The sequence below is a fragment of the Cherax quadricarinatus genome, chromosome 100 (genome assembly GCF_038502225.1).
Source record: "Cherax quadricarinatus isolate ZL_2023a chromosome 100, ASM3850222v1, whole genome shotgun sequence".
Taxonomy (NCBI): Eukaryota; Metazoa; Arthropoda; class Malacostraca; order Decapoda; family Parastacidae; genus Cherax; species Cherax quadricarinatus.
The window spans coordinates 2,512,851-2,657,029 of record NC_091391.1 but is presented as its reverse complement, the minus strand read 5'-3'; the positions used below and the strand labels follow the sequence as shown (position 1 = coordinate 2,657,029).

The 144,179-nt window shown below is 42.3% G+C and overlaps 1 protein-coding gene across 2 annotated transcripts; it reads right to left on the bottom strand.

The window, feature by feature from the left end:
• Positions 1-51,724: 51,724 nt before the first annotated feature.
• Positions 51,725-139,877, bottom strand: LOC128704689 (protein wntless-like). 2 transcript variants are annotated; one of them, XM_053799837.2, is made up of 11 exons: positions 139,461-139,877; positions 127,869-128,032; positions 120,287-120,380; positions 116,152-116,456; positions 115,625-115,802; positions 110,815-110,942; positions 107,723-107,935; positions 92,243-92,368; positions 83,421-83,577; positions 70,060-70,166; positions 51,725-54,934 (listed from the first exon to the last, which is right to left on the bottom strand). In XM_053799837.2, exons 1-10 carry the CDS (start codon positions 139,564-139,566, stop codon positions 70,078-70,080), a joined length of 1,560 nt encoding a protein of 519 aa, XP_053655812.1. In that variant the 5' UTR covers positions 139,567-139,877; the 3' UTR covers positions 51,725-54,934; positions 70,060-70,077. The 2 variants fall into 2 exon arrangements, with proteins under 2 accessions (XP_053655812.1, XP_069935695.1); XM_070079594.1 differs by lacking the exons at positions 51,725-54,934; positions 70,060-70,166; positions 83,421-83,577 and adding an exon at positions 95,388-95,465 and having other exon boundaries at positions 139,461-139,874.
• Between the last annotated feature and the right edge of the window lie 4,302 nt (positions 139,878-144,179).

The following is a 144,179-nucleotide window of genomic DNA, read 5'->3' as shown; positions in this document are numbered from 1 at the left end:
AATCCTGTCACAAACCTTCTGAAATTTTATGACAAGGTAACAGAAGTAAGACACGAGAGAGAGGGGTGGGTTGATTGCATTTTCCTGGACTGCAAGGAAGGCTTTCGACACAGTTCCTCACAAGAGATTAGTGCAGAAGCTGGAGGATCAGGCGCATATAACAGGGAGGGCACTGCAATGGATCACGGAATACCTGACAGAGAGGCAACAACGAGTCATGGTACGTGATGAGGTATCACAGTGGGCGCCTGTGACGAGCGGGGTCCCACAGGGGTCAGTCCTAGGACCAGTGCTATTTTTTTGTTATATGTAAATGACATGATGGAATGGATAGACTCAGAAGTGTCCTTATTCGCAGATGATGTGAAGTTAATGAGAAAAATTTAATCAGATGAGGACCAGGCAGGACTACAAAGAGACCTGGACAGGCTCGACACCTGGTTCAGTAACTGGCTACTCGAATTCAATCCTGCCAAATGCAGAGTCATGAAGATTGGGGAAGGGCAAAGAAGACCGCAGACAGAGTATAGGCTAGGTGTACAAAGACTGCAAACCTCACTCATGGAGAAATATCTTGGGGTGAGTATAACACCGAGCATGTCTCCGGAAGCACACATCAACCAGATAACTGCTGCAGCATACTAGCGCCTGGCAAACCTGAGAACAGCTTTCCGATACCTTAGTAAAGAATCGTTCAAGACACTGTACACTGTGTACGTCATGCCCATACTGGAGTATGCAGCACCAGTTTAGAACCCACACCTGGTCAAACACGTCAAGAAATTAGAGAAAGTACAAAGGTTTGCAACAAGGTTAGTCCCAGAGCTCAGGGAAATGTCCTACGAAGAAAGGTTAAGGGAAAACGGACTGACGACATTGGAGGACAGGAGGGTCAGGGGAGACCTGATAACGACATACAAAATACTGCTTGGAATAGATAAAGTGGACAGAGACAGGATGTTCCAGAGATGGGGCACAGAAACAAGGGGTCACAATTGGAAGTTGAAGACTCAGATGAGTCAAAGAGATGTTAGGAAGTATTTCTTCAGTCACAGAGTAGTCAGGAAGTGGAATAGCCTAGCAAGTGATGTAGTGGAGGCAGGAACCATACATAGTTTTAAGAGAAGTATGACAAAGCTCAGGAAGCAGAGAGAGGACCTAGTAGCGATCAGTGAAAAGGCGGCGCCAGGAGCTGAGTCTCGACCCCTGCAACCACAGTTAGGTGAGTACAATTAGGTGAGTACAATTAGGTGAGTACACACACACAACTTAAATGCAAAAGTAAGGAGAGAAGGTTAGTGGTAATTTGAGAACAGCAACAAAGGACAAACCAAAACTGCTTCATAGCCACAGCAGGAGAGAGACAGTAAATGACCAGATAACTCGACAAAAGAAAGGAGAACCAGTGAAAAATAAAATCTGAGAAATGCTGAACGAGTGTCAGAAGCAAGACAATACGGAAGAGTCTAAGAAAAAGTGTACAGTGACAGGGGCTGGATGCCATATACATATCAGGAGAAAAGATTGGAAAAAAAATCATTTGATGTAGCTGGATATATCGAAGGTGATAGGATCAGAGAGGATAAGATAAGATTTCGTTCGAATTTTTAACCCCGGAGGGTTAGCCACCCAGGATAACCCAAGAAAGTCAGTGCGTCATCAAGGACTGTCTAACTTATTTCCATTGTGGTCCTTAATCTTGTCCCTCAGGATGCGACCCACACCAGTCCACTAACACCCAGGTACCTATTTGCTTCTAGGTGAACAGGACAATAGGTGTAAGGAAACGTGTCGAAATGTTTCCACCCGCCGGGAATCGAACCCGGGCCCTCCGTTTGTGAAGCGGGAGCTTTAACCACCAGGCCACCGGGCCAGCAGAGGTACTGTATGAACCACTAGTTATGAGGTACAAGTCAATGTGCGAGAGATTCTGCCAGAGATCTGGAAGACAAGGAATGTAGTTTGCTGTATTAAGGAAAGGAGATAGACAGGAACCCTTGAACAACAGACCAGTTTTGCTGACAAACATTGTGAGAGGAAAAGGCTGGGTTTAATTAATACCTGATGTGAATATAAAGCTTATAGGTTGATAAGTAAGACACATGTACAACAGTTAGGTATATTTATTACGAAACGTTTCGCTTACACTGAGGAAGCCTACTGTGTAGACGAAACGTTTAGGAATGAAGATACCTAACTTTTGCATGTACGTCTAACTAATCAGCACCTGAGGTACCGGAGTAAATTCTTGGGTAGCCCTGGTAAAAGGCTGTACAGACGCATGGATGGTTTAGATAAGCACCTGCCTCTAGGGGTGAGCATAGCGCCAAGCATATCACCACAGGCTTATAAACCGATTAACCTCTGCAGCCAGCGCTCGTTTTGCACATTTAAGACTAACCTCCAGGAATCTCAACAAAGTATAATTCCAGGCACTTTCTGCAACATACATCAAGCCCTTCTTGGAGTACACAGCACCACAATGGAGCCCACACCTAAAAACATGTTAAGAAACTGGAGAAAGTGCTGAAGTATGTTCTTGAGTTAAGAGGAAGGAAATATGAGGAGAGGATCGTGGAATTCATTTTAAATTATTGTGAAGCAGGAGATCCCGTGGAGACGTGGTGATATCAGATGTCGTTACCCTCAGATGTCACTGATCACACACCTGTACCCTCAGATGTCACTGATCACACACCTGTACCCTCAGATGTCACTGATCACACACCTGTACCCTCAGATGTCACTAATCACACACCTGTACCCTCAGATGTCACTGATCACACACCTGTACCCTCAGATGTCATTGATCACACACCTGTACTCTCAGATGTCACTGATCACACACCTCTACCCTCAGATGTCACTGATCACACACCTGTACCCTCAGATGTCACTAATCAGTATTGGGCCCCTACTTAAACAAGATGGGTCCTACACAGATGACAGCAAGGAAATGAGTGAGCTACTCAAGTCCCAATATGACTCAGTTTTTAGCAAGCCGCTAACCAGACTGAGAGTCGAAGATCAAAATGAATTTTTTATGAGCCACAAAATTTGATTAACACAAGCCTATCCGATGTTATCCTGACGCCAAATGACTTCGAACAGGCGATAAATGACATGCCCATGCACTCTGCCCCAGGGCCAGACTCATGGAACTCTGTGTTCATCAAGAACTGCAAGAAGCCCCTATCACGAGCCTTTTCCATCCTATGGAGAGGGAGCATGGACACGGGGGTCGTCCCTCAGTTACTAAAAACAACAGACATAGCCCCACTCCACAAAGGGGGCAGTAAAGCAACAGCAAAGAACTACAGACCAATAGCACTAACATCCCATATCATAAAAATCTTTGAAAGGGTCCTAAGAAGCAAGATCACCACCCATCTAGAAACCCATCAGTTACACAACCCAGGGCAACATGGGTTTAGAACAGGTCGCTCCTGTCTGTCTCAACTACTGGATCACTACGACAAGGTCCTAAATGCACTAGAAGACAAAAAGAATGCAGATGTAATATATACAGACTTTGCAAAAGCCTTCGACAAGTGTGACCATGGCGTAATAGCGCACAAAATGCGTGCTAAAGGAATAACAGGAAAAGTCGGTCGATGGATCTATAATTTCCTCACTAACAGAACACAGAGAGTAGTCGTCAACAGAGTAAAGTCCGAGGCAGCTACGGTGAAAAGCTCTGTTCCACAAGGCACAGTATTCGCTCCCATCTTGTTCCTCATCCTCATATCCGACATAGACAAGGATGTCAGCCACAGCACCGTGTCTTCCTTTGCAGATGACACCCGAATCTGCATGACAGTGTCTTCCATTGCAGACACTGCAAGGCTCCAGGCGGACATCAACCAAATCTTTCAGTGGGCTGCAGAAAACAATATGAAGTTCAACGATGAGAAATTTCAATTACTCAGATATGGTAAACATGAGGAAATTAAATCTTCATCAGAGTACAAAACAAATTCTGGCCACAAAATAGAGCGAAACACCAACATCAAAGACCTGGGAGTGATCATGTCGGAGGATCTCACCTTCAAGGACCATAACATTGTATCAATCGCATCTGCTAGAAAAATGACAGGATGGATAATGAGAACCTTCAAAACTAGGGAGGCCAAGCCCATAATGACACTCTTCAGGTCACTTGTTCTATCTAGGCTGGAATATTGCTGCACTCTAACAGCACCTTTCAAGGCAGGTGAAATTGCCGACCTAGAAAATGTACAGAGAACTTTCACGGCGCGCATAACGGAGATAAAACACCTCAATTACTGGGAGCGCTTGAGGTTTCTAAACCTGTATTCCCTGGAACGCAGGAGGGAGAGATACATGATTATATACACCTGGAAAATCCTAGAGGGACTAGTACCGAACTTGCACACGAAAATCACTCACTACGAAAGCAAAAGACTTGGCAGACGATGCACCATCCCCCCAATGAAAAGCAGGGGTGTCACTAGCACGTTAAGAGACCATACAATAAGTGTCAGGAGCCCGAGACTGTTCAACTGCCTCCCAGCATACATAAGGGGGATTACCAACAGACCCCTGGCAGTCTTCAAGCTGGCACTGGACAAGCACCTAAAGTCAGTTCCTGATCAGCCGGGCTGTGGCTCGTACGTTGGTTTGCGTGCAGCCAGCAGCAACAGCCTGGTTGATCAGGCGCTGATCCACCAGGAGGCCTGGTCACAGACCGGGCCGCGGGGGCGTTGACCCCCGAAACTCTCTCCAGGTAAACTCCAGGTAAATCACACACCTGTACCCTCAGATGTCACTGATCACACACCTGTACCCTCAGATGTCACTGATCACACACCTGTACCCTCAGATGTCACTGATCACACACCTGTACCCTCAGATGTCACTGATCACACACCTGTACCCTCAGATGTCACTCATCACACACCTGTACCCTCAGATGTCACTGATCACACACCTGTACCCACAGATGTCACTGATCACACACCTGTACCCTCAGATGTCACTGATCACACACCTGTACCCTCAGATGTCACTGATCACACACCTGTACCCTCAGATGTCACTCATCACACACCTGTACCCTCAGATGTCACTCATCACACACCTGTACCCTCAGATGTCACTCATCACACACCTGTACCCTCAGATGTCACTAATCACACACCTGTACCCTCAGATGTCACTGATCACACACCTGTACCCTCAGATGTCACTAATCACACACCTGTACCCTCAGATGTCACTGATCACACACCTGTACCCTCAGATGTCACTGATCACACACTTGTACCCTCAGATGTCACTGATCACACACCTGTACCCTCAGATGTCACTGATCACACACCTGTGCCCTCAGATGTCACTAATCACACACCTGTACCCTCAGATGTCACTAATCACACACCTGTACCCTCAGATGTCACTGATCACACACCTGTACCCTCAGATGTCACTAATCACACACCTGTACCCTCAGATGTCACTGATCACACACCTGTACCCTCAGATGTCACTAATCACACACCTGTACCCTCAGATGTCACTAATCACACACCTGTACCCTCAGATGTCACTGATCACACACCTGTACCCTCAGATGTCACTAATCACACACCTGTACCCTCAGATGTCACTGATCACACACCTGTACCCTCAGATGTCACTGATCACACACCTGTACCCTCAGATGTCACTGATCACACACCTGTACTCTCAGATGTCACTGATCACACACCTGTACTCTCAGATGTCACTGATCACACACCTGTACCCTCAGATGTCACCGATCACACACCTGTACTCTCAGATGTCACTGATCACACACCTGTACCCTCAGATGTCACTGATCACACACCTGTACCCTCAGATGTCACTGATCACACACCTGTACCCTCAGATGTCACTAATCACACACCTGTACTCTCAGATGTCACTGATCACACACCTGTACCCTCAGATGTCACTGATCACACACCTGTACCCTCAGATGTCACTGATCACACACCTGTACCCTCAGATGTCACTAATCACACTCCTGTACCCTCAGATGTCACTAATCACACACCTGTACTCTCAGATGTCACTGATCACACACCTGTACCCTCAGATGTCACTGATCACACACCTGTACCCTCAGATGTCACTGATCACACACCTGTACCCTCAGATGTCACTAATCACACACCTGTACTCTCAGATGTCACTAATCACACACCTGTACTCTCAGATGTCACTGATCACACACCTGTACCCTCAGATGTCACTGATCACACACCTGTACCCTCAGATGTCACTCATCACACACCTGTACCCTCAGATGTCACTAATCACACACCTGTACCCTCAGATGTCACTAATCACACACCTGTACCCTCAGATGTCACTGATCACACACCTGTACCCTCAGATGTCACTGATCACACACCTGTACCCTCAGATGTCACTAATCACACACCTGTACCCTCAGATGTCACTAATCACACACCTGTACCCTCAGATGTCACTGATCACACACCTGTACCCTCAGATGTCACTGATCACACACCTGTACCCTCAGATGTCACTAATCACACACCTGTACTCTCAGATGTCACTGATCACACACCTGTACCCTCAGATGTCACTAATCATACACCTGTACTCTCAGATGTCACTAATCACACACCTGTACCGTCAGATGTCACTAATCACACACCTGTACCCTCAGATGTCACTAATCACACACCTGTACCCTCAGATGTCACTGATCACACACCTGTACCCTCAGATGTCACTGATCACACACCTGTACTCTCAGATATCACTGATCACACACCTGTACCCTCAGATGTCACTGATCACACACCTGTACTCTCAGATGTCACTGATCACACACCTGTACCCTCAGATGTCACCGACCACACACCTGTACCCTCAGATGTCACTGATCACACACCTGTACCCTCAGATGTCACTAATCACACACCTGTACCCTCAGATGTCACCGATCACACACCTGTACTCTCAGATGTCACTAATCACACACCTGTACTCTCACATGTCACTGATCACACACCTGTACCCTCAGATGTCACTAATCACACACCTGTACTCTCAGATGTCACTGACCATACACTTGTACTCTCGTACACAACCGTAAGTTCATGCGGTAAAAGAGAAACGTTCACAACCCAACGTTTCACATTGTCCTCTGCCTTTTCGCTGCCAGGCGCCTGACTTCCGGTGTTCCTAATTTGCATACAAGTGGCCAAAAACACGTTTTTCATAGAATTATGTAACCCTGAATGACCAGGCCTAAACAGGCCTAATTACTTTCAAAAAAATTTATATTAATAACACAACAAGACACGTTTCACACAGTAAACCTTGATTGTAGATGTTTCGCACAGTAAACCTTGATTGTAGATGTTTCACACAGTAAACCTTGATTGTAGATGTTTCGCACAGTAAGCCATGATTCTAGATGTTTCGCACAGTAAACCTTGATTGTAGATGTTTCGCACAGTAATCCTTGATTGTAGATGTTTCACACAGTAAACCTTGATTGTAGATGTTTCACACAGTAAACCTTGATTGTAGATGTTTCACACAGTAAACCTTGATTGTAGATGTTTCACACAGTAAACCTTGATTGTAGATGTTTCGCACAGTAAACCTTGATTGTAGATGTTTCACACAGTAAACCTTGATTGTAGATGTTTCGCACAGTAAACCTTGATTGTAGATGTTTCACACAGTAAACCATGATTGTAGATGTTTCACACAGTAAACCTTGATTGTAGATGTTTCACACAGTAAACCTTGAATGTAGATGTTTCACACAGTAAACCTTGATTGTAGATGTTTCGCACAGTAAACCTTGATTGTAGATGTTTCACACAGTAAACCTTGATTGTAGATGTTTCACACAGTAAACCTTGATTGTAGATGTTTCGCACAGTAAACCTTGATTGTAGATGTTTCACACAGTAAACCTTGATTGTAGATGTTTCACACAGTAAACCTTGATTGTAGATGTTTCACACAGTAAACCATGATTGTAGATGTTTCACACAGTAAACCATGATTGTAGATGTTTCGCACAGTAAACCTTGATTGTAGATGTTTCACACAGTAAGCCATGATTGTAGATGTTTCGCACAGTAAACCATGATTGTAGATGTTTCACACAGTAAACCATGATTGTAGATGTTTCACACAGTAAGCCATGATTGTAGATGTTTCACACAGTAAGCCATGATTGTAGATGTTTCGCACAGTAAGCCATGATTGTAGATGTTTCACACAGTAAACCTTGATTGTAGATGTTTCGCACAGTAAACCTTGATTGTAGATGTTTCACACAGTAAACCATGATTGTAGATGTTTCACACAGTAAGCCATGATTGTAGATGTTTCACACAGTAAGCCATGATTGTAGATGTTTCGCACAGTAAACCTTGATTGTAGATGTTTCACACAGTAAATCATGATTGTAGATGTTTCACACAGTAAACCTTGATTGTAGATGTTTCACACAGTAAACCTTGATTGTAGATGTTTCACACAGTAAACCTTGATTGTAGATGTTTCACACAGTAAACCTTGATTGTAGATGTTTCACACAGTAAACCTTGATTGTAGATGTTTCACACAGTAAACCTTGATTGTAGATGTTTCGCACAGTAAACCTTGATTGTAGATGTTTCACACAGTAAACCTTGATTGTAGATGTTTCGCACAGTAAACCTTGATTGTAATGTTTCACACAGTAAACCTTGATTGTAGATGTTTCACACAGTAAACCTTCATTGTAGATGTTTCACACAGTAAACCTTGATTGTAGATGTTTCGCACAGTAAACCTTGATTGTAGATGTTTCACACAGTAAACCTTGATTGTAGATGTTTCACACAGTAAACCTTGATTGTAGATGTTTCACACAGTAAACCTTGATTGTAATGTTTCACACAGTAAACCTTGATTGTAGATGTTTCGCACAGTAAGCCATGATTGTAGATGTTTCACACTGCCTTGATTGTAGATGTTTCACACGGCCTTGATTATAGATGTTTCATACAGTAAACCTTGATTATAGATGTTTCACACAGTAAACCTTGATTGTAGATGTTTCACACAGTAAACCTTGATTATAGATGTTTCACACAGTAAGCCATGATTGTAGATGTTTCACACAGTAAACCTTGATTGTAGATGTTTCACACAGTAAGCCATGATTGTAGATGTTTCACACAGTAAACCATGATTGTAGATGTTTCGCACAGTAAACCTTGATTGTAGATGTTTCGCACAGTAAACCATGATTGTAGATGTTTCACACAGTAAGCCATGATTGTAGATGTTTCGCACAGTAAGCCATGATTGTAGATGTTTCACACAGTAAACCATGATTGTAGATGTTTCGCACAGTAAGCCATGATTGTAGATGTTTCGCACAGTAAACCATGATTGTAGATGTTTCGCACAGTAAGCCATGATTGTAGATGTTTCGCACAGTAAGCCATGATTGTAGATGTTTCGCACAGTAAGCCATGATTGTAGATGTTTCACACAGTAAACCTTGATTGTAGATGTTTCGCACAGTAAACCATGATTGTAGATGTTTCACACAGTAAACCTTGATTGTAGATGTTTCGCACAGTAAACCATGATTGTAGATGTTTCACACAGTAAACCATGATTGTAGATGTTTCGCACAGTAAACCATGATTGTAGATGTTTCGCACAGTAAGCCATGATTGTAGATGTTTCGCACAGAAAGCCATGATTGTAGATGTTTCACACAGTAAACCTTGATTAAAAATGTTTCACACAGTAAACCTTGATTGTAGATGTTTCACACAGTAAACCATGATTGTAGATGTTTCGCACAGTAAACCTTGATTGTAGATGTTTCACACAGTAAACCATGATTGTAGATGTTTCACACAGTAAGCCATGATTGTAGATGTTTCACACAGTAAACCTTGATTGTAGATGTTTCACACAGTAAGCCATGATTGTAGATGTTTCACACAGTAAACCTTGATTGTAGATGTTTCACACAGTAAACCTTGATTGTAGATGTTTCACTCAGTAAACCTTGATTGTAGATGTTTCACACAGTAAACCTTGATTGTAGATGTTTCACACAGTAAACCTTGATTGTAGATGTTTCGCACAGTAAGCCTTGATTATAGATGTTTCGCACAGTAAACCTTGATTGTAGATGTTTCGCACAGTAAGCCTTGATTATAGATGTTTCGCACAGTAAGCCTTGATTATAGATGTTTCGCACAGTAAACCTTGATTATAGATGTTTCACACAGTAAACCTTGATTATAGATGTTTCACACAGTAAACCTTGATTGTAGATGTTTCGCACAGTAAACCTTGATTGTAGATGTTTCACACAGTAAACCTTGATTATAGATGTTTCACACAGTAAACCTTGATTGTAGATGTTTCACACAGTAAACCTTGATTATAGATGTTTCACACAGTAAACCTTGATTGTAGATGTTTCACACAGTAAACCTTGATTATAGATGTTTCACACAGTAAACCTTGATTGTAGATGTTTCACACAGTAAACCTTGATTGTAGATGTTTCACACAGTAAACCTTGATTATAGATGTTTCACACAGTAAACCTTGATTGTAGATGTTTCGCACAGTAAGCCTTGATTATAGATGTTTCGCACAGTAAACCTTGATTATAGATGTTTCACACAGTAAACCTTGATTATAGATGTTTCACACAGTAAACCTTGATTGTAGATGTTTCACACAGTAAACCTTGATTGTAGATGTTTCACACAGTAAACCTTGATTGTAGATGTTTCACACAGTAAACCTTGATTATAGATGTTTCACACAGTAAACCTTGATTGTAGATGTTTCACACAGTAAACCTTGATTATAGATGTTTCACACAGTAAACCTTGATTGTAGATGTTTCACACAGTAAACCTTGATTATAGATGTTTCACACAGTAAACCATGATTGTAGATGTTTCACACAGTAATCCCGCAGCTGAAGCTTTTGGTCATGTGACCGAAACCTTCCGCTGGCTTCCCCCTCTAAAAATTATGGATATAAATAAAATTTTCCACTAAGTACATTTTATTTGTCCATAACATGTGTACCCAAAAAAAAAAAAATATATATCCAGAATTTAAACTCAAAATTAAGTAATATTTTACCATATACTTAAAAAAATCTCAGAGTTTTGATATTCCGTCTATAGAATATTTTAATTTTAGTTTATATATTTTGGTTTTAGGTAAAATTGACGTAAAGATGGTTGGTTTTGTGGCTGAAGTTCACACCCGGAGGGTCCGGGTTCGATTCCCGGTGGGGTGGCAACATATCGATGTGTTTCCTTACACCTGTTGTCCTGTTCACCTAGCAGTAAGTAGGTACCTGGGTGTTAGTGGACTGGTGTGGGTGGCATCCTGGGTGTTAGTGGACTGGTGTGGGTGGCATCCTGGGTGTTAGTGGACTGGTGTGGGTGGCATCCTGGGTGTTAGTGGACTGGTGTGGGTGGTATCCTGGGTGTTAGTGGACTGGTGTGGGTGGCATCCTGGGTGTTAGTGGACTGGTGTGGGTGGCATCCTGGGTGTTAGTGGTCTGGTGTGGGTCACATCCTGGGTGTTAGATTACTGGTGTGGGTCGCATCCTGGGTGTTAGTGGACTGGTGTGGGTCACATCCTGGGTGTTAGTGGACTGGTGTTTACCTGGAGTTTACCTGGAGAGAGTTCCGGGGGTCAACGCCCCCGCGGCCCGGTCTGTGACCAGGCCTCCTGGTGGATCAGAGCCTGATCAACCAGGCTGTTGCTGCTGGCTGCACGCAAACTAACGTACGAGCCACAGCCCGGCTGATCCGGAACTGACTTTAGGTGCTTGTCCAGTGCCAGCTTGAAGACTGCCAGGGGTCTGTTGGTAATCCCCCTTATGTATGCTGGGAGGCAGTTGAACAGTCTCGGGCCCCTGACACTTATTGTATGGTCTCTTAACGTGCTAGTGACACCCCTGCTTTTCACTGGGGGGATGGTGCATCGTCTGCCAAGTCTTTTGCTTTCGTAGTGAGTGATTTTCGTGTGCAAGTTCGGTACTAGTCCCTCTAGGATTTTCCAGGTGTATATAATCATGTATCTCTCCCTCCTGCGTTCCAGGGAATACAGGTTTAGGAACCTCAAGCGCTCCCAGTAATTGAGGTGTTTTATCTCCGTTATGCGCGCCGTGAAAGTTCTCTGTACATTTTCTAGGTCGGCAATTTCACCTGCCTTGAAAGGTGCTGTTAGAGTGCAGCAATATTCCAGCCTAGATAGAACAAGTGACCTCAAGAGTGTCATCATGGGCTTGGCCTCCCTAGTTTTGAAGGTTCTCATTATCCATCCTGTCATTTTTCTAGCAGATGCGATTGATACAATGTTATGGTCCTTGAAGGTGAGATCCTCCGACATAATCACTCCCAGGTCTTTGACGTTGGTGTTTCGCTCTATTTTGTGGCCAGAATTTGTTTTGTACTCTGATGAAGATTTAATTTCCTCATGTTTACCATATCTGAGTAATTGAAATTTCTCATCGTTGAACTTCATATTGTTTTCTGCAGCCCACTGAAAGATTTGGTTGATGTCCGCCTGGAGCCTTGCAGTGTCTGCAATGGAAGACACTGTCATGCAGATTCGGGTGTCATCTGCAAAGGAAGACACGGTGCTGTGGCTGACATCCTTGTCTATGTCGGATATGAGGATGAGGAACAAGATGGGAGCGAGTACTGTGCCTTGTGGAACAGAGCTTTTCACCGTAGCTGCCTCGGACTTTACTCTGTTGACGACTACTCTCTGTGTTCTGTTAGTGAGGAAATTATAGATCCATCGACCGACTTTTCCTGTTATTCCTTTAGCACGCATTTTGTGCGCTATTACGCCATGGTCACACTTGTCGAAGGCTTTTGCAAAGTCTGTATATATTACATCTGCATTCTTTTTGTCTTCAAGTGCATTTAGGACCTTGTCGTAGTGATCCAATAGTTGAGACAGACAGGAGCGACCTGTTCTAAACCCATGTTGCCCTGGGTTGTGTAACTGATGGGTTTCTAGATGGGTGGTGATCTTGCTTCTTAGGACCCTTTCAAAGATTTTATGATATGGGATGTTAGTGCTATTGGTCTGTAGTTCTTTGCTATTGCTTTACTGCCCCCTTTGTGGAGTGGGGCTATGTCTGTTGTTTTTAGTAACTGTGGGACGACCCCCGTGTCCATGCTCCCTCTCCATAGGATGGTAAAAGCTCGTGATAGGGGCTTCTTGCAGTTCTTGATGAACACAGAGTTCCATGAGTCTGGCCCTGGGGCAGAGTGCATGGGCATGTAATTTATCGCCTGTTCGAAGTCATTTGGCGTCAGGATAACATCGGATAGGCTTGTGTTAATCAAATTTTGTGGCTCTCTCATAAAAAATTCATTTTGATCTTCGACTCTCAGTCTGGTTAGCGGCTTGCTAAAAACTGAGTCATATTGGGTGTGGGTCACATCCTGGGTGTTAGTGGACTGGTGTGGGTGGCATCCTGGGTGTTAGTGGACTGGTGTGGGTGGCATCCTGGGTGTTAGGTGACTGGTGTGGGTGGCATCCTGGGTGTTAGTGGACTGGTGTGGGTGGCATCCTGGGTGTTAGGTGACTGGTGTGGGTGGCATCCTGGGTGTTAGTGGACTGGTGTGGGTGGCATCCTGGGTGTTAGTGGGTTGGTGTGGGTCACACCCTGGGTGTCAGTGAACTGGTGTGGGTGGCATCCTGGGTGTTAGTGGGTTGGTGTGGGTCACATCCTGGGTGTTAATTGACTGGTGCGGGTGGCATCCTGTTTGTTAGTGGATTGGTTTGGGTGGAATCCTGGGTGTTAGAGGGCTGGTGTGGGTGGCATCCTTGGTGTTAGTGGACTGGTGTGGGTGGCATCCTGGGTGTTAGTGGACTGGTGAGGGTGGCATCCTGGGGGACAAGATTAAGGACCACAATGGAAATAAGTTAGACAGTCCTTGATGACGCACTGACTTTCTTGGGTTATCCTGGGTGACTAACCCTCCCCTGGGTTATCCTGGGTGACTAACCCTCCCCTGGGTTATCCTGGGTGACTAACCCTCCCCTGGGTTATCCTGGGTGACTAACACTCCCCTGGGTTATCCTGGGTGACTAACCCTCCCCTGGGTTATCCTGGGTGACTAACCCTCCCCTGGGTTATCCTGGGTGACTAACCCTCCCCTGGGTTATCCTGGGTGACTAACACTCCCCTGGGTTATCCTGGGTGACTAACCCTCCCCTGGGTTATCCTGGGTGACTAACCCTCCCCTGGGTTATCCTGGGTGACTAACCCTCCCCTGGGTTATCCTAGGTGACTAACCCTCCCCTGGGTTATCCTGTTTGACTAACCCTCCCCTGGGTTATGCTGGGTGACTAACCCTCCCCTGGGTTATCCTAGGTGACTAACCCTCCCCTGGGTTATCCTGGGTGACTAACCCTCCCCTGGGTTATCCTAGGTGACTAACACTCCCCTGGGTTATCCTGGGTGACTAACCTTCCCCTGGGTTATCCTGGGTGGCTAACACTCCCCTGGGTTATCCTGGGTGACTAACCCTCCCCTGGGTTATCCTGGGTGACTAACCCTCCCCTGGGTTATCCTGGGTGACTAACCCTCCCCTGGGTTATCCTGGGTGACTAACCCTCCCCTGGGTTATCCTGGGTGACTAACACTCCCCTGGGTTATCCTGGGTGACTAACCCTCCCCTGGGTTATCCTGGGTGACTAACCCTCCCCTGGGTTATCCTGGGTGACTAACCCTCCCCTGGGTTATCCTGGGTGACTAACCCTCCCCTGGGTTATCCTGGGTGGTTAACACTCCCCTGGGTTATCCTGGGTGACTAACACTCCCCTGGGTTATCCTGGGTGACTAACACTCCCCTGGGTTATCCTGGGTGGTTAACCCTCCCCTGGGTTATCCTGGGTGACTAACACTCCCCTGGGTTATCCTGGGTGGTTAACACTCCCCTGGGTTATCCTGGGTGACTAACACTCCCCTGGGTTATCCTGGGTGACTAACCCTCCCCTGGGTTATCCTGAGTGACTAACCCTCCCCTGGGTTATCCTGGGTGACTAACCTTCCCCTGGGTTATCCTGGGTGACTAACCCTCCCCTGGGTTATCCTGGGTGACTAACACTCCCCTGGGTTATCCTGGGTGACTAACCCTCCCCTGGGTTATCCTGGGTGACTAACCCTCCCCTGGGTTATCCTGGGTGACTAACCCTCCCCTGGGTTATCCTGGGTGGTTAACACTCCCCTGGGTTATCCTGGGTGACTAACACTCCCCTGGGTTATCCTGGGTGACTAATCCTCCCCTGGGTTATCCTGGGTGGCTAGCCCTCCCCTGGGTTATCCTGGGTGACTAACCTTCCCCTGGGTTATCCTGGGTGACTAACCCTCCCCTGGGTTATCCTGGGTGACTAACCCTCCCCTGGGTTATCCTGGGTGACTAACCCTCCCCTGGGTTATCCTGGGTGACTAACCCTCCCCTGGGTTATCCTGGGTGACTAACCCTCCCCTGGGTTATCCTGGGTGACTAACCCTCCCCTGGGTTATCCTGGGTGACTAACCCTCCCCTGGATTATCCTGGGTGACTAACACTCCCCTGGGTTATCCTGGGTGGCTAACCCTCCCCTGGGTTATCCTGAGAGGCTAACACTCCCCTGGGTTATCCTGGGTGACTAACACTCCCCTGGGTTATCCTGGGTGACTAACCCTCCCCTGGGTTATCCTGGGTGACTAACCCTCCCCTGGGTTATCCTGGGTGACTAACACTCCCCTGGGTTATCCTGGGTGACTAACCCTCCCCTGGGTAATCCTGGGTGACTAACCCTCCCCTGGGTTATCCTGGGTGACTAACACTCCCCTGGGTTATCCTGGGTGACTAACCCTCCCCTGGGTTATCCTGGGTGACTAACCCTCCCCTGGGTTATCCTGGGTGACTAACCCTCCCCTGGGTAATCCTGGGTGACTAACCCTCCCCTGGGTTATCCTGGGTGACTAACCCTCCCCTGGGTTATCCTGGGTGACTAACCCTCCCCTGGGTTATCCTGGGTGACTAACACTCCCCTGGGTAATCCTGGGTGACTAACCCTCCCCTGGGTTATCCTGGGTGACTAACCCTCCCCTGGGTTATCCTGGGTGACTAACACTCCCCTGGGTTATCCTGGGTGACTAACACTCCCCTGGGTTATCCTGGGTGACTAACACTCCCCTGGGTTATCCTGGATGACTAACCCTCCCCTGGGTTATCCTGGGTGGCTAACACTCCCCTGGGTTATCCTGGGTGACTAAGCCTCCCCTGGGTTATCCTGGGTGACTAACACTCCCCTGGGTTATCCTGTGTGACTAACACTCCCCTGGGTTATCCTGGGTGACTAACACTCCCCTGGGTTATCCTGGGTGACTAACACTCCCCTGGGTTATCCTGGATGACTAACCCTCCCCTGGGTTATCCTGGGTGGCTAACACTCCCCTGGGTTATCCTGGGTGACTAACCCTCCAATGGGTTATCCTGGGTGGCTAACACTCCCCTGGGTTATCCTGGGTGACTAACCCTCCCCTGGGTTATCCTGGGTGACTAACACTCCCCTGGGTTATCCTGGGTGGCTAACACTCCCCTGGGTTATCCTGAGTGACTAACCCTCCCCTGGGTTATTCTGGGTGACTAACCCTCCCCTGGGTTATCCTGGGTGACTAACCCTCCCCTGGGTTATCCTGGGTGACTAACCCTCCCCTAGGTTATCCTGAGTGACTAACCCTCCCCTGGGTTATCCTGGATGACTAACCCTCCCCTGGGTTATCCTGGGTGGCTAACACTCCCCTGGGTTATCCTGGGTGGTTAACACTCCCCTGAGTTATCCTGAGTGACTAACCCTCCCCTGGGTTATCCTGAGTGACTAACCGTCCCCTGGGTTATCCTGGGTGACTAACCCTCCCCTGGGTTATCCTGGGTGACTAACCCTCCCCTGGGTTATCCTGGGTGACTAACCCTCCCCTGGGTTATCCTGGGTGACTAACCCTCCCCTGGGTTATCCTGAGTGACTAACCCTCCCCTGGGTTATCCTGGGTGACTAACCCTCCCCTGGGTTATCCTGGGTGACTAACACTCCCCTGGGTTATCCTGGGTGACTAACCCTCCCCTGGGTTATCCTGGATGACTAACACTCCCCTGGGTTATCCTGGGTGGCTAACCCTCCCCTGGGATATCCTGGGTGGCTAACCCTCCCCTGGGTTATCCTGAGTGGCTAACCCTCCCCTGGGTTATCCTAGGTGACTAACCCTCCCCTGGGTTATCCTGGGTGACTAACACTCCCCTGGGTTATCCTGGGTGACTAACCCTCCCCTGGGTTATCCTGGATGACTAACACTCCCCTGGGTTATCCTGGGTGGCTAACCCTCCCCTGGGATATCCTGGGTGGCTAACCCTCCCCTGGGTTATCCTGAGTGGCTAACCCTCCGGGGTTAAAAATCCGAAGAAAATCTCATCTTAACATTGCGAGGCAGGTCCAAGTCACTCACCGGCCCAAGGCTAGTCAGGGCAGGTCATACCCAGTTAAGAAACACGGCACCACACCCAGCAGCATAAGCTAGTCAGGTCCGACTCACACCCACCCACACCCACTCATGTATTTATCTATTTTTAAAACTACCCAAGGTTTTAGCTTCTATAACTGTACTCGGGAGTTTGTTCCACTCATCCACAACTCTATTACCAAACCTGTGCTGTCCTATATCCTTCCTGAATCTGAATTTTTCCAGCTTAAAACCATGATATGTATATGGGGAAGGAGGTGGGGATGGATGCATGGGGAGATACTGGAAAATATGAGACGCAGAGTAGATAAGGTAAGAGATATGGGAGATGAATGGGAGACATGAATGGGAATGTGGGAGGAGCAGGAGATAAAAGAGAGTGATACACTGGAGGAACGAGGAGTAAAGATGAGAGATAATGTGGGTACAACGGAGAGAGAGAGATAATAGGGGGGGTGAGAGGAGACTTGACCTGAGGTGTGTGTGTGTGTACTCACCTAGTTGTGGTTGCAGGGTTCGATTCACAGCTTCTGGCCCCGCCTCTTCACTGGGATTTATCATACCTCTGAGATTTATCATGAGATTTATCATACCTCTTCTTAAAGCTATGTACTGATCCTGCCTTCACTACATCACTTCCCAGACTATTCCACTTCCTGACAACTCTGTGACTGAAGAAATATTTCCTAACATCCCTGTGGTTCATCTGAGTCTTCAACTTCCAATTGTGACCCCTTGTTGCTGTGTCCCATCTCCCGATACCTCTCAGTATTTTATATATCGTTATCATATCCCCCTTATCTCTCCTGTCTTCCCTGTCTCTCCTGTCAGGACGATTTCCCTTAACCTCTCCTCGTAGGACATACCTCTTAGCTCTGGGACTAGTCTTGTTGCAAACCTTTGCACTTTCTCTAGTTTCTTCACGTGCTTGGCTAGGTGTGGGTTCCAAACTGGTGCCGCATACTCCAATATGGGCCTAACGTACACAGTGTACAGGGTCCTGAATGATTCCATATTAAGATGTTGGAATGCTGTTATTAGGTTTGCTAGGCGCCTGTATGCTGCAGCAGTTATTTGGTTGATGTGTGCCTCAGGAGATGTCCCCTGTGTTATACTCACCCCAAGATCTTTTACCTTGAGTGAGGTTTGTAGACTCTGGCTCCCTAGATTGTACTTTGTCTGCGGTCTTCTTTGCCCTTCCCCAATCTTCATGACTTTGCACTTGGTGGGGTTGAACTCCAGGAGCCAGTTTCTGGACCAGGCCTGTGTAGATCCCTTTGTAGTTCTGCCTGGTCCTCGTCCAATTAAATTCTTCTCATCAACTTCACATCATCTACAAACAGGGACACTTTAGAGTCTATTCCTTCCACCATGTCATTCACAAATATCAGAAACAGCACTGGTTCTAGGGCTGATCACTGTGGAACCCCACTCATCTCAGATGCCCACTCTGACACCTCGTCACGCACTATGACTCGCTGCTGTCTTCCTGACAGGTATTCCCTGATCCATTGTAGTGCCTTCCCTGTTATCCCTGCTTGGTCCTCCAGCTTACTCACTAATCTTTCATGTGGAACTGTGTCAAACGCCTTCTTACAGTCCAAGAAAATGCAATCTATCCAACCCTCTTTCTCATGTCTTACTGCTGTCACCCTGCCATAGAACTCCACTAGGTTTGTGAGACAGGATTTCCCATCCCTGAAACCGTGCTGGCTGTCGTTGATAGGCTCATTTCTTTCTAGGTGTTCCACTACTCTCCTCCTGATAATCTTCTCCATGACTTTGCATACTATACATGTCAGTGACACTGGTCTGTAGTTTAATGCTTCATGTCTGTCTCCTTTTTTAAAAATTGGGACTACATTTGCTGTCTTCCATGCCTCAGGTAGTTGCAGTTTTGATAGATTTATTTATTTATTTATTTAAAAATTTGAGCACACATACAGAGGTACAACAAATACAGGTAAGAAAACCTGGGTAGCCACAGCCACTCAAGAGGGAGAGGTTTTTTAGTGCCAGGAAGGAAAAAAAACTGGCAGGAAATGGCAGAAATCGTACACCAAATCCAGTCATTCCTGGAGTGGAACCACAGTCGATGGCCTCCACTCCAAACCAACAGATACAGATACTAATGCCGGAAAAAAAATCCCCCCCCCCAGTACCAACAATACCACCAGTCCGATAACATTCTTCTTTGCAAATATACAGGGTCTAAAGCCAGCAACAAACAACAAAATACCTTTCATCCGTGGACTGCTTGCAGAGGCAAAGGCAATGTTCGCGGCTTTCACTGAGACCCACATAAAGGATCACTTGGACAACGAAATATGGATCCCAGGTTACAACCTATACAGATGTGACAGAGTGAACAGGCAAAAGGGGGGGGTTGGCCTGTACATTGCAGAGTCACTTGTTTGCACAGAACTGCTAAATGCCTCAAATGATGTAGTGGAAGTTTTAGCAGTAAAGGTCGAGAACCAAAACCTAGTCATTGTGATAGTCTACAAGCCTCCGGATGCAACATCCCAGCAATTCCAGGAACAGCTGTTAAAAATTGACCACTGTCTGGAAAACCTTCCAGCTCCTGCACCCAACATCTTGCTCCTGGGGGATTTCAACTTAAGGCACCTAAAATGGAGGAATATAGCAAATAATATTGTTGCAGTAATAACACCAGGAGGCAGCTCTGATGAAAACTCACACTCACGCGAGCTTTTAAATCTCTGCACAAAATTCAATTTAAACCAGCAAATAATAGAGCCTACTAGACTGGAGAATACACTAGACCTCATCTTCACTAACAATGATGATCTGATAAGAAATATCACCATATCAAAAACAATATACTCAGATCACAACATAATTGAGGTTCAGTCATGTATGCGCGGAGCCCCAGACCGAGATAATGAGATTAGTTACGAGGGAGCATTCACCAAATTCAACTTCAATAACAAAAACATAAAGTGGGACCAAGTAAACCAAGTCCTAACCGATATAAGCTGGGAAGATATACTAAGCAACACAGACCCCAACTTATGCCTAGAACAGATTAACTCGGTGGCACTCGATGTATGCACAAGGCTTATTCCTCTAAGAAAAAGGAGGAGTAGATGTAAAACAGAAAGAGACAGGCGCTCCCTTTACAGGCGACGGAAAAGAATAACAGAGCGGCTAAAAGAGGTCAATATATCTGAAATGCGTAGAGAGACACTGGTCAGAGAAATAGCAAGCATCGAACTTAAGCTAAAAGAATCCTTTAGGAGTCAGGAATCGCGGGAAGAACTAAAAGCCATAAATGAAATCGAAAGAAACCCAAAGTATTTCTTCTCCTATGCCAAATCAACCTCTTCAAGGGGGGCTCCTTGGCGTGGTGAAGAGGCTCTTGGTCTGAGGAATTAGACCTATCGGTCTTCTTCCTCAGACCGAACCTAATTACCCCCCAATCTCCCCTCCCCTATCCCATCCTCCCCATCCTCCCCTTTTTCCTTTCCTCCTCCTCCTCCCCACTCCTCCCTTTTGCCCTTCCTCTTTTTGTCCTTTGGGATTTCTCCCACAGGCGTGCTAGTTCCTAGGTAGGGGAAAGGACACCGGGGTCCATCCCATTCCGTTGAGGTTTCTTGGCGGTGGCGTAGTTTGCCGTGGAATCTGGATTGCCTAGGGATGTCCCGATCCCTCTCCGGTATCCCGGAGTAGCTTTGGGTGTCTTTTGGGCGACGGGTGTATCTCTGGAAGCCACCTTTCGGATTCCGGGGGTGGTGGCTGAAGGAGGTATGCTTTGTGGCGGATATCCGGCCGCCCTCTCTTTTGTCCACCGAGGTAGCTCGGCAGATGTGAGGTTGCTATCCCAGATTGCTGGTTTACTGGCATGAAGGGTAGGGTATGGCACGGGTTCCATGCTGCTTCTGCGCTACTAGCGGTGTCGAGTCCTCTTGGGCGCGGAGGGAGATTTCTGGCCCTTTCATTCCTCCTAGGAACTATCCCTCCCCGGTCCCCCCTTTTTTTTTCTTTTATTTATTTTTATTTTCTTTTCTTCTTTCTTTTTTTTTCTTAAAAACAAAAAGAAAGAAGTAACCTAACCATGGCAGCCCTAGTCCATGAACCTGGTACCCCCGGGCCCCTTCTTGATACCGCACCCCGTTCTGACTCCGCCTCGTCTTTGGACCACTCTTCAGACATTCCTCATGCCTCTGTACCTATTGCCGGTGCTGTTTCCTCACCCGCTTCAGGTACTGAGGCCTCGACTGACTCCTTTGATTTATCAGACCTTCGCTCTCCTCTGACTATGCTTCCGGCCTCTCCCTCTACGGTGCGGCAATTTTCAAATCGCCGACCCGTTCCACGTCGGACCAACTCTGGTCCCACGCCTAAACGTCAACGACAATTACCTGCTGATGATACTTCTCCACCTTCACCTTCTCGTTCTTCTCAGAAACGATCGACACGTCCTTCACTACCTTTCCACGCTCGGTTTCAGACTGAACAGTGGACTAAATTCTTCACTTTACGACCAACTTCCTCTACTGCCTATCTTTCTGACCATAGTATTGGCAAGGCACTCCTACGCCATGTTGGTAAAGATATTTCTTTTCATGCTCTTAAGAGCGGTACGCGCATCATTACCGTACAGAATGCTACCCAGGCTCGTGAGCTCTCTCGTCTTTCCCATATAGATACTGTTCCTGTCACCCTTGAAAAACATCATTCCCTCAATTCTTGTAGTGGTACCGTTATTCTGCCCCATACCATAGTTCAACAAAATTTCCAGACATGTGGCACCGACATTCTAGAACAGCTGGAACTCCAAGATCTCCCAATCCTCAAGGTAGACACTTACGTTCTTCCTGCCCGTGGGCGGAGACGATACCCTAGCAATGCCTAGCAATGTGGCTCGTTTAACTTTTGACAGCCGAGAACTCCCATCCTCAGTTTATATAGCAGGACATCGGTTACAAGTTCGAAAGGTGATCCCTACACCACAACAGTGTAGAAATTGCTGGCGATTTGGCCATCCAGCGAAATATTGCAGATCTATCGCCGAATGCCCAGTCTGTGGTGCCGATGACCATTCTAATACGTCTTGCAATCGATCTCCCTCTTGCCTTAACTGTCATGAGGCTCACCCTTCGTACTCTCGCCGTTGTCAGGTCTATTTAAACGAGCGGGAAATCCGTTACCTCAAAGAGACAGAAGGTCTCCCTTATGCCATGGCAGTTTCTCATCTCCGCCTCCAAGGGAGACTCCCACGTGTTTCTTATTCCCGTGTTTCAAAACGTCCCCCCACTTCTGGTATCCCATCTTCTACACCCACCTCTGTGGTTACCTCTCCCATAATCACTCCTGTATCTAATCCTTTTGCTGTCCTCGGCTCAGACGTCCCTACTTCAACGCCTCAGTCTAATCTCGCTTCTTCGAGTTCTCTCTTACAAGCCTCGGTATCGACGAGACCTCGTACGACACCTCTTCCCAATCGTCCCTCTACTTCTCAAAAGTCAAAAAAAGGTCCGGTAACACCTCCTACCCATCTTCCACCTCCTCATTTTACCCTCCCTGTCTCTGTCCCTAGTTCTTCCCCTCTCACTGGCTCAGTTACAAGTGCAGAGGTTCACCCTCCTCCTCGTAATGTACCTTCCTCCCCTGTTCCCTCCCAAGTTTCTTCCTCTTCTGCCACCTCCCAGGTTCCTGTCTCTTCTGTCCCCTGCCACGCTTCTCCAGTTCCCTCCACCCTTTCGCCCCCCCCTACCTTGGTACAGTCCAATACAGTTCCAATCTTTACTCATCCTCCCCCTACCATTCCCAATATTGTCTCCCATACGACATCTCTGAATTCCGAAACACTTGAAGCAATCTCTGAATATATTGCAGAGACCAAACCATCAATGGACACTGATCCACCTTCCGCTCTTTCTCTCTCCTCTGCTCCATCTGCGCAACTCCTTTCTTCACAGCGCACCGTTCCTTCGCTGCTTGAACATTTTCCACTGCCTCCGCATGTGGACTTTTCTAACCCTTCTAGTCCGTAGGACCCCTTACCTGCGGATTTCAAGTATCTTTATCATTGCCAATCATGGCCTTTTTACAGTGGAATATACGCGGCCTCAGGGGTAATCGGGGTGAGCTTCAGATGTTACTCTCCCAGTTTGCCCCTGTTGGTGTTTGCTTACAGGAACCAAAATTACACTCTGCTGTTATTTCTCACATCTCAGGCTATAATTTATTGTATTCTTCAGATCCTTTTCCTGATGGGACCTTTAATGAAAGTGCCCTTCTTCTCCGCACTGATATTCCGTACCATCAGCTATTTGTTCATACTTCGCTGCATTACACAGCAGCCCGTATCCACTTACATAGGTGGTATACGCTCTGTTCTTTATATCTCTCTCCTTCTCGGGCATTATCTATTCCGGATTTTGCCTTCCTTGTTTCGTCATTACCGCCACCGATTCTGTTACTTGGTGATTTTAATGCCCACCATTTCCTCTGGGGAGGGTCTCACTGTGATTCCCGAGGAATTCAGTTAGAGGCTTTTCTTGCCACCCACCCCCTCCATGTTTTAAATACAGGTACTCACACCCATTTTGATCCTCGGACTCATACTCTCTCTTGCATCGATCTCTCAGTTTGCTCTTCCTCCGCCGCATTAGACTTTACTTGGTCTGTTCTCCCGGACTTACATGACAGTGATCATTTTCCAATCATTCTTACTTCCCCTTCATATTCGCCACCTCTTCGCACCCCACGCTGGCAATTTAATCGGGCAAATTGGAACCTTTACTCACACCTGACTGTTTTTAAAGAGGTTCCTTCTTCGTCCTCCATCGATGAGCTTTTACACCTCTTCTCGTCCTCCATTTTCACCGCAGCTTCTCATTCTATACCCCAAACTTCGGGCAGGCATTCTCAGAAATGCGTGCCTTGGTGGTCTCCTGCTTGTGCTCGTGCAGTACGTTTGAAACGCGCTGCATGGGGCAGGTACCGGTACAATAGAACCACAGAGCGACTCCTTGATTTTAAACAGAAGCGTGCGATCGCTCGCCGTGTCATCCGTGACGCTAAACGCACTTGCTGGCGAGATTGTCTCCACCATCACCTCTGCTTCCTCTATGAGTGCAGTCTGGAAAAAAGTACGAAAACTGAGTGGTAAATATTCTCCTGACCCGGCTCCTGTTCTGCGGGTTGCCGGTGTTGATATAGCAAACCCACTAGATGTTGCCAATGAAATTGGCAATCATCTGGTCCGTATTTCTCAGGGACTCCATCTATGCCCCTCATTTCTTTCCTCAAAGTCTGCCAGAGAGTTAGCACCCTTGAACTTTTCTTCTCTCAGAGAAGAACAGTATAATGTGCCTTTTACACTTCAAGAACTGGAGGCAACACTCTCAGCTTGTCGATCATCGGCAGCTGGGCCCGACGACATTCATATTCGTATGCTACAACATTTACATCAGTCAGCCCTTGCAGTCCTATTACGCCTTTACAATCTTATTTGGTCACAAGGAGTTCTTCCACAGCTGTGGAAATCCGCCATTGTTCTCCCTTTCCGCAAACCAGGCACTACGGGACATGAACCCTCCCACTATCGTCCCATTGCTCTTACCAGTGCAGTTTGCAAAGTAATGGAACGTCTAGTAAATAGACGTTTAGTGTGGTATTTAGAGACACACAACAGTCTCTCCACTCGTCAATATGGCTTTCGTAAGGGACGTTCTACCATAGACCCCTTACTGCGCTTGGATACGTATGTTCGTAATGCCTTTGCGAATAACCACTCAGTTATTGCCATATTTTTTGACCTTGAGAAGGCATATGACACAACTTGGAGGTATAATATTTTAGCCCAAGCCCACTCCTTAGGCCTTCGAGGCAATCTACCATCCTTCCTTAAGAACTTTTTAACTGACAGGCATTTCCGTGTTCGGGTTAATAATGTGCTCTCCCCGGACTTTATCCAAGCTGAAGGTGTCCCCCAGGGATGTGTTCTGAGCACAACACTTTTTCTCCTTGCTATTAATGATTTGGCCTCTAGTCTTCCATCAAATATTTGGTCATCACTCTATGTTGATGACTTCGCTATTGCCTGTGCAGGCGCTGACTGTCACCTCCTTACAGTTTCTCTCCAGCATGCAGTCGACCGTGTTTCCAATTGGGCCACCACACATGGGTTTAAATTTTCCAGCACTAAAACCCACCAAATCACTTTCACTAGACGCTCTGTCATCTCCGATCATCCTTTGTACCTCTATGGCTCACGTATCCCTGAACGTGATACAGTCAAGTTTCTGGGCCTCCTCTTTGATCGTAGGTTATCCTGGAAACCTCACATTACCTCTCTGAAGGCAACTTGTCACAGCCGGCTGAACCTTCTTAAAACCCTTGCTCATCTTTCGTGGGGAGCTGATCGTCGAACCCTCCTTCACCTACATTCCACCCTTATTTTATCGAAACTTGATTATGGTGACCAGATCTATTCAGCGGCATCTCCTGCTACTCTCTCTAGCCTTAACCCCATTCATCACCAAGGATTACGTTTATGCCTTGGTGCTTTTCGCTCTTCCCCTGTCGAAAGCCTCTATGCAGAAGCGAACGTTCCATCCTTATCCGATCGCCGTGATGCCCATTGCCTGCGCTACTATGTACGCTCTCATGATCTCCGCAATCCTTCCATTTATAGAATGGTCACTGATATTAGTAGACATTCTTTATTTGTTCGCCGCCCCTGCTTACTCCGTCCCTTCTCTCTTCGCCTTCATTCGCTCTTGTCTTCTCTTCAACTACCACCTTTCTATGTACATGTAGCATCTCACTTTTCCCTACCCCCCTGGGAAGTTCCAGCTGTTCGAGTCTGTTCTTTCTCCCTCCCTTGCTCGAAAGCCCAACTGTCTACGGTCGCTTCCCGCTCTCTTTTTCTTGACCACTTTCACTCTCATTCTCATGCCATTGCTGTGTACACAGATGGCTCTAAGTCTTCTGACGGCGTAGGATTCGCAGCAGTGTTTCCGGACAGCGTCGTACAAGGGCATTTACTATCTTCAGCTAGTATTTTTACTGCTGAATTATATGCCATCCTTACAGCACTTATCCGTATTGCATCTATGCCTGTGTCATCATTTGTGGTTGTCTCAGACTCCCTTAGTGCTTTACAGGCTATACAAAAATTTGATACACCTCACCCCTTAGTCCTCCGTATCCAACTTTGGCTACGCCGCATCTTTACTAAGCATAAAGATATTGTTTTTTGTTGGGTCCCTGGTCATGTTGACGTACAGGGCAATGAACAGGCAGACACTGCTGCGCGGTCAGCAGTACATGACCTACCAGTTTCTTATAGAGGTATTCCATGTACGGACTATTTTGCTGTAATATCTTCCCACCTTCACACCCGTTGGCAACAACGTTGGTCTACTATGCTCGGCAACAAACTTCAGTCTATTAAACCGAGTATAGGTTACTGGCCGTCTTCTTATCACCAGTGTCGAGGTTGGGAGACTACTCTCTCCCGTCTTCGCATTGGCCATACTCGTCTTACTCATGGATATCTCATGGAGAGGCGTCTTGCTCCTCTCTGTGAGAATTGCCAAGCTCCATTATCAGTCAGCCACATTCTGTTGGACTGCCCACTTTATCAACGAGCACGCAGAATTTACCTCTGTCGTCGTCTTCGCCCCGCTGCTCTCTCTTTACCTTCCCTTCTCGCTGATGGACCCACCTTTCATCCGGACTCTCTCATTGACTTTTTGACAACGACTGACTTACTTCACAAATTCTGATACTTTCAGCCCTTTCTACTTGAATCTCTTGCTACCCTCTACCCCCGTACTATCCCCTGCCCCGCTGTTTTCTGTAACCTGCTGATCATCCCCCCTCCCTTCTGCCATCCAATTCCCTTGCTTCCTTCCCTACCCTGCAGCGCTGTATAGCCCTTGTGGCTTAGCGCTTCTTTTTGATTATAATAATAATAATACGCCACGAACAGGCGATAAATGACATGCCCATGCACTCTCCCCCAGGGCCAGACTCATGGAACTCTGTGTTCATCAAGAACTGCAAGAAGCCCCTATCACGAGCCTTTTCCATCCTATGGAGAGGGAGCATGGACACGGGGGTCGTCCCTCAGTTACTAAAAACAACAGACATAGCCCCACTCCACAAAGGGGGCAGTAAAGCAACAGCAAAGAACTACAGACCAATAGCACTAACATCCCATATCATAAAAATCTTTGAAAGGGTCCTAAGAAGCAAGATCACCACGCATCTAGAAACCCATCAGTTACACAACCCAGGGCAACATGGGTTTAGAACAGGTCGCTCCTGTCTGTCTCAACTATTGGACCACTACGACAAGGTCCTAAATGCACTAGAAGACAAAAAGAATGCAGATGTAATATATACAGACTTTGCAAAAGCCTTCGACAAGTGTGACCATGGCGTAATAGCGCACAAAATGCGTGCTAAAGGAATAACAGGAAAAGTCGGTCGATGGATCTATAATTTCCTCACTAACAGAACACAGAGAGTAGTCGTCAACAGAGTAAAGTCCGAGGCAGCTACGGTGAAAAGCTCTGTTCCACAAGGCACAGTACTCGCTCCCATCTTGTTCCTCATCCTTATATCCGACATAGACAAGGATGTCAGCCACACCACCGTGTCTTCCTTTGCAGATGACACCCGAATCTGCATGACAGTGTCTTCCATTGCAGACACTGCAAAGCTCCAGGCGGACATCAACCAAATCTTTCAGTGGGCTGCAGAAAACAATATGAAGTTCAACGATGAGAAATTTCAATTACTCAGATATGGTAAACATGAGGAAATTAAATCTTCATCAGAGTACAAAACAAATTCTGGCCACAAAATAGAGCGAAACACCAACGTCAAAGACCTGGGAGTGATCATGTCGGAGGATCTCACCTTCAAGGACCATAACATTGTATCAATCGCATCTGCTAGAAAAATGACAGGATGGATAATGAGAACCTTCAAAACTAGGGAGGCCAAGCCCATGATGACACTCTTCAGGTCACTTGTTCTATCTAGGCTGGAATATTGCTGCACACTAACAGCACCTTTCAAGGCAGGTGAAATTGCCGACCTAGAAAATGTACAGAGAACTTTCACGGCGCGCATAACGGAGATAAAACACCTCAATTACTGGGAGCGCTTGAGGTTCCTAAACCTGTATTCCCTGGAACACAGGAGGGAGAGATACATGATTATATACACCTGGAAAATCCTAGAGGGACTAGTACCGAACTTGCACACGAAAATCACTCATTACGAAAGCAAAAGACTTGGCAGACGATGCACCATCCCCCCAATGAAAAGCAGGGGTGTCACTAGCACGTTAAGAGACCATACAATAAGTGTCAGGGGCCCGAGACTGTTCAACTGCCTCCCAGCACACAAAAGGGGGATTACCAACAGACCCCTGGCAGTCTTCAAGCTGGCACTGGACAAGCACCTAAAGTCAGTTCCGGATCAGCCGGGCTGTGGCTCGTATGTTGGTTTGCGTGCAGCCAGCAGCAACAGCCTGGTTGATCAGGCTCTGATCCACCAGGAGGCCTGGTCTCAGACCGGGCCGCGGGGGCGTTGACCCCCGGAACTCTCTCCAGGTAAACTCCAGGTAAGAGCAGTATGCCAAAGCCACTTATACTATGCATAGCATTACGGGCTGGCTTAAAATTAACTTAAGATTAACTAGGCAATGATGAAATCAGTGATAAAACATTATTGTAAACAGATAACTATAAAGCACAAGTGAGTATTACAAAGACAGTAATAAGTATGAATGTTTTGTATGGTGAGTAGGTTTAGTGTATTGAATATTGGTGGAGTGTGCTGCCTGTAGTGAGAATTTGTTATCATTCTAACTGCAGATGTGTTGAAGATTGTTGTTAGGGGTACACATAGCGCCTCTGCTCACTCACTGAGGACCCATGGAGAGATGTTATCAGGCCCAGTCGCCTTTGAGGTATCTAGCTAGCTTTGCAGTTCTTCACTTCTTCCTCGGTTGTATGTATTGTGTCCAACACCTGATGGTGTACCCCACCTCTCCGTCTTTCTGGGGCCCCTTCTGTCTCCTCTGTGAACACTTCTTTGAATCTCTTGTTGAGTTCCTCACACACTTCATGGTCGCTTCTTGTGATCTCCCCCCCCCCCTCCTTCCTCAGCCTGATTACCTGGTCCTTGACTGTTGTTTTCCTCCTGATGTGGCTGTATAACAGTTTCGGGTCAGATTTGGCTTTCCCTGCTGTCATTTTCTTATTGTCGTTGGGCCTCCCTTCTTACCTGTGCATACGACTTCTCTCCTTATTCTCCTGTGTCCTTTGCCTTCTATACTTCTTCCATTCTCTAGCACACTTGGTTTTGGCCTCTTAACACCTTTGGGTGAACCAAGGGCTCATCCTGGCTTTCTCTTTATTCCTGGTTACCTGGAGTTTACCTGGAGAGAGTTCCGGGGGTCAATGCCCCCGCGGCCCGGTCTGTGACCAGGCCTCCTGGTGGATCAGAGCCTGATCAACCAGGCTGTTGCTGCTGGCTGCATGCAAACCAATGTACGAGCCACAGCCCGGCTGATCAGGAACCGACTTTAGGTACTTGTCCAGTGCCAGCTTGAAGACTGCCAGGGGTCTGTTGGTAATCCCCCTTATGTATGCTAGGAGACAGTTGAACAGTCTCGGGCCCCTGACACTTATTGTATGGTCTCTTAACGTGCTAGTGACACCCCTGCTTTTCATTGGGGGGATGTTGCATCGTCTGCCAAGTCTTTTGCTTTCGTAGTGAGTGATTTTCGTGTGCAAGTTCGGTACTAGTCCCTCTAGGATTTTCCATGTGTATATAATCATGTATCTCTCCCGCCTGCATTCCAGGGAATACAGGTTTAGGAACCTCAAGCGCTCCCAGTAATTGAGGTGTTTTATCTCCGTTATGCGAGCCGTGAAGGTTCTCTGTACATTTTCTAGGTCAGCAATTTCACCTGCCTTGAAAGGTGCTGTTAGTGTGCAGCAATATTCCAGCCTAGATAGAACAAGTGACCTGAAGAGTGTCATCATGGGCTTGGCCTCCCTAGTTTTGAAGGTTCTCATTATCCATCCTGTCATTTTTCTAGCAGATGCGATTGATACAATATTATGGTCCTTGAAGGTGAGATCCTCCGACATGATCACTCCCAGGTCTTTAACGTTGGTGTTTCGCCCTATTTTGTGGCCAGAATTTGTTTTGTACTCCGATGAAGATTTAATTTCCTCGTGTTTACCATATCTGAGTAATTGAAATTTCTCATCGTTGAACTTCATATTGTTTTCTGCAGCCCACTGAAAGATTTGGTTGATGTCCGCCTGGAGCTTTGCAGTGTCTGCAATGGAAGACACTGTCATGCAGATTCGGGTGTCATCTGCAAAGGAAGACACGGTGCTGTGGCTGACATCCTTGTCTATGTCGGATATGAGGATGAGGAACAAGATGGGAGCGAGTACTGTGCCTTGTGGAACAGAGCTTTTCACCGTAGCTGCCTCGGACTTTACTCTGTTGACGACTACTCTCTGTGTTCTGTTAGTGAGGAAATTATAGATCCATCGACCGACTTTTCCTGTTATTCCTTTAGCACGCATTTTGTGCGCTATTACGCCATGGTCACACTTGTCGAAGGCTTTTGCAAAGTCTGTATATATTACATCTGCATTCTTTTTGTCTTCTAATGCATTTAGGACCTTGTCGTAGTGATCCAATAGTTGAGACAGACAGGAGCGACCTGTTCTAAACCCATGTTGCCCTGGGTTGTGTAACTGATGGGTTTCTAGATGGGTGGTGATCTTGCTTCTTAGGACCCTTTCAAAGATTTTTATGATATGGGATGTTAGTGCTATTGGTCTGTAGTTCTTTGCTGTTGCTTTACTGCCCCCTTTGTGGAGTGGGGCTATGTCTGTTGTTTTTAGTAACTGTGGGACGACCCCCGTGTCCATGCTCCCTCTCCATACCTGGAGTTTACCTGGGGAGAGTTCCGGGGGTCAACGCCCCCGCGGCCCGGTCTGTGACCAGGCCTCCTGGTGGATCAGAGCCTGATCAACCAGGCTGTTGCTGCTGGCTGCACGCAAACCAACGTACGAGCCACAGCCCGGCTGGTCAGGAACCGACTTTAGGTGCTTGTCCAGTGCCAGCTTGAAGACTGCCAGGGGTCTGTTGGTAATCCCCCTTATGTGTGCTGGGAGGCAGTTGAACAGTCTCGGGCCCCTGACATTTATTGTATGGTCTCTTAACGTGCTAGTGACACCCCTGCTTTTCATTGGGGGGATGGTGCATCGTCTACCAAGTCTTTTGCTTTCGTAGTGAGTGATTTTCGTATGCAAGTTCGGTACTAGTCCCTCTAGGATTTTCCAGGTGATTATGTCGGAGGATCTCACCTTCAAGGACCATAACATTGTATCAATCGCATCTGCTAGAAAAATGACAGAATGGATAATGAGAACCTTCAAAACTAGGGAGGCCAAGCCCATGATGACACTCTTCAGGTCACTTGTTCTATCTAGGCTGGAATATTGCTGCACACTAACAGCACCTTTCAAGGCAGGTGAAATTGCTGACCTAGAAAATGTACAGAGAACTTTCACAGCGCGCATAACAGAGATAAAACACCTCAATTACTGGGAGCGCTTGAGGTTTCTAAACCTGTATTCCCTGGAACGCAGGCGGGAGAGATACATGATTATATACACCTGGAAAATCCTAGAGGGACTAGTACCGAACTTGCACACGAAAATCACTACGAAAGCAAAAGACTTGGCAGACGATGCAACATCCCCCAATGAAAAGCAGGGGTGTCACTAGCACGTTAAGAGACCATACAATAAGTGTCAGGGGCCCGAGACTGTTCAACTGTCTCCCAGCATACATAAGGGGAATTACCAACAGACCCCTGGCAGTCTTCAAGCTGGCACTGGACAAGCACCTAAAGTCGGTTCCTGATCAGCCGGGCTGTGGCTCGTACGTTGGTTTGCGTGCAGCCAGCAGCAACAGCCTGGTTGATCAGGCTCTGATCCACCAGGAGGCCTGGTCACAGACCGGGCCGCGGGGGCGTTGACCCCCGGAACTCTCTCCAGGTAAACTCCAGGTAAACTCCAGGTGACACTTTGCATCCAGAAGTACTTGTGACACTGTACTTCCAGAGGTCCTGGCGACACTGTACTTCCAGAAGTACTGGTGATACTGTACTTCCAGAAGTACTGGTGACACTGTACTTCCAGAAGTACTGGTGACACTGTGCTTCCAGAAGTACTGGTGACACTCTACTTCCAGAAGTACTGGTGACACTGTACTTCCAGAGGTCCTGGCGACACTGTACTTCCAGAAGTACTGGTGATACTGTACTTCCAGAAGTACTGGTGACACTGTGCTTCCAGAAGTACTGGTGACACTCTACTTCCAGAAGTACTGGTGACACTGTACATCCAGAGGTCCTGGCGACACTGTACTTCCAGAAGTACTGGTGATACTGTACTTCCAGAAGTACTGGTGACACTGTACTTCCAGAAGTACTGGTGACACTGTACTGCCAGAAGGACTGGTGACACTGTACTTCCAGAGGTCCTGGCGACACTGTACATCCAGAAGTACTGGTGACACTGTACTTCCAGAGGTCCTGGCGACACGGTACATCCAGAAGTACTGGTAACACTGTACTTCCAGAAGTACTGGTGACACTGTACTTCCAGAAGTACTGGTGACACTGTACTTCCAGAAGTACTGGTGATACTGTACTTCCAGAAGTACTGGTGATACTGTACTTCCAGAAGTACTGGTGATACTGTACTTCCAGAAGTACTGGTGATACTGTACTTCCAGAAGTACTGGTGATACTGTACTTCCAGAAGTACTGGTGACACTGTACTTCCAGAAGTACTGGTGACACTGTACTTCCAGAAGTACTGGTGATACTGTACATCCAGAAGTACTGGTGACACTGTACTTCCAGAAGTACTGGTGACACTGTACTTCCAGAAGTACTGGTGACACTGTACTTCCAGAGGTCCTGGCGACACTGTACATCCAGAAGTACTGGTGACACTGTGCTTCCAGAGGTCCTGGTGACACGGTACATCCAGAAGTACTGGTGACACTGTACTTCCAGAAGTACTGGTGACACTGTACATCCAGAAGTACTGGTGACACTGTACTTCCAGAGGTCCTGGCGACACGGTACATCCAGAAGTACTGGTGACACTGTACTTCCAGAAGTACTGGTGACACTGTACTTCCAGAAGTACTGGTGACACTGTACTTCCAGAAGTACTGGTGACACTGTACTTCCAGAAGTACTGGTGATACTGTACTTCCAGAAGTACTGGTGATACTGTACTTCCAGAAGTACTGGTGATACTGTACTTCCAGAAGTACTGGTGACACTGTACTTCCAGAAGTACTGGTGATACTGTACTTCCAGAAGTACTGGTGATACTGTACTTCCAGAAGTACTGGTGATACTGTACTTCCAGAAGTACTGGTGACACTGTACTTCCAGAAGTACTGGTGATACTGTACTTCCAGAAGTACTGGTGATACTGTACTTCCAGAAGTACTGGTGATACTGTACTTCCAGAACTACTGGTGATACTGTACTTCCAGAAGTACTGGTGATACTGTTCTTCCAGAAGTACTGGTGATACTGTACTTCCAGAAGTACTGGTGACACTGTACTTCCAGAAGTACTGGTGATACTGTACTTCCAGAAGTACTGGTGATACTGTACTTCCAGAAGTACTGGTGACACTGTACTTCCAGAAGTACTGGTGATACTGTTCTTCCAGAAGTACTGGTGATACTGTACTTCCAGAAGTACTGGTGATACTGTTCTTCCAGAAGTACTGGTGATACTGTACTTCCAGAAGTACTGGTGATACTGTTCTTCCAGAAGTACTGGTGATACTGTTCTTCCAGAAGTACTGGTGATACTGTACTTCCAGAAGTACTGGTGATACTGTTCTTCCAGAAGTACTGGTGATACTGTTCTTCCAGAAGTACTGGTGACACTGTACTTCCAGAAGTGAAAGCAGTATTGGTGCAAGTTGTGCTGATAGCAAAGATAGTGGTGCTAGTGGCAGTAGTGGTGCTAGTGGTAGTAGTGGTGCTAGTGGCAGTAGTGGTGATAGTGAAAGTATTGATGATAGTGAAAGTAATGGCAGTGATAGTAGTGGTGATAATGACAGTGGTGTTGTGATGATGAAATTATTAGTGATAGAGAAGGTAGTGATGGTGGTAGTGACAGTGATAGTGGTGAGGATATGGTGCCTGTATTGGTTTGTGAATGGTGTCAGATGTGGTGATAGTGATGATAATGGCAGCATTGGTCATGGAAATGGCAGTGACTTGTTGCTAATGATGGTGACAAGTGGTGATAGTACTGAAAGTTATAGAGAGACAGTGATAGTGACAACAATGCTGGTTATAGTGATGACATTGATGGTGAAAAGTGATAGTAATGTTGGTGATAGTGACAAGTTGTCTGTTTGACCAAGTCATCAGCTTATGTATGTCTACCTACTTGGTGTGTTCCAGAGGTCAATGGTCCTGCTTCTTGGTACCAGACCAGGCCTCTTGGTGCATCAAAGTCTGATTAAAAAGGCTGTTACTGCTGGCTGCACGCAGCCCAGCAGACGAACCACAGCCTGGATATGTTCCTAAAGTCTGGAACTGACTTTAGGAACCTATCCAGTTCCCTCTTGAAGACAGCCAAAGGTCTGTTGATAATCACCAATATGTATACTGGGAAGCTATTGAATAGTCTTGGGCCCATGACACTTATTGTGTTGTCTCAGCGTACTCTAGACAACTCCTGCTTTTAAATGGGAGTTCATTACACTATCTGCCAAGCCTTTTGCTTTCATAGGGGGTAATTTCTGTGTGCAAATATGTGACCAGTCTCTCTAGGATTTTCTCTAGGATTTTCTACGTTTAAATTACGATGCATCTCTCACACTGTTGTTCCAGCGAATATAGGTCAAGGGACTTCAAATGCTCCCAGTAATTAACCCCTTAGGGAAGGTTCCTTGATGTTGGTGAGGGGCTCTTGATTTAGGGAATTGGATCTGTGCTCCAGTTTCCCGAATTAAGCCTGAATGCCTTCCAAATCCCCCCCCCAGGAGCTGTATAATCCTACGGGTTTAGCGCTTCCCCTTGATTATAATAATAATAATAATCCCAGTAATTAAGGTATATGACAGAGCTAAGCGCAGTGAAGGTTCTCTGTACATTCTCTAAACCTGCCTTAAAAGGGGCAGTTAGTGTACTGCACTATTAATATTATAATCAAAACTAAGTGCTAAACCTACAAGGGTCATAGAGCAGTAGTACAGGTGACTTAAGGAGGATCATCACATGCTTGGCATCCCATGTTTTGAAGGTTCTCATTATTCATCCTATCGTTTTCTTTATGGTTGTGATAATGACATTGTCATCATAGTTGAAAGTGAGATCATCATGGATCAAAACACGAGTGCCAGGAGATACAATAGCACTTAATGCTTATTGTGCATCACATATCCAACCTGTGGATGGTAGTGGCTAGTTTATTGTGTACCTCATATCCATCCTGTGGATGGTTGTGGCTAGTTTATTGTGTACCTCATATCCATCCTGTGGATGGTAGTGGCTAGTTTATTGTGTACCTCATATCCATCCTGTGGATGGTAGTGGCTAGTTTATTGTGTACCTCATATCCATCCTGTGGATGGTAGTGGCTAGTTTATTGTGTACCTCATATCCATCCTGTGGATGGTAGTGGCTAGTTTATTGTGTACCTCATATCCATCCTGTGGATGGTAGCGACTAGTTTATTGTGTACCTCATATCCATCCTGTGGATGGTAGTGGCTAGTTTATTGTGTACCTCATATCCATCCTGTGGATGGTAGTGGCTAGTTTATTGTGTACCTCATATCCATCCTGTGGATGGTAGCGACTAGTTTATTTTATTATTATTTTATTATTATCACACTGGCCGATTCCCACCAAGGCAGGGTGGCCCGAAAAAGAAAAACTTTCACCATCATTCACTCCATCACTGTCTTGCCAGAAGGGTGCTTTACACTACAGTTTTTAAACTGCAACATTAACACCCCTCCTTCAGAGTGCAGGCACTGTACTTCCCATCTCCAGGACTCAAGTCCGGCCTGCCGGTTTCCCTGAATCCCTTCATAAATGTTACTTTGCTCACACTCCAACAGCACGTCAAGTATTAAAAACCATTTGTCTCCATTCACTCCTATCAAACACGCTCATGCATGCCTGCTGGAAGTCCAAGCCCCTCGCACACAAAACCTCCTTTACCCCCTCCCTCCAACCTTTCCTAGGCCGACCCCTACCCCGCCTTCCTTCCACTACAGACTGATACACTCTTGCAGTCATTCTGTTTCGCTCCATTCTCTCTACATGTCCAAACCACCTCAACAACCCTTCCTCAGCCCTCTGGACAACAGTTTTGGTAATCCCGCACCTCCTCCTAACTTCCAAACTACGAATTCTCTGCATTATATTCACACCACACATTGCCCTCAGACATGACATCTCCACTGCCTCCAGCCTTCTCCTCGCTGCAACATTCATCACCCACGCTTCACACCCATATAAGAGCGTTGGTAAAACTATACTCTCATACATTCCCCTCTTTGCCTCCATATCCATCCTGTGGATGGTAGTGACTAGTTTATTGTGTACCTCATATCCATCCTGTGGATGGTAGAGGCTAGTTTATTGTGTACCTCATATCCATCCTGTGGATGGTAGCGACTAGTTTATTGTGTACCTCATATCCATCCTGTGGATGGTAGTGGCTAGTTTATTGTGTACCTAATATCCATCCTGTGGATGGTAGTGGCTAGTTTATTGTGTACCTCATATCCATCCTGTGGATGGTAGTAGCTAGTTTATTGTGTACCTCATATCCATCCTGTGGATGGTAGTGGCTAGTTTATTGTGTACCTCATATCCATCCTGTGGATGGTAGTAGCTAGTTTATTGTGTACCTCATATCCATCCTGTGGATGGTAGTAGCTAGTTTATTGTGTACCTCATATCCATCCTGTGGAAGGAACCACAAAGAACATGTGAATAACCATAAGTCCTAACCATAAGACTTGATAAAGCTTCGCACCAAGAAAACAGTGTCTATGATAAATGTCCGCCTCTGTGTGGGAGTTCTCAGCAGTGCCTGATATTATTCAAAATAAGGATGTGCCAAAATATCAATGAAATCGTTCAAAATAAGGGTGTGCCAAAGTATTGATGGGCATTGACTATCTTGAAGGTATTGGGAGCTGGGGAACAAGCCTGCATATTGATGGCAAGGATCAGTAAAAAAAAATTTGAACTGTCCCATTACTATTTTAAAACGCATTACAGTAGTCCCCCCATATCAGTGGGGGATACATTCCAAGACTTACTGCGGATACCCAAAACCGTGGATAGTAGCAAACCCTATACAGCCTCTCCTCACTTAGCGACGTACTCGTTTACAGACAACTCAGACTTACGATGGACTCTCTGACCAGTATACATACCTAAATAATGTATATTACAGCTGATTTCCTCTGTTCTGTTTATTGCCATATACAGTACACTGCTGTATAATCATTTAAAATATTCTAAAAATGTTATAAATGGTGCAAAGGTGACATTAAAACAATATCAAAGATGGTTGACACAAACCCACCACCATTATAGTATGCTCCTCACTTAGCAATGAATTCATTTACCGACGTGGTCTTAGGAACGCAACTCCGTTGTTAAGTGAGGAGAGGCTGTATATATGCAGTATATCATTTTTCATTTACAAACATACCTATGACAAAGTTTAATTCATAACTTACACACAATAAGTAGAGAATTAGCACATTTTCACAGCTTCTCTGAGGCTTTGAAGAACTGCTACCATCACTACTTTTGTTGCTTTAGGGCAATTATGAAACAAAATTAAAGGTTATTTTCAAGACGTGGTAAACCAAAGATAAGTGAAACTGTGGAAACAAAATCCATGGATACGGGGGTTCTACTGTATTTATCTTTTGGTTTCCATGTGGATTTTTATTTCTCCCATGAGAGAGTATATAACAGCAGGACCAAGGTTTTTATTTGTGATTTCAATAAAACCTTTTTTCATTTATTTACACTTGAATAATTTTCTTAATTTTCTAACAACAACAACAACCATGACACTCTTAAAATCTATTAACAACCAGTGAAAGATACTAAGCTACCAGCGAGAGATATAGTATATATAAAGCTACCAGTGAAATTTTTTAAGCTACCAGTGAAATTTTTTAAGCTTCCCGTGAAAAGTACCAAGCTACCAGTGAAAAGTATTAGGCTACCAGTGAAAAGTTTTAAGCTTTCAGTGAAAATTAAGCTACCAGTGAAAAGTTTAAGCTTCCAGTGAAATTGTTAAGCTATCAGTAAAGAGTATTAAGCTACTAGTGAGAGGTGAGAAGTTTCAATAAAATTATACATCAAGGTGCAACGGACACTTGACAATACATAAAATAACAGACATAAACACAAAGTAAAAAATAGACAGTATATAGAATCTCCATCTGAGATTGTCAGTAGTGTACATAAGAGGCACTGCACCGCAGGAAAGAATAAGGGCCACCAAAGATAAAATTCGGGTTGGTTTACCTGGAGTTTACCTGTAATAATATTGGTAGAATTACCGACAACATTTACGTAAAGTAAAAGGACACAAGTGCAACTAATGTGACATTTTATTGTGGCAACGTTTCACTCTCCAGGAGCTTGATAAAGCTCCTGGAGAGCAAAATGTTGCCACAATAAAATGTCACATTAGTTGCACTTGTGTCCTTTTACTTTACATGGAGTTTACCTGGAGAGAGTTCTGGGGGTCAACGCCCCCGTGGCCCAGTCTGTGACCAGGCCTCCTGGGGGAATATAGCCTGATCAACCAGGCTGTTACTGCTGGCTGCATGCAATCCAACATACGAGCCACAGCCCGGCTGGTCAGGTACCGACTTTAGGTGCTTGTCCAGTGCCATCTTGAAGACTGCCAGGGGTCTATTGGTAATCCCCCTTATGTATGCTGGGAGGCAGTTGAACAGTCTCGGGCCCCTGACACCTACTGTATTGTCTCTTAACGTGCTAGTGGCCTGGTGGGTGGCCCGGTGGCTAAAGCTCCCGCTTCACACATGGAGGGCCCGGGTTTGATTCCCGGCGGGTGGAAAAATTTCGACACGTTTCCTTACACCTATTGCCCTGTTCACCTAGCAGCAAATAGGTACCTGGGTGTTAGTCGACTGGTGTGGGTCGCATCCTGGGGGACAAGATTAAAGACCCCAATGGAAATAAGTTAGACAGTCCTCGATGACGCACTGACTTTCTTGGGTTATCCTGGGTGGCTAACCCTCTGGGGTTAAAAATTCGAACGAAATCTTATCTTATCTTAGTGACACCCTTGCTTTTCATTGGGGGAATGTTGCATCGTCTGCCAAGTCTTTTGCTTTCATAGTGAGTGATTTTCGTGTGCAAGTTCGGTACTAGTCCCTCTAGGATTTTCCAGGTGTATATAATCATGTATCTCTCCCGCCTGCGTTCCAGGGAATACAGGTTCAGGAACTTCAAGCGCTCCCAGTAATTGAGGTGTTTTATCTCCGTTATGCGCGCCGTGAAAGTTCTCTGTACATTTGGTAAATGAATTGGTTCCTTAAATTTTCATCTACTGTCTTGTGCATGTGTTGTTGTGTATTATCTTGTGTATCTGTTGTTGTGCATTGTCTTGGGCATCTGTAAGTTAGGCTCAGAGCCCCATAAGAGAGACAGTAACTTGAACCTTCTCGATACCTTCACTTTCTTTATTGGTTGAATGTGCCACTTATCCTCTACTGTCATGCAGTGCCTTGTATAGTGTGTATACACATACACACTGATCATTCAGACACATGTACAAATGTTAGGTATCTTTATTGCTGAAACGTTTTGCCTACACACTAGGCTTTTTCAGTCAGATACAAAGTAATGTAGCAGTAGTGAAATAAAGATGATGTAATCAGTCCATTATCCTTAGAGAAATAATATTTGAGGTGGTCAGTCCCTCAGACTGGAGAAGAGTTCAGCTTCATGCTGAGGGACTGATCACCTCACATAATATTTCTACAAGGTTGATGGACTGATTACACCTTCATATCACTACTACACCTCCTACCTTTGTATTTGAAGTCTATTGTGTAGGCGAACTTTCTCATCAATAAAGATACCCAACTGTTGCACATGTATCTTAATCTTCAACTTGTCAATATTTTATACCATTTTTAACACATTACTGAAGTTGATCTTAAAAGGGAATGGAAATATATATTGCATTTCTGCCTATACAGTGGACCCCCGGTTAACGATATTTTTTCACTCCAGAAGTATGTTCAGGTGCCAGTACTGACCGAATTTGTTCCCATAAGGAATATTGTGAAGTAGATTAGTCCATTTCAGACCCCCAAACATACACGTACAAACGCACTTACATAAATACACTTACATAATTGGTCGCATTCGGAGGTGATCGTTATGCGGGGGTCCACTGTATTTCACTGCTATATCAAGCAGTGAAATATTTTAAAATACCAGTGAAATATATTAAACTACCCTATATTTCAAAATGGAATATTTATGTATTAAATAACAGTAAGCTTATAAAAATCAAAAGCTGTTCCATTAGCCATACATGCCGCAACTCAGAAAAAAAAGCATGCCTAAAATATCAAGAAATATTATTAGAACGTTTTAATTATAGGAAATTAATTCATTTAACAATAAACTAATGAGAAGAAAATCATTATCAACAGGAATTTCTGGTAGCCATTGCATAATATAAGACAGCATTGCACAGTGCACAGTCTAGAGGGATATAATGAAATTAAAATCTGATTTCGACAGCATTGCTCAGTGCACAGTATACATAGATATAATGAAATTAAAATCTGAGTTAGACAACACTGCACAGTTTGTATGTATATAACGAAATAAAAATCTGAGCTAATTATACTCTTTGGGAGAATCACTGAATAAGGACATTAGTCATGTGCAACAGGCACACCTTTCCCTTGCAACTGCAGCTATGTGAAGTGTGAGTTCAGACATTGTTTTATTACCCAAACTTGCAATTCAACATTATTAGCTTAACTTTCAATTTAAACATCCCTTTATTACCTTGAATTCAAACATTATTACAATAACTTTCAATATAAATATTATTAAATATTCTTATATTACAATTTAAATAGTTTTACCTTAACTTTCAATATAAATATTCTTATATTTCCTTTACTTGTAATTTAATCATTATTTTATTACATGAACTTGTAATTCACACATTCTTTTAATACCGTAACTTCCTAGATATTACAGTGGACCCCCGGTTAATGATATTTTTTCACTCCAGAAGTATGTTCAGGTGCCAGTACTGACCGAATTTGTTCCCATAAGAAATATTGTGAAGTAGATTAGTCCATTTCAGACCCCCAAACATACACGTACAAACGCACTTACATAAATACACTTACATAATTGGTCGCATTTGGAGGTAATCGTTAAGCGGGGGTCCACTGTATTCTTATATTTCCTTTACTTGTAATTTAAACATTATTTTATTACATGAACCTGTAATTCACACATTCTTTTAATACCGTAACTTCCTAGATATTATTTCTTTTTTTTTTTTTGCCTTAATTTGCAACCCTCACATTTTATTACCTTTAAGAGTCAGTTCATCTGCTCTTAGATTAAGTTCCATAATTACTTCCACTCATGTACCTAGTTTCATCCTTAATATATCACTAGTTATATTTTCTAATTGAATTACACTAATTTACTTTTTTTTTATTTACACATCAGCCGTTTCCTACCAAGGCAGGGTGGCCCAAGAAAGAAAAACTTTCACCATCATTCACTCCATTACTCTCTTGCCAGAGGCATACTTACACTACAGTTATAAAACTGCAACATTAACACCCCTCCTTCAGAATTACTAAATACAGGTCTCCCTCAACATTCGCATTTTCCACTTTCGTGGGCTTCGAACATTTGCGAATTCCCAGCCACCCAATCATATTTAAAATATGTCATTACATATCTTAGAAATTGTGGTGGTGGCAGTTTGTTTGGAGATAAGAGAAGATAGTCCTTCAATATGACACTAATATGAACACTACAGCTTATTTATCTATCACAATTCATCTAATATGACATAAACTCTAGAATGAATAAAATACATCATTAAGTATGTCATGAGTGTTGCTGTGTTGTTGTTGGGTGTAGGTGTTGTCAGTTGCCCTGTATAACTCCAGCAACATTGGAGGGGTTAGGTTTGTGCTGTCCTTTTTCTATTGATTAATCGCTTAACTTACTTGCTACACTGTTAATGCTACACTTATCACTGGCTGGCACTATAGCCTTTATCGACTTATGCTTCTTTAGTATCATACATACCTTAAAATCACTGAAGAGGGCACATTCTCCCCTCTCTCTTCCTCCTCCACTTTGGTACTCTCCTACGAGTTCTTTCTTGAATTCTATAGTTTTTCTCGCCTTCTTTACCAAAGGGCTGGCACTAGTACAATATTTTACAATGTTTTCATATGTTTTATGACTGTTCATGGTTTAGTAGTTTGGCCCTTTCAGGGTCCATCCCGTAGATCTACAGCTTCACATTCAGGGTCCGTCCCGTAGATCTGTGCCAAAATTCTAGCGGCATCAAATTTAGCACAAAACCGCTGATAGGCCTACATGTGAGAGAATGGGTCTGCATGGTGTGTGTGCGCTGTAAACAAAATATCTAGGCGCCCACATAGCATTGTGGGAACGCCGGCTCAGTTACCTTTGTTCACCATGCCTCGTCACAAGGCAGCTCTCACTCCAAGGAAAATTGGGACTCTCCTCTTCCTATTTGATAGTTCTGACTCTGATGGAAGTGGAAATGAAGATGAATTCTTTAGCTTTGATCAGTTAGTGACCGAAAGGAATGACCAGGATATCGATAATAGTGCAGAAAACCCTGACGATCCTCAACCTTCTACCTCTGGTGTGGGCACGCCTCAGTCACGGTCAGTTGTACCTCATCGCAAAAGAAAACTATTATTTTCACGTGGCCAGGCCTCTGACTTCAGTAATGATGATGATAGTGACGTGGATTGTGATTTTATTGCTCTTGACGATCAATCGAATAGTGATAGTGAGGAAACATATTCACCAGTGAGGCGTCAGTATGTATGCCACCGCATACGCTCAGGTAGTGTTCCCTATGCAGTGCCCAGGGGACGGAGTACATCCCAGAGTACATCCCGTGGCCCTACACCAGGAATAGACAGTGAAAGTGAGGATGATGCGGCTACACTTGGCAAGGATAGACCATAGGCATCAGAAGGTGGTGGTAGTGGTGATGGTAGTGCCACGGCCATGCGTGACTCACCAGCCCAGGCTGGGACCCACGCTACTGACTCCTCAGTTTAAGGACAAAGCGGAGCGTCAGCCACCAGCCCACCACAACCACAACTACCCGCACAACCAGCCTATGATGTCCAGTATCCACCAGCAAACCGTATCTGGGATTGGCAGCAAAATCCCAATTTTGTTCCCATCCCCACCACTTTGATGACTCTCAAAGTGGAATTCTACCTACTTGTCCCCTTGGAACCACAGCCAATGAACTGGAATTCTTTGAAATATTCTTTGACTAGCCCTTGATGGAAACTATTGCCAGGGAAAGTAACAAGTATTTTGAGTACACCATGGCAAATATGATCATATCACCACAGTCAAGACTACACCGGTGGAAAGAGACGACTGCTGCAGAAATGTATTTGCTTTTTGCAACAATAATGCTTATGCTTCATGTCTATAAGCATAATACATGTATAAAAGCATACTGGTCCACAGATTGGCTAATTTCTACCCCGGTCTTCAGTAAAATCATCCCAGTGAACAGGTTTATCTTACTCTTACGTATGTTGCACTTCTCTGACAAAACCAGGCCTGACAGAAGTAACAGGATATACAAGATTAGAAATGTTTTCATGTATCTCAAACAAAAGTTCAGCATATACTTTTATCTATTCAAGAATCTTGTAATTGACGAGTCTTTGATTTTGTTCAAAGGTAGACTGTCGTTCAAGCAGTATATACCGAGCAAGAGGAAATGCTTTGGTATAAAACTGTTTGTACTCTGTGACCGTGACAGTGGCCTGGTGTTGGATATTGTTGTATACACGGGATGTAAAACATTGAAAGATACCAAGATGTTATTGGGTATCTCAGGTGATGTAGTGAGAAGCATGATGGCACCTTATCTTGGTAAGGGGCATACATTATATATCGATAACTGGTACACAAGCCCTTTACTCAGTGATTTCTTGCAAGTAAACAAGACAGATGTGTGTGGCACAGTGCATTCTAATCATAAATATATGCCCAGGCTCAACGCAGGTGCTCGTGGTGATGAGGTGCAGGTGTTTACTGCCAATGACATCATGGCATTACGGTGGCATGACAAACAAGATGTCACATTGTTGACAACCATTCACCATAACGAAATGCAAGACAGTGGCAAAGTTGATAGAATGACTAATGAACGTATTCGAAAACCAGATACAGTGATTGATTATACACAAAACATGCGCTTGGTTGACAAATGTGACATGCAGATTGGCTTTGTTGATTGTGTTCGTAAGAGTTACAAGTGGTACGTGAAACTTTTCTTCCATCTCATGGACATTTCAATGCTCAATGCATATAATATGTACCAAATGAAGACTGGCAAAAGACCACCGTATGGTGAATTTTGTTTGTCTGTTGTCAGACAACTCATAATGGAACACCAGGTAAGAACACCTGCTATACAACAAGGTCCTCGAACTCCTCAGAATATACCCTAGCGTTTGAGGAGGGAAGGTGATCATTTCATAATACAGCTTCCTGCAACTAAGAAGAAATTTGCTCAGAAGAGATGCATTGTCTGTGCACAAACAAAACGACGGCAACAAAGACGCAAAGACACTCGATTTATGTGTGAGGAATGTAAGGTGCCTCTGTGCATGGTGCCTTGTTTCAAGGAGTTCCACAAGCTCCAGCAGTTCTAAAACCATGTCCAGTGATTGTAAATATGTAAATATATGATAGAACATTAGTATTATACAAGATTTGTGCATGTTTATTGTAATAAACAAAAGTGGTAAACAATAATGTAATAACTTTAGTGCGGTTATTGTGTTCAATACAGTGAGTTTATATACGTATATACATTATATACAGTATTCGTCTCTCAGGCCCCAAATGTTAGTAGAAAAAGAAAAAAATTAGAAAAGAAAAGAAAAAACTACAAAAAACATTAAATAAAATAATGCGCGTATGTGGAAATTGTCGATGTTGCCACCACCCGGTCATTTTGAGTCAACTTCTCGGCACTGTAACTCGGTAAGTACTGATCAGAACATTTTTTTTGTTGTTTTATTACCTTCACAAAAATATACTCTTTAATTCTGATAGATTTTTTTTTTTTTCAAAATTTCTTGGACATTGGGGCACCACTTCAGATTTTTCCCATTGTAAGTTGAAAATATTGAAAGTCAAACATGAATACAGCATCTCCTCACTTAGCAACTTACTCGTTTACCAATGATTCGGACTACAAGGGAGGGCTCTGACCAGTATGCATACCTAAATAATGTTTATTAGAGCTGATTTCCTCTTTTCTGTTTATTACAATATAGAGTACACTACTGTATAAACATTTAAAAATATAAAAATGTTATAAATGGCACAAAGGTGACATTAAAACAATATCAAAGATGGTTGACACAAACCCACTACCATTATAGTATGATCCTCACTTAACGACCAATTCATTTACCGACCTACTCTTAGGAGCAGAATTCTGTCATCAAGTGAGGAGAGACTGTATTTTAAGTCGAACTATCATAAAGCGAAGAGCATCTGAACTTGTAATCATAACTAAGTTTTAAAGCTCCCCAGAATGCTTCGAATAATAAGGGGCTTTCTATAAGTAGTAATATATGTCAGCCACCCTAATTGTATAATATATTGTGTTCCACTTTATATGTAGAAATAAAGTTTGTAAAATGTGAATTTTGGTGATAAACAGCAGCAGGTAATGAGGCCAGGAGCTGTGACTCAACCCCTGCAACCACAACTAGATGAGTACATGTTTAGTCAATCCAATTTAGTCAGTAGTTTTCATTTAGATACTCATTTTTAGTTTACATGGAAAACTATGAGATTGCAACACACAATTAAATTGCATGTTGAATGACAATCATGTAAAGTGATTTTTTTTTGTGAAAAACAAAAGACAAACAGGCTTCAGGACACACTGCCAGAAAAGCAAATAAAATTTTGCTATCCCTAGACCCAACCATTGGGATGTCGTACTATCCAGAGGTGACTGTATATCTACAGGTTTTGAGAAGGACCTGTGTATATCTAAGGGTTTGAGAAGGACTTGTGTATGGGCCAGTAGGCCTGTTGTAGTATTTCTCCTTCCTTATGTTTACATTTGTTGTTATATCACACCATTAATTTTCTTCACTATCACCATTCACTAAGTAAACCAAGAGTATTATGTTATAAGAAAATGAAATGATTATGAGAGATATGACTTCAACCAAGATGATAAAAAAAAGTATGAAAATAGTATGAAAATAAACTAAGTCGTAATACTGTGGCTGAAACAATTAATCAAGAACCTGCACTTATGAGAGGAAGCTTACGAGGTGGTGGTGATTCATCCTCGACCATTTTCAAATCGCAACAGTTGTGAATTGACAGTGCTCCAGAATAGACTTGAAAAGTCATCATGAGGATAAACCATGGTACGGGTGGGGTTAGAACCCATGGTAAGTGAGTTTGTCCCAGCCATGCTGGTGGGAGATTCATCTGAAATAGCTTGCATTTGTGGCCACAGTGGGGCCAATGCTAACCTCTCTATGGTGTATAAATATATCTAGTTGAATGAATCACATTGTGGCCAGCTGGCCCAGTGGCTTATGAAATGGCCTGGAGTTTTACAACTCACTTGCCATGGGTTCTAACCCCACCCGTGCCATGGTTTGTTTGCAACTGTGTTACGATTTCATGAGATGTCAAAAGGATCCTCTAAGTGCAGGTTTCTAGTAAAATATTGTACAAGCTGCCTATTAATCAGCAGTTTAGTACGTATATTTTTATGTACTGTATAAAGTATTTCTGTAACTTTAAGAATGGAACTCCTATTTTTCCATTACCCTATCAGTTTAATTAATGAATTTTTTCTTAACACAGTTTTCATAATTTTTTTTTTTTTTATTAACACACTGGCCAATTCCCACCAAGGCAGGGTGGCCCGAAAAAGAAAAACTTTCATCATCATTCACTCCATCACTGTCTTGCCTGAAGGGTGCTTTACACTACAGTTTTTAAACTGCAACATTAACACCCATCCTTCAGAGTGCAGGCACTGTACTTCCCATCTCCAGGGCTCAAGTCCAGCCTGCCAGTTTCCCTGAACCCCTTCATAAATGTTACTTTGCTCACACTCCAACAGCACGTCAAGTATTAAAAACCATTTGTCTCCATTCACTCCTATCAAACACGCTCACGCATGCCTGCTAGAAGTCTAAGCCCCTCGCACACAAAACCTCCTTTACCCCCTCCCTCTAACCTTTCCTAGGCTGACCCCTACCGAGCCTTCCTTCCACTACAGACTGATACACTCTTGAAGTCATTCTGTTTCGCTCCATTCTCTCTACATGTCTGAACCACCTCAACAACCCTTCCTCAGCCCTCTGGACAGCAGTTTTGGCAATCCTGCACCTCCTCCTAACTTCCAAACTACGAATTCTCTGCATTATATTCACACCACACATTGCCCTCAGACATGACATCTCCACTGCCTCCAGCCTTCTCCTCGCTGCAACATTCATCACCCACGTTTCACACCCATATAAGAGCATTGGTAAAACTATACTCTCATACATTCCCCTCTTTGCCTCCAAGGACAAAGTTCTTTGTCTCCACAGACTCCTAAGTGCACCACTCACCCTTTTCCTCTCATCAATTCTATGATTCACCTCATCTTTCATAGATCCATCCACTGACACGTCCACTCCCAAATATCTGAATACATTCACCTCCTCCATACTCTCTCCCTCCAATCTGATATCCAATCTTTCATCACCTAATCTTTTTGTTATCCTCATAACCTTACTCTTTCCTGTATTCACTTTTAATTTCCTTCTTTTACATACCCTACCAAATTCATCCACCAATCTCTGCAACTTCTCTTCAGAATCTCCCAAGAACACAGTGTCATCAGCAAAGAGCAACTGTGACAACTCCCACTTTGTGTGATTCTTTATCTTTTAACTCCATGCCTCTTGCCAAGACCCTCGCATTTACTTCTCTTACAACCCCATCTATAAATATATTAAACAACCACGGTGACATCACACATCCTTGTCTAAGGCCTACTTTTACTGGGAAATAATCTCCCTCTTTCCTACATACTCTAACTTGAGCCTCACTAAAGATTATTATATTATTATAAGTCACTGATATGGATTTCTAAGTGAGGAGAAGAGCAATTATTTCCCAGTAAGGCTAATGTGTCTAATACTACTGGATGTAAGTTCCTTACTGACTATTTTGCCACTGAAATTACAATCCTAGATTTTTTTGTCCATTATTCTAGACTCAAGAATAATTTAATGGTCATCTAGACTAGACTATCTCGTTAAATCATTGTAAGGCTGAATCTCTAAATTGCAAGCCTTGTATTCTCATTGTTCTAATCAGTATTTGTGCACTTATTCATCACATTCTTTTTATTAACACATCAGCCGTTTCCTACCAATATAAAAGGAAGAAACACTTTCATCACCATTTATTCCATCACTTTCTTGCCAGAGGTGCGCCTACACTAAACTTCACGAACTGCAACATATCTCCACCACTTCTACATTATTTTAACTCTGGCTAGCCATTATTTTTACAGTTTACATTTACACAGAGTAATCCTCACTCCCTTTATAAAACTAAATTACATGTTACTGTTTATAAACTACATTAATAATTAAATACACAAAATTCTGGTTCTAGCTGCAAGTTAGGTTAATAGCACATGAACAAATAAAAAATTTTATTGTGATAATGTTTCACTCTTCGCTTGCACTCAGGCCAAAAGATGACAAAGCTCCTGAAGGGTAAAACATCGCCACAATAAAACATTTATCATTAGCAGTGTACGTGTCATTTAACATAATATTCTTTTTAAACACGCTGGCTATCTCCCACCAAAGTAGGGTGATCTGAAAAAGAAATGCTTTCACCATCATTTACACTATCACTATCTTGCCAGGGGTGCACAGGTATGAAAATTTAGATGTCCCTCTAAACAGCAAATATCCCAAACCCCTCCTTCACAGGGAAGGTACCATACCAGCCACCTCCAGGACCCAGATCCAACCTACTGGTTTCTCCAAATCCCTTCACAATATGTTTCCTTGCTCACACCCATAACACGTAACATATTGTCGTTAATTCTACCAAAAACAACATAAATAAGTTAGCATAATTCTTTAAGCATTATTATGAGAGGCATGATAAACAAGAAAACCCTGGACACCAGCGCCAAGCTTAAGATCATCTGCGCTAACCAAACAAGCCCCACCTGTTAGAAGTATCTTGTGGCTTAATTGGTAGTGCCCTCAGCTCATATGGTTGGATCCCCGGTACCAGTGGAAACACTGGGCATGTTTCCTTACACCTAGTGTCCCTGTTCACCTAGCAGTAATGTAAGTACCTGGGTGTTTGGTAGGTGTGGGTAGCATCCCATGGGGTATTAGTACATCTTAGAAAGGGCTTGACTTTGAGATGAGTTGAGATGAGTTGACGAAGGATAACAGCTCTTACCCTGTAAGCTGAACTGTACAAAAAAATCAATTATTCTTACCTAATATGAGTAGGTATGCAAGTTGGTGTTGTGTGTTCCACTGAAGAACTTGACAAAGCTCATACTTGGACCAAGAAGTCATGGGTGACAGAAGTGAGATCAACACACGTGGAAAAGCCCATAGATTAATGTATTGCAGACAGACTTAGTTTAAAAATACATTAAAAAAAAAGATATATACTTAGCACTATCTAGGTAGCAGGCTGGTAGACAGCAACCACCCAGGGAGGTACTACCGTCCTGTGGTAGCAGGTTGGTAGACAACAACCATCCTGTGGTAGTAGGTTGGTAGACAACAACCATCCTGTGGTAGTAGGTTGGTAGACAACAACCACCAAGGGAGGTACTACCATCCTGTGGTAGTAGGTTGGTAGACAACAACCACCCAGGGAGGTACTACTGTCCTGTGGTAGTAGGTTGGTAGACAACAACCACCCAGGGAGGTACTACCATCCTGTGGTAGTAGGTTGGTAGACAGCAACCACCCAGGGAGGTACTACTGTCCTGTGGTAGTAGGTTGGTAGACAGCAACCGCCCAGGAAGGTACTACCGTCCTGTGGTAGTAGGTTGGTAGACAGCAACCGCCCAGGAAGGTACTACCGTCCTGTGGTAGTAGGTTGGTAGACAACAACCACCCAGGGAGGTACTACCGTCCTGTGGTAGTAGGTTGGTAGACAGCAACCACCCAGGGAGGTACTACCATCCTGTGGTAGTAGGTTGGTAAACAGCAACCACCCAGGGAGGTACTACCATCCTGTGGTAGTAGGTTGGTAGACAACAACCACCCAGGGAGGTACTACCATCCTGTGGTAGTAGGTTGGTAGACAACAACCACCCAGGGAGGTACTACTGTCCTGTGGTAGTAGGTTGGTAGACAACAACCACCCAGGGAGGTACTACCATCCTGTGGTAGTAGGTTGGTAGACAGCAACCACCCAGGGAGGTACTACTGTCCTGTGGTAGTAGGTTGGTAGACAGCAACCGCCCAGGAAGGTACTACCGTCCTGTGGTAGTAGGTTGGTAGACAACAACCACCCAGGGAGGTACTACCGTCCTGTGGTAGTAGGTTGGTAGACAGCAACCACCCAGGGAGGTACTACCATCCTGTGGTAGTAGGTTGGTAGACAGCAACCACCCAGGGAGGTACTACCGTCCTGTGGTAGTAGGTTGGTAGACAACAACCACCCAGGGAGGTACTACCGTCCTGCCAAGTGAGTGTAAAACAAAAGCCTGTAATTGTTTTACATGATGGTAGGATTGCTGATGTCTTTTGTCTGTCTCATAAACATGCAAGATTTCAGGTACATCTTGCTACTTCTACTTACACTTAGGTCACACTACACATACATGTACAAACATATATATACACACCCATCTGGGTTTTCTTCTGTTTTCTTTCTAGTTCTTGTTCTTGTTTATTTCCTCTTATCTCCATGGGGAAGTGGAACAGAATTCTTCCTCAGTAAGCCATGCGTGTTGTAAGAGGCGACTAAAATGCTGGGAGCAAGGGCCTAGTAACCCCTTCTCCTGTATATATTACTAAATTTAAAAAGAGAAACTTTTGTTTTTCTTTTTGGGCCGCCCTGCCTTGGTGGGATGCGACCGGTTTGTTTAAAAAAAAGCAAAAAAAATTAGCACTACACAATGTGAATTTCGTAAAGTAAAAGAGTGGTGTCACCTGCAATGTTTAGAGGAAGTCTGACAAAAAAAAAAAATAATTTAAAACTAAAAGAAAGACCACACGGCAAGTCTAAGTTACAGCAGACAGGCAAAAAACACAAGCAATACGTAATAATACAACAGGTAATAAAAAGATAAAAATTCAGAGATCCACATAACTTCTCAGTAACTAGTTCTAAAAGAACAAATAAATAATGTGACATATATGCATAAAATATAATACTGAAAGCCTGAGATTCATTTTCAGATACAAATGACTAGCAAGACAGAAAATTGGCACAGCTTCAAAAGCACCTTAATTTTATTTGGAGTCTGTATGAGATCAGTGGAATATCAACTTCCAAACTTATGAATGATCAAATTTTGCATGATCAAACAATAAAAGTTTATGTACATATCCTCTACAACAGTTGTACAATCAACTAAGTGCCATACAATTAAGGCTTTTTAATTGTAATATTACAGCCTCAAATACCCCTACCCATATAAAACCTTTTAGCTTTATAATCAAATTTAAGTAATGTAACCTAACCCTAGATCTTCAGTGGTTGGAAATAAGTGCATGTTTGAACATGTTTATAAGCGTCAAGAGGATGTGGTGACAATTCATACCTTGTGATGATGCCAGAGGTTGATTATCCTCACTACACACTCCCTCACTAGACTAGTGATGATGCCAGAGGTTGATTATCCTCACTACACACTCCCTCACTAGACTAGTGATGATGCCAGAGGTTGATTATCCTCACTACACACTCCCTCACTAGACTAGTGATGATGCCAGAGGTTGACCATCCTCACTACACACTCCCTCACTAGACTAGTGATGATGCCAGAGGTTGACCATCCTCACTACACACTCCCTCACTAGACTAGTGATGATGCCAGAGGTTGATTATCCTCACTACACACTCCCTCACTAGACTAGTGATGATGCCAGAGGTTGACCATCCTCACTACACACTCCCTCACTAGACTAGTGATGATGCCAGAGGTTGACCATCCTCACTACACACTCCCTCACTAGACTAGTGATGATGCCAGAGGTTGATTATCCTCACTACACACTCCCTCACTAGACTAGTGATGATGCCAGAGGTTGATTATAGTCACTACACACTCCCTCACTAGACTAGTGATGATGCCAGAGGTTGACCATCCTCACTACACACTCCCTTACCAGGCTTCCTCATAGTCACTCCTCTCACATTATTTATAATGCACTATTAGCTACTTAAAGCCCACATCAAAATATTTCATATAAAATATCAACAGTTCAGCAAGTACGAAGGTTGCGTACAAATTACCTCAATACACTGACAAATTTCTCTCCAAAATATCTGTGGTTTAGAAAAATATATGAGAAAATACTAGGATATATTGAGACATTGCACAGCGGAAAAGAAAAAGCACCACCATGGCCAAAATCCAGGTTAGTAAACATATCCTAGTGTTTGCCCACATATCTTTTTAAACCAATTGTCGGCATCAGTTACAAAGGTTTATGCCACAAGTGGCGATGCAACAATGATGGCACTCAGACGACTCTTAAGAAGCTAATTAAGTACACAACAAACATCACTGGTGATATCAGTAAACTCTCAATATAACAGACTGTGCAAATACACAATGCACTCAGCTAAGTCAACTCATCTAGGAACAACAAAGTCCTCTGGTTACAGCGCTGACCATTACAGTTACAATCATGGCCAAACAACTCAACAATCACCATTACAATCCACCCGCTGCCTCTTAGTCCCTTATATTGCAAGTTTACTGTAAATAAATATCAAATCTTAAAAATTTAAATAAAATCACTATAACATTACAGTACAGTAAGTCCTCTGGTACAAACATGTTGAGAATCTGTATTTTGTATAATGTCATTATTATATCATTATTGTGTATCATTATTGTGTAATTATTAAACACAATACAGATGGTCCCCAATATGTTCGTAAGTTGAGGAATTAATGTATAATTATTTGAGTATTGCTGTATTCACAAGAAAGTACTAAACCCGTATGGGTCATAGAGCATCAACGGTATGATAAAAATCAGTTACGATGGTTAATATAATTAAAAAAATATTAATTCACTGAAATTATATCCAAGTTTAAATTTCTGAGGTTTTCAAATATTGCATAACACTCATTTAAGTGTAAAAAGATTCAAATATAATTGAGACAGTATTGTTTCTGACCCTAAAAAAAAAAATCATAAAAGGTCATGAGGCCTCTGATATGGATATTCTTATACATGAGTGGCCAGATGTATAGTCTTATACGTGAGTTACTGGGTGTATAGTCTTATACATAAGTGGCCAGATGTATAGTCTTATACATGAGTTACTGGGCGTATAGTCTTATACATAAGTGGCCAGATGTATAGTCTTATACATGAGCAACCAGGTGTATAGCTTAATACATGAGTAACCAGTTGTATAGTCTTATACACAAGTTACCAGGTGTATAGTCTTATACATGAGTGGCCAGATGTACAGTCTAATACAAGAGCAACCAGTTGTATAGTCTAATACAAGAGCGACCAGTTGTACAGGTGTACGTAGTCTCATATATGAGTGACCAGGTGTGAAGGAACATCTTGAAACATTCTTGAAAAATTCACTCGTATTTGCATCAGGTCACAAATTCACTTGTGATTTACTACAGAGTCGAGAAATTTCTGACAGACCTGTTGAAAGCAGATAGTATATTAATTAAAATCTTTTATTTAAGGAATATATAAGACACTGCGAATATCTTTTTTTAGGGTAAAAATGCCTTGAAATAACACAGCCATAGTATGTAATAAAATAATAACATAAAACATAATTAGGAAATATTTTTGAAAAAGACAAAACAAAAAACACTCTGACATCCCCATGTCCAAATCTCCCCATGCAAAAACTCAATGCGCATAAAAGGACCTAAGATCTGGGATTCATTGCCCGAAACACTGAAAGGTTACCTGTCTGCCAACTAGTTTAGAGCTATTCTTAAAAAGCACCTCATCTCCCTAACCTAAATAAGCCAACACAAAACCTAAGATGGAGTGAATGATGGTGAAAGTTTTTCTTTTTCGGGCCACCCTGCCTTGGTGGGAATCGGCCAGTGTGATAATAAAAATAATAAAAAAACCTAACCAACTCGTTCAACTCTGTCCCTGGTTGAAGATTGAGGCGCTTATGCAACATATGGGAATCTTTATTTAGGAAATGTTTTGCCATACAGTGGCTTCATCAGTTTAATACTGAGCAGAAAGGTTTAAGGAGAGGAGGAGTTTGAGGTAATAATTTCCTCAGCCTGGAGTCGACTCCAGTCGACTGCATCTTGTGTAATAACTGTTGGCTCATGAGTCGCTCTCTGATGTAGAGACAAGCAGACAGAAAGATAAACACTCACAGGCAGACAGAAAGACAGACACATACACAGGCAGACAGACAGACAGACAGAGACAGATAAGCAGAGAGAGCTAAACAAACAGATATGTTTATGTGTAACAGTGAAAACAAACAATGCCAGGGGTTCCCTGCAGCATTGCACGATCATCATGTGTCAAACCACTGGTGCAATGTCAGCAGTTTAATGACACTCAGTCTTATACCATGCTTCAAGGAGTTTCATATATACTCCAGCGTGTCTAAAACGTTGCTGGGACCTATAAATACTTTGTATATATTTCTATACAATAGTAAATGACCAAGGCAGGTAAAAATGTTTACCTGTTGGTGTGTTTGTGACAATCTGAGTACTATTTCAGTACCTAATATTAGTGTCAGAACAAAGACTGGCTATGAAATCACAACAACTATCATAAATTGTAATTCTCAGAATATAAAAGTTATATAAATATAAAAATGAGAAAAAAAGGAATATCGGCAACCAATATTTTCTTCTTCTTATTCTTTTTAGTAATCTTTACAGGAAAAGGGGTTACTAGCCCATTGTTCCCAGCATTTTAGTTGACTTTTACAACACGCATAGCTTATGGAGGAAAGATTCTTATTCCACTTCCCCATGGATATAAAAGAAAAAGTAATAAGACCAAGAACTATTAAGATAAAATCAAAGAAAACTCAGATGAGTGTGTATAAATAAAAGTGTACATGTATGTGTAGTGTGACCTAAGTGTAAATAGAAGTAGCAAGACATGCCTGTAATCTTACATATTTATGAGACAGACAAAAGACACCAGCAATCCTACCATCATGTAAAACAATTACAGGCTTTTGTTTTACACTCACCTGGCAGGATGGTAGTACCTCCCTGGGTGGGTGGTTATGGATATGTTGTGTATCTTTATACGTATATGCTTCTAAACTGTTGTATTCTGAGTACCTCTGCAAAAGCAGTGATAATGTGTGATTGTTTACCTGGAGAGAGTTTACCTGGAGAGAGTTACGGGGGTCAACGCCCCCGCGGCCCGGTAAAAGTGTTGAATGATGATGAAAGTATTTTTCTTTTTGGGGATTTTCTTTCTTTTTTTGGGTCACCCTGCCTCGGTGGGAGACGGCCAACTTGTTAAAAAAAAAAAAAAAAAATCGGCAACACTTCTGCAAGCAGCAGAACTCCATGTTGCCATTAGTTGAGCATCCAGCGCCAACTTCGTGGGCTTATATCTCGGTAAGTACTGATCCTAAGATTTTTTTTTATCTTATAATGTGTAGAATAATGCCCACCTCATTTAATTTTTTTTTTTTTCAAAATATTTGGAGCGCTGGGCGAGTGAACGTAGATCTACATTTAGACAGTTTAAAGTTAAGTAGTCTTTAAGCACTAGGATCAGTCTGCCCAAAATGCACAGCATGCTAGTGGATATTTTTTTTTTTAATGCATTGGCTGTTTACCACCAAGGCAGGTGACCCAGAAAAGAAGAAACACTTTCATCATCATTCACTCCATCACTGTCTTGCCAGAGGTGCGCCTGCACTACCATTAAAAAACTGCAACATCAACACCCCTCATTGATAAATTAGACACATGTGCAACTCTTGGGTATCTTTACTGAAGAAACGTTTTGCCACACAATGGCTTCATCAGTCCATACAAAGGAGAAACATGAAGAACAGGAGGAGAGTGAGGTAATCAGTTCCTCAACCTTGAGTCGATGTGGTCAGTCCATCAATCTTGAATAGAATACAGCATATATGTGCGGAGAAGCAGCTTATAAACCGTAGGCAGGAGAGGTGCAGCAGTCATAGGTGGTGTCACATTTGTCCAATGTGGAAGTAGGTCATGCCTAAGGGTTAGGCAAGCCTAAGGGTTAGGCTTGCCTAACCCTTCTGCAACATTTGTGCAACACCCTTTCATTTTTTATACCACTGGCAGTATCATCCTGCCAGAATGTCCCATAACCTATGCCTTAAGTAAAGAAACGATTCTGGAACTTGTAATATGTATTCAGCAGTCTGGCCAGCTGAATGACTTTGGCTGTCTCTCTCTCACAGGTACACATAAGTAGAGTTATTATACATAGCGTAAATTACTTAGGGTAATCCAAAAATTCTGGGAAAGTGCTAACAGTGCTTTTAGATATAAGGCAGAATAAGCATGATTGGCAAGTATTATGCATTTTCACTTGATCAGGATGACTCTGCATCATGTGTAATACCTGTTAGTTTACGAGCCACTCTCTGAGACAAAGATAAGCAGATGGAAAGACAGACACACACAGGCAGACAGAAAGACAGATACACAGACAGACAGATAGATAGACTGACAGACATGCATGTTTGTGTGTAACAGTGAAAACAAATAATGCCAGGGTTTCCTGGAGCAGTGCACGATTATCAGTTGTCATTCCACTGCATCACTGTCATCAGTTTACTGACACTCGTCTTAGCATCATACTTCAAGGAGTTTCGTACATACTCCAGCATGTCTAAAACATTGCTGAGACCTATAATTACTTTGTATATATTCTAGACAATAATATGTGACCAAGGCAGGTGAAAATGTTCACCTGGTGGTGTTTGTGACTATTTGAGTACTATTTCAGTACCTAATATTAGTGTCAGATTGGCTATGAAATCACAAGAACTACTATAAATTGTAATTATCAGAACATAAAAATTATATAAATTAAAATAAAAACGAGAAAAAAGGTATATCGGCAACATTTTTGTGAGCGGCAGGACTCGATGTTGCCGTCTGGTGAGCATCCAGTGCCACCTTTGCGTTCTTATATCTCGGTAAGTACTGGCCCTTAAAATTTTTTGGGGCTCTTATTACACACAGAAAATTGCCCTCTTTAATAAAAAAAAAAAAAATTTTGTTTTTCAAAATATTCGGAGCACTGGCAGGGAAAATGTAGATCTATGTATGGACAGTTTAAGAGTTAATATATGATAGCGTAAACATTTCATCAGAATTTTATATTCATTTGAAAGTGAAAAAAGCTATGATTCACTTTACAGCAATTTTCGCTTTACAGATATTTTTGCTTTACAGCAGTAGCCGGGAACCTAACCTGCTGTATAAGCAGGTGCCTACAGTAGCCCAGAACCTAAACTACTATATAAGTGGGTCCCTACATTAACCTAGAACCTGACCTGCTCTATAAGTGGGGCCCTACAGTAGCCCGGTACCTGCTGCACAAGTGGGACCTACCGTAGCCCAGAACCTAACCTGCTGCATAAGCAGGGCCCTACAGTAGCCTGGAACTTAACCTGCTGTATAAGGAGGTCCCTAAAGTAACCCAGAACTTAAACTGCTGTATAAGCTGGGCCCTACAGTATCCCAAAACCTCATCTGCTGCATAAGAAGGTCCCTACAGTAGCCCAGAACCTCATCTGCTGTATAAGCAAACCTCACTCAAGGAGAACAGTGTTTTGGTATCATACCAAGCATATTCCCTAAGACTCACATCAACAAAATAACTGTTGAAGCATATGGACGCCTGGCAAACCTAAGAATAACTTTTCGATATCTAAGTAAGGAGTTATTCATGACACTGTTTACTGTGTATCAGGCCCATATTGGAGTATGCAGCACCAGTATGAAACCCACACCTGGTCAAGCATATCAAGAAATTGGAGAATGTGCAGAGGTTTGCAACAAGACTAATCCCCGAGCTAAGTGGTATGTCCTGTGAGGACAGGTTAAGGGAACTCAACTTGATGACACAGGAGGACTAGGGAATATATGATAATGACATAAAATTACCGAGAGGAATTGACAGAGTAAACTGGGACAGAATGCTTCCAAGATGGGAAAAAGAAAGAAAAGGGCACAGGTGGAAATTGAAAACTTAGATGAGTCTTACGGATGTTAGGGAATATTTCTTCAGCCTTAGAGTTGTCAAGAAGTAACAGTCTGGAGAGTGAAGTGGTAGAGGCAGCACCCATGCACAGTTAAAAGAAGAGGTACAGTAAGACTCTTGAAGCCAGGAGTGAGTGGATCTAGTAGCAACCAGTGAAGAGGCAGGACCAGAAACTGTGCCTTGACACCTGCAACCATATATGTAAGTATATATACACACCCATCAGTTACACAACCCAGGGCAACATGGGTTTAGAACAGGTCGCTCCTGTCTGTCTCAACTATTGGATCACTACGACAAGGTCCTAGATGCACTAGAAGGCAAAAAGAATGCAGATGTAATATATACAGACTTTGCAAAAGCCTTCGACAAGTGTGACCATGGCGTACTAGCGCACAAAATGCGTGCTAAAGGAATAACAGGAAAAGTCGGTCGATAAGATAAGATAAGATAAGATTTCGTTCGGATTTTTAACCCCGGAGGGTTAGCCACCCAGGATAACCCAAGAAAGTCAGTGCGTCATCGAGGACTGTCTAACTTATTTCCATTGGGGTCCTTAATCTTGTCCCCCAGGATGCGACCCACACCAGTCGACTAACACCCAGGTACCTATTTGCTGCTAGGTGAACAGGACAACAGGTGTAAGGAAACGTGTCGAATGTTTCCACCCGCCGGGAATCGAACCCGGGCCCTCCGTGTGTGAAGCGGGAGCTTTAGCCACCAGGCCACCGGGCCACCGATGGATCTATAATTTCCTCACTAACAGAACACAGAGAGTAGTAGTCAACAGAGTAAAGTCCAAGGCAGCTACGGTGAAAAGCTCTGTTCCACAAGGCACAGTACTCGCTCCCATCTTGTTCCTCATCCTCATATCTGACATAGACAAGGATGTCAGCCACAGCACCGTGTCTTCCTTTGCAGATGACACCCGAATCTGCATGACAGTGTCTTCCATTGCAGACACTGCAAGGCTCCAGGCGGACATCAACCAAATCTTTCAGTGGGCTGCAGAAAACAATATAAAGTTCAACGATGAGAAATTTTAATTACTCAGATATGGTAAACACGAGGAAATTAAATCTTCATCAGAGTACAAAACAAATTCTGGCCACAAAATAGAGCGAAACACCAACATCAAAGACCTGGGAGTGATCATGTCAGAGGATCTCACCTTCAAGGACCATAACATTGTATCAATCGCATCTGCTAGAAAAATGACAGGATGGATAATGAGAACCTTCAAAACTAGGGAGGCCAAGCCCATTATGACACTCTTCAGGTCACTTGTTCTATCTAGGCTGGAATATTGCTGCACACTAACAGCACCTTTCAAGGCAGGTGAAATTGCTGACCTAGAAAATGTACAGAGAACCTTCATGGCACGCATAACGGAGATAAAACACCTCAATTACTTGGAGCGCTTGAGGTTCCTAAACCTGTATTCCCTGGAATGCAGGCGGGAGAGATACATGATTATATACACCTGGAAAATCCTAGAGGGACTAGTACCGAACTTGCACACGAAAATCACTCACTACGAAAGCAAAAGACTTGGCAGAAGATGCAACATCCCCCCAATGTAAAGCAGGGGTGTCACTAGCACTTTAAGAGACCATACAATAAGTGTCAGGGGCCCGAGACTGTTCAACTGCCTCCCAGCATACATAAGGGGGATTACCAACAGACCCCTGGCAGTCTTCAAGCTGGCACTGGACAAGCACCTAAAGTCGGTTCCTGGCCAGTGGGGCTGTGGCTCGTACGTTGGTTTGCGTGCAGCCAGCAGTAACAGCCTGGTTGATCAGGCTCTGATCCACCAGGAGGCCTGGTCACAGACCGGGCCGCGGGGGCGTTGACCCCCGGAACTCTCTCCAGGTAAACTCCAGGTAAACACAAAATCCTGAAGTATTCACAGGGAGGGGGATATGAAAGGGCTAACTCTAGGTCTTTCACTCTGCAACCAGTGCCTCATCAGGAGCTATACAATGTTGCAGGAGGTGAGTGGGAAAAAGGCAGTGTAATCACGGCCTCCACTTCACTCAGAAATACATCTGAAGGAGGACCCTGTCTCTGTTAATTACATCTTGAATTACATTATTGTTACAATTATTATTCTTCTTTCAACACACTGGCTGTATTCCATCAAGGTAGGGTGACCTAAAAAACAAAAATGAAAGTTTTTCTTTTTAAATTTGGTAATTTATACAGGAGAAGAGGTTCCTAGCCTATTATTATTATTATTATTATTATTATTATTATTATTATTATTATTATTATTATTATTATTACTATTATTATTATTATTATTATTATTATTATTATTATTATTATTATTATTGTTATTCTTCTTTCTTTCTTTCTTTCTTTCAACACACCGGCCGTATCCCACCGAGGCGGGGTGGCCCAAAAGGAAAACGAAAGTTTCTCCTTTTACATTTAGTAATATATACAGGAAAAGAGGTTACTAGCCCCTTGCTCCCGGCATTTTAGTCGCCTCTTACAACACGCATGGCTTACGGAGGAAGAATTCTGTTCCACTTCCCCATGGAGATAAGAGGAAATAAACAAGAATAAGAACTAGCAAGAAAATAGAAGAAACCCCAGAGGGGTGTGTATATATGTGCTTGTACATGTATGTGTAGTGTGACCTAAGTGTAAGTAGAAGTAGCAAGACATACCTGAAATCTTGCATGTTCATGAGACAGAAAAAAGGACACCAGCAATCCTACCATCATGTAAAACAATTACAGGCTTTCGTTTTACACTCACTTGGCAGAACGGTAGTACCTCCCTGGGCGGTTGCTGTCTACCAACCTACTACCTATGATTATTATTATTATTATTTTATTTTGTCAACAGCTGCATGATGGCATGTGGATGTGGGATTATACTTTCGGACAACTGGAAATCCAGAATACTGGCGGATTTCTTCTGGGTGTGTACTGTATGTGGAATGTGTACATGTGTGTACTGTTGGTTGTGTACACACCTCTGAAAAAACCACCACAGTCACGAGGTTTGTCACATGTGTTTGTGTTTGCTTTGGTAATATTAACTTATTCGCTGTCACTTCCAGTAATATTGATATCTTAGTTGAAGAGTAAGACACATGTGCAACAGTTGCGTATCTTTATTGTTGATTGAAATGTTTCACCTTCACAGTAGGCTTCTTCAGTCAAATACAAAGACAGCAGGTGTGGTACTGAAGTAAAGACGATATAATCAGTCCATCAACCTTGGAAAAATAATATTCAAGGTGGTCAGTCCCTCAGCCTGGTGGTCAGTCCCATAGTCTGGAATAGTACGAAGCTGAGGGATGAGAATGGAGTCTTAAATGCTGCTGGAGGTGAGCTAGGAAGGTCTGGATGATTTAAGAGGAGGAGGAGCACTATGCTTGCTGCCTCTACTTGACTGAAGAACCCTGCTGTGTAGGCAAAACATTTTGATCAACAATGAAGATATCCAACTGTTGCACATGTGCCTTACTCTTCAACTTATTGGTGTTATATATCATTTTCAACATAACTGATATCAAAGTGTTGATAATACAGCCTCTCCTCCCTTAACGATGGAGTACTGTTCCTGAGACCACGTCTTTAAAAGAATTCATCGCTAAGTGAGGAGCATACTGTAATGGTAGTGAGTTTATGCTGACCATCTTCAATATTGTTTTAATGTCACCTTTGCACCATTTATAAAATTTCTGGTATACAGTGGAACCTTGACTTAAAAGTTTAATCTGTTCTGTGACCTAGCTCGTAACTCAATTTGCTCATATATCAAGTAACTTTTCCTAATTTAAATTAATTGAATGCCATTAATCCATTCCAGCGGAATTCCTACTCTCTGGAGGCAGGACAAAATACTTCAATATGACGCTAATATCAACTCTACGGCTTATTTATCTATCACAGTTCATCTAATATAACATAATAAATAATATAAATATCACAGAAACATGATATATACTCTAGAATGAATAAAATATGCCATTATGTGACTAGTGGTTGCGGCCCCTCCCACTCCCGCTCTGACTATATTAGGCATGACCTACTTCCACATTGGAAAAAATGTGACACCACCTACGACTGCTGCACCTCTCCTGCCTACGGTTTATAAGCTGCTTCTCCACACATATATGCTGTATTCTATTCAAGATTGATGGACTGACCACATCGACTCAAGGTTGAGGAACTGATTACCTCACTCTCCTCCTGTTCTTCATGTTTCTCCTTTGTATGGACTGATGAAGCCACTGTTTGACAAAACGTTTCCTCAGTAAAGGTACCCAAGAGTTGCACATATGTCTAATTTATCAACGTGTCGGTTCTCTGAACCATTCATCTACAATCAACACCCCTCCTTCACAGTGCAGGCACTGTACTTCCCATCTCCAGACATTTGAACTGTTCAGCATAATTAACCCTTTCAGGGTTTCCAACGTACTAGTACGGCTTACGCACCAGGGTTATTGACGTACTAGTACGCATAAGTTCTAGCGCCTTCAAATCTCACGGGAAAAGGCTGATAGGCCTAGATGTGAGAGAATGGGTGTGTGTGGTCGGTGTGCATGGTAGAAAAAAAATCTGGGACCCAGTGGCGCATTGTGGGAATGCCATTTTAGTAGACCTTGTTCACCATGCCTCGCGGTAAGAAGCTCCTCACTCCTCGGCGAACTGGGGCAATTTTGTTCCTCCGTGACAGTTCTAATACAGATGGAAGTGCCAGTGAAGATGAGTTTCAAGGTTTTGGGCGAGTTTGTGACCAAAACTAATGACCATAATACAGGTAATAGTGAGGAAAACCCAGACGACCCTCAGCCTTCCACCTCTGCTGCTGGGCCGTCTTGTTCACATTCAGTTGTACCAGAATCAAAGAGGAAACTCCTATTTCCCCAAATCCCAGACTCAGATGTGAGCATTGGTGATGATAGTGATAGTGAATATGAACTACAAGCTCTTGAAAACAGTTCCAGTAGTGATAGTGAAGTGGAATATTCTCCAGTGAAGCGTCAGTATATACGACGATATATGCCCTCTGGTAGTGGGCCATATGCTATTCCAAGGGGAAGGAGTACATCTCGGAGTACATCCCGTGGCTGTACAACAGGAACAGACAGTGAAAATGAAGATATGATAGTGTTGCAAGTGGGATGGAAAATGTGCATGGTGGTGGTAGTGGTGGTGCCAGCCGTGAGGCACCAGCAGTGGGCCATACTGCCACCCACGCTGCCACCCACACCACTGCCTCAGCTGATCTTCAACAAAGGCCACCATCCCCCACCCACCCACAACACCAGCCTCTACATCCACAACCTCCACAACCACAACCACCTGTCAATGTCCAGTACCCACCAGCAGACCGCACCTGGGATTGGCAGGAAGCTGCCAATTTTGTTCCAAATCCCAACCAGTTTGATGAAAGCCAAAGTGGAATACGGCCATCTTGTACACTGGGGAACAATGGCAGTGAACTGGAATGTTTCAAGCTATTCTTTGACGAACCCCTGATGGAAATTATTGTCAGGGAAAGCAACAGATACTACGAGTACACCATGGCAAACACAATACTTTCACCAAAATCACGTCTACACCAGTGGAAGGAGACAGCTGTGGCTGAGATGTATCTTTTCTTTGCCACAATAATGCTTATGCCACATGTGCAGAAGCACAATGTGAAATCATACTGGTCAACAGATCGCCTGATTGCAACTCCAGGTTTCAGTGATATAATGGGAGTGAAGATTTGTGCTACTATTACGTATGCTTCACTTCTCAGACAAAACCAGGCCTGACAGAAACGACAGGTTATTTAAGATTAGGAATGTGTTTGTGTATCTGAAAGATAAATTCAATATGTATTTTTATCCCTTCAGGAAGCTCATAATTGACGAGTCTTTGATTCTGTTCAAAGGAAGACTTTCAAGCAGTACATACCAAGCAAGAAGAAACGCTTTGGTATAAAGTTGTTTGTGCTTTGTGACTGCTACAGTGGTCTTGTATTGGATATTATTGTGTACACTGGAAGTTATACATTGCAAAATACCAGGAAGTTATTGGGCATCTCTGGTGATGTGGTTAGAACAATGATAGAACCATACCTTGGTAAGGGGCATATATTATATACTGATAACTGGTACACAAGCCCCTCACTCAGTGATTTTTTGCGAGTGAACATGACAGATGTGTGTGGCACAGTGCGAGCAAATCGTAAACATATGCCCAGGTTTGACGCTGGCACTCGTAGAGGTGAGGTGCAGGCGTTTGCTACCAATGACATCATGGCATTTTGGTGGCATGACAAATGAGATGTTATACATACTGTTGTCATCAGTTCACCCTAATGAAATGGCAAACACTGGCAGGCAGCATAGAGACAGCAATGAATCCATTCTAAAACCTGCAGCTGTGATTGATTACACCCTCAATATGCACTCAGTGGACAAATGTGACATACAGATTGAGTTTGCTGATTGTGTTTGCAAGAGTTATAAGTGGTACATAAAACTCTTTTTCCATCTTCTGGACATTTCCATGCTCAATGCTTATAATATGTATAAGATGAGGACCAGAAACAAACCAGCATATGGCAAATTTTGTTTGTCTGTCATCAGACAAATACTATTATTACTATTATTCAAGTACCAAGGAACAACACCTGCAATAGACCACCCACTAAATTATCAACAACTACCTTCTCGTCTGAAGCATGGTGATCACTTCCTAGTAAAACTGCCTGCTACTGCTTTCAAGAAAAAGGCTCAGAAGAGGTGTTACATCTGTGAACATATAAAAAAAACGCCCACAACAACGCAGAGACACTCGTTTTATGTGTGAGGAGTGTAAAACACCACTGTGCATGACACCATGTTTTATGTGTGAGGAGTGTAAAACACCACTGTGCATGACACCATGTTTTATGTGTGAGGAGTGTAAAACACCACTGTGCATGACACCATGTTTTATGTGTGAGGAGTGTAAAACACCACTGTGCATGACACCATGTTTTATGTGTGAGGAGTGTAAAACAGCACTGTGCATGACACCATGTTTTATGTGTGAGGAGTGTAAAACAGCACTGTGCATGACACCATGTTTTATGTGTGAGGAGTGTAAAACAGCACTGTGCATGACACCATGTTTTATGTGTGAGGAGTGTAAAACACCACTGTGCATGACACCATGTTTTATGTGTGAGGAGTGTAAAACACCACTGTGCATGACACCATGTTTTATGTGTGAGGAGTGTAAAACAGCACTGTGCATGACACCATGTTTTATGTGTGAGGAGTGTAAAACAGCACTGTGCATGACACCATGTTTTATGTGTGAGGAGTGTAAAACACCACTGTGCATGACACCATGTTTTATGTGTGAGGAGTGTAAAACACCACTGTGCATGACACCATGCTTTATGTGTGAGGAGTGTAAAACAGCACTGTGCATGACACCATGTTTTATGTGTGAGGAGTGTAAAACAGCACTGTGCATGACACCATGTTTTATGTGTGAGGAGTGTAAAACACCACTGTGCATGACACCATGTTTTATGTGTGAGGAGTGTAAAACAGCACTGTGCATGACACCATGTTTTGTGTGTGAGGAGTGTAAAACAGCACTGTGCATGACACCATGTTTTATGTGTGAGGAGTGTAAAACAGCACTGTGCATGACACCATGTTTTATGTGTGAGGAGTGTAAAACAGCACTGTGCATGACACCATGTTTTATGTGTGAGGAGTGTAAAACACCACTGTGCATGACACCATGTTTTATGTGTGAGGAGTGTAAAACAGCACTGTGCATGACACCATGTTTTATGTGTGAGGAATGTAAAACAGCACTGTGCATGACACCATGTTTTATGTGTGAGGAGTGTAAAACAGCACTGTGCATGACACCATGTTTTATGTGTGAGGAGTGTAAAACACCACTGTGCATGACACCATGTTTTATGTTTGAGGAGTGTAAAACACCACTGTGCATGACACCATGTTTTATGTGTGAGGAGTGTAAAACAGCACTGTGCATGACACCATGTTTTATGTGTGAGGAGTGTAAAACAGCACTGTGCATGACACCATGTTTTATGTGTGAGGAGTGTAAAACACCACTGTGCATGACACCATGTTTTATGTGTGAGGAGTGTAAAACACCACTGTGCATGACACCATGTTTTATGTGTGAGGAGTGTAAAACACCACTGTGCATGACACCATGTTTTATGTGTGAGGAGTGTAAAACAGCACTGTGCATGACACCATGTTTTATGTGTGAGGAGTGTAAAACAGCACTGTGCATGACACCATGTTTTATGTGTGAGGAGTGTAAAACACCACTGTGCATGACACCATGTTTTATGTGTGAGGAGTGTAAAACACCACTGTGCATGACACCATGTTTTATGTGTGAGGAGTGTAAAACAGCACTGTGCATGACACCATGTTTTATGTGTGAGGAGTGTAAAACAGCACTGTGCATGACACCATGTTTTATGTGTGAGGAGTGTAAAACACCACTGTGCATGACACCATGTTTTATGTGTGAGGAGTGCAAAACACCACTGTGCATGACACCATGTTTTATGTGTGAGGAGTGTAAAACACCACTGTGCATGACACCATGTTTTATGTGTGAGGAGTGTAAAACACCACTGTGCATGACACCATGTTTTATGTGTGAGGAGTGTAAAACAGCACTGTGCATGACACCATGTTTTATGTGTGAGGAGTGTAAAACAGCACTGTGCATGACACCATGTTTTATGTGTGAGGAGTGTAAAACACCACTGTGCATGACACCATGTTTTATGTGTGAGGAGTGTAAAACAGCACTGTGCATGACACCATGTTTTATGTGTGAGGAGTGTAAAACACCACTGTGCATGACACCATGTTTTATGTGTGAGGAGTGTAAAACACTACTGTGCATGACACCATGTTTTATGTGTGAGGAGTGTAAAACAACACTGTGCATGACACTATGTTTTATGTGTGAGGAGTGTAAAACACCACTGTGCATGACACCATGTTTTATGTGTGAGGAGTGTAAAACACCACTGTGCATGACACCATGTTTTATGTGTGAGGAGTGTAAAACACTACTGTGCATGACACCATGTTTTATGTGTGAGGAGTGTAAAACACCACTGTGCATGACACCATGTTTTATGTGTGAGGAGTGTAAAACAGCACTGTGCATGACACCATGTTTTATGTGTGAGGAGTGTAAAACACCACTGTGCATGACACCATGTTTTATGTGTGAGGAGTGTAAAACACTACTGTGCATGACACCATGTTTTATGTGTGAGGAGTGTAAAACACCACTGTGCATGACACCATGTTTTATGTGTGAGGAGTGTAAAACAGCACTGTGCATGACACCATGTTTTATGTGTGAGGAGTGTAAAACAGCACTGTGCATGACACCATGTTTTATGTGTGAGGAGTGTAAAACAGCACTGTGCATGACACCATGTTTTATGTGTGAGGAGTGTAAAACACCACTGTGCATGACACCATGTTTTATGTGTGAGGAGTGTAAAACACTACTGTGCATGACACCATGTTTTATGTGTGAGGAGTGTAAAACACCACTGTGCATGACACCATGTTTTATGTGTGAGGAGTGTAAAACACCACTGTGCATGACACCATGTTTTATGTGTGAGGAGTGTAAAACACCACTGTGCATGACACCATGTTTTATGTGTGAGGAGTGTAAAACACCACTGTGCATGACACCATGTTTCAAAGAGTTCCACAGGCTGCAGAACTTCTAGAAACATTCCCTGTGACTGTATATGTGTATATAAAATATAGAAAAATACTAATAAACAACATTTTATATTGTTTGTGTGTGTAAACAACAATTATAAACAATATAAGGACAACAGTGTTTGTGCAGTTATTGTGTAGTAAATAAAGAGAAAAAACTTACAAAATAGTGCTCATATTGGTCTCACAGGCCATAAAAGTTACTTGAGAAAAAAAAATAAAAAAAATAATAGAAAATATTACCAAAAAACTAAATAAACTAAAACTGGGTGACCGGCAGTCGGCGATGTTACCATATGCCAATCATTTTGTCAACTTCATGCCTCCATATCTCGGTAAGTATTGATGGTAAAAATTTTTTGTTTAGCCTATAAGATTTAAAAAAAAAAAACTATCTTTTCATAAGAAAACATTTTTTTTTTTTTTTGAACATTTTTTGACCCTGAGAACAAGTCTGGGAGAGGGCCTGTCAACCCTGAGAGGGTTAACTGTTGAGGCATATTGTTTGATCAATAAAGAAACCCAAACTGGTATATTTTTTCAACACACTGGCTGTATCTCACTAAGGCAGGGTGACCTAAAAAGAAAAATTAAAATTTTTCCTGGATGGTACTGTGTACCATTAATAAAATGTAGAGTACTGGTTGTCTACCACTTATCTACCACTTACCTACCACAACACATACATTACCATCTGTTTTCCACTTACCTACCATTATATGTATCAGTACTGTCTATCACTCATCAGCAAATGTATCAGTACTGACTGTCTATCACTCACCTATATCACAGATGAGCTTCATAATGTAGTGACTCTTAAATCAACGAAAGAGGGAGATTGTCTGGCACGCAGAGGTACTCCCACGACTCTATTTCTGTCTAATCTCCCTGAAAAAAGATACCATTTTTTTTTAAATACAAAACTTTTATTTACGAGTACAGTGAAATGTTTTAGACCTGCAAAAGGCCTTCGATACTGTCAACCACAATATATTATGTAATAAACTTCAAACTATCGGTATAGGTTCTGTAGACTGGTTTAAGTCCTACCTTAGCAACAGGAGACAAATAGTCAAAATCAACAAAACAGAATCAGAACCCCTGCCGATAACATGTGGAGTTCCCCAAGGTAGTATTCTGGGTCCCTTATTATTCTTATGTTATGTCAATGATATGCCTATCAGTGTCAAGTGCAAACTCCTACTGTATGCAGATGACAGTGCTCTGTTAGTGTCAGGTAAAGACCCACAAGATATTGCTAATGTCTTAACACTGGAACTGGAGTCCTGCAGCAAATGGTTAGTAGACAACAAACTATCATTACACCTAGGGAAAACTGAAGCCATTCTCTTTGGCACGAAACATAAACTGAGAAGGGTAAATAATTTTAATGTTCAATGTAATGGGGAGCCCATCACTTTGGTTTCATCAGTAAAATATTTGGGAATCCCCTTTGACCCATGCATGTCAGGAGAATTGATAGGGAACAGTGTAGTAAAGAAAGCGAATGCCAGACTGAAGTTCCTGTATAGACAAGCACAGTGTCTACCTACTGAGGCTCGCAGGACTCTATGTCTAGCCCTTATACAATGCCATATGGATTACGCTTGCTCTTCTTGGTACTCTGCCTTGACAAAAAAAACTGAAAGATAGACTGCAAATCACCCAGAACAAAATCGTAAGATTCATCCTGGGGCTGGGACCAAGAGAACATGTAGGCCAGGATGAATTACAGCAGTTGGATATGCTGAATGTTGAAGACAGAGTAAAACAACTGAAGCTAAATCATGTTTATAAAATTGCTCACAAGCAATGTCCAGAATATCTTGCTGTCAATTTTGTCAAGGTTGGGAACCAAAGCAATCATAGAACTAGGGGGAGAGAGCACAACTTTGTAGTACCCACAGTCAGTGGCCAGGCTTCAAACACCTTTTATTGTACAGCAATAAAGGAATGGAACAGACTACCCGCACATGTCAAAGCCAGTCATAGCGTGAACCAGTTCAAGAAGAGTGCCAAAAGGTGTCTGATGAATGTAGCTACAGAAAGGGAGGGGAATGATTTTCTATTTTTTAGCTAACATACGTGTAAATTTTACCTTATTCCTTGTAATGACCCTCGTATTGTAGATAGTCTTAATGACCTTGGTGTCGCAGATAGTCTTTTTAGTATGATAATAAGATGTTATCTTCATTGTAGAACAATAAGAAAATATTATAACCTTTATACTATAATAATAAGGCAAAAGGACCCCAATGGAAATAAGTCACTCTGTCTGACTTTTTTGGGTTATCCTGGTTATATATGATAATTCTATGTAACTGTATTTGTGTATACCTGAATAAACTTACTTACTTACTTACTTATCCAAATTTTTACGTCTGATGTTGAAACAACCGACCATATCAGATAAATGACCACCAGGGATGGATCTACTATAAAACTACTGAAACTTAAGCTTCAGAGGCCCCCTCCTAATACTATAGGGGCCCCAGAAGTGATTTTAGTCCACACTGCTTAAAAATTTTGGGTCTTCTGTATGACAATGGGTTGCGATGGGGCCCCCAAAAACAGTTCAAGCTTCAGGGCCCCAAAAATGTAGGTGTGCCACTAATAACCACCTTTAATTTGGTATATGTCAGCTCAAACCAATGAACTGGCAACTGACCAATGTATCATGCAAAATAGCTGAGTTAATCACAGTATGTGGCAATATTTACACATAAGGGATAAAACCTGATTGAATCCCCTTTCAGGGTGCTAGATGATCCCTAAGGGCTTAGTAGTCACCAGGGTATATAAAAATAAAAAGTTGACTGGTGTGAGGTAGGGCAGTACACAAGAATTTCTGAAAAGAAAGCAAAAAGGCAATTGCAGGCAGAGTGTAAAAAAATTTACAGGTTTTAATGAGTTAACAAAAGCAAAATGAATTAAAGTGTATTGCAGTCAGTGTGAGACAAAAATACTCTCAGATGGATGGGTTGAATTAAACACTGGGAAGTACAGTGCCTGCACTCTGAAGGAGGGGTGTTAATGTTGCAGTTTAAAAACTGTAGTGTAAAGCACCCTTCTGGCAAGACAGTGATGGAGTGAATGATGGTGAAAGTTTTTCTTTTTCGGGCCACCCTGCCTTGGTGGGAATCGGCCAGTGTGATAAAAAAAAAAAATAAAAAATATGGAGCAAGAATTTTTTTTTTATAAGTGTTAGAATGACTGAATCCAGTACAGATGCAGTTGTGCATTACTAGCATCTACTTATGTGTACACATGCTAGGAATCATCAAAACAAAGATAAAGCTATGTGTTTCAATAGTATATAAACACTGAGAAATATTTTTGCAATGCTATTAAACCACTGTTCTGTAAACCAGTGACTATTATTGCATGAAGCCTCTTGTGTACATAATGCTGAGATTTCGAGGAGTGAATATCTGCTTCGAGTCTGTATATGTGCAACATATGATGATGCTTTTGTCTGAAACATCATCATAAGTTTTAGACTCCTATGTACGGGTTATTTGTGTATTTAACCCTTAAATGGTCCAAACGTATATATACGTTTTTTCAACATTTGAATGTAAAAAAATGTAGATCTTTTTTTTCATTTGAAAATGTGTAAAAAAACTTTTATCTACATTTGTTTTTTTGTTATGTTCGAAAATATGTAAAAAAACGTAGATCTACTTTTGAAGCACTATGGATTTGAACGTCGATCTGTTTGGACTGTTTAAGGGTTAAGGCAATGTACACATACATCAAGCCATGTAACTCACACACTACAATATTTAAGTGTAGAATTACACCATCAAGTATTATGACACATTACTGCATGTTAAAAATATTTTAACCCTTTAACCCCTTCAGGGTCCAATGCCAAAATCTGAAGTGGTGCCCCAGTGTCCAAGAATATTAAAAAAAATTTTTTTTTTATTTTTTCTTATGAAATGGTAGAGATTTTTTTTGTGAAGGTAGTAAAACAAAAAGTACGAAATTTGATGGAAAATTGACGAAATTATGCTCTCGCAAATTTTGATGTGTCAGCGATATTTATGAATCGGCGATTTTGCCGACTTTGACTCCCATTTTAGACCAATTACATTATTTCAGTCGACCAAATTCTTTGCTATTTCACTAGTATTACTTCTATTCTATCGATTGAGCACAAGAAATCGCCAAGTCAACTGTTTCAACTACAAAATAAAGTGATCAGAAATTGGTAATTTGGCCAATTTAACACAAAGTTCAAAATACTCCAATTTCAAAATAGGGTCCAGAATAAACAATGTAGGTATTCCTGGGACTAAACTAACATTTCCTCTGTTCATTAGTTATGTTTTGAGGCTTTACAAATAAATTCCATTTTGATTTTTTATTCACATAATGAATTTTTATTCAAACCAAAAAATAGAAGATTTACTGTTATGCAATATTGTAATAATTGTATAAATATCATCACCACATTTGTGAATGTATATTAGACCCACCAGCTGGCGTGTATTAATGTGAGGTCATTTGTTTACTCTTGAACATCGGCAAAAATTTAACATTTCCGCTACTTTGAGCTCAGTTTCAAGCCATTTCCAATCAAAATCATCTCTATTTCTGTAATATGTCTTCCATTCTATCAAATGAGACCAAGGAATTGCAAATACAACTATAAAAAACATACGAAAAAACACTGCAAAGTCGCTGTTTTAATCGAAAATCATGGTCTCAGCTTTTTTTCTCTCATTATACACTGTGTGCTGCAGGATTTGTTTTATGTGGTACACACATACCACATAGATGTATTCTCTCATATCTAGACCCAAATGCACCACTCACAGTTTATCAGAGTGAGCTGAGCTCATGACGTAGATCTATGGTTTGGACCCTGAACGTAAAGCCGTAGATCCACGAGACGGACCCTGAAAGGGTTAATGAATAATTAAAATGTACCACTCCATAACCTATGTCTAGTTCTAGCCCTTTCAGGGTAGGCGCCGTACTTGTATACGTAAATTCTAGCGCCTTCAAATCAAGTGGAAGAAAGCTGGTAGGCCTACATATGAAAGAATGGGTCTGTGGTCAGTGTGCACAGTATAAAAAAAAATTCTGCAGCACACAGTGCGTAATGAGAAAAAAAACACTCCAACCATGTTTTTAGTTTAGAACAGCAACTTTGCAGTGTAGTTTTGTATGGCATTTATAGTTGTGTTCTCATTTTTTTGGTCTCATTTGATAGAATGGAAGATATATTACAGAAACAGAGATGATTTTGATTGGTTTCACAATGAAAAGTACCTAGAAATTGAGCTCAAAATAGCGGAAATGTTCGCTTTTTTGCCGATGTTCAAGAGTACACAAATGACACCACATGTCCAATACACATCAACTGGCGAGTCTAATATTCTTTCATACATACGCTGATATTATTTATACCATTTTTACAATAATGCAGTAGTGTGCATAACAGTAAATCTTCTATTTTTTGTGAGAATAAAAATTCAAAATGGAAAGCAAGAGTAATATCAGAGGGGCCTGAGACATGACTGATGAACACAGAAAATGTTATTTTAGTGCCAGGAATGTCTGTGATGTTTATTCTGGACCCTATTTTGAAATTGGCATCTTTTGAAATTTTTGTGAAATTGGCCAAACTGCCAAATTTGACCATTTCATTGGGTAGTTGAAATTGGTAAATGGGCAGTTTCTTGTACTCATTCGATAGAACAAATGGAGTTCTAGCAAAATAGCTATGATTTTAGTTGACTGGTACATTGGAATTGGTTGAAAATAGGGCTGAAAGTGGGCAAAATCGCCAATGCGTAAATATTGTTGAGACCGCTAACTTCGCGAGAGCATAATTCCATAACTTTTCCATCAAATTTTATACTTTTGGTATCATTACCATAGGGAAAAGATTCTCTATCATTTCATAACTTTTTTTTTTTTTTTTAATTTTTCGACCCTGAGAGCAAGTTCAGGATCTGGGCTCTGGACCCTAAAAGGGTTAAGTAGTGCATAAGCATTAGTACATTTGTCTGCCTGAAATGATAATCTTTTTCCAAAGGTAATAAAACCAAAAGCACGAAATTTGATGGAAAACTTAAGGAATTATGCTCTCATGAAGTTAGCAGTCTTGGCGATATTTATGCATCAGCAATTTTACCCACTTTGAACCCCATTTTGGGCCAATTCCATTGTTCCAGTCGAGTTTGGCCAATTTCATGAAAATCAAAAAATATGACAATTTCAAAATCGGGTCCAGAATCAACAATGCAGACATTCCTGGCTCTAAAATAACATTTTCTTTGTTCATCAGTCACGTCTCCAGACCCCTCTGATATTACTCTTGCTTTCTATTTTGAATTTTTATTCAAACAAAAAATAGAAGATTTACTGATATGTAGACTACTGCAATACTGTAATAATTGTATAAATAATGTCAACCCATTTATGACCGCATATTAGAACGGCTACTTGGACATTTATTGGAAAATGACATCATTTGTTTACTTTTGAACATCGGCAAAAATAAAAAATTTCCCCTACTTTGAGCTCCATTTCCAGATTCTTTTCGCAGTAAAACCAATCAAAATCACCTCTATTTCTATAATATGTTTTCCATTCTATCAAATGTGACCAGGAAAACAAGAATACAACCATAAATATTATACAAAAATAGACCACAAAGTCGGCATTTTAACCCTTTGAGGGTTCCCAGGCCCTCTCAGAGACTTGTTCTCAGGGTCGCCAAAATTAAAAAAAAATAATAATAATTTTTTCTTATGAAAAGATAGAGAATCTTTTCCCAATCATAATGACACCAAAAGTATGAAATTTGATGGAAAACTTACGAAATTATGCTCTCGCAAAGTTAGCAGTCTCGACGATGTTTACGCATTGGCGATTTTGCCCACTTTGAGCCCTATTTTCGGCCAATTCCAGTGTACTAGTCGACAAAAATCATAACTATTTCGCTAGAACTCCATTTTTTCTATTGAATGAGCACAAGAAACCATCCATTTACCGATTTCAACTATCCAATAAAATGGTCAGAATTTAGCAATTTTGCCAATTTCACACAAATTTCAAAAGATGACAATTTCCAAATAGGGTCCAGAATAAACAAGAAAGACATTCCTGGCACTAAAATAACATTTCCTCTGTTCATTAGTCACGTCCCCAGGCCCCTCTTACATTTCTTTTGCTTTCCACTTTGATTTTTTATTCTCACAAAAATAATAAGATTTACTGTTATGCAGACTACTACATTAGTGTAGAAATGGTATAAATAATATCGGCGCACTTGTGAAAGAATATTAGACTCATCAGTTAACGTGGATTGGACGCTTGGCATGATTTGTTTACATTTGAACTTTGGTAAAAATCAAACATTTCTGTTACTTTGAGCTCAATTTCAAGGTACTTTTCATTGTAAAACCAGTCGAAATCATTTCAATTTCTGTAATATGTCTTCCATTCTATACAATGAGACCAGGAAAACTAGAATACAACAATAAATACCATACGAAAATACAGTGCAAAGTTTTTTTTCTCATTACGCACTGTGTGCTGCAGGATTTTTTTTTATAATACGCACACTGACCACATAGACCCATTCTTTCATATGTAGGCTTACCAGCTTTCTCTTGCTAGATTTGAGGGTGCTAGAATTTATGCATACTAGTACGTCAAAAACCCTGGTGCATAAGCCGTACTAGTATGGCCGAAACCCCGAAAGGGTTAATTAAAAAAACGGTCTCTTTTTTTTCTCATTATCCACTGCTTGCTGCAGGATTTTTTTTATATGGTGCACACTGATCATACAGACCCATTCTCTCACATGTGGGCCTACCAGCTTTCTCCTGCTTGATTTGAAGCCGCTAGAATTTATGAGTATATATACATCAAAAACGGTGGCTCGTAAGACGTATATATACAACCAAAACAGTCGAAGGGTTAAAGGAGGGGTTTGGTATATTGGCAGTTTGAAGGGATGTCTAAACTGTTGTATCTGAGTGCCTCTGCAAAGACAGTGATTAGGTATGAGTGATGGTGAGAGTGTTGAATGATGATGAAAGTTTTTTTCTTTTTGGGTTTTTGTTTCTTCGTGGGTCACCCTGCCTTGGTGGGAAACTGCTGTGTTAAAAAAAAAATACATATTTCTAGACAATTTTATGCAACCAAGGCAGGTAAAAATGTTCACCTTACAGTGTATACCTGGAGAGGATTTCAGGGGCAATGACCCTGCAGCCCGGTCTGTGTGATTGTGACTGTTTGCTTACTATTTCCATACGTAATATTAGTGTCAGAACAAAGATTAGCTATAAAATCACAAGAACTACTACAAATTGTAATTATCAGAACAAAGAGAATTAAATTAAAAAAATATGAGAAAAAAAGGTATACTGGCAACATTTCTGCAAGCAGCAGGACTCCATGTTGCCAGCAGGTGAGTATCCAGTGCCAACTTTGCAGCCTTATATCTCAGTCAGTACTGACCCTAACTTTTTTTTTCTTTGGGCTTATTGCACATACAAAAATTGCCCTCCTTATTTAAAAAAAAAAAAGAAACAGAAATTCAAAATATTTGGAGCGCTAACAGTAAAAACGTAGATCAACGTTTGGACAGTTAATGGGTTAATAGTACTGGAAGCGAAGGTAAAGAATTTAATACGTATTATCAAACACTAAGATATCAATATTAATGAAAGTGAAGGTAAAGAATTGAGTATAGGCTCTCCTCACTTAGTGACGTACTCATTAACCGATGCCTCAGACTTACAGCGGGCTCTCTGATCAGTATTCATACCTAAATAATGTATATTAGAACTGATTTCCTCTATTCTGTTTATTGCAATATACAGTACACTCCTGTATAAACATTTAAAAATACGTACAGCGGAATCTCAACTTATGATTGTCCCAACATACAAGTTTTTTGAGATACGAGCCAACATCCGAGTTACGAGCGAGCTTCCTCCAATTCCCCCTCAACCCACAACCCGCACACTTCGCTTGTTTATCTATGATTTCATGCTTTAACCCTTAAACTGTCCAAGCGTAGATCTACGTTTGCACCGCTAGCACTCCGAACATAGATCTACATTTTTTTTTTTTACATTTGAAAGCAAGTAAAAAACAGAGATCTACATTCGGAGCGCTAGCCATGCAAACATAGATCTGTGTTTGGATAGTTTAAGGATTAATTCCATGGAAATCATCCTCTTTTTCTTCTCAGCACTGTTCTTTGCACTTAATTTCTTGGGACCTATGGTTAGAAAAAAGAAATTTGGCCAAATAACTGTAAAAAATGCAAACAAAGCACGACAAAAATGCTTCCTCCGCAAGGTAAACAGTATGCTACGCCAACTAGTGGTGGTGTTCTGAAGCTCCTCCTCATTATTATTACTGTAATACTTATTATTATTATTAATTTAGGGAACTGGAGCACAGATCCAATTCCCTAGATCAAGAGCCCCTCACCAGCGTCAATGTTCCTTGACGCTGGTGAGGGGCTCTTGATCTAGGGAATTGGATCTGTGCTCCAGTTCCCTAAATTAATAATAATAATAATAATAATAATAATAATAATAATAATAATTTTTTTTTATTATTATCACACTGGCCAATTCCCACCAAGGCAGGGTGGCCCAAAAAAGAAAAACTTTCACCATCATTCACTCCATCACTGTCTTGCCAGAAGGATGCTTTACACTACAGTTTTTAAACTGCAACATTAACACCCCTCCTTCAGAGTGCAGACACTGTACTTCCCATCTCCAGGACTCAAGTCCGGCCTGCCGGTTTCCCTGAACCCCTTCATAAATGTTACTTTGCTCACACTCCAACAGCATGTCAAGTATTAAAAACCATTTGTCTCCATTCACTCCTATCAAACACGCTCACGCATGCCTGCTGGAAGTCCAAGCCCCTCGCACACAAAACCTCCTTCACCCCCTCCCTTCAACCTAATAATAATAATAATTGAAAGAATTAGAGGTAAGACAGAATGTAGGATTGCGGATGAGCAAGGAGGCTTCAGAGTGGGTAGGGGATGTGTAGATCAAGTGTTTACCTTGAAGCATATATGTGAACAGTATTTAGATAAAGGTAAGGAAGCTTTTATTACATTTATGGATTTAGAAAAGGCATATGATAGAGTGGATAGAGGAGCAATGTGGCAGATGTTGCAAGTACAGTGGACCCCCGCATAACGATCACCTCCGAATGCGACCAATTATGTAAGCGTATTTATGTAAGTGCGTTTGTACGTGTATGTTTGGGGGTCTGAAATGGACTAATCTACTTCACAATATTCCTTATGGGAACAAATTCGGTCAGTACTGGCACCTGAACATACTTCTGGAGAGAAAAAATATTGTTAACCGGGGGTCCACTGTATATGGAATAGGTTGTAAGTTACTAAATGCTGTTAAGAGTTTTTATGAGGATAGTGAGGCTCAGGTTAGGGTGTGTAGAAGAGAGGGAGAATGCTTCCCGGTAAAAGTAGGTCTTAGACAGGGATGTGTAATGTCACCATGGTTGTTTAATATATTTATAGCTGGGGTTGTAAAAGAAGTAAATGCTAGGGTGTTCGGGAGAGGGGTGGGATTAAATTATGGGGAATCAAATTCAAAATGGGAATTGACACAGTTACTTTTTGCTGATCATACTGTGCTTATGGGAGATTCTAAAGAAAAATTGCAAAGGTTAGTGGATGAGTTTGGGAGTGTGTGTAAAGGTAGAAAGTTGAAAGTGAACATAGAAAAGAGTAAGGTGATGAGGGTATCAGATGATTTAGATAAAGAAAAATTGGATATCAAATTGGGGAGGAGGAGTATGGAAGAAGTGAATGTTTTCAGATACTTGGGAGTTGACATGTCGGCGGATGGATTTATGAAGGATGAGGTTAATCATAGAATTGATGAGGGAAAAAAGGTGAGTGGTGCATTGAGGTACATTCTTTCTTCTTTCAACACACCAGCCGTATCCCATCGAGGTGGGGTGGCCCAAAAGGAAAAACAAAAGTTTCTCCTTTCATATTTAGTAATATATACAGGAGAAGGGGTTACTAGCCCCTTGCTCCTGGCATTTTAGTCGCCTCTTATAACACGCATAGCTTACGGAGGACGAATTCTGTTCCACTTCCCCATGGAGATAAGAGGAAATAAACAAGAACAAGAGCTAGTAAGAAAATAGAAGAAAACCCAGAGGGGTGTGTATACATATGCTTGTACATGTATGTGTAGTGTGACCTAAATGTAAGCAGAAGTAGCAAGACGTACCTGAAACCTTGCATGTTTATGAGACAGAAAAAACACCAGCAATCCTACCATCGTGTAAAACAATTACAGGCTTACGTTTTACACTCACTTGGCAGGACGGTAGTACCTCCCTGGGTGGTTGCTGTCTACCAACCTACTACCTATAATTGAGGTACATGTGGAGTCAAAAAACGTTATCTATGGAGGCAAAGAAGGGAATGTATGAAAGTATAGTGGTACCAACACTCTTATATGGATGTGAAGCTTGGGTGGTAAATGCAGCAGCAAGGAGACAGTTGGAGGCAGTGGAGATGTCCTGTCTAAGGGCAATGTGTGGTGTAAATATTATGCAGAAAATTCGGAGTGTGGAAATTAGGAGAAGGTGTGGAGTTAATAAAAGCATTAGTCAGAGGGCAGAAGAGGGGTTGTTGAGGTGGTTTGGTCATTTAGAGAGAATGGATCAAAGTAGAATGACATGGAAAGCATATAAATCTATAAGGGAAGGAAGGAGGGGTAGGGGTCGTCCTCAAAAGGGTTGGAGAGAGGGGTAAAGGAGGTTTTGTGGGCGAGGGGCTTGGGCTTCCAGCAAGCGTGCGTGAGCGTGTTAGATAGGAGTGAATAGAGACGAATGATACTTGGGACCTGACGATCTGTTGGAGTGTGAGCAGGGTAATATTTAGTGAAGGGATTCAGGGAAACCGGTTATTTTCATATAGTCGGACTTGAGTCCTGAAAATGGGAAGTACAATGCCTGCACTTTAAAGGAGGGGTTTGGGATATTGGCAGTTTGGAGGGATGTGTTGTGTATCTTTATACGTATATACTTCTAAACTGTTGTGTTCTGAGCACCTCTGCAAAAACAGTGATAATGTGTGAGTGTGGTGAAAGTGTTGAATGATGATGAAAGTATTTTCTTTTTGGGGATTTTCTTTCTTTTTTGGGTCACCCTGCCTCGGTGGGAGACGACCGACTTGTTGAAAAAAAAAAATAATAATAATAATACGTAATAATAATGAGGAACTTCAGAATGCCACCACTAGTTGGCACAGCGAATGCCAAAACATCCAGTGAGCAGTGCACGTGTTTCTCACCATGGAAGCATTTTTGTCATGCTTGGCTTGCATTTTTTACAGTTATTTTGTCAAATTTCTTTTTTCTAACCATGGGTCCAAGAAAGTAAGTGCATAGGAGAGTGCTGAGAAGAAAAAGAGGATGATTCCCATGGAATTAAAGCATGAAATCATACATAAATATAAGCAAGGCGTGCAGGCTGTGGACTTAGCCAGGCAATATGAGCGTAGTACATCTATGATATATATTATACTACAGCAGTACATCTACAATAGGTACGATAGTAAAGTGAAGTGAAAAAAAAAATGTAAAACAAATTGTAGCAATTAAGTTCAGCGATAAAGTGTAGCATTAAGTGAGAGGCATGTAAGTTAAGCTATTAAGGAATAGAAAAAGGCCAAAATGAAACTAACTCCTCCAATGTTGTTGTTGGAATTTTATAGGGCCACTGACAGCATACGCTGCTCTGCCTATCTTCCACCCTCAACCTCCGCCAGCATCTCTGCCTCAAGATAAGTGTGTACATACACTTTATATAACCAGTATATTTCTTTACATTCTCTATTACATTTTGTTTTTATACAATATTTCTTATTACTAAATTTAAAAAGAAAAACTTTTGTTTTTCTTTTTGGGCCACTCTGCCTTGGTGGGATACGGCCAGTTTGTTGAAAAAAAAAATATTTCTTATTTATAAATGCATTGTTTTAGTGTTTTCCTTATGAAACTAGTGATCTAGTGCAGTTAGCCTCACAAACACTCCATTTTCTCTTATAATAAGAGCATGGGAAGATATAGTCAGAGCGGGAGTGGGAGGGGCCGCCACCACTAGTCACATAATGGCATATTTTATTCATTCTAGAGTATATATCATGTTTCTGTGATATTTATATTGTTTATTATGTTATATTAGATGAACTGTGATAGATAAATAAGCCGAAGAGTTGATATTAGTGTCATATTGAAGTATTTTGTCCTGCCTCCAGAGAGCAGGAATTCCGCTGGAATGGATTAATGGCATTCAATTAATTTAAATTAGGAAAAGTTACTTGATATATGAGCAAATTGAGTTACGAGCTAGGTCACAGAACAGATTAAACTTTTAAGTCAAGGTTCCACTGTATACCAGAAATTTTATAAATGGTGCAAAGGTGACATTAAAACAATATCGAAGATGGTCAACATAAACTCACTACCATTACAGTATGCTCCTCACTTAGCGATGAATTCTTTTAAAGACGTGGTCTCAGGAACAGTACTCCATCGTTAAGGGAGGAGAGGCTGTATTATCAACACTTTGATATCAGTTATGTTGAAAATGATATAGTATAACACCAACAAGTTGAAGAGTAAGGCACATGTGCAACAGTTGGATATCTTCATTGTTGATCGAAATGTTTTGCTTACACAGCAGGGTTCTTCAGTCAAGTAGAGGCAGCAAGCATAGTGCTCCTCCTCCTCTTAAATCATCCAGACCTTCCTAGCTCACCTCCAGCAGTATTTAAGACTCCATTCTCATCCCTCAGCTTCGTACTATTCCAGACTATGGGACTGACCACCAGGCTGAGGGACTGACCACCTTGAATATTATTTTTCCAAGGTTGATGGACTGATTATATCGTCTTTACTTCAGTACCACACCTGCTGTCTTTGTATTTGACTGAAGAAGCCTACTGTGAAGGTGAAACATTTCAATCAACAATAAAGATACGCAACTGTTGCACATGTGTCTTACTCTTCAACTAAGATATCAATATTACTGGAAGTGAAAGTGAATAAGTTAATATTACCAAAGTAAACACAAACACATGTGACAAACCTCGTGACTGTGGTGGTTTTTTCAGAGGTGTGTACACAACCAACAGTACACACGTGTACACATTCCACATACAGTACACACCCAGAAGAAATCCGCCAGTATTCTGGATTTCCAGTTGTCCGAAAGTATAATCCCACATCCACATGCCATCATGCAGCTGTTGACAAAATAAAATAATAATAATAATAATCATAGGTAGTAGGTTGGTAGACAGCAACCGCCCAGGGAGGTACTACCGTCCTGCCAAGTGAGTGTAAAACGAAAGCCTGTAATTGTTTTACATGATGGTAGGATTGCTGGTGTCCTTTTTTCTGTCTCATGAACATGCAAGATTTCAGGTATGTCTTGCTACTTCTACTTACACTTAGGTCACACTACACATACATGTACAAGCACATATATACACACCCCTCTGGGTTTTCTTCTATTTTCTTTCTAGTTCTTATTCTTGTTTATTTCCTCTTATCTCCATGGGGAAGTGGAACAGAATTCTTCCTCTGTAAGCCATGCGTGTTGTAAGAGGCGACTAAAATGCCGGGAGCAAGGGGCTAGTAACCTCTTCTCCTGCATATATTACTAAATGTAAAAGGAGAAACTTTCGTTTTTCCTTTTGGGCCACCCCGCCTCGGTGGGATACGGCCGGTGTGTTGAAAGAAAGAAAGAAAGAAAGAAGAATAACAATAATAATAATAATAATAATAATAATAATAATAGTAATAATAATAATAATAATAATAATAATAATAATAATAATAATAATAATAATAATAATAATAGGCTAGGAACCTCTTCTCCTGTATAAATTACCAAATTTAAAAAGAAAAACTTTCATTTTTGTTTTTTAGGTCACCCTACCTTGATGGAATACAGCCAGTGTGTTGAAAGATGAATAATAATTGTAACAATAATGTAATTCAAGATGTAATTAACAGAGACAGGGTCCTCCTTCAGATGTATGCTTCTGAGTGAAGTGGAGGCCGTGATTACACTGCCTTTTTCCCACTCACCTCCTGCAACATTGTATAGCTCCTGATGAGGCACTGGTTGCAGAGTGAAAGACCTAGAGTTAGCCCTTTCATATCCCCCTCCCTATGAATACTTCAGGATTTTGTGTGTGTATATATACTTACATATGTGGTTGCAGGTATCGAGTCACAGTTTCTGGTCCTGCCTCTTCACTGGTTGCTACTAGATCCACTCACTCCTGGCTTCAAGAGTCTTACTGTACCTCGTCTTTTAACTGTGCATGGGTGCTGCCTCTACCACTTCACTCTCCAGACTGTTACTTCTTGACAACTCTAAGGCTGAAGAAATACTCCCTAACATCCGTAAGACTCATCTAAGTTTTCAATTTCCACCTGTGCCCTTTTCTTTCTTTTTCCCATCTTGGAAGCATTCTGTCCCAGTTTACTCTGTCAATTCCTCTAGGTAATTTTATGTCATTATCATATATTCCCTAGTCCTCCTGTGTCATCAAGTTGAGTTCCCTTAACCTGTCCTCACAGGACATACCACTTAGCTCGGGGATTAGTCTTGTTGCAAACCTCTGCACATTCTCCAATTTCTTGATATGCTTGACCAGGTGTGGGTTTCATACTGGTGCTGCATACTCCAATATGGGCCTGATACACAGTAAACAGTGTCATGAATAACTCCTTACTTAGATATCGAAAAGCTATTCTTAGGTTTGCCAGGCGTCCATATGCTTCAACAGTTATTTTGTTGATGTGAGTCTTAGGGAATATGCTTGGTATGATACCAAAACACTGTTCTCCTTGAGTGAGGTTTACTTATACAGCAGGTGAGGTTCTGGGCTACTGTAGGGACCTTCTTATACAGCAGATGAGGTTTTGGGATACTGTAGGGCCCAGCTTATACAGCAGTTTAAGTTCTGGGTTACTTTAGGGACCTCCTTATACAGCAGGTTAAGTTCCAGGCTACTGTAGGGCCCTGCTTATACAGCAGGTTAGGTTCTGGGCTACGGTAGGTCCCACTTGTGCAGCAGGTACCGGGCTACTGTAGGGCCCCACTTATAGAGCAGGTCAGGTTCTAGGTTAATGTAGGGACCCACTTATATAGTAGTTTAGGTTCTGGGCTACTGTAGGCACCTGCTTATACAGCAGGTTAGGTTCCCGGCTATTGCTGTAAAGCAAAAATATCTGTAAAGCGAAAATTGCTGTAAAGTGAATCATAGCTTTTTTCACTTTCAAATGAATATAAAATTCTGATGAAATGTTTACGCTATCATATATTAACTCTTAAACTGTCCATACATAGATCTACATTTTCCCTGCCAGTGCTCCGAATTTTTTTTTTTTTTTTCATCAAGTCGGCCGTCTCCCACCGAGGCAGGGTGACCCAAAAAAGAAAGAAAATCCCCAAAAAGAAAATACTTTCATCATCATTCAACACTTTCACCACACTCACACATTATCACTGTTTTTGCAGAGGTGCTCAGAATACAACAGTCTAGAAGCATACACATATAAAGATACACAACATATCCCTCCAAACTGCCAATATCCCAAACCCCTCCTTTAAAGTGCAGGCATTGTACTTCCCATTTCCAGGACTCAAGTCCTACTATATGAAAATAACCGGTTTCCCTGAATCCCTTCACTAAATATTACCCTGCTCACACTCCAACAGATCGTCAGGTCCCAAGTACCATTCGTCTCCATTCACTCCTATCTAACACGCTCACGCACGCTTGCTGGAAGTCCAAGCCCCTTACCCACAAAACCTCCTTTACCCCCTCTCTCCAACCCTTTCGAGGACGACCCCTACCCCGCCTTCCTTCCCTTATAGATTTATATGCTTTCCATGTCATTCTACTTTGATCCATTCTCTCTAAATGACCAAACCACCTCAACAACCCCTCTTCTGCCCTCTGACTAATACTTTTATTAACTCCACACCTTCTCCTAATTTCCACACTCCGAATTTTCTGCATAATATTTACACCACACATTGCCCTTAAACAGGACATCTCCACTGCCTCCAACCGTCTCCTCGCTGCTGCATTTACCACCCAAGCTTCACACCCATATAAGAGTGTTGGTACTACTATACTTTCATACATTCCCTTCTTTGCCTCCATAGATAACGTTTTTTGACTCCACATATACCTCAACGCACCACTCACCTTTTTTCCCTCATCAATTCTATGATTAACCTCATCCTTCATAAATCCATCCGCCGACACGTCAACTCCCAAGTATCTGAAAACATTCACTTCTTCCATACTCCTCCTCCCCAATTTGATATCCAATTTTTCTTTATCTAAATCATTTGACACCCTCATCACCTTACTCTTTTCTATGTTCACTTTCAACTTTCTGCCTTTACACACATTCCCAAACTCATCCACTAACCTTTGCAATTTTTCTTTAGAATCTCCCATAAGCACAGTATCATCAGCAAAAAGTAACTGTGTCAATTCCCATTTTGAATTTGATTCCCCATAATTTAATCCCACCCCTCTCCCAAACACCCTAGCATTTACTTCCTTAACAACCCCATCTATAAATATATTAAACAACCATGGTGACATTACACATCCCTGTCTAAGACCTACTTTTACCGGGAAATAGTCTCCCTCTCTTCTACACACCCTAACCTGAGCCTCACTATCTTCATAAAAACTCTTTACAGCATTTAATAACTTACCACCTATTCCATATACTTGCAACATCTGCCACATTGCTCCTCTATCCACTCTATCATATGCCTTTTCTAAATCCATAAATGCAATAAAAACTTCCCTACCTTTATCTAAATACTGTTCACATATATGCTTCAATGTAAACACCTGATCTACACATACCCTACCCACTCTGAAACCTCCTTGCTCATCCGCAATCCTACATTCTGTCTTACCTCTAATTCTTTCAATTATAACCCTACCGTACACTTTTCCTGGTATACTCAGTAAGCTTATTCCTCTATAATTTTTACAGTCTCTTTTGTCCCCTTTCCCTTTATATAAAGGGACTATACATGCTCTCCGCCAATCCCTAGGTACCTTCCCCTCTTTCATACATTTATTGAACAAAAGTACCAACCACTCCAACACTATATCCCCCCCTGCTTTTAACATTTCTGTCATGATCCCATCAGTACCAGCTGCTTTACCCCCTTTCATTTTACGTAATGCCTCACGTACCTCCCCCACACTTACATTCTGCTCTTGTTCACTCCTAAAAGATGGTATACCTCCCTGACCAGTGCATGAAATTACTGCCTCTGTTTCTTCCTTAACATTTAAAAGTTCCTCAAAATATTCTCGCCATCTACCTAATACCTCCATCTCCCCATCTACTAACTCCCCTACTCTGTTTTTAACTGACAAATCCATATTTTCCCTTGGCTTTCTTAACTTGTTTAACTCACTCCAAAATTTTTTCTTATTTTCATTAAAATTTCTTGACAGTGCCTCTCCCACTCTATCATCTGCTCTCCTTTTGCACTCTCTCACCACTCTCTTTACCTTTCTTTTACTCTCCATATATTCTGCTCTTCTTATAACACTTCTGCTTTGTAAAAACCTCTCATAAGCTACCTTTTTCTCTTTTATCACACCCTTTACTTCATCATTCCACCAATCACTCCTCTTTCCTCCTGCACCCACCCTCCTATAACCACAAACTTCTGCCCCACATTCTAATACTGCATTTTTAAAACTATTCCAACCCTCTTCAACCCCCCCATTACTCATCTTTGCACTATCCCACCTTTCTGCCAATAGTCGCTTATATCTCACCCGAACTTCCTCCTCCCTTAGTTTATACACTTTCACCTCCCTCTTACTTGTTGTTGCCACCTTCCTCTTTTCCCATCTACCTCTTACTCTAACTGTAGCTACAACTAAATAATGATCCGATATATCAGTTGCCCCTCTATAAACATGTACATCCTGGAGCCTACCCATCAACCTTTTATCCACCAATACATAATCTAATAAACTACTTTCATTACGTGCTACATCATACCTTGTATATTTATTTATCCTCTTTTTCATAAAATATGTATTACTTATTACCAAATTTCTTTCTACACATAGCTCAATTAAAGGCTCCCCATTTACATTTACCCCTGGCACCCCAAATTTACCTACTACTCCCTCCATAACATTTTTACCCACTTTAGCATTGAAATCCCCAACCACCATTACTCTCACACTTGATTCAAAACTCCCCACGCATTCACTCAACATTTCCCAAAATCTCTCTCTCTCCTCTACACTTCTCTCTTCTCCAGGTGCATACACGCTTATTATAACCCACTTTTCACATCCAATCTTTATTTACTCCACATAATCCTTGAATTAATACATTTATAGTCCCTCTTTTCCTGCCATAGCTTATCCTTCAACATTATTGCTACTCCTTCTTTAGCTCTAACTCTATTTGAAACCCCTGACCTAATCCCATTTATTCCTCTCCACTGAAACTCTCCCACCCCCTTCAGCTTTGTTTCACTTAAAGCCAGGACATCCAGCTTCTTCTCATTCATAACATCCACAATCATCTCTTTCTTATCATCTGCACAACATCCACGCACATTCAGACTTCCCACTTTGACAATTTTCTTCTTATTCTTTTTAGTAATCTTTACAGGAAAAGGGGTTACTAGCCAATTGTTCCCGGCATTTTAGTTGACTTTTACAACACGCATGGCTTACGGAGGAAAGATTCTTATTCCACTTCCCCATGGATATAAAAGGAAAATTAATAAGACCAAGAACTATTAAGATAAAATCAAAGAAAACTCAGATGAGTGTGTATGAATAAATGTGTATATGTATGTGTAGTGTGACCTAAGTGTAAGTAGAAGTAGCAAGACATGCCTGTAATCTTGCATATTTATGAGACAGACAAAAGACATCAGCAATCCTACCATCATGTAAAACAATCACAGGCTTTTGTTTTACACTCACTTGGCAGGACGGTAGTACCTCCCTGGGTGGTTTTTATTAAAGAGGGCAATTTTCTGTGTGTAATAAGAGCCCCAAAAAATTTTAAGGGCCAGTACTTACCGAGATATAAGAACGCAAAGGTGGCACTGGATGCTCACCAGACGGCAACATCGAGTCCTGCCGCTCACAAAAATGTTGCCGATATACCTTTTTTCTCGTTTTTATTTTAATTTATATAATTTTTATGTTCTGATAATTACAATTTATAGTAGTTCTTGTGATTTCATAGCCAATCTGACACTAATATTAGATACTGAAATAGTACTCAAATAGTCACAAACACACTGCCAGGTGAACATTTTCACCTGCCTTGGTCACATATTATTGTCTAGAATATATACAAAGTAATTATAGGTCTCAGCAATGTTTTAGACATGCTGGAGTATGTATGAAACTCCTTGAAGTATTATATTAAGACGAGTGTCAGTAAACTGATGACAGTGATGCAGTGGAGTGACAACTGATAATCGTGCACTGCTCCAGGAAACCCTGGCATTATTTGTTTTCACTGTTACACACAAACATGCATGTCTGTCAGTCTATCTATCTGTCTGTCTGTCTGCCTGTGTATCTGTCTTTCTGTCTGCCTGTGTGTGTCTGTCTTTCCATCTGCTTATCTTTGTCTCAGAGAGTGGCTCGTAAACTAACAGGTATTACACATGATGCAGAGTCGTCCTGATCAAGTGAAAATGCATAATACTTGCCAATCATGCTTATTATGCCTTATATCTAAAAGCACTGTTAGCACTTTCCCAGAATTTTTGGATTACCCTAAGTAATTTACACTATGTATAATAACTCTACTTATGTGTACCTGTGAGAGAGAGACAGCCAAATTCAGTCAGCTGGCCAGACTGCTGAATACATATTACAAGTTCCAGAATCGTTTCTTTACTTAAGGCATAGGTTATAGGACATTCTGGCAGGATGACACTGCCAGTGGTATAAAAAATGAAAGGGTGTTGCACAAATGTTGCAGAAGGGTTATCGAGGTTTTTGAAATTTCCTCGATCACTTGTGGCCATAGCCACCTCAAAGCCACTAAACTTTAGGTCAACTTCATTTTGATCTTAAAAGGGGAGTGTTAATACAACATGACATCAGTGAATCCCTGGCATTTGCCACTATTTGATCTAACTGGTGTTCAGTTGAATTGGTACTCCCACAAGGTACTAAGTGGTCCCTGATATTTTTAACCCTTAAGATAAGATAAGATAAGATTTCGTTAGGATTTTTAACCCCGGAGGGTTAGCCACCCAGGATACCCCAAGAAAGTCAGTGCGTCATCGAGGACTGTCTAACTTATTTCCATTGGGGTCCTTAATCTTGTCCCCCAGGATGCGACCCACACCAGTCGACTAACACCCAGGATGTGACCCACACCAGTCGACTAACACCCAGGATGCGACCCACACCAGTCGACTAACACCCATGTGTATAATTAAACGGTCCAAACAGATCGACGTTCAAATTCGTAGTGCTACAAAAGTAGATCTACTTTTTTTTACATATTTTCAAATATAAAAAAAAATGTAGATAAAAGTTTTTTTTACACGTTTTCAAATGTAAAACAAAAAAGAAGATCTACATTTTTTTACATACTTCCAGATGTTGAAAAAACGTATATATACGTTTGGACCATTTAAAGGTTAATACTGCACACACCGGGTGTTAAGTCCCATTCTATGCTGACCAGGCATCTCAGGCCAATCATGCCAAATTTAGAAGCAGGAAAAATAAAACGTTGATCTACGTTTGGAGCACTAGCGGTACTTACGTAGATCTACATTTGGACAGTTTAAGGGTTAAGGGTTAAGTAAGCAATACAGCTAGGTCTAAACAATGCATATGCAATACACACATTACTTTAAAATATTTTCATCCCTAGCTTATAATGAGTGATGAATATAATGATTGTAGGAAGTCTGAATAAATGAAGAATGTGTATAATTGAAACCACTGCATTAGCAAAATGCTGTAAAGCAAAGCTCTCTAAAACGGTGCCCTCCTGTTTATCCCCTTATACAGTGGACCCCCGGCTTACGATATTATTTCATTCCAGAAGTATGCTCAGGTGCCATTACTGAATGAATTTGTTCCCATAAGGAATATTGTGAATTAGATTAGTCCATTTCAGACCCCCAAACAAAAACGTACAAATGCACTTACATAAATGCACTTACATAATTGGTCGCATTGGGAGCTGATCGTAAAGCGGGGGTCCACTGTAGTTTAAAAAAAATTTCTTCCCTTTTCCACATCAGCAATCTATCACCAAGGCAACGTGACCAAAAAAGGAAACACATTGACCATCATTCATACAGCAGCTGTCCTCCCAGACAAACAGAGACATCACAATTTAGACAGCTCTTCAGAACACAACATAAAAGGTTATGTACATAAATAATAACATAACTAAGGAATACTATGTGGTATACATAATATTAGCAAAGACTTAACTTTGATACATTATACAGGGGAACCCTGGTGTTTGAACTTAACTGGTTCCAAGATGGTGTTTGAATGTCCAAAACAGTATTTTCCAAGCTTTATCAGCCTCACACACTGGAGGTTGAACTGACTCTTCCAAAAGTCTCAGAGTCAGGTCAATGTCAGAGGTTACTTCAAAGCACTTTTGAAACAGGGCTTTCCTGTAAAGTTTCATATTACTGAATTGTAAACAAGTCAGTGCATTTGGACACTAGTAAAACATTCAAAGACCTGGCCAGTCTTTTCTGAACAAAATTGTTCGGACTCCAGTTCATTCGAGATCTGGTACATCTGAACACTGAGGTTCCACCGTACACAACTCATTACAAAATATGATCAGCTAGAATTAACTTACACGTTTGATGATAAAATCAGCTGCACTCAGAGCAAAACAGATCCAAGTGATAATCAGAACTACCACTTCCTGACAGCTTCTTTCTTCTTCATAAGCTGGTCCTTTCTTTGCAATAGTCACCAGTGCCTGAAGTATGTAGCATGAAGGAATAAAGAACAAAACTGTGGGATAAAACTTATGTAAACTCAAGCACTCACAAACTCAGATTAAGTCATAACAAACAACTGTCAATGAATAAATAAAAGGATGGATGAGAGGCTCAAACCGTGGTAACAAAACTGACACGTTCATCACTCTACCGCTTAAGCTACCAGTAACAGAAGCAGTAGAGGAATGGACCTGTCAATTTTGGGACCATAGTTGGAACCTCTCACCCGTCCTTTGGTTTATCCATTAGATGCTCATCTTTAAATGTTATCAGACACTCAGTATAAACTTGCTATCTTCCCTAGTCAGGCCACAATACTAAATCATCCTCCTGCCATAATGTAAAAAAAACTGTGACTTCTTATTTAGGTACTAAGCATCTTACTATCATTAGCTCACTTTATATCTTAGAATTCTAGATTACAATATTTGCAGTTTTCACACAGGCCTACACAAAAGACCACTTTGACAACGGACATAAATACCCAGGTGTAACTTAATTAAGTACATAAGAATGGAGGAACACTACAGCAGGCTTACTGGCCCATACAAGGCAGGTTCTTCTCAAACACACCCATTCCCAACCATGCATCTGTCCAGCCCTTCCCCAAAGCTACCCAATTAGATGCAATAAAAAGAACAGGCTATTACTAAGTGTAGACAAAAAAAACTTTACATTTTGTGTTTTTCGGGTCAGCCGGTCTTGGTGGGAGACAACCAGTGAGAGAAAAAAGGCAACATATGGGATGGGGGGAGCTGATCTATATGTCAGGGAAAGTGCTGATCTCTATAACAGAGTTTCTTTTTTATATAGAGTTATAAAACACCACAAATGAAATAGATGAAGTATTGGTATTAGGATCTGAGAACTAAACCAAGTTAATATTGTTAAATGCAAGCTACCAGTTACACCTTATCTATGGCTGAAGGACCAGCCACTCAAAATTCAGTACTATCTGGAAAATCTCTCGGCTTCAGCCCCAATTATCTCATTGCTCGGAGATTGGAATTTAAGACATATGTAGACAGAACAATGTTGCAAATATTGTAATAGCAATAATAATCCCTGAAGGCAGAACAGATGAACATTCCCACGCAATGAAACTATTGAATACGCAGACAACCCGCACATAGGAGAAGCTTACGATGATGCTTTGGTCCGACTTGGACCATTTACAAAGTTACACTAACACAAAAGAGTGAGAGAGCCAGTACATATAGGTAAAGGGAGACAAGGACAGAACCAAGAGAGGACGACAAATTAGTAGTAGTGGTAAGGCTGGCAGTGGAAGTAGAAAGTAGGGAGTAGTTTTAGTGGCACAAGAATTAGGAAGGGGAGGGAAGGGTGAAGGGGGGTAAAAGTAATAGTAGCAATAGTACTAGAAATGGAGTGGTGGTCATAGTGGTAGTAGTAGAAGTCAGGTCAGTCTAAGGACAAGATAAAGGAGCACTGCAGGAGAGCTAAGAGCCCACAAGGAGTAGGACCAAAAGCACACAAGGATGGGGGTAGAACTCAGTAATATATTTGTCTTAAGTCATCATGAAGTGTAAATGACAAGACTAAAAAAAATACCCTTGGCATTATATTCACAAATCACGATCATCTGGCACAAAATATAACCACGTCTAAGACAGTAAATTCAGATCATAATCAAATTGAAGTTCAGATCTATATATACATGGGTCTTGACCAACAAAATAAAAACAGTCATGAGGGTGTTTTCACCAAATTCATTATTTATTGGGATGAAATAAGTCATGGCCTTGATGAAACACCCTGGACCCAAACCAGTGTCTAAAAAGAATTCACTCAGGGGCACTAGAAGCATAATCAAGGCAAATACCACTAAAGAAAGTGAGAGATACACTGTTTACAGGTGAAGACAAAGAATCACAGAAGTTCTCAAGTGTGTTAGACTATCTGAAGTGTGAAAGGAAGTAGTGGCTAGAGATACACAGGATCTTCAACTCAAGCTGAATAAATTAATTATCCAGAGTTCCAGGAGAGAAAGCTAAAAGCAATTGATGAATTGAAATATAAAATACTTCTTTTCACATGCCAAGTCCATGGCAAATGCCACATCAAGCACTGACCTCTTGCTCCAAGATGGAACTTACACTGATGTCAGCAAAAAAATGAGTGAAATACTAAAATTTCAATATGATTATGTTCAGCGAGCTATTTCTCAGACTAAATGTTGACAATCTGAACAAATTCTTCATGAACAAGTTCAACTCAAATTCTTGTCAACGTTTACAAAACTTCGGACAAAACCCTAACCCTACTTTATGAATAAATTATTCAGAAAAGCAACAGGTTGATAAACAAGACACTTGTGCAACATTTGGGTATCTTTATTCTGGAAACATTTCACCATACAATGGTTTCTCCATCTTGGAATCTTGATCCGGGGAATTCTTCAGTGTTTGCCTAATCTATAGGTACGACCTACTTCCATTAGTGGGTTTTTACACTGGTGACTCCACCTCATCTATCAGCAGTATATGAGATCCATCTCTGTGAATATGCTGTATTTTTATCAAGACTGATAGACTGCACACATTGACTCCAGGTTGAGTGACTGATTACCTCAAACTCCTCATCTTCCACCGTTCTCTGCACTAGACTGAAGAAGCCACTGGATGGTGAAACATTTCCTGAATAAAGATACCAAAATGTTGCACATGTGTCTTGTTTATTAACCTCACTTTACTTTGGAAAACCCTTAAACAACAATCTCTTGCACTCTGTTAAAGACCCAGACTCATGGAACTCCATGTTCATCAAGTAACTCCCTATTACATACCTTCAATATTCACTAGAGAGACTATACATAGGGGTCATCCCACAGTCATTAAAAACAACAGATATAGCTCCACTCCAAAGAGGTGGCAGCAAAGCAATAGCAAAGAATTATAGACTGACAGAACTAATGTCCCACATTATAAATATCTTTAAAAGTTTTAAGCAACAAGATTGCTAACCACGTGGACTCACAACAATTTCACATCCCAGGGCAGCATGAGTTTAGAATGGGTTGCTCCTGTCTCTCACAACTACATGGTCTTGGATGCACTGGAAAACAAATAAAATGCAGATGTAGTATACACAAACTTTGCAAAAACCTTTGACAAGTGCGATTATGGTGTAATAGTGCACAAAATACATGCAAAAGGAGTAACTGAAAAAGTGGGCAGATAACTTTTTAATTTTCTAACAAAAATAACACAAAGAGTAACAGACAATAAAGTTAAGAGTCTGCCACAGAGAACAGCTCTGATCCCCCATGGCACAGTACCCTCCCCCCATACTTTTTCTTATCCTCATATCTGATAAAGACAGTGATATCAATCAAAGCATCATATCATCTTTGAAGATGATACTAAAAGTTGCATTAGTGATATCCACCGAGGACACAGCAAACCTCCAAGTGGATATAAACTAAGTTTTCCAGTGGGTAGGAGAAAATAATATGATGTTGAATGAGGACAAATCTGAGTACTCCACTGTAAAAAAAAATTGAGGAAATATAAGCTAGAACAGAGTATAAATCCACACAATAGAGTGGAAAACTAGCATGAAGGACGTAGGAGTGATAATGTCGGAGGATCTCACTTTAAAGAATCATAACCATGAAGAAAATGATAGGAGGGATAACAAGAACCTTCAAAACAAGGGATGTCAAGACAATGATGACCCTCTTTAAGTTACTTGTGTTCTCATGTTATGACAGGTGAAACTGCAGAATATACATAGAACCTTCACTGTATGTATAATTTCAGTCAATCATCTAAAATACTGAATACTGGTAAAGTTCAAAGCTACTTGACCTGTATGCCTTGCAATGAAGACAAGATACATTATAATTTACTCTTGAAAAAATGCTACATAGACTGATCACAAAGATGCCAACAGAACTCTCTCTCTCTATGAAAGCAAGAGGCACAACAGACAGTGGAAGAACCTCCAACGACAAGCAGGGGTGTCCCATAGCTCGATTGCTAATACACTCAGCTCACACACTGAAGTCTGGGGATCACTTCCCTGGTATGGCAAGAAACATTAGGACATGTTTCCACAAGACACCTGGTGTCCATGTTCACCCATCAATATAATGGGTACCTGGGTATTAGTTGACTGGTGTGGGTTGCATCCTGGGACAGAACTCACCTAATTTACCCAAAATGCTCAGCATAACAAGCGGGCTGTATATGTAGTAATATGTTACTGATGTCAGTTAGGCCTGTATACCTTGTACATGTAGAAATAAAATTATTATTATTATTATTATTCTTTCAACAAACTGGCCGCATCCCACCAAGGCAGGGAGGCCCAAAAAGAAAAACGAAAGTTTCTCTTTTTAAATTTAGTAATTTATACGGGAGAAGAGGTTACTAGCCCCATGCTCCCGGCATTTTAGTCGCCTCTTACAACACGCATGGCTTACGGAGGAAGAATTCTGTTCCACTTCCCCATGGAGAATTATTATTATTATGAGTGTACTGAGAGAAAACACAGTAAGTGTAAGGGGCCCAAGACTTCAGCAGCCTCCCATCATATATAAAGGGGATTACCAATAGACCCCTAGCTATCTTTCAGATAGGACTGGATAAGTTCCTAGAGTCAATTTCTGATCATATGGGTTATGGTTGATACATTGGACTGCATGTGGCCAGCAATAACAGCCTGGTTAATTAGACCTTCATTCACCAGTAGGCCTAGTCTGGAACTGGGCCATGGGGGTGTTAACCCTTAAGAACAACCTTCACCTTCAATATGATCAAGAATAATGCACAACCGTACTTATTTACCACAATGGTCGTCCCCACTAAGGTAGGGTGATAAATATCAGAGAAAACACATTCACTGTCATTTATTTAATATCAGTCATGCCAGAAGCATACTGACATCACAGCTCAGATGCCCTTCTGAGCTGCAATATCCCCACTCCTCCTTCAGAGTGCAGGCACTGTACTTCACACCTCCAGGACTCAAGTCTAGCTAACCAGTTTCCCCGAATCCTGAGAGTGCTCACACTCTAACAGCACAACAAGTCCAAAAGACATCTTGCTTCCATATTTTCGTCATCATTACCTTCAGAAAAATAATCTCTACCATTTCAAAGAATTTTTTAAAATTCCTATATCGTCAGCAGTTTTAATTCTGGGGATCCTGACAGAGACAGTGTTCACAAACAGTGCGACACGGTGTTACTGGTCACGATGTTACTGTAACAGTCCTGGTCACATTGTTACTGTAACAGTCCTGGGCACAATGTTACTGTAACAGTCCTGGTCACAATGTTACTGTAACAGTCCTGGTCACAATGTTACTGTAACAGTCCTGGTCACAATGTTACTGTAACAGTCCTGGTCACAATGTTACTGTAACAGTCCTGGTCACAATGTTACTGTAACAGTCCTGGTCACAATGTTACTGTAACAGTCCTGGTCACAATGTTACTGTAACAGTCCTGGGCACAATGTTACTGTAACAGTCCTGGTCACAATGTTACTGTAACAGTCCTGGGCACAATGTTACTGTAACAGTCCTCGGCACAATGTTACTGTAACAGTCCTGGGCACAATGTTACTGTAACAGTCCTGGTCACAATGTTACTGTAACAGTCCTGGTCACAATGTTACTGTAACAGTCCTGGGCACAATGTTACTGTAACAGTCCTCGGCACAATGTTACTGTAACAGTCCTGGGCACAATGTTACTGTAACAGCCCTGGGCACAATGTTACTGTAACAGTCCTGGGCACAATGCTACTGTAACAGTCCTGGGCACAATGTTACTGTAACAGTCCTGGGCACAATGTTACTGTAACAGTCCTGGTCACAATGTTACTGTAACAGTCCTGGGCACAATGTTACTGTAACAGTCCTGGTCACAATGTTACTGTAACAGTCCTGGTCACAATGTTACTGTAACAGTCCTGGGCACAATGTTACTGTAACAGTCCTGGGCACAATGTTACTGTAACAGTCCTGGGCACAATGTTACTGTAACAGTCCTGGGAACAATGTTACTGTAACAGTCCTGGGCACAATGTTACTGTAACAGTCCTGGGCACAATGTTACTGTAACAGTCCTGGGCACAATGTTACTGTAACAGTCCTGGTCACATTGTTACTGTAACAGTCCTGGGCACAATGTTACTGTAACAGTCCTGGTCACATTGTTACTGTAACAGTCCTGGGCACAATGTTACTGTAGCAGTCCTGGTCACATTGTTACTGTAACAGTCCTGGTCACATTGTTACTGTAACAGTCCTGGGCACAATGTTACTGTAACAGTTCTGGTCACAATGTTACTGTAACAGTCCTGGTCACAATGTTACTGTAACAGTCCTGGTCACATTGTTACTGTAACAGTCCTAGTCACATTGTTACTGTAACAGTCCTGGTCACATTGTTACTGTAACAGTCCTGGGCACATTGTTACTGTAACAGTCCTGGTCACATTGTTACTGTAACAGTCCTGGGCACAATGTTACTGTAACAGTCCTGGGCACAATGTTACTGTAACAGTCCTGGTCACAATGTTACTGTAACAGTCCTGGGCACAATGTTACTGTAACAGTCATGGGCACGATGTTACTGTAACAGTCCTGGTCACAATGTTACTGTAACAGTCCGGGTCACAATGTTACTGTAACAGTCCTGGGCACAATGTTACTGTAACAGTCCTGGGAACAATGTTACTGTAACAGTCCTGGTCACAATGTTACTGTAACAGTCCTGGGCACAATGTTACTGTAACAGTCCTTGGCACAATGTTACTGTAACAGTCCTGGGCACAATGTTACTGTAACAGTCCTGGTCACAATGTTACTGTAACAGTCCTGGTCACAATGTTACTGTAACAGTCCTGGTCACAATGTTACTGTAACAGTCCTGGTCACAATGTTACTGTAACAGTCCTGGTCACAATGTTACTGTAACAGTCCTGGTCACAATGTTACTGTAACAGTCCTGGTCACAATGTTACTGTAACAGTCCTGGTCACAATGTTACTGTAACAGTCCTGGTCACAATGTTACTGTAACAGTCCTGGTCACAATGTTACTGTAACAGTCCTGGGCACAATGTTACTGTAACAGTCCTGGGAACAATGTTACTGTAACATTCCTGGTCACAATGTTACTGTAACAGTCCTGGTCACAATGTTACTGTAACAGTCCTGGTCACAATGTTACTGTAACAGTCCTGGACACAATGTTACTGTAACAGTCCTGGTCACAATGTTACTGTAACAGTCCAGGTCACAATGTTACTGTAACAGTCCTGGGCACAATGTTACTGTAACAGTCCTGGGCACGATGTTACTGTAACAGTCCTGGTCACAATGTTACTGTAACAGTCCAGGTCACAATGTTACTGTAACAGTCCTGGGCACAATGTTACTGTAACAGTCCTGGGAACAATGTTACTGTAACAGTCCTGGTCACAATGTTACTGTAACAGTCCTGGGCACAATGTTACTGTAACAGTCCTTGGCACAATGTTACTGTAACAGTCCTGGGCACAATGTTACTGTAACAGTCCTGGTCACAATGTTACTGTAACAGTCCTGGTCACAATGTTACTGTAACAGTCCTGGTCACAATGTTACTGTAACAGTCCTGGGCACAATGTTACTGTAACAGTCATGGGCACAATGTTACTGTAACAGTCCTGGGCACAATGTTACTGTAACAGTCCTGGGCACAATGTTACTGTAACAGTCCTGGTCACAATGTTACTGTAACGGTTCAGATCACAATGTTACTGTAACAGTCATGGGCACAATGTTACTATAACAGTCCTGGTCACATTGTTACTGTAACAGTCCTGGGCATAATGTTACTGTAACAGTCCTGGGCACAATGTTACTGTAACAGTCCTGGTCACAATGTTACTGTAACGGTTCAGATCACAATGTTACTGTAACAGTCATGGGCACAATGTTACTATAACAGTCCTGGTCACATTGTTACTGTAACAGTCCTGGGCATAATGTTACTGTAACAGTCCTGGGCACAATGTTACTGTAACAGTCCTGGTCACATTGTTACTGTAACAGTCCTGGTCACAATGTTACTATAACAGTCCTGGTCACATTGTTACTGTAACACTCCTGGGCATAATGTTACTGTAACAGTCCTGGGCACAATGTTACTGTAACAGTCCTGGTCACAATGTTACTGTAACGGTTCAGATCACAATGTTACTGTAACAGTCTTGGTCACAATGTTACTGTAACAGTCCTGGTCACAATGTTACTGTAACGGTTCAGATCACAATGTTACTGTAACAGTCTTGGTCACAATGTTACTGTAACAGTCCTCGGCACAATGTTACTGTAACAGTCCTGGTCACAATGTTACTGTAACAGTCCAGGGCACAATGTTACTGTAACAGTCCTGGTCACATTGTTACTGCAACAGTCCTGGGCACAATGTTACTGTAACAGTCCTGGGCACAATGTTACTGTAACAGTCCTGGGCACAATGCTACTGTAACAGTCCTGGGCACAATGTTACTGTAACAGTCCTGGGCACAATGTTACTGTAACAGTCCTGGGCACAATGTTACTGTAACAGTCCTGGGCACAATGTTACTGTAACAGTCCTGGGCACAATGTTACTGTAACAGTCCTGGTCACAATGTTACTGTAACAGCCCTGGGCATAATGTTACTGTAACAGTCCTGGGCACAATGTTACTGTAACAGTCCTGGTCACAATGTTACTGTAACAGTCCTGGGCACAATGTTACTGTAACAGTCCTGGGCACAATGTTACTGTAACAGTCCTGGTCACATTGTTACTGTAACAGTCCTGGGCACAATGTTACTGTAACAGTCATGGGCACAATGTTACTATAACAGTCCTGGTCACATTGTTACTGTAACAGTCCTGGGCATAATGTTACTGTAACAGTCCTGGGCACAATGTTACTGTAACAGTCCTGGTCACATTGTTACTGTAACAGTCCTGATCACAATGTTACTGTAACAGTCCTGGTCACATTGTTACTGTAACAGTCCTGGGCACAATGTTACTGTAACAGTCCTGGTCACATTGTTACTGTAACAGTCCTGGGCACAATGTTACTGTAACAGTCCTGGTCACAATGTTACTGTAACAGTCCTGGTCACAATGTTACTGTAACAGTCCTGGGCACAATGTTACTGTAACAGTCCTGGTCACAATGTTACTGTAAGTCCTGGACACATTGTTACTGTAACAGTCCTGGTCACAATGTTACTGTAACAGTCCTGGGCACAATGTTACTGTAACAGTTCTGGTCACAATGTTACTGTAACAGTCCTGGACACAATGTTACTGTAACAGTCCTGGTCACAATGTTACTGTAACAGTCCTGGGCACAATGTTACTGTAACAGTCCGGGTCACAATGTTACTGTAACAGTCCTGGGCACAATGTTACTGTAACAGTCCTGGGCACAATGTTACTGTAACAGTCCTGGTCACAATGTTACTGTAACGGTTCAGATCACAATGCTACTGTAACAGTCTTGGTCACAATGTTACTGTAACAGTCCTCAGCACAATGTTACTGTAACAGTCCTGGTCACAATGTTACTGTAACAGTCCTGGGCACAATGTTACTGTAACAGTCCTGGTCACAATGTTACTGTAACGGTTCAGATCACAATGTTACTGTAACAGTCTTGGTCACAATGTTACTGTAACAGTCCTTGGCACAATGTTACTGTAACAGTCCTGGTCACAATGTTACTGTAACAGTCTGGGTCACACTGTTACTGTAACGGTTCAGATCACAATGTTACTGTAACAGTCTTGGTCACAATGTTACTGTAACAGTCCTGGTCACAATGTTACTGTAACAGTCCTGGTCACAATGTTACTGTAACAGTCCTGGTCACAATGTTACTGTAACAGTCCTGGTCACAATGTTACTGTAACAGTCCGGGTCACAATGTTACTGTAACGGTTCAGATCACAATGTTACTGTAACAGTCTTGGTCACAATGTTACTGTAACAGTCCTGGTCACAATGTTACTGTAACAGTCCTGGTCACAATGTTACTGTAACAGTCCTGGTCACAATGTTACTGTAACAGTCCTGGTCACAATGTTACTGTAACAGTCCGGGTCACAATGTTACTGTAACGGTTCAGATCACAATGTTACTGTAACAGTCTTGGTCACAATGTTACTGTAACAGTCCTGGTCACAATGTTATGGTAACTTTAGTGGCTGGAATGTCCATGGTGTTTGCTTTACTGTAAATCTGGTCAAATTATGAACATCTAGTTCTGATGGTTAAATAGGCATAATAGTGAAAGAGCCATGAGTTGAGTAAATTTGAGCACTTGAATAGGTCTCAAAGTGGGCAAAATAGATGTTGAATGAAGTGATCCATGACCTCCAACTTTACACCTGTGTAATTCAATGGGCCTTACACCAAATTTTCGATTTTTGGCATCATTATGGACTTGAGTCCTGGAGGTGGGAAGTACAGTGCCTGTACTCTGAAGGATGAGTGAGGATGTTACAGTTCTGGAGGTGGGAAGTACAGTACCTGTACTCTGAAGGATGAGTGAGGATGTTACAGTTCTGGAGGTGGGAAGTATAGTGCCTGTACTCTGAAGGATGAGTGAGGATGTTACAGTTCTGGAGGTGGGAAGTACAGTGCCTGTACTCTGAAGGATGAGTGAGGATGTTACAGTTCTGGAGGTGGGAAGTACAGTACCTGTACTCTGAAGGATGAGTGAGGATGTTACAGTTCTGGAGGTGGGAAGTACAGTACCTGTACTCTGAAGGATGAGTGAGAATGTTACAGTCCTGGAGGTGGGAAGTACAGTACCTGTACTCTGAAGGATGAGTGAGGATGTTACAGTTCTGGAAGTGGGAAGTACAGTACCTGTACTCTGAAGGATGAGTGAGAATGTTACAGTCCTGGAGGTGGGAAGTACAGTACCTGTACTCTGAAGGATGAGTGAGGATGTTACAGTTCTGGAAGTGGGAAGTACAGTACCTGTACTCTGAAGGATGAGTGAGGATGTTACAGTTCTGGAAGTGGGAAGTACAGTACCTGTACTCTGAAGGATGAGTGAGGATGTTACAATCCTGGAGGTGGGAAGTACAGTACCTGTACTCTGAAGGATGAGTGAGGATGTTACAGTTCTGGAGGTGGGAAGTACAGTACCTGTACTCTGAAGGATGAGTGAGGATGTTACAGTTCTGGAGGTGGGAAGTACAGTACCTGTACTCTGAAGGATGAGTGAGGATGTTACAGTTCTGGAAGTGGGAAGTACAGTACCTGTACTCTGAAGGATGAGTGAGAATGTTACAGTCCTGGAGGTGGGAAGTACAGTACCTGTACTCTGAAGGATGAGTGAGGATGTTACAGTTCTGGAAGTGGGAAGTACAGTACCTGTACTCTGAAGGATGAGTGAGGATGTTACAGTTCTGGAAGTGGGAAGTACAGTACCTGTACTCTGAAGGATGAGTGAGGATGTTACAATCCTGGAGGTGGGAAGTACAGTACCTGTACTCTGAAGGATGAGTGAGAATGTTACAGTCCTGGAGGTGGGAAGTACAGTACCTGTACTCTGAAGGATGAGTGAGGATGTTACAGTTCTGGAAGTGGGAAGTACAGTACCTGTACTCTGAAGAAGGGGAAGGGATATTTACAGTTTTGAACTTTAGTACTGGCACCCTTCTGGCAAGACAGAAATGGAGTGAGTGATGATGAAAGTATTTCTCCTTTTTTAGCTCATCATACCTCAGTGGGAGACAGCCAGTGTGTTAAAAAACTTTAGAAAGATAAAGAAAAAAATGTAATAATAAAAGACACAGAAGGGGCTTTTAACTTGGGAGCTATGGGCAGCTTAAGGGTTAAAACCTCCATTACTCTGTGTCTCCATCTCTCTCTGTGGTGACCCTTAGCCCTCCTTCTCCCTGTTTTGCTCAGTTCTCTCTAAATGCCTAAGCACCACACTAAATTGTCAACAATCCTCTGAATCACACGTCTAGTAACCCCACACCTTCCAATCTCTAGCTTTGAAATCTTTGCATAATATTCACACGACACATGTACATGACCTCCAGGTAGGCTTACCATAATTTCTTTGACTGAAACTGGAACATTTTTAAGCTTTTGAAAAAAATATACATGAAATATGAAGTAGGAATATTTTCTCTAATGTGAGCAATTAAGAGCTACAAAGTACCAGTTCCTCAAGCACTACAGAGTGAAAAAGAACAAAAAGAAGAACGTATGGAATCACTCTCTGGAGAATCATTTGTATATCTCACTAGAATGAACCTTCCTTGGTAATGGCTTATTTTTTTCCTCATAAAACTCACAGCAACTTAAATCAATGTTTATTTTGAGTACAATTGCTCTTTTACTGTACAGTGGACCCCCGGTATTCGATGTCATCGGTATTCGATAAATCCGGTTTTCGATGCATTTTAACGCAAAAATTTTTTCCTCAGTATTCAATACGATTCATACGAGACCTGTCCACGTTTGGCCTGAACTGCCCCGTGTGTGCTAGTGTTTACAAGCCAGCCAGTGTGCGCGCATCTAAGGATACATTCGGTACATTCCATATTATCCATATTATCACTGTGTTTGGTGCTTGTTTCTGCAAAATAAGTCACCATGGGCCCCAAGAAAGCTTCTAGTGCCAACCCTTCGAGAAAAAAGTCGCTAATGACTTATGAAATGAAGAAAGAGATAATTGCAAAGTACGAAAGTGGAGTGCGTGTGTCGGAGCTGGTCAGGTTGTACAATAAACCCCAATCAACCATCTCTACTATAGTGACCAGGAAAACGGCAATCAAGGAAGCTGTTCTTGCAAAAGGTGCAACTGTGATTACGAAACAGCGACCGCAAGTATTAGAAAACGTTGAGAGATTGTTATTGGTGTGGATAAATGAAAAACAGATAGCAGGAGATAGCATCTCTCAAGCGATCATTTGTGAAAAGGCTAGGCAGTTGCATGACGATTTGGTAAAGAAATTGCCAGCAACTAGTGGTGATGTGAGTGAATTTAAGGCCAGCAAAGGTTGGTTTGAAAGATTTAAGAATCGTAGTGGCATACATCCTAGGTAGTAGGTTGGTAGACAGCAACCGCCCAGGGAGGTACTACCGTCCTGCCAAGTGAGTGTAAAACGAAAGCCTGTAATTATTTTACATAATTGTAGGATTGCTGGTGTCCTTTTTTCTGTCTCATAAACATGCAAGATTTCAGGTACGTCTTGCTACTTCTACTTACACTTAGGTCACACTACACATACATGTACAAGCATATATATACACACCCCTCTGGGTTTTCTTTTATTTTCTTTCTAGTTCTTGTTTATTTCCTCTTATCTCCATGGGGAAGTGGAACAGAATTCTTCCTCCGTAAGCCATGCATGTTGTAAGAGGCGACTAAAATGCTGGGAGCATGGTGCTACTAACCTCTTCTCCTGTATATATTACTAAATGTAAAAGGAGAAACTTTCATTTTTCCTTTTGGGCCACCCCGCCTCGGTGGGATACGGCTGGTGTGTTGAAAGAAGAAAGTGGCATACATAGTGTGATTAGGCATGGTAAGGCTGCCAGTTATGTTGTGCGACAGAAGTCCAGTGACTCTCAAGCTGGTCCTAGTGGCATTAAAAGAAGAAGGGAAGTAACCCCGGAAAAGGACTTGCTACCTCAAGTCCTAATGGAAGGGGATTCCCCTTCTAAACACTAACACCTCTCCCCTCCTCCCATCCCATCAATCATCACCAGATCTTCATTAACCCTTTCATGTCCTGTCTTGCCTGTGTTCAACACTCCTTTCCAGACTGATGGGTTGTCAGACATGGGTCCGTCCCGTAGATCTACGGCTTTACGTTCAGGGTCCAAACCGTAGATCTACGCCATGAGCTCAGCTCACTCTGATAAACTGTGAGTGGTACATTTGGGCCTAGATATGAGAGAATACATCTATGTGGTATGTGTGCACCACATAAAACAGATCCTGCAGCACACTGTGTATAATGAGAGAAAAAAAATGAAATCATGATTTTTCGATTAAAACAGCAACTTTGCAGTGTTTTTTCGTATGTTTTTTATAGTTGTATTTGCGATTTCTTGGTCTCATTTGATAGAATGGAAGACATATTACAGAAATAGAGATGATTTTGATTGGTTTTAGCACTGGAAATGGCTTGAAACTGAGCTCAAAGTAGCAGAAATGTTAAATTTTTGCCGATATTCAAGAGTAAACAAACGACCTCACATGTCTAATACACGTCAGCTGGTGGGTCTAATATACATTCACAAATATGGTGATGATATTTATACAATTATTACAGTATTGCATAACAGTAAATCTTCTATTTTTTGGTGTGAATAAAAATTCATTATGTGAATAAAAAATCAAAATGGAATTTATTTGTAAAGCCTCAAAACATAACTAATGAACAGAGGAAATGTTAGTTTAGTGCCAGGAATGCCTACATTGTTCATTCTGGACCCTATTTTGAAATTGGAATATTTTGAACTTTGTGTTAAATTGGCCAAATTAACAATTTCCGATCACTTTATTTTGTAGTTGAAACAGTTGACTTGGCAATTTCTTGTGCTCAATCGATAGAATAGAAGTAATACTAGTGAAATAGCTAAGAATTTGGTTGATTGGAATAATGTAATTGGCCTAAAATGGGAGTCAAAGTCGGCAAAATCGCCGATTTGTAAATATCGCTGACACATCAAAATTCGCGAGAGCATAATTTCGTCAATTTTCCACCAAATTTCGTACTTTTTGTTTTATTACCTTCACAAAAAGATTCTCTACGATTTCATAAGAAAAAATAACAAATTTTTTTTTTGAAAATTCTTGGACACTGGTGCGTGACTCCAGATTTGGGCCTTGGACCCTGAAAGGGTTAAAGGTAAGTGTCAATTATTTTATTGTTATTGTAATTATTCTATTGCATTAAACTTAATATTTCATGTAGTAAAAAATTTTTTTTTTCATACTTTTGGGTGTCTTGCACGGATTAATTTGATTTCCATTATTTCTTATGAGGAAAATTGATTCGGTTTTCGATATTATCGGTATTCGATGAGCTCTCAGGAACGGATTAATATCGAATACCAGAGGTCCACTGTATATTCAGTCATTCTACCTCTTTCCTGACACCATACATTGATCATCAGTGATGTTTCTGTCCAGGACAAAATGACAAACTAACAGGGACTTCAGGACAGGACTTTCAAACTGGGACAATCCTGGTCAAAACAGGACATATGGCAAGCCTACCTATAGGCATGTGATAAAGTGAGGTCAGCAATGAGAGATGCTCACCGAGCAGGTCCTGACGGTGATGCAGGTGAGGTAGCAACCCAACATAGCAAAGAATAGCATGGACATGTTTAAGTGCATACTCTCAAATGTTACTGCCAGAGGATGCTCCATGTTGACCAGGTGTTCTATCATGTCCACGATCAAGATGGCCAGACTCCCAGACCGGATGCTTATGTTGATGGCTTTCTTGGCATGTGGACACAACTTGCCAGGCTGCAAAGATAAATGAAAAGAATATAACATCAATTCAAGAAAATGAGGAAGTGGAAGAAAGAGATGAAAGTGAGGAATACACGTCTGCAAGTCATCTTACTTTCAGTTTGGATGAGAGTTCTTCCCTGGACACTGCAAGGCAGAGCTCAATATGGCATAAGCTGTCAGTAGCCCTATAAACCACTAGAAAGAAGATACAATATAAGCTGTCAGTAGCCCTATAAACCACTAGAAAGAAGATACAATATAAGCTGTCAGTAGCCCTATAAACCACTAGAAAGAAGATACAATATAAGCTGTCAGTAGCCCTATAAACCTACAAGAAGAAAAAATTTGAGTTGTCAGTAGCTCTATCAACCAACAAGAAGAAGATACAATTTAAGATGTCAGCAACTCTATAAACCAACAACAAGATACAATTTAAGCTGTCAGTAGCTCTATAAACCCCAACAACAAGATGGAAGGAGAAGAGAGATACAGGAAGAGGATGGCACAAGGATAAGAGAGACCAGTAGTACTATACCAAATAAGAAGGACCTAGTATTAACCCTTTTAGGGTCGAGACCCCCGATCCTTAACTCACTCTCAGGATTAGAAAATTGTCCAAAAAAAAAAAAAAAAAAAAAAAAAAAAAAAAAAAAAAAAAAAAAAAAAAATCTTATGAAATGATAGAGAATCTTTTTGTCGATAGTATTGACACCAAAATTATGAAATTTGGTGGAAAACTTATGAAATTACGCTCTCGCGAAGTTAGCGATATTTATGCATCGGCATTTTCGCCCAATTTGAGCCTTATTTTCAGTGAATTCCATTGTTCCAGTGGACTAAAATCATAGCTATTTTGCTAGAACTCCCTTTGTTCTATCAATTGAGTACAACAAACCACCCATTTACCGATTTCAACTACCCAAGAAAGTGGTCAGAAATTGGCAATTTGGCCAATTTCGTGCAAATTTCAAAAGATGCCAATTTCAGAATAGCGCTCAGAATAAACAAGACACATTCCTGGCACTAAAATAACATTTTCTCTGTTCATTAGTCTCGTCGCCAGGCCCCTCTTACATTACTCTTGCTTTCCATTTTAAATTTTTATTCTCACAAAAAATAGAAGATTTACTCTTATGGAGACTGCTGCATTATTGTAAAAATTGTGTAAATAATATCAGTGGACTTGTAAAAGAATATTACACTCACCAGTTGACGTGTATTGGATGCGTGGTGTTTTGTTTACTCTTAAACGTCGGCAAAAATTGAACATTTCTGCTACTTTGAGCTCAATTTCAAGGTACAGTATTTCTAGACAAAATTATGTGGCCAAGACAGGTGGACATGTACTCACCTGTCAAGTGTGTTTGTGACTGATTGATTACTATTTCCATACCTAATATTTGTCAGAACAATGATTGGCTATAAAATCACAAGATATATTACATTTTGTAATTATCAAAACATAAAATCTACATAAATTAAAAAATGAGAAAAAAGTTATATCGGCAATATTTTTGCAAGCGGCAAGACTATGTTGCCATCACATGAGCATCCAGTGCCAACTTACATCTCGAAAAGTACTAACTAAATTTTTTGGTTTTCTCATTACACACAGGAAACTGCCCTCTTTTTTTTTTTAATTCAAAATATTCGGAGTACTGTACTAGCAGAGATGCAGAGATCAACACCATAACAGTTAACCCTTTCAAGGTTGGTGCCGAACTAGTACGGCTTGCAGAGATCTGCTGAAATCCTCTACAAAAGACGATGATGATGCAGAAGATTTAGAGGAGGCAGAACCATCAGTCTGAACACTTGAAAAATTTAAAGCAGTTTTTCAACAGTCACAAGTGTTAAAGGACATGATCCTCGAGTACAATCCTTCAACGGAACGAAGTCTCTGTGTCACCCGAGGGATAACAATGTGCCTACAACCACTGCAAGGCTTGTTTGATGATGCAAAAAAAAAGAAGAAACAGCTTCCTATAACAATGTTTCTAACTAAATCATCTACAATTGTGAAGCCTCAACCTTCAACGCTTGAAGATTCTCAGTGCTCAACCTCCAGAGATCCTGACACTACTATTATTGTGCCCTCCTCCAAAGTGTAAACATCTGCAATCAGAACCTGGTTCTTCCAACATAGGTGATCCTTCCAATATGCTCTGAAAAGGCTCGAGCTACCCTGGTATCTCATTGCTTACCTACAGTGCCACACTTCTCGTCACCTCACTATATCAGCATGGTAGGCACCATACAGCAATCATCATCACATGAGAGTTATCAAGAGAGAACCAAGGTTTTAGTGTTATCATTAGTCCCTATACCAGTGGTTTTCAACCTTTTGACATCTGCAGAGTGGGAAAAATAGGTGAAACATTTCACAGACTGCTAAGGAAGTGACTAATGTGTGTTTTCGACACAAGACTGACTAAACACTAAATGAAGTGTGTATCTGTACTCGTCATCGCAAGCTGTGCTGTCCCATTCATGACTGAGGCGCCAGCAATAATTTTTTTGTGGACCGTCAGAAAATTTCTTCGGACCAGCAGTTGAAAACCACTGCCCAAAACAATACAGTATTACAACTATTTACATAGCAGTTACATTGTATGTATTAGGTATTATAAGTAATCTAGAGGTGATTTAAAGTATATGGGAGGATGTGCATGGATTATATGCCATTTTATATTAGGGACTTGAGTATCCACAGATTTTGGTATCCACGGGGGGGATGTCTGGAACCAGTGCCCTGCGGATACCGAGGAATGTCTGTATAATGAAAATGCTGAATAACCCTTAAATCAGTTTTAGATCAACAGATTTCACTGATATCCATGCTCTTATATGAGTATTTTTCATGCACTGTGAAGTGCCTAGCACTGTCTTACCTCCAGATGTTTATCAGTAAGGTATAGGAAGAAAGTCATGAACGAAGCATAGAAAAAGTTATGTCGAATGTCATTAACTACGATCATCCACGGACAGTCAGCAACGAGCGTTACAATCTCCAAGGGACCTGCAATGTCACAAAAATATTTGAGAACTGAAAACTTTTAAACAAGCACACAAATAATGTAAAATAATGAATAATTAAAATTTACCAGCCCATAACCTATGTCTAGTTTTAGGTAGTGTGTAAACATTACTATTAATCATCCTGAAATACTCAAGTATGTTAGAAACTTTCTTTGTGTTTAACAGTATTTTATAACATGTAACTCTCACATTGTATACTATGCAAAGAAATAAAATTTGAAATAAGCATGACATTTACCGCATAATGTGAAGTATGTACAGTATATGCCATTTCTTTTTTAATGCAGCTGCCGTCTCCCACCAAGGCAGGCGGCCCAAAAATGAAGAAACAAAAGCTTTTTTTTGTTTTACATTTAGTAATAAATTACTAGCCCCTTGTTCTTCTACCATAAATATAATGCAAATACCTGGAGTATACCTGTATACCTGGAGTATACCTGTATACACTCTTGATATAATGGAGTAATAGGGATGATTCTCTGCAGAAAAAGTACTAAAGTACAGTAAGGCACCTAAATTACTGGGAACGGATGAAGTCCCTTGATTTGTATTCCCTGGAATGCAGGCGAGAGAGATACATGTTAATATACACTTGCAAAATCCTAGAGGGATTGGTACCAAACTTGCACACAAAAATCACTTTCTATGAAAGCAAAAGACTCAGCAGGAGATGCAACATTCCCCCAATGAAAAGCAGGGGTGTCACGAGTACAAAGAGACAACACAATAAGAGTCAGGGCCCAAGACTGTTCAACTGCCTCCCAGCATGCATAAGAGGGATTACCAATAGACCCCTGGCTATCTTCAAGAAGGCACTGGACAGGCATCTAAAGCTAGTATGTACCTGACCAGCTGGGCTGTGGTTCCTACGTCCATTTGCGTTCAGCCAGCAGTAAAAGCCTGGTTGATCAGGCCCTGATCCACCATAAGACCTGGTCTCAGACCAGGCCACAGGGGCGCTGCTCCCCGAAACCCTCTCCAGGTATACCATATACCTAATACAGAACTGTCCACACAATTTATAGTTTATTTTTTTAACATGATGGACTGTCTCCCACCTAGGCAGGGTGACCCAAAAAAGAAAAATACTCTCACCATCATTCAACACTTTCACCATCATTTACATATAATCACTGTCTATAATAATCACTGAAAATAAATTATGCAAGAGTACAGTTTACCAAGTGGGTTTTTTAACAATATTTTAACCATTTAGTTGTAGCATACCTGGAAAATAAATTTCCCGAATCAAAAGATTTAAAAAAAAATCTTATGGATTAAAAGAGTGCATTTTATGAATCAAATGAGACTAAATTTAATGGAATCTGATATAAACTTATGCTTTTATCTTGTGTTGAATGTGGCAAAATGATTATTGCTTGTCAGCTACAGAGGCATATCTGCACCAGTGATATTTGCATGTCACAGTCTACTGATGCCAAATTATGATTTTTTTTACTGTTGTTGTTATTAATGTTATACATAATGTTGTTTTTTTAATAGTATTTAGTGTTTCAAGATGCTCTAGCACTTCAGATATAAGAAAAATGCTTAACCCCACATATTCTTTCAACAAACCGGCCATATCTCACCAAGACAGGGCAGCCAAAAAAGAAAAACAAATATTCCTCTTTTTAAATTTAGTAATATATACAGGAGAAGAGGTTACTAGGCCCTTGCTCCTGGCATTTTAGTCGCCTCTTACGACACACATGGCTTACGGAGGAAGAATTCTGTTCCACTTCCCCATGGAGATAAGAGGAAATAAACAAGAACAAGAACTAGTAAGAAAATAGAAGAAATCCTGGAGGTGTATATATATACACTTGTACGTGTATGTGTAGTGTGACCTAAGTGTAAGAAGAAGTAACAAGACATATACCTGGAGAGGGTTTTGGGATTCAATGCCCCTGTGGCCCGGTCTGTGACCAGGCCTCATGGTGGATCATGGCCTGATCAACCAGGCTGTTACTGTTGGCCACACGCAAACTGGCATACAAAACACAACCCGGCTCGTCAGGTATTGTCTTAAGTGCCTGTCCAGAGCCTTCTTGAAGACAGCCAAGGGTCTATTGGTAATTCCCCTTATGTATGCTGGAAGGCAGTTGAATAATCTTGGGCCCCTGACACTTACTGTGTTGTCTCTTATAGTGCATGCTTATCTTGCATGTTTATAAGACAGAAAAAGTGTGATACTCATTGAAGCATAAAAATAAGTGAAATATGCCCATATGCCACATTTCTATCAAGATTGATGGATGGAATACATCACCTCAAATCAAAAAATCAAAATCAAAAATTTACTTCTTTGCAAAGGTTATAATGTGTTTACATTTCATAATTTGACGGTACAAAGAAAACCACAACCGTGCCGAGGCATTTCAGGGAGACCTAACCTAATACCTAAGGTTGAAGGGACTGATTACCTCAAACTCCTCCTCATCTTCCATCATTCTCTGTACTGGACTGAAGAAGCTACTTGCTGGCAAAACGTTTCCAGAGAAACAATACCTAAATGTTAAACAAGTGTCTCACTTATCAACGTGCCAGTTCTCTAAAGTATTTAAGCGAGAGCTTACTAGTGATGTAAAGAGCTGTAAAATAACCTTTGGACATTTGTTATTTATACCTCTTGGGATACAGTAAGTCCAAGTAATCTGTTAGCCTTATTGCACACACCTAGGCACTAGTGTCTTCGCTTCGGACCTCTATTACCAAGACTTCCAAGCCCCTTTCAAACCCTGCATGACCAAGTTCTACATTGCTAGCACACTCAGCTCACACACTGAGGTCCATGGTTCGATCCCCGGTACAAGTGAAAACATTAGGACGTGTTTCCTTAAGACACCTACTGTCACTGTTCACGTAACAGTAAAATAGGTACCTAGGTGTTAGTCGACTGGTGTTTGTCGCATACTGGGGATAAAATTGACCTATGGTCTATATAAGTTGTATCGTGTACCTGTAGAAATAAAGATTATTATTATTTTTATTAAGTAGGAAGGTCATTTTCATTACCAAGGTTCAGGTCTTGACACTTATCCAGAAAAAACTGCATCTGCTACTTTTCTCACTGCGACATTAGTATATCCAAATCTGCCTGAAAGTCAATGGTATTCTCCTTGGTGAACTTACCCGTGTCACTTGTTATTCCCTCATCATGGCCAGTAATGTAGATTATGAACAACAATAGGCCAAAAGCTGAGCCTTATGGACTGCCACTAGTGACTGGTTCCCTTCATGGTTTCACCTAATTTATGTAAACACTTAGTTTGCAGTGACTACTGATCTAATCATAGAGCAGGTGGGGTTTGAACTCATGGCAGGTGAGAGCTAAAACTCACAGACCAGTATACACTGGACTCTGAATTTTAGTACTCACCTGCCATTGGTTCAAACCCCACCCTTTCAGTGATTTGTTTGCAATCGAGTTATTACGATTTTGTGAGCAATAACTACTGAATCTGACATAAGTTTGATAAGAAATACCTTACAAGTATTCTTTTTTTTCAGCCGTCTCCCATCTAGGCAGGGTGACCCAGAAAAAGAAACACTTTCTTCATCATTCACACATAATCACTGTCCTTGTAGAGGTGCCCAGATATGACAGTATAGATGTCACTCCAGACAGTCAATATCGCAAACCCCACCTATAAAGTGAAGGCACTGTACTTCCCACATCAAGGACTCAAGTCCAGCTAACTGATTTCCCTGAATCCCTTCACAAAATATTACTCTGCTCACACTCCAACAGCTCGTCAGGTCCCAAAAAACATTCGTCTCCATTCACTCCTATCTAACACACTCACACTTGCCTGCTGTATGTCCAGGCCCCTGACACACACAACCTCTTTTACCCCCTCCCTCCATTGTTTCCTAGGATGACCCCTGCCCCTCTTCCCTTCCAGTACAGATTTATACACCCTCCAAATCATTCTTTATTGCTCCATCCTCTCTAAATGACCAAGCCACCTCAATGACCTCTCTTCAGCCCTCTGAATAATACTTTTTGTAACTTCACACCTCCTAATTTCCAAACTACAAATTCTATGCATAATATTTACATAATGTAATTATAAATGCATATTATAGATTGATGGACTGAACAAAATGACTCAAGACTGAGGGACTGATTACCTTAAACTCCTCATCTACCACCATTTTTCTCTGTATTGGACCGAAGAAACATTTCCACAATAAAGATACCCAAGTGTTGTACAAGTACCTCAATCATCATAAATATATACGCACGATATAAAAATACGACAGTGAAAATAGAAAAAAACACCTGAGCACTACGATGTGCTTACACACACATCTTCAGAGGAATTCCTCTGAGGATGTGTAAGCACATAAGAATACTTGGGTGTTTTTTGTATTTTCACTGTGGTATTTCTGTACACAGAAGGGCCCTCTTCATACAGCTCTAAATATGGCACCATTTGTCCTGCCCTTACACAGTTGTACAAAAATGGCAATAATGGTTGAGCAGCAGTAAAAGCACCGAACATAACGAACAATGGCTCAAGTGAAAGCCAACAAAAACATGGAACACCGAAAAGAGGTGCTATATGCATGGGGCCCTCCTGTATTTGCAGTCAAGCATTTATTGTAATTTCTTTCTTACACATGCTTGGTCTACAACAAGAGAGGTAAACTTACAGTTCATTATGGTAAGAGCCACAGCCAGTAGTGCCAAAACACACTCAAGGTGGGTGGGAGGCCGTTCAAGTTCGCCCACACTCTTTCTGAACTTCCACAAGATGGTGATCACAACAGGGAAGAAAAGTGTCTGCAGCAATACTAGTAACTTTGTGTACCAATCAGCCAGACTGAAAAACTGTTGAGAACAATAGAAATTAATGTTCTTAAACATATTGGAATTTCCTTTTTTTTTTCAACCAACAGGCCATATCCCACCAAGGTAGGGTGACCTGAAACAAAAAAAAAAAAATGAAGTTTTTTCTTAAATTTAGTAATCTATACAGGAGAAGGGGTTACTAGCCATGTGCTACCCAGCATTTTAGTCGCCTCTTATGACAAGCATAGCTTACAGAGGAAGAATTCTTTTCCACTTCCCCATGGACATACCTATAATATATTATTTCCAATTCTAGGAAGGATCTCACAGCATCATTTTATCTTTAATCATGAACTTTAAACGAATTAATAATTGCCTTTGTACTCACCGTTATATACACATCTTTAACACGTCCAAAATTCCGATTAACCCATTCATTTGTATCTTCCCTGTGATGAGGAATCATCATGTTGATGAGGTAGTATTCATGGTGAAGCGAGTACAGAACCACAACCACCTGGGGAGAGCAGTCATATGTTGTTCCATCAAACACGTGTTCTTTTACATAACTGCAGTATAGCTTGCGTTCTTGATAGTTTGTTGCAATCAGTGTAGGTTTATACAGGTCATCACTGCTCATGTATCCTAGTTGTGACTTCAAGACTATGTCGTTACTGTGCCTTGATAGATGCCCTGTAATAAAAATTCTAAACAATATAGGTCTTTTATGTAAAATTTTTGTAATACACTGCATCTCACATTACAGTATGTATATATACAACATAAGACCACATCGGTAAACAAATTTGTTGCTAAGCAAGGATCATACTATAATGGTAGTGGGTTTGTGTCAACCATCTTTGATATTGATTTAATGTCACCTTTGTGCCATTTATAACATTTTTAGTATATTTTTAAATGTTTATACAGTAGTGTACTCTACATTGTAATAAACAGAAAAGAGGAAATCAGCCGTAATACACATCATACTGGTCAGAGCCCGTTGTAAATACAAGTCATCGGTTAACAGGTATGTCGCTAAGTGAGGAGAGACTGCATTATAATACAGTAAACTCTTATTCTAACAAATTTCAGATTTAAAAGACAAAATCTGTTGTTTAAATAAAGTCCAGAAACAACAAAGTTGGTTAAATTCTAAACCATTACGTGTAGATGTTTTGCTCAGAGTATAGCTGTATTAATCTCTCATAAGAGCAAAACGTTGTGTGTCAATAGAGGTTTGTTTAGCCCATCATGTCATTTTTGTCCATTACTGCCCATAATGCCTAGGCATAATGTTAAGTTGGCCCATAATGCCTAGGCATAATGTTAAGTTGGCCCATAATGCCTAGGCATAATGTTAAGTTGGCCCATAATGCCTAGGCATAATGTTAAGTTGGCCCATAATGCCTAGGCATAATGTTAAGTTGGCCCATAATGCCTAGGCATAATGTTAAGTTGGCCCATAATGCCTAAGCATAATGTTAAGTTGGCCCATAATGCCTAGGCATAATGTTAAGTTGGCCCATAATGCCTAGGCATAATGTTAAGTTGGCCCATAATGCCTAGGCATAATGTTAAGTTGGCCCATAATGCCTAGGCATAATGTTAAGTTGGCCCATAATGCCTAGGCATAATGTTAAGTTGGCCCATAATGCCTAGGCATAATGTTAAGTTGGCCCATAATGCCTAGGCATAATGTTAAGTTGGCCCATAATGCCTAGGCATAATGTTAAGTTGGCCCATAATGCCTAGACATAATGTTAAGTTGGCCCATAATGCCTAGGTATAATGTTAAGTTGGCCCATAATGCCTAGGCATAATGTTAAGTTGGCCCATAATGCCTAGGCATAATGTTAAGTTGGCCCATAATGCCTAGGCATAATGTTAAGTTGGCCCATAGTGCCTAGGCATAATGTTAAGTTGGCCCATAATGCCTAGGCATAATGTTAAGTTGGCCCATAATGCCTAGGCATAATGTTAAGTTGGCCCATAATGCCTAGGCATAATGTTAAGTTGGCCCATAATGCCTAGGCATAATGTTAAGTTGGCCCATAATGCCTAGGCATAATGTTAAGTTGGCCCATAATGCCTAGGCATAATGTTAAGTTGGCCCATAATGCTTAGGCATAATGTTAAGTTGGCCCATAATGCCTAGGCATAATGTTAAGTTGGCCCATAATGCCTAGGCATAATGTTAAGTTGGCCCATAATGCCTAGGCATAATGTTAAGTTGGCCCATAATGCCAAGGCATAATGTTAAGTTGGCCCATAATGCCTAGGCATAATGTTAAGTTGGCCCATAATGCCTAGGCATAATGTTAAGTTGGCCCATAATGCCTAGGCATAATGTTAAGTTGGCCCATAATGCCTAGGCATAATGTTAAGTTGGTCCATAATGCCTAGGCATAATGTTAAGTTGGCCCATAATGCCTAGGCATAATGTTAAGTTGGCCCATAATGCCTAGGCATAATGTTAAGTTGGCCCATAATGCCTAGGCATAATGTTAAGTCGGCCCATAATGCCTAGGCATAATGTTAAGTTGGCCCATAATGCCTAGGCATAATGTTAAGTTGGCCCATAATGCCTAGGCATAATGTTAAGTTGGCCCATAATGCCTAGGCATAATGTTAAGTTGGCCCATAATGCCTAGGCATAATGTTAAGTTGGCCCATAATGCCTAGGCATAATGTTAAGTTGGCCCATAATGCCTAGGCATAATGTTAAGTTGGCCCATAATGCCTAGGCATAATGTTAAGTTGGCCCATAATGCCTAGGCATAATAGAGGCTCTCTTTGCATTGCAACCCACTATTGTAAATACAAAATCTCAATGTACTGTTTGCAAAGACATAAAATAAATAAATAAATAAATAAATAACTGTTACAGTCCTCTGGATAAAATGATTTTTAATTTAATGGACAAAGTCTGTTAATTCCAGAATTATCTGCTACTGTTATGATCACAGAAAACAGTCACATTCTTCAGATTTATCAAATAATTGGGACTACCAGACACCGTCTCCTTTACACTAGTACATTAAAACAAGATTTCACTGTACTGTACCAACCCTAATAGTACACATGAAGCTTTGACCAATTCTTTAATCAATACATCTTCAAGATAAGTTTTCAAGGTTTCCCTTTCGAATAACAAAAAGGCACAATACCGTGACTGGAACGATACACAAATAACCCGCACATAAAAGACAGAAGCTTACGACGACGTTTCGGTCCGACTTGGACCATTGACAAAGTCACAGTGTGACTTTGTCAATGGTCCAAGTCGGACCGAAACGTCGTCGTAAGCTTCTGTCTTTTATGTGCGGGTTATTTGTGTATATTTCCCTTTCGTATGGTAAGTGAAGTTTTCAAAAGAAAATGCTGTACAGTTCGGCCTCAACTTGTGTTCTCAGTGTTTCAACTTAGAAATAAGTCACTTTTAACCCCTATTATCCTCTTGAAAATGATAGAGAAAAAAATGATAATGTGACATGTATATTTGTAATTGCAAACTGATATACAGAAAGTTTTCTTCATATTATATCTTTGAGCCTCATTATTAAGTTGATAACTAAGTTGGAACATTATAAATTGGGAACCTACTACCTATAGGTAGGCACACTTGGACTTACGATGGTTCAGCATTGCAGTGGTTCAAAAACAATTACAGTGGTACCCTGAGTTTCGTACAGCTCCCAACTTGAACAATTATGTAAGTGTATTATTGTAAGTGCTTTTGTAAGTGTATTTTTTGGGGTCTGAAACGGACTAATCTAATTGATGTTATTCCTTATGGGAACAAATTCATTCGGTAACGGCACTCGAACAGCCTTCTGGAATGAATTACAGTGGACCCCCGGTTAACGATATTTTTTCATTCCAGAAGTATGTTCAGGTGCCAGTACTGACCGAATTTGTTCCCATAAGGAATATTGTGAAGTAGATTAGTCCATTTCAGACCCCCAAACATACACGTGCAAACGCACTTACATAAATACACTTACATAATTGGTCGCATTGGGAGGTGATCGTTAAGCGGGGGTCCACTGTATGTACGAAACTCAGGGTACCACTGTACTTTGGAGATGAAACTTAAGATAATTACCCAGCATGAAGGCAGCAAGTCCACAACTTGTATTTATTTATTTACTTTTCAATACCGGTATTTTGTTACAGTAATTATTTATTTATTTACTTATATATTTAGCATATACTTATATTTGACTTACCATATTTTCTGGAATATAAAGTGCATTTAACCCCCTTAAAAGTCTTGGAAAATCAGCCTGCACCTTATAGGCTCAGGGTCAGAATCAAGGGCAGGCTTTGGGTTACATTTTAGCAGTTGTTTACTAACGTTACGTTGCAACTGGTTGGAAACGATCGTGCACCTTATATGCTGAAAAATACTGTACGGTATTTTTGACTTACGATGGGTTCATCAGAACGTAACTCTGTCGTAAGTCAAGGAGCACCTGAACTCTACATGCAACACAACACTGACGCACTCTAGCATCTACCATCATTAAACAGTAGATGCAGGCGTAGCACACCATATAGTCTCCACTGCCATCTTGAAAAGCCCACTGTTGTAACGCCTTTCATCTCGGGGACCTGAAGGTTTGAAAAGTTTAAATAATTATGATTTAGGATTCCTTCCTTCTCTTAAAAATTAAGGCCTGGAAATTATTAACATGATACAGCTACACGAAAAAAAAAAATGTCTTTATTGTAACAAACAGTGAGGCATATATGTATTTACATGAATAAGGGTTAAATTAGTTAACATAAGAACATAAGAACATAAGAACATAAGAAAGGAGGAACACTGCAGGAGGCCTGCTGGCCCATACTAGGCAGGTCCTTTACAATTCTTCCCACTAACAAAACATTTGCCCAACCCAATTTTCAATGCCACCCAAGAAATAAGCTCTGATGTGAAAGTCCCACTCAAATCCAACCCCTCCCACTCATGTACTTATCCAACCTAGATTTGAAACTACCCAAAGTCCCAGCTTCAATAACCCAACTAGGTAGACTGTTCCACTCATCAACTACCCTATTCCCAAACCAATACTTTCCTATGTCCTTTCTAAATCTAAACTTATCTAATTTAAATCCATTACTGCGCGTTCTCTCTTGGAGAGACATCCTCAAGACCTTATTAATATCCCCTTTATTAATACCTATCTTCCACTTATACACTTCGATCAGGTCTCCCCTCATTCTTCGTCTAACAAGTGAATGTAACTTAAGAGTCTTCAATCTTTCTTCATAAGGAAGATTTCTGATGCTATGTATTAATTTAGTCATCCTACGCTGAATGTTTTCTAACGAATTTATGTCCACTTTGTAATACGGAGACCAGAACTGAGCTGCATAATCTAGGTGAGGCCTTACTAATGATGTATAAAGCTGCAGTATGACCTCTGGACTTCTGTTGCTTACACTTCTTGATATAAATCCCAGTAATCTATTTGCCTTATTACGTACGCTTAGGCATTGCTGTCTTGGTTTAAGGTTGCTGCTCACCATAACCCCCAAGTCCTTTTCGCAATCTGTATGGCTAAGTTCTACATCATTTAATTTATAAGTACTAGGGTTATGGGCACTCCCAAGCTTCAGAACCTTGCATTTATCTACATTGAACTGCATCTGCCACTTTTCTGACCAAGAATAAAGTTTGTTTAAATCCTCCTGAAGTTCCCTAACATCTACGTTTGAATCAATTATCCTACCTATCTTTGTGTCATCGGCGAATTTGCTCATATCACTAGTAATTCCCTCATCAAGATCATTGATATATATTATAAACAACAACGGGCCCAAGACTGATCCCTGTGGAACGCCACTTGTTACAGATCCCCACTCGGATTTAACCCCATTTATGGACACTCTCTGCTTCCTGTCTGTGAGCCATGACTCGATCCACGAGAGCACTTTTCCCCCAATGCCATGAGCTGCCACTTTCTTTAACAGTCTATGGTGCGGAACTCTATCAAAAGCCTTACTAAAATCTAAGTAAATAATATCAAATTCTTTATTGTGGTCAACAGCCTCAAAAGCTTTACTGAAGAAAGTTAATAAATTAGTTAGACAAGACCGGCCTCTTGTGAATCCATGCTGAGTATCATTAATCAAGCTATGCTTATCGAGATGGCTTCTTATAATCTCAGCTATAATTGACTCTAGTAATTTGCCTACAATTGAGGTCAGGCTTATTGGGCGGTAATTTGACGGTAACGACTTGTCCCCTGTTTTAAAAATAGGAGTTACATTAGCCATCTTCCACATATCAGACACTACACCTGTTTGAAGAGATAAATTAAAAATATTAGTTAATGGTTCACAGAGTTCCATTTTGCATTCCTTAAGAACCCTTGAAAAAACCTCATCAGGACCCGGCGACTTATTTTGCTTCAGTCTGTCTATCTGCCTCACAACCATCTCACTAGTGACTGTGATGTTACATAATTTATCTTCTTCTAGCCCACTGTAAAAATTAATTACTGGAATATTGTTAGTGTCTTCCTGTGTAAAAACTGAGAGAAAATAATTATTTAAAATCAAGCACATTTCATTCTCTTTGTCAGTAAGGTGCCCATAGTTATTTTTAAGGGGACCTATCTTATCTCTAACTTTTGTTCTATAGACCTGGAAAAAACTTTTTGGGTTAGTTTTAGAATCCCTAGCAACTTTAATTTCATAGTCCCTTTTAGCTTTTCTTATCCCCTTTTTAATGTCCCTCTTAATGTCAATATACTGATTCATAAGATGACCCTCACCTCTTTTGATACGCCTATAAATTCCTTTCTTATGCCCTAGTAGATATTTGAGCCTATTATTCATCCATTTTGGGTCATTTCTATTTGATCTAATTTCTTTATATGGGATAAACGCTCTTTGAGCAGCATGTATAGTGTTCAGAAAACTGTCATATTGATAGCTCTCTTCGTTACCCCAGTCAACAGATGATAAGTGTTCTCTAAGCCCATCGTAATCTGCTAAGCGAAAATCTGGGACTGTTACTGAGTTATCGCTACTATCGTACTTCCATTCAATGCTAAATGTAATTGATTTGTGGTCGCTAGCACCCAGTTCCTCTGAAATTTCTAAATTATTAACAAGGGATTCATTGTTTGCCATAACTAAGTCAAGCAGGTTATTTCCCCTTGTAGGTTCTGTCACAAACTGCTTCAAAAAACAATCCTGAAATACTTCTAAGAAGTCGTATGATTCTAAATTCCCAGTCAAGAAATTCCAATCAATATGACTAAAGTTAAAGTCTCCTAGAATTACTACATTATCGTGCCTTGTGGCCTTAACTATTTCCTCCCATAGTAGTTTCCCTTGGTCCCTATCTAAGTTTGGGGGACGGTATATCACTCCTAAAATCAGTTTTTCATGCCCCTCTGAAAATTCTATCCAAACAGACTCTGTATGTGTTACTTCAGACTTAATACCCGTTTTTATGCAACAGTTCAAGCGATCTCGGACATACAATGCCACCCCACCCCCCCTCCCAATACTTCTATCTTCTTGGAACAATTTAAAACCCTGAATATGACATTCCGCAGGCATGTCCCGACTTTTTGAATTAAACCACGTCTCAGTTAAGGCAAATACATCAATGTTACCTACACTAGCAACTAATCTCAACTCGTCCATCTTATTCCTAGCACTACGGAAATTAGCATAATAAACATTGAAAGACTCTCCTTTCTCTTTACCCTTCCTGCTCATTTCTATTTTTCTACTAAACCTATTACTGTCCTTATCACCCAAGGTCCCTGGCTTTTCAATATCTATCTCGTTCTTATTATTACTAGTTCCCCTAGAACTCGTAATATTACTACACTGGGACTTCACTGTTTTCCTGCCAAAACCCATACCACTAACTATTCCTAGTTTAAAGTCCTAACTGCTCCCTCCACTGCAGTTGCCAGTGCTCCCACCCCACGCCTAGATAAGTGAACCCCATCCCTAGCATACATGTCATTTCCGCCATAGAAGAGGTCCCAGTTGTCAATGAATGTTAAATTCAGCAGAAGCTCAGTATTTACAGGATTATCTTCCTAGATGCACTGAACATCAAATCCACAAATAACAATTGATGCAGCTGTTCAACAAGAAAATAATTTTTAATGTACAGTACAAATTACTAAATGTTTTACCTCACAAATCCGCACATAGGAGAGAGAAGCTTATGATGACTACCACTATTACCACTAATTACTTCTACCACTATTTCTGCTGCCAGCCTTACCACTACCATTATTTCTTTTATATCCTCTGTTAGTCCCATTCCTGTCCCCTCTTGCCTATATATACTGGCTCCCTCACTCTTTTGTATTAGTGTGACTATGTAAATGGTCCAAGTCGGACTGAAATATCATAAGCTTCTGTCTTCTATGTGCGGGTTATCTGCGTATTGTTCCAGTCATGGTATTGTGCATTTCCATTCTTTGGCACTTCGTAAAAAAATAAAGTACATATCTACGGTTGTGTATTTACATTTATATATTACATTCAGTAGAACTAATTTTTTGTTTGTATGAGACTGCTGACTTGGACTCAACAGCTGCTGGGACACACAGATGGACGGTGAACTTCCTGAACCATTAAAACATACAGTACAGTATTGTAAGGTGGACTCCACTCAGAGGTTCACTCAAAAAAACATGAAAAGTCAAGTAATAAGAATCTATTTTACAAGATCTAATTGTAAAGTAACTCTGATTTTAAAGTAACTAACCACATCTGCTACTTAACCACCCTAAGAGTGGCATATACTAGTTCATAATAAATATAATCTCCTCTAATTGACTAGGGCAGGGAAGGTGCCCAGGTAGTGACCACACATAAGGTGGACCCAGGGGCCATACAGTGGACCCCCGCATAACGATCACCTCCGAATGCGACCAATTATGTAAGTGTATTTATGTAAGTGCGTTTGTACGTGTATGTTTGGGGGTCTGAAATGGACTAATCTACTTCACAATATTCCTTATGGGAACAAATTCGGTCAGTACTGGCACCTGAACATACTTCTGGAGTGAAAAAATATCGTTAACCGGGGGTCCACTGTATTTCATTTATAATTTGTGGGTACATCATATGTGTCAGCTATGCTATCACCTTTGTATTCTGAAAACCCTGCATGGCATCAGGACCTAGTGTCTGGTGCCATATTTATCAGAAAAAATCATTACAATATTTTTAAGAAGACTCTAATAATGACTATAATGTGCTTCAGAAAGCAACACGCTAAAAATAGTGTGTTGTAGTAAAGTAACATTTATGAATTATTATTATTATAATCAAGGGGAAGCGCTAAACCCGGAGGATTATACAGCGCCTGGGGGGGATGTGGAAGGCATTCAGGCTCAATTCGGGGAAATGGAGCACAGATCCAATTCCCTAAATCAAGAGCCCCTCACCAACATCAAGGAACCTTTCTTAAGATAAGATAAGATAAGATAAGATAAGATTTCGTTCGGATTTTTAACCCCGGAGGGTTAGCCACCCAGGATAACCCAAGAAAGTCAGTGCGTCATCGAGGACTGTCTAACTTATTTCCATTGGGGTCCTTAATCTTGTCCCCCAGGATGCGACCCACACCAGTCGACTAACACCCAGGTACCTATTTGCTGCTAGGTGAACAGGACAACAGGTGTAAGAAAACGTGTCGAAATGTTTCCACCCGCCGGGAATTGAACCCAGGCCCTCCGTGTGTGAAGCGGGAGCTTTAGCCACCAGGCCACCGGGCCACCCGGTGGGTGGGGAACATTTATGAAGGGATTCTCTTAAGCTTTGAAAAACTGCCAACATCATTACTTTTACACTCTGGGGTCATTATTAAACAAAATTAAGGGTTATTTTCGGGGCTACAGTAAACCGTGGATAATTAAAACTGTGGAAAACGAATCTGCAGATATGGGGTTGTACTGTATAAATGCTGAAAAAGACACAAATTATAAACTCGAAGACATTATGTAGGAAAATTTCCGTTCTAAGATCTTGATCATGGGAAGTCCCATGACCAAAACATTTCTAATAATATGTCCTAGTGTATGTATTTCATGTCTTTTTTCCATTGTACGTTACCATAATATTATAAAAGTCTATGATGTCAAAATGGCTGTGATAATGAAATAATGAGATGCAGCAACTGAATCTCAGCTCTAATATGGTCGAATCTTACAAACTACTATACAGGTGCTCCTTGACCTTACGATGGTTCAACTTACAGTATTTCGCCTTTATGTACTTACGGTGCAAAAGCAATTACAGTGGACCCTCGACCAACGATATTAATCCGTTCCTGAGAGCTCATTGTTAGTTGAAATTATCGTTAGTCGAGTTAATTTTCCCCACAAGAAATAATGGAAATAAATTAATCCGTGCAACTCACCCCAAAGTATGAAAAAAAAAATTTACCACATGAAATATTAATTTTAATACACACAAACAGAAGAAGACATGTACAGTTACATGACACTTACCTTTATTGAAGATCTGGTGATGACTGATGGGATGGGAGGAGGAGAAAGTGAAGTTTGCAATGACCTGCTGGTCCATGGGCTGCAGGAGAGGAGTATTGATGAGTGATGGGACATTGTTTTTCTCGAACACTGCGATTTTCAGAGTGCTACATGAGTAAAGGCTTCACTTTGCAATCCCCATTAGCATTACAACAAAACATGAGAGTCAGCCTGTCTTTCACAGGCTTGTGTCCTGGGAGTGCCTTTTCCTTCTGAGTAATGTAGGTCCTGTGTGGCATTTCCTTCCAGAACACGCCTGTTTCATCACAATTAAACACTTGTTGGGGTTGGAATTTTTCAGCTTCACCATGCCTTATCACACTGTGTATGCCACTACAATTCTTAAATCTCTCAAACCAACCTTTGCTGGCCTTAAATTCACTAATATGAGCACTAGTTCCAGGCATTTTTTCCTGTTCACCTGGGTGTTAGTCAACTGGTGTGGGTGGCATCCTGGGGGACAAGATTAAGGACCCCAATGGAAATAAGTTAGACAGTCCTCGATGATGCACTGACTTTCTTGGGTTATCCTGGGTGGCTAACCCTCTGGTGTTAACCGTTTCTCGGTAACTGTTTCACGTTAAGCCATACCAACAACACACACTCCACATCTTCGAGTAATACAGCTGATGGTGGTGCAGCAACAGCAACAGCTGTCTGTGGTGCAGCATCAGCTGTGGTGCAGCAACAGCTGTGGTGCAGCAGCAGCTGTGGTGCAGCAGCAGCTGTGGTGCAGCAGCAGCTGTGGTGCAGCAGCAGCTGTGGTGCAGGAGCAGCTGTGGTGCAGCAACAGCTGTGGTGCAGCAGCAGCTGACTATGGTGCAGCAGCAGCTGTGGTGCAGCAGCAGCTGACTGTGGTGCAGCAGCAGCTGTGGTGCAGCAGCAGCTGACTGTGGTGCAGCAACAGCTGACTGGTCCAGCAACAGCTGATGGCGGTGCAGCAGCAGCTGACTGTGGTACGATAGTATTTCTCACCCTTTTTACCACAGGGTTGGCACTAGAAGCTTTCTTGGGGCCCATGGTGACTTATTTTGCAGGTACAATCACATAAAACGCTGTGATAATATGAAATGTTCCGATTGTATGTTTGGATGGGACCGCGGTGGCTGGCTGGCTTATAAACACTGGCACACACGGGACAAGTGAGGCGCGCTCAGGCCACAAGTGGACGTGTCTCAAACGGAACGAATCGCGTTGGTCGAGTTTTTTAGCGCTAATCGAGGCATAATTTTTGCATTAAAATGTATCGCTAGTTGGATTTAATGTTATACGAGGCCATCGTTAGTTGAGGGTCCACTGTACTTTTCAGTATACTAGTATTTCGTTACAGTAATTATTTGTTTATTTACTTATTCAGTGACAGAGGTTATGTATTCACTTATTTATTTAACATATCATACAGTATTCATATTTGACTTACGATATTTTTGACTTATGATGGATTTGTCAAAATGTATCCCCATCTTAAGTCAAGTACCACCTGTATACAGTACTGTATTACTATACACACAAATTTCATTTGAACTCCAAATATTTACTGAAATTTATTTATATTTACCTGAAAGGTATAGTATGTGTTGTCAGGATGTATGGTCCTCTTAACGTCACTAATATCAGCACCATTGAGGCAGTTGTGTTTACCATCGGAGAGGTACCAACCATTTATTGGTGACTGGAAGCACTTTGTACCTCGGACTGTGATGTGGGTCCAAGGAGTGGGTGCTAAAAAAACAGGGAAATATGCATTCAAATAGATTACTGAAACATTATAGGGTGAGATCTACTAATTTCAAGTCATAACACAAAACTTTTTGAAAAACTAATAATTTCCAAAGGAAGCTTGATAGGATATTACTGTTACGTTGGTTCGTCCCTTATTACTTTGATAGTAAGGTTCTCACTACATGTTCTAGTGTGGGGTAGCTTTTACTTAATGGCCGTATCTGTCTACGGGTAATACTTACATAATGGCTGATCATCTTGAGTGTCTCTGATATCCTTTCACCAGCCCTCTTCACAGGTTATTTAAACTACTACTATAAAAATATAACTATTCTAAATAGATATGTACAGAAGATACAATCACAGCCTCACGTTTTCAAAACAAAAATCTACACACTCCATATTATTATTATAATCAAGGGGGATGCGCTAAACCCGGAGGATTATACAGCGCCTGGGGGGGGGTTGTGGAAGGCATTCAGGCTTAATTCGGGGAACTGGAGCACAGATCCAATTCCCTAAATCAAGAGCCCCTCACCAACATCAAGGAACCTTCCTTGAGGGGTTTTAAAACAAAAATCTACACACTCCATAGCTGTTCTCCCACATGGTGCATCTCAGCAACTTTGTCCTTCTCTCTTCTTGACTAACTCTGGACTAACCAGTGTTTTGACACACTTTAGTCACCCTGGGTATGGTGGCCACAACTTAAGTTATAAAAACTCATCCTTGGAGCACACATAATGCCCCAAAAGAAGATAGAAGATGGACCCAGAGGTCCTGCCATGTTAACAGAGAGAGAGAGGGGGAGGAGCCTAGCTAAGCTCCTCCCACACCCACCAAAAACAAAAGACTGTTGCCAAGCACAATTCTCTTGTTACCACAATTCTACCACACTTTAATTTACTTTTACAAAAAGAAATACAACTTTATAAACTACTTATTTAAATTATGTATGTGTGTCTATAGTATATCCTATTATATTGAGAAAAAAGGCTTGACCCAGCTGCCTCTCAGTCCTAAGGGTGATCAGTCCTTATGACATTTAGAGCTAAGTCCCCATCAATTCAATATAATTAGATATTCCAGAGTAACTGTTACTTATAAATACATGTTGGGTCCTATAGCCCCATAACAATTACAAAAGGCTATCTTACAAAGCTCCTTAACAGAGTGAGCTTTGTAAATCTGATTAAAAAATGTATTTAAAATTAAAGTGGGGTTTTGAGAAAATGGAAGGAATGGATGGCACGGGCAAAAGGGACTACTTAGTAGGAACAATCCAGTCTGAGGGACATAAGGTGATAATTGCAGTAATGTACAACCCTCCATAGAACTGCAGGAGGCCAAGAGAAGAATACGATGAGAGCAACAGAGCAATGATCGACACACTAGCCGAGGTGGCCAGGAGAGCACACATGGGGGGAGCAAAGTTACTAGTTATGGGTGATTTCAATCACAAGGAGATTGACTGGGAAAACCTGGAGCCCCATGGGGATCCCGAAACATGGAGAGCCAGGATGATGGATGTGGTACTGGAAAACCTCATGCATCAACATGTTAAGAGACACTACCAGAGAGAGAGGAGAAGATGAACCAGCAAGACTGGACCTTGTATTTACCTTGAATAGTTCTGACATCCAGAACCTAACCTGCTGTATAAGTGGGGCCCTACAGTAGCCTGGAACCTAACCTGCTGTATAAGCAGAGCCCTACAGTAGCCTGGAACCTAACCTGCTGTATAAGCAGGGCCCTAGAGTAGCCTGGAACCTAACCTGCTGTATAAGCAGGGCCCTACAGTAGCCTGGATCCTAACGTGCTGTATAAGCAGGGCCCTACAGTAGCCTGGAACCTAACCTGCTGTACAAGCAGGGCCCTACAGTAGAATGGAACCTAACCTGCTGTATAAGCAGGGCCCTCCTGTATCCATAATACTTCTACTGGTATAAACCTTGGTAATAGATACCAACAAGTTAGTTTAGAAAAACATGTAAAAATATATTACAAAATGTTTGGGTCCTGGGACCTTGATTTCTTGATCAAGGTCCCACTACTGAAACATTTTCTAATAAATATGTCCTAGTGTGCTCTTATGAGTTTTTCTAAACAAATACTGCCACTTATATTTAGATAGAACACATTCTTAGCCTCACACGCACCTTCCACTACAAATATTTACATAATTTGGCAGCACTCAGCTAGCATAATGATTACAAATATTTTTAGAGTAGTACCAATTCGCAAACAGATGTGCAAGCGTGCAATAACTGGTAATAGGATGCAGTAAAGGAAACCTGTGACAAACAATTTCCTAAGATGGAGTGTCCACATACATCACTAGCAAGAAGAGTCAATACTTTTGGAACATACAGTATTACCTTCAAATATGCAGGCAAGCATTGGCTTTACAGTGCTTCACTTTTCAGCATTTTGCTAATGTAGTGGTTTTCAGTCACACCCATTCTTCATGTATTCAGACTTCCTACAATAAATATGTTCACCATACACAAATAACCCGCACATAAAAGAGAGAAGCTTACGACGACGTTTCGGTCCGACTTGGACCATTGACTAAGTCACACTTTGACTTTGTCAATGGTCCAAGTCGGACCGAAACGTCGTCGTAAGCTTCTCTCTTTTATGTGCGGGTTATTTGTGTATCGTTCCAGTCACGGTATTGTGCCTTTTTGTTATTTAAATATGTTCACCGTTCGCTATAAGATAAGGACGAAAATATTTTAACCCATAAACGGTCCAAGCAGATCTACGTTCACATGTGTGGTGCTACAAAAGTAGATTTACGTTTTTTTTACATATTTTCAAATATAACAAAAAAAAAAGTAGATCAAAGTTTTTTTACACATTTTCAAATGTAAAAAAACAAAAAGAAGATCTACTTTTTTACATACTTTTAAATGTTGAAAAAACGTATATATACGTTTGGACCGTTTACGGGTTAAGTAATGTGTGTGCTGTATGTGCATTTTTTAGGCCTAGCTCTATTGCTCAGTTAATATATGACAGTATAAACATATATCAGACTTTTATACACAACCGAAAGTTAATTTTAAGTTAATTTTAAGCCTGCCCATAATGCTCTGCATACAAGGGGCTTTTGGCATGTTCACCCAACTATTAAAATTCATTGTACAATTTTGTATCATATCATAATAAAATATATGAATGAATCAATGAAAAAAAAGGCAGTTTCACTTGATACTTATAAGAGACACCACTTGATACTTATAGGAGACTTCCACAAAAACCTCATCCAAGCAACTGACCCGCCAGTAGCTGATTTCACAAACACTATTAACAACTGCTTGCACCTGCTTTCTATAACTAAGCCAACAAGAATCTCTAAGACAAGTGCCTCATTACTTGACCATATTTGGACCAACACTATATCTCCACTACAAGCAGGTATGATCACAGACAACACTACAGACCACTACCCCATAACCAACTAATGTAAATTGTCTCAAGACATGAGTAAGATCTCTTTTCACCTACATGACGAGTCATCAGTAAATAATTTTATGTCAGCACTAGGTGACACTAACTGGCAGAGAGAGCTAGCAGAAAGTCACGATATTCATGAAGGTATCAAAACTTTTTTAAACAAAACCCAAAACCTCTATAACAGGCAATGTTCGATCAAAACGAAACAGATCAAAGCAAAGACACTGAACAGGCCATGGGTAACTAATAGTACCCTCAGATCCATTGATAATAATAATAATAGTAATAATAATAATAATAATATGATAATATCTGTATTTCTACAAGTACATGTATAAGGTATACAAGCCTAGCTGACATCAATGACATACTACTACATGTGTATAGAAAACTGCTTGGTATGCAGTGTTTGCAAATTTTCTTATAATTTTCCTGAATGTGGAGTATATAAATGTAATTAGATATGTGTATGTGTAAATTTGTGATGCCATTTGGACCCTTCAAGAAATTTCAGGTGAAGGGGGGTGTGCAGTCGCTGCAGAGTGATACAGAGAGAGAGATGCTGACAATATGGCGATGTAGTACTGTTTGTGACAATTGCGGAATGTAATCGGGCACCATCGAGGCCAAATTTGGGTGTATCAACCTCAGTCTACAATTAACCCTTTAACTTTCGAGACCCCAAATTTTGAAATGTCTCTCTGTGTTTGCCTGGAGTTTACCTGGAGAGAGTTCTGGGGGTCAACGCCCCTGCGGCCCGGTCTGTGACCAGGCCTCCTGGTGGATCAGAGCCTGATCAACCAGGCTGTTACTGCTGGCTGCACATAATCCAACGTACGAGCCACAGCCCGGCTGGTCAGGTACCGACTTTAGGTGCTTGTCCAGTGCCTGCTTGAAGACAGCCAGGGGTCTATTAGTAATCCCCCTTATGTATGCTGGGAGGCAGTTGAACAGTCTCGGGCCCCTAACACTTATTGTATTGTCTCTTAACGTACTAGTGACACCCCTGCTTTTCATTGGGGGATGTTGCATTGTCTGCCGAGTCTTTTGCTTTCGTTGTGAGTGATTTTCGTGTGCAAGTTCGGTACTAGTACCTCTAGGATTTTCCAGGTGTATATAATCAGGTATCTCTCCCGCCTGCATTCCAGGGAGTACAGGTTCAGGAACTTCAAGCGCTTCCAGTAATTGAGGTGTTTTATCTCCGTTATGCGCGCCGTGAAGGTTCTCTGTACATTTTATAGGTCAGCAATTTCACCTCCCTTAAAAGGTGCTGTTAGTGTGCAGCAATATTCCAGCCTAGATAGAGCAAGCGACCTGAAGAGTGTCATCATGGGCTTGGCATCCCTAGTTTTGAAGGTTCTCATTATCCATCCTGTCATTTTTCTAGCAGATGCAATTGATACAGTGTTATGGTCCTTGAAGGTGAGATCCTCCGACATGATCACTCCCAGGTCTTTGACGTTGGTTTTTCGCTCTATTTTGTGGAAGGAATTTGTTTTGTACTCTGATGAACTTTTAATTTCCTCGTGTTTACCATATCGGAGTAATTAAAATTTCTCATCGTTGAACTTCATATTGTTTTCTGCAGCCCACTGAAAGATTTGGTTGATGTCTGCCTGTAGCCTTGCAGTATCTGCAATGGAAGACACTGTCATGCATATTCGGGTGTCATCTGCAAAGGAAGACATGGTGGTGTGGCTGACATCCTTGTCTATGTCAGATATGAGGATGAGAAACAAGATGGGAGCAAGTACTGTGCCTTGTGGAACAGAGCTTTTCACCGTAGCCGCCTCAGACTTTACTCTGTTGACTACTACTCTTTGTGTTCTCTTTGTGAGGAAATTGTAGATCCATCTACCAACTTTTCCTGTTTTTCCTTTAGCACACATTTTGTGCGTTATTATGCCATGGTCACACTTATCGAAGGCTTTTGCAAAGTCTGTATATATTACATCTGCATTCTTTTTGTCTTCTAGTGCATCTAGGACCTTGTCATAGTGATCCAGTAGCTGAGACAGACAGGAGCGACCTGTTCTAAACCCATGTTGCCCTGGGTTGTGTAATTGATGGGTATCTAGATGGGTGGCGATCTTGCTTCTTAGGACCCTTTCAAAGATTTTTATGATATGGGATGTTAGTGCTATCAGTCTGTAGTTCTTTGCTATTGCTTTACTGCCCCCTTTGTGGAGTGGGGCTATGTCTGTTGTTTTTAGTAACTGTGGGACGACCCCCATGTCCATGCTCCCTCTCCATAGGATGGTAAAAGCTCGTGATAGGGGCTTCTTGCAGTTCTTGATGAACACGGAGTTCCATGAGTCTGGCCCTGGGGCAGAGTGCATGGGCATGTCATTTATCGCCTGTTCGAAGTCATTTGGCGTCAGGATAATATCAGATAGGCTTGTGTTAACCAAATTCTGTGGCTCTCTCATAAAAAATTCATTTTGATCTTTGACTCTCAGTCTGGTTAGCGGCTTGCTAAAAACTGAGTCATATTGGGACTTGAGTAGCTCACTCATTTCCTTGCTGTCATCTGTGTAGGACCCATCTTGTTTAAGTAGGGGCCCAATACTGGATGTTGTTCTCGACTTTGATTTGGCATAAGAAAAGAAATACTTTTGGTTTCTTTCGATTTCATTTATGGCTTTTAGTTCTTCCCGTGATTCCTGACTCCTATAAGATTCCTTCAGCTTAATTTCGATGTTTGCTATTTCTCTGACCAGTGACTCCATACATATTGCAGATACATGTATATTGGCCTCTTTTAGCCGCTCTGTTATTCTTTTCCGTCGCCTGTAAAGGAAGCGCCTGTCTCTTTCTATTTTACATCTACTCCTCCTTTTTCTTAAAGGAATAAGCCTTGAGCATACATCGAGTGCCACCGAGTTAATCTGTTCTAGGCATAAGTTGGGGTCTGTGTTGCTTAGTCTAACTCCACAAAATATTAGAAAAAAATTTCTTATGAAATGTTAGAGAATCTTTTCCTGATGGTAATGACACCAAAAGTATGAAATTTGAAGGAAAACTTATGGAATTATGCTCTTGCGAAGTTAGCGATCTTGGTGATATATATGCATTGGCGATTTCGCCCACTTTGAGCCCTATTTTCAGCCAATTCCCTTGTTCCAGTCAACTAAACTCATAGCTATTTTTTTATAACTCCATTTGTTCTATTGACTGAGTACAAGAAACCGCCCATTTACCGATTTCAACTACCAAATAAAGTGGTCAGAAATTGACAAGTTGGCCAATTTCACACAAATTAAAAAAGATGCCAATTTCAAAATAGGGTCCCGAATAAACAATGCAGACATTCTTGGCACTAATATAACATTTTCTCTGTTCATTAGTCACATCTCTTGCTTTCTCTTTTGAGTTTTTATTCACACAAAAAAACAAAAGGTTTACTCTTATGCAGACTACTGCATTATTGTAATACGTACAGTGGACCCTCGACTAACGCTATTAATCCGTTCCTGAGAGCTCATCGTTAGTCAGAATAATCGTTAGTCAAGTTAATTTTCCCCATAAGAAATAATGGAAATTAAATTAATCTGTGCAAGACACCCAAAAGTATTGAAAAAAAAAAATTTTAACACATGAAATATTAATTTTAATACACACAAACTGAAGAAGACATGCAGTTACATGACACTTACCTTTATTGAAGATCTGGTGATGATTGATGGGATGGGAAGAGGGGAGTGTGTTGATGGTCTTAGTGTTTAGAAGGGGAATCCCCTTCCATTAGGACTTGAGGTGGCAAGTCCTTTTCTGGGGTTACTTCCCTTCTTCTTTTAATGCCACTAGGACCAGCTTGAGAGTCACTGGACCTCTGTCGCACAACATATCTACCCATAGAGGCATGTACCTCCCGTTCCTTTATGACATTCCTGAAGTGTTTCACAACATTGTCAATGTCACCATTAAACACTTGTTCAGGTTTCAGTCCTTCACTGTCTATGTACTCCTTGAATTCCTGCACATATTTTTCAGCTGCTTTTTGGTCCAAACTGGCAGCCTCACCATGCCTTATCACACTATGTATACCACTACGATTCTTAAATCTCTCAAACCAACCTTTGCTGGCCTTAAATTCACTCACATCATCACTAGTTGCAGGCATTTTTTTTATTAAATTGTCATGCAACTTCCTAGCCTTTTCACATATGATCGCTTGAGAGATGCTATCTCCTGCTATCTGTTTTTCGTTTATCCATACCAATAACAGTCTCTCAACATCTTCTATCACTTGCGATCTCAGTTTCGAAAACATAGTTGCACCTTTGGCAAGAACAGCTTCCTTGATTGCCGTTTTCTTGGCCACAATAGTAGCGATGGTTGATTGGGGTTTTGTGTACAACCTGGCCAGCTCGGAGACATGCACTCCACTTTCATACTTAGCAATGATCTCTTTCTTCATATCCATAGTAATTCTCACCCTTTTTGCTGTAGGGTTGGCACTAGAAGCTTTCTTGGGGCCCATGGTGACTTATTTTGCAGGTGCAATCACTAAAAAGGCTGTGATAATATGAAATGTTCCGATTGTATGCTTGGAAGCGACCGCGGTGGCTTCCAAGCATACAATCGGAACATTTATATCGCAAAAAAATTTCCTCGGTATTTGATTGAAAACCCGGTATTCGATACGATTCGTACGAGACCTGTCCACATGTGGCCTGAACTGCCCCTTGAGTGCCAGTGTTTACAAGCCAGCCAGTGTGCGCGCATCTAAGGATACATTCGGTACAATCCATATTATCACTGTGTTTGGTGCTTGTTTCTGCAAAATAAGTCACCATGGGCCCCAAGAAAGCTTCTAGTGCCAACCCTGTGTTAAAAAGGGCGAGAATTAGTATGGAAATTAACCCTGAGAAGCCTATACCAGTTGTGGAATACATTGTGCCTACTACAAAAATTAAGGAAATGTGTGCACAGTGGGTTGAAGTGCAAACCTTTATGGATGAAAATCACCCTAACACAGCTATTACAACGACAATGTTGTGGCCCATTTTAGACAAATCGTAAAGGAACGGGAGGTACAGAGCTCTATGGACAGATATGTTGTGCGACAGAGGTCCAGTGACGCTCAAGCCGGTCCTAGTGGCATTAAAAGAAGAAGGGAAGTAACCCCGGAAAAGGACTTGCTACCTCAAGTCCTAATGGAAGGGGATTCCCCTTCTAAACACTAACACCATCCATACTCTCCCGTCCTCCCATCCCATCAATCATCACCAGATCTTCATTAAAGGTAAGTGTCAATTATTTTATTATTATTGTAATTATTCTATTGCATTAAACTTAATATTTCATGTAGTAAATTTTTTTTTCATACTTTTGGGTGTCTTGCACGGATTAATCTGATTTTCATTATTTCTTATGAGGAAAATTGATTCGGTTTTCGATATTATCGGTATTCAATGAGCTCTCAGGAACGGACTAATATCGAATACCGGGGGTCCACTGTACATACCTGGCTGGCAGGGGGCCCTGTGGCCTGGCTGGCAGGGGGCCCTGTGGCCTGGCTGGCAGGGGGCCCCATGGCCTGGCTGGCAGGGAGCCCCATGGCCTGGCTGACAGGGAGCCCCATGGCCTGGCTGGCAGGGAGCCCCATGGCCTGGCTGGCAGGGGACCCCATGGCCTGGCTGGCAGAGGGCCCCATGGCCTGGCTGGCAGGGAGCCCCATGGCCTGGCTGGCAGGGGGCCCCATGGCCTGGCTGGCAGGGGGCCCCATGGCCTGGCTGGCAGGGGCCCCATGGCCTGGCTGGCAGGGGGCCATATAGCCTGGCTGGCAGGGGGCCACATAGCCTGGCTGGCAAGGGGCCCCATAGCCTGGCTGGCAGGGGGCCCCATGGCCTGGCTGACAGGGGGCCCCATAGCCTAGCTGGAAGGGGGCCCCATAGCCTGGCTGGCAGGGGGCCCCATGGCCTGGCTGGCATGGGGCCCTATAGCCTGGCTGGCAGGGGGCCCCATAGCCTGGCTGGCAGGGGACCCCATGGCCTGGCTGAGAGGGGGCCCCATAGCCTGGCTGGCAGGGGGCCACATGGCCTGGCTGACACGGGGCCCCATAGCCTGGCTGGCAGGGGGCCACATAGCCTGGCTGGCAGGGGGCCCCATAGCCTGGCTGGCAGGGAGCCTGGCTGGCAGGGGGCCACATAGCCTGGCTGGCAGTGGGCCCCATAGCCTGGCTGGCAGGGGGCCCCATAGCCTGGCTGGTAGGGGGCCCCATAGCCTGGCTGGCAGGGGGCCCCATGGCCTGGCTGGCAGGGGGCCCCATAGCCTGGCTGGCAGGGGGCCCCATAGCCTGGCTGGCAGGGGGCCCCATAGCCTGGCTGGCAGGGGGCCCCATAGCCTGGCTGGCAGGGGGCCCCATAGCCTGGCTGGCAGGGGGCCCCATAGCCTGGCTGGCAGGGGGCCCCATAGCCTGGCTGGCAGGGGGCCCCATAGCCTGGCTGGCAGGGGGCCACATAGCCTGGCTGGCAGGGGGCCCCATAGCCTGGCTGGCAGGGGGCCACATAGCCTGGCTGGCAGGGGGCCCCATAGCCTGGCTGGCAGGGGGCCACATAGCCTGGCTGGCAGGGGGCCACATAGCCTGGATGGCAGGGGGCCACATAGCCTGGCTGGCAGGGGGCCCCATAGCCTGGCTGGCAGGGGGCCCCATAGCCTGGCTGGCAGGGGGCCACATAGCCTGGCTGGCAGGGGGCCCCATAGCCTGGCTGGCAGGGGGCCACATAGCCTGGCTGGCAGGGGGCCACATAGCCTGGCTGGCAGGGGGCCACATAGCCTGGCTGGCAGGGGGCCCCATAGCCTGGCTGGCAGGGGGCCCCATAGCCTGGCTGGCAGGGGGCCCCATAGCCTGGCTGGCAGGGGGCCCCATAGCCTGGCTGGCAGGGGGCCCCATAGCCTGGCTGGCAGGGGGCCCCATAGCCTGGCTGGCCGGGGGCCCCATAGCCTGGCTGGCAGGGGGCCACATAGCCTGGCTGGCAGGGGGCCACATAGCCTGGCTGCCAGGGGGCCCCATAGCCTGGCTGGCAGGGGGCCCCATAGCCTGGCTGGCAGGGGGCCACATAGCCTGGCTGGCAGGGGGCCACATAGCCTGGCTGCCAGGGGGCCCCATAGCCTGGCTGGCAGGGGGCCACATAGCCTGGCTGGCAGGGGGCCCCATAGCCTGGCTGGCAGGGGGCCACATAGCCTGGCTGGCAGGGGGCCACATGGCCTGGCTGACAATACTTGCTTCAAACACTGAGGAACCGGGTTCGATTCCCGGCAGAGGTGGACACTGACAGTAGGTGCAAGATGAATTAACTCCCAGGTACCTACTTATGCTAGGTGAACAAGGACATGTGTAGGATAACACCCAGGTACCTACTTACTGCTAGGTGAACAAGGACATGTGTAGGATAACACCCAGGTACCTACTTACTGCTAGGTGAACAAGGACAGGTGTAGGATAACTCAGGTACCTACTTACTGCTAGGTGAACAAGGACAGGTGTAGGATAACTCAGGTACCTACTTACTGCTAGGTGAACAAGGACAGGTGTAGTATAAGACTCAGGTACCTACTTACTGCTAGGTGAACAAGGACAGGTGTAGTATAAGACTCAGGTACCTACTTACTGCTAGGTGAACAAGGACAGGTGTAGGATAAGACTCAGGTACCTACTTACTGCTAGGTGAACACGGACAGGTGTAGGATAACTCAGGTACCTACTTACTGCTAGGTGAACAAGGGCAGGTGTAGGATAACACCCAGGTACCTACTTACTGCTAGGTGAACAAGGACAGGTGTAGGATAACTCAGGTACCTACTTACTGCTAGGTGAACAAGGACAGGTGTAGGATAACTCAGGTACCTACTTACTGCTAGGTGAACAAGGGCAGCAGGTGCAAATTAACAGACCCAACTTAACACCAGTGCCGGGGATCGAACCACGGACACTCACGCGGGTGTGGTACATAATACCTACCAATTTCTGAAGCAAGTAGCAGCACAGCAAGCACAGTCAGGGTACCTAGCGTCCATGATGTCACAAATATGACGGCACTGGTCCTCTGAGGGGCATTATGTGGCATATCTTGTTAGGCAGTGATGGTGTTGTTGTTGTAGTGTAGGACCACTCCTAGCTGAGTCGTACCTCTACCCTGTCACTCCTAGCTGAGTCGTACCTCTACCCTGTCACTCCTAGCTGAGTCGTACATCTACCCTGTCACTCCTAGCTGAGTCGTACCTCTACCCTGTCACTCCTAGCTGAGTCGTACATCTACCCTGTCACTCCTAGCTGAGTCGTACCTCTACCCTGTCACTCCTAGCTGAGTCGTACATCTACCCTGTCACTCCCAGCAGAGTCGTACATCTACCCTGTCACTCCTAGCTGAGACGTACATCTACCCTGTCACTCCTAGCTGAGTCGTACATCTACCCTGTCACTCCTAGCTGAGTCGTACCTCTACCCTGTCACTCCTAGCTGAGTCGTACCTCTACCCTGTCACTCCTAGCTGAGTCGTACCTCTACCCTGTCACTCCTAGCTGAGTCGTACATCTACCCTGTCACTCCTAGCTGAGTCGTACCTCTACCCTGTCACTCCTAGCTGAGTCGTACATCTACCCTGTCACTCCTGGCTGAGTCGTACATTTACCCTGTCACTCCTACCTGAGACGTACATCTACCCTGTCACTCCTAGCTGAGTCGTACATCTACCCTGTCACTCCTAGCTGAGTCGTACATCTACCCTGTCACTCCTAGCTGAGACGTACATCTACCCTGTCACTCCTAGCTGAGTCATACATCTACCCTGTCACTCCTAGCTGAGTCATACATCTACCCTGTCACTCCTAGCTGAGTCGTACATCTACCCTGTCACTCCTAGCTGAGTCGTACATCTACCCTGTCACTCCTAGCTGAGACGTACATCTACCCTGTCACTCCTAGCTGAGTCGTACCTCTACCCTGTCACTCCTAACTGAGTCGTACATCTACCCTGTCACTCCTAGCTGAGTCGTACATCTACCCTGCCACTCCTAGCTGAGTCGTACCTCTACCCTGTCACTCCTAGCTGAGTCGTACATCTACACTGTCACTCCTAGCTGAGTCGTACCTCTACCCTGTCACTCCTAGCTGAGTCGTACATCTACCCTGTCACTCCTAGCTGAGTCGTACATCTACCCTGTCACTCCTAGCTGAGTCGTACATCTACCCTGCCACTCCTAGCTGAGTCGTACATCTACCCTGTCACTCCTAGCTGAGTCGTACATCTACCCTGTCACTCCTAGCTGAGTCGTACATCTACCCTGTCACTCCTAGCTGAGTCGTACATCTACCCTGTCACTCCTAGCTGAGTCGTACATCTACCCTGTCACTTCTAGCTGAGTCGTACATCTACCCTGTCACTCCTAGCTGAGTCGTACATCTACCCTGTCACTCCTAGCTGAGTCGTACATCTACCCTGTCACTCCTAGCTGAGTCGTACATCTACAATGTCACTCCTAGCTGAGTCGTACATCTACCCTGTCACTCCTAGCTGAGTCGTACATCTACCCCGTCACTCCTAGCTGAGTCGTACATCTACCCTGTCACTCCTAGCTGAGTCGTACATCTACCCTGTCACTCCTAGCTGAGTCGTACATCTACCCTGTCACTCCTAGCTGAGTCGTACATCTACCCCGTCACTCCTAGCTGAGTCGTACATCTACCCTGTCACTCCTAGCTGAGTCGTACATCTACCCTGTCACTCCTAGCTGAGTCGTACATCTACCCTGTCACTCCTAGCTGAGTCGTACATCTACGCTGTCACTCCTAGCTGAGTCGTACATCTACCCTGTCACTCCAAGCTGAGTCGTACATCTACCCTGTCACTCCTAGCTGAGTCGTACATCTACCCTGTCACTCCTAGCTGAGTCGTACCTCTACCCTGCCACTCCTAGCTGAGTCGTACATCTACCCTGTCACTCCTAGCTGAGTCGTACATCTACCCTGTCACTCCTAGCTGAGTCGTACATCTACCCTGTCACTCCTAGCTCAGTCGTACATCTACCCTGTCACTCCTAGCTGAGTCGTACATCTACCCTGCCGCTCCTAGCTGAGTCGTACACCTACCCTGTCACTCCTAGCTGAGTCGTACACCTACCCTGTCACTTATAGCTGATTCGTACATCTACCCTGTCACTCCTAGATGAGTCGTACACCTACCCTGTCACTCATAGCTGAGTCGTACATCTACCCTGTCACTCCTAGCCGAGTCGTACACCTACCCTGTCACTCCTAGCTGAGTCGTACATCTACCCTGTCACTCCTAGCTGAGTCGTACATCTACCCTGTCACTCCTAGCTGAGTCGTACATCTACCCTGTCACTCCTAGCTAAGTCGTACATCTACCCTGTCACTCCTAGCTGAGTCGTACATCTACCCTGTCACTCCTAGCTGAGTCGTACATCTACCCTGTCACTCCTAGCTGAGTCGTACCTCTACCCTGCCACTCCTAGCTGAGTCGTACATCTACCCTGTCACTCCTAGCTGAGTCGTACATCTACCCTGTCACTCCTAGCTGAGTCGTACATCTACCCTGTCACTCCTAGCTGAGTCGTACATCTACCCTGTCACTCCTAGCTGAGTCGTACATCTACCCTGCCGCTCCTAGCTGAGTCGTACACCTACCCTGTCACTCCTAGCTGAGTCGTACACCTACCCTGTCACTTATAGCTGATTCGTACATCTACCCTGTCACTCCTAGATGAGTCGTACACCTACCCTGTCACTCCTAGCTGAGTCGTACATCTACCCTGTCACTCCTAGCTGAGTCGTACACCTACCCTGTCACTCCTAGCTGAGTCGTACATCTACCCTGTCACTCCTAGCTGAGTCGTACATCTACCCTGTCACTCCTGAGTCGTACATCTACCCTGTCACTCCTAGCTGAGTCGTACATCTACCCTGTCACTCCTAGCTGAGTCGTACATCTACCCTGCCGCTCCTAGCAGAGTCGTACACCTACCCTGTCACTCCTAGCTGAGACGTACGCCTACCCTGTCACTCCTAGCTGAGTCGTACATCTACCCTGTCACTCCTAGATGAGTCGTACACCTACCCTGTCACTCCTAGCTGAGTCGTACATCTACCCTGTCACACCTAGCTGAGTCGCACATCTACCCTGCCACCCCTAGCTGAGTCGTACACCTACCCTGTCACTCCTAGCTGAGTCGTACATCTACCCTGTCACTCCTAGCTGAGTCGTACATCTACCCTGTCACTCCAAGCTGAGTCGTACACCTACCCTGTCACTCCTAGCTGAGTCGTACATCTACCCTGTCACTCCTAGCTGAGTCGTACATCTACCCTGTAACTCCTAGCTGAGTCGTACATCTACCCTGTCACTCCTAGCTGAGTCGTACATCTACTCTGTCACTCCTAGCTGAGTCGTACACCTACCTACCCTGTCACACCTAGCTGAGTCATACATCTACCCTGTCACTCCTAGCTGAGTCGTACATCTACCCTCTCACTCCTAGCTGAGTCGTACATCTACCCTGTCACTCCTAGCTGAGTCGTACACCTACCCTGTCACTCCTAGCTGAGTCGTACATCTACTCTGTCACTCCTAGCTGAGTCGAACATCTACCCTGTCACTCCTAGCTGAGTCGTACATCTACCCTGTCACTCCTAGCTGAGTCGTACACCTACCCTGTCACTCCTAGCTGAGTCGTACATCTACCCTGTCACTCCTAGCTGAGTCGTACATCTACCCTGTCACTCCTAGCTGAGTCGTACATCTACCCTGTCACTCCTAGCTTAGTCGTAAATCTACCCTGTCACTCCTAGCTGAGTCGTACATCTACCCTGTCACTCCTAGCTGAATCGTACATCTACCCTGTCACTCCTAGCTTAATCGTACATCTACCCTGTCACTCCTAGCTGAATCGTACATCTACCCTGTCACTCCTAGCTTAGTCGTACATCTACCCTGTCACTCCTAGCTGAGTCGTACATCTACCCTGCCACTCGTAGCTGAGTCGTACATCTACCCTGTCACTCCTAGCTGAGTCGTACATCTACCCTGTCACTCCTAGCTGAGTCGTACACCTACCCTGTCACTCCTAGCTGAGTCGTACATCTACCCTGTCACTCCTAGCTGAGTCGTACATCTACCCTGTCACTCCTAGCTGTGTCGTACATCTACCCTGTCACTCCTAGCTTAGTCGTACATCTACCCTGTCACTCCTAGCTGAGTCGTACATCTACCCTGTCACTTCTAGCTGAGTCGTACATCTACCCTGTCACTCCTAGCTGAGTCGTACATCTACCCTGTCACTCCTAGCTGAGTCGTACATCTACCCTGTCACTCCTAGCTGAGTCGTACATCTACCCTGTCACTCCTAGCTGAGTCGTACATCTACCCTGTCACTCCTAGCTGAGTCGTACATCTACCCCGTCACTCCTAGCTGAGTCGTACATCTACCCTGTCACTCCTAGCTGAGTCGTACATCTACCCTGTCACTCCTAGCTGAGTCGTACATCTACCCTGTCACTCCTAGCTGAGTCGTACATCTACCCCGTCACTCCTAGCTGAGTCGTACATCTACCCTGTCTCTCCTAGCTGAGTCGTACATCTACCCTGTCACTCCTAGCTGAGTCGTACATCTACCCTGTCACTCCTAGCTGAGTCGTACATCTACGCTGTCACTCCTAGCTGAG

Excerpts from the sequence above, each read along its gene's own strand:
- LOC128704689 (XM_053799837.2), bottom strand. The coding sequence starts at position 139,566 with ATGCCACATAATGCCCCTCAGAGGACCAGTGCCGTCATATTTGTGACA. Across the intron at positions 128,033-139,460 it reads GCTACTTGCTTCAGAAATTG|CACCCACTCCTTGGACCCAC; the intron begins GTAGGTATTATG and ends CTGTTTTTTTAG. Across the intron at positions 92,369-107,722 it reads TCACCGTCAGGACCTGCTCG|GCACTGGTGACTATTGCAAA; the intron begins GTGAGCATCTCT and ends TACATACTTCAG.